At 40.7% G+C, this 144,179-nt stretch overlaps 2 protein-coding genes across 2 annotated transcripts; both read right to left on the minus strand.

The window, feature by feature from the left end:
• Positions 1-2,982: 2,982 nt before the first annotated feature.
• LOC115630081 lies at positions 2,983-6,129 on the minus strand. The gene is made up of 3 exons (XM_030526706.1): positions 5,365-6,129; positions 5,001-5,297; positions 2,983-3,102 (listed from the first exon to the last, which is right to left on the minus strand). Exons 1-3 carry the CDS (start codon positions 6,127-6,129, stop codon positions 2,983-2,985), a joined length of 1,182 nt encoding a protein of 393 aa, XP_030382566.1.
• An 11,165-nt stretch (positions 6,130-17,294) lies between these two features.
• Positions 17,295-116,218, minus strand: LOC115630080 (insulin-degrading enzyme). Its single transcript, XM_030526705.1, has 16 exons — positions 116,002-116,218; positions 115,816-115,914; positions 94,837-94,971; positions 94,505-94,775; positions 94,221-94,449; positions 93,958-94,160; positions 93,813-93,898; positions 93,510-93,762; positions 93,245-93,451; positions 92,840-93,190; positions 92,544-92,775; positions 92,280-92,486; positions 92,057-92,214; positions 91,847-91,981; positions 17,658-17,867; positions 17,295-17,597 (listed from the first exon to the last, which is right to left on the minus strand). The coding sequence occupies exons 1-16, from the start codon at positions 116,100-116,102 to the stop codon at positions 17,370-17,372; spliced, it is 3,105 nt and encodes a 1,034-aa protein (XP_030382565.1). The 5' UTR covers positions 116,103-116,218; the 3' UTR covers positions 17,295-17,369.
• Positions 116,219-144,179: the final 27,961 nt, after the last annotated feature.

Here is a 144,179-nt window from a genome sequence, read left to right on the forward strand (position 1 = left end):
GAGGATGCCAGCGTGACTAAAACGCTAGGCATCAGATGGAAGGCAACGACCGACGAGTTCCGCTTCGTCGCCAGCGACTTGGAGTCGAAATCTAGCTTCACAAAACGTGAAGTCCTGTCGCAGATTGCAAAACTGTTCGACCCGGCAGGCTGCTTAGCCCCCTTTATTATCCGTTCAAAGATGTTTATGCAGGAGATTTGGCTAAGCGGGATAGGATGGGACGACCCTCTCCCCTCCGAATTGCTTCAGAAGTGGCACGAATTCCTCCACAGTTATCCATCGCTAGACCAGATTCGAATCCCTAGGTGGGTACATTTCCACCACCAAGGCTCCTTCCAATACCATGGGTTTTGCGACGCATCGCAACGGGCATATGGAGCTGCCATCTACATCCGAGTGGAGTCACACCGGGAAATACAAGTGCATCTGCTGGCAGCCAAAACCAAAGTGGCTCCAGTGAAAACGGTGTCCTTACCGCGCCTCGAGCTGTGTGGCGCGGTACTCCTTGCTGATATGTGCGCAGCGATCCTTCCACACCTTCCACTTAGCAGCTTCGCAACACAGTACTGGACAGATTCATCCATCGTCCTTGCATGGTTGCACAAGCCAGCATGTAATTGGACCACCTTCGTGGCAAACCGGGTATCTCGGATCATTCAGGCCACGGATGGAAAGGATTGGTTCCATGTGCGTTCCGAGCACAACCCAGCCGACCTTGCAAGTCGAGGTGTTTTGCCGCAAGAATTGGCGGATAGCGATTTATGGTGGCATGGACCAGTTTGGCTCCGGACTCCACGTCAGTATTGGCCCATACAGGAGCAGATCTCTCATGAGACAGCTCTCGAGCAGCGCAGCATCCATAGTCACCTCGCAACTCTACCCAAGACTCCGGACTTTTTAGAGCGGTTCTCCGAGTTCGGTAAAGCTATCAGGGTACTGGCGTACGTCGAACGCTTCATCCATCGTTGCCGGAAAGTACCCTCTCCTCCGTCCACAGAACTCAGTCACCGAGGATTAACCAACGCCCAACGCGTTCTAGTTGTCTCTGCCCAGCGAAGGGAATACCCCCAGGAATACTGCGCTTTGTCTAATAAAACGAAGATAGCGTCCAGTAGCAGCATCCTGAATCTCAATCCATTCATGGATGACCAAGGGGTCATGCGATCATGTGGCCGACTTTCCGTCTCCAATTCGCTGACCTATGACGAACGCCATCCCATAATCCTTCCATACAGCTGCACCTTGTCGCGACTCCTGGTACTGTTTTCCCACAGGATTTCACTCGATGGAGGAAATCAGTCTACGGTCAGCCTCATCCGCTCTAAATACTGGATTCCCAGACTACGGAATCTCGTCAAAGCCGTAATCCGTTCATGCAAGGTTTGCGTTGTTTACAAAAAGCGGCTGCAAACCCAACTAATGGGGAGCCTTCCGGCTCCACGGAGTACATTTTCTCCCCCTTTTACCAATACAGGTATCGACTTCGCCGGTCCGTTCCAGATCAAAAACTATACAGGTCGAGCCTGCCTAATTACAAAAGGATATGTGTGTGTCTTCGTGTGTTTTAGTACGAAAGCCCTACACCTAGAAGTCACATCCGACCTGACCGCGGAAAAGTTTTTGGCAGCATTCGCACGCTTCGTGGCCAGACGGCGGTGCCCTCAACAGATTTACTCTGACAACGGCACGACATTCGTTGGAGCATCAAAGGCCTTAGAACGGGACTTCCTGGAAGCCACCAGGACTCGAATAGTCGAATCATATGGGCAGCAAATCGTGTCGTGGCATTTCATCCCTCCTGGCGCCCCTCACATGGGTGGTCTATGGGAAGCCGGCGTAAAAAGCTTTAAATCTTTGTTTTACAAAGCTACGTCAGGCTTCAAGTATACATTCGAAGAAATGTCCACCCTCCTATGCAAGATTGAGGCAGTCCTCAACTCGCGACCAATTTCTCCGATGTCCGAAGACGTGACAGACGTTCAAGCGTTAACTCCAGGCCATTTCCTAACCGGCGGTCCTCTCCTTTCTATTGCCGAACCGGAAATCGTGCAGGACGCCCCGTCCATTATAAACCGGTGGCAGCGCATCAAGGCGCTTAACCAACAATTGTGCCTCCGCTGGAAGGAGGAGTACTTAAAAGAGCTGCACAAACGCAACAAATGGCAGCAACCACAGGAAGACCTCCAGCCCGGCGCCATGGTCATTGTCAAGGAGGACAATATTCCGGCCAACGAGTGGCGCCTCGGCAGGGTCCAAGCGTCCCATCCGGGCAGCGACTGCAAAGTGCGAGTGGTCGACGTCCTCACCGCTCGCGGCGTCATCCGACGGCCCGTGGCAAAACTAGTCCTTTTGCCCACTCCATCCAACTAAACCTACTAACCGCTAGCCACTGCCCTTTCCATCCAACTAAATAGTAATCCATCGTTTTGCCTCCATTCAGTTTTCAGATTATGCCGTCTCACGCTTCAGCGCGCCACACCACAAGGGATCCGTTGCGAGGAGTCTCCAGTTTCCGCTGCCGACTTTGCAGAGGCGTGCACGCTCTTCAAAGACTTCGCGCCGTGAAGGCGAATCGGTACTGCAGCAACTGTCTGGCGCATCATCACTCAGGCGGCACTTGCGTGAGCAACGCCTGCTGTCGGCATTGTAGCGCTCGCCACCACAAACTCCTTCATCCAAGGCGCTCCCGAACATCCCGAACCAGGCGCGCTGAAGCTCGTCGCCGATCTTCGTCTCCTATAGTTTCTACAAGAGACGAAGCCAGCGCTCTGCAACGGCAATCCTTGCCATCCAGGGCATCATCGACAGCCGAGCGGCCATCAGGTATACGGCAATACCTTTTTAGAGGCATAAACATCCTGCCCACCGCCTTGGTGTACATCGAAAGCCGGACCAAGCGTTCTGAAACCAGAGTGCTGATCAACGCCTGCGCCCCAACAAGCACCATCGATGCGTCAATGGCCAGGGCACTAGGGCTTGAGCTCACGCACACCGGCAGCGAGCGATATTGCGTCGTTGACGTGGTATCGAAGACGTCAAATCATCGCTGGGCTGTGACTTTGGAGGTAGTTCCCTCTCTAGTAATGCGCTCGCCAGCTCATGCTGTGAACCACGAAGGCGATCACTTTAAGGACGTGGTTCTTGCCGACGACGGATGGCACCGCCCGTCCACTATTTCTATTGTATTCGGCGTGGGATTATACCAGGACGTCATTCTCCCTGGGGTCCTACCCGCTCGCGAGGGGTATCCAGCGGCACTCCAAACCAAGCTAGGCTGGATCATCGCCGGCACCCGCACTTGAGGGCATTATTCTGCATTCTGCAAGGGGGGGGGGGGAGAATGTTTATGCGGCTGCCTCTCTCCCCAATAGTCGAATTAGTTTGTAAGCGCTTTACTGGGAATTTGTAAATCAGTCTAGAAGAAAGAATTAAAGTGAACAGATAGAAAACGAAAAGTGCAAGTTTTTTCTTACGCCGCCATTTTAAACGCAAGGAATCAACCCAACCGACGCCCTACTCCAATACACAATGAATTCCTCGGATCCTCTTATATCAAGCTATTTTCTTTTCTTTCTCTTTTCTGTGACAAAGATAGTGATTCTCATGGTGAAACTGAAAGTCCCTCTTCATTAGAATTAGAAGTTGAGATTGATATTTAGAAACCTAATGGTAGTGCCTGATAGTGTTTAAGTAATACCTGTGCTAAAATGGGATTCCTCAAATTTGTTGAATTTGTTGTTGTTGTATAAGCATAAATAATTATTAATATATATTAATGTGTTATTAAGTATAATATTAATACACGAATAATTATACGTGAATACCTTTTAGTTGAAAAAACAAGTGACATCTGCATTTTATACATACTTGTATGGGCGGTAGGAGTGCGTGTGGTCGAATCGGTCCAAAATTAAATTATACATGTCATTACAAGTACCTGTAGTATGTGCGAAGAACTCTCTTAAGAAGAGTGGGAAAAGTGCGGAGTTATTTGACAAAGACCTCTTCTTATAAAGACTACAATAAAATTATCGTCTGCGTCATCATAACCTCCTTGGTTTTCACCAAGACTTTCAAACTTTGAAAATGTTAAATATAGATGCTTTAAAAAGTATAAGCTGTCGGGCCTATCTATTGACTATTGAATACTCTATAGCGAATTCGAATTTAGTTCTTTTTAATTCACGATGTAATTATTATAATTACCTTGCCCGATGCAAGATACAATTTGCACAGGACCCTAAACAATTCTATAAGTTCGTGAACTCTAGACGTAAAACTGCTTAGCTACCTTCATCATTTTTCCTTGGTGACAAAAATGCCAGCATGATTCTGAAGCTGCTGACTTGTTTGCCAACTTCTTCCAGTCAACTTATTCCTCTGTCTCTATTAGTAATACCTCTTATCCTTATAGCATTTCATCTTCCCACACTATTTCTCCCTTACTTACTGATAGCTGTCAACTTTCTGCTATAAATTCCTTAAAATCTTCATACTCGCACATTTCTAAGCCCGTGTTAGCATCAGGGTTCGTAAAATGTGCTCGCAACCCGCTGCAACCCTTAAGAAATGCTGCCGGGGGTTTTATCGGGTCGCTGCCGACAGAGGCCGCGGGTCCGATCGGGTCGTACATATGTACATATGTGTTAAATTTGTATGATGGTATGCTTGTGTGTATATATTTCAAGGCAAAATGTGCGCGATGCATTTCATCCCTTATAACCTCACTCAGCAGATTTGTCTGCATTTGCATAGTGGTACCTGTTACTAGATTTCTGAATGAATGTCTTCCGATTTTTTTGGCTATACGAAATAAAAAGATCATTTGCAAATAAATAAACTTGTTACTAAAATATTTTTTACTATTCGAAAGAAATTTCGTTTATTAATTCCGCATTTAGTTTCGCTATTAAAATATCGCTTAATACATTTGGACTTAGTCTATTTCTCAATTTAGTAAAAATAAGGGGTAACGCGCTAAAAGCCCTCTCCATTGACACCTGAGTTGCAGGCACAGCCAACGCAATTTCCACTATTTGTGCCAGCTCGGGTTCCCTACGTTGAAGAGACTTCCAGTGCAGCAATATATCATCTTCGAGGCATAGTCGTTCACCAAATTGAAGATTGTGAATTTTCAGTTCTGTGGAAGTACGACTAGGTCCTAAAATTAATGAAGATTCCTCAAAAATGATGTCATATTTGCTTTCCTTGGCTGTCGAAGTACTCGGCCCTATGTCTCCCAACGGCTCAGGGCATTGAGTATTTGTTTGAATATGATAGATTGTACGCAATTTTTCCTGAAATCAAACAAATATAAACACATTTAGTGAGATGCGCATCATAACAACAGGTGTAATTACTTACCGTGGCCTTTTGTATTTGCTCTTCAGTTATAAAAAGCGAGCCTTTGTCATTAAATCGCGGATCCATATAAATAGCAGCCAAAAATGCATCATTTTCCACCAATGTTTTCTTCCGTCTCGTCATTGCGGAATATAAATGTTGTGCTAAGGTATTGCGCGACATCAGTTTTAAACGCGCTTCACAATATAACCACTCCCGGTAAAAATCACCAAACACCATTTGCTTTGTTTGTAAAACAAGTGTGCAGTCGGCCAATGGTTCAAATGCCTCACAAAAGTCATCCACAAACTGCCAATTCAAATTATGCTGCTGAATATTTTCATGGTTGTTACATGATTGAAGGCTTTTCATCATATTGTAGGTGGAGCTCCAACGCGTTGCATTATCCAATACCGGAGGCGTTATATTTAAGTGTCGAAGCTCGGTCCGCAATTTTTTAACGGGTTTGCGGCAAGTTTCTAGCTCGTGCTCAATCGTCCTTATAACGTCCCACGAAGCAAGCTGCAGAGTGTGGGCAGCACAGTGAACCACACTAAGTACTAAACGCAATTGGTCATCAATTTGTTCGAAGTTGTCATATATGTCTTCGTCAAAAAACAGCGTTGCATCATACTCCTGGAGTAAATGGGAGGTCTTCACTACATTGGCGCCATTGTCCGTAGTCATCGAGTAGACACGCTCGATGGGAATTGAAAATTTTTGCAATAATCGCATGACTTCCGATTCCAGATATTGCGCCGTGCGTTTTCCTTCAAGTTGTACCATTGAACTTTAACATTCACATATTGTATTCAATAAAAAAAATTGCGAATGTACTGGATATTTATGCCCATTATGCTTCGATCATTGCGAGATGCGATGTCAATTTTTAAGCACAGTATGCGTCCCTTAATACGTTCACAAATTAGATTGCACAATTTGGCAGCTGTTTCCTCCACAAGTGTGACAACGTTTCTGGAATTGTGAGTAAGTCCAAATCCATCAATCCACGGCTGCAAAAGAGGCTGGAAGCACTCTTCGTCATCGAACCACCTGAAAAGCAGACCTTTGACTGATACTAATTTGGCGATTAGCTTCAAATATTCATCCTTTGTCAACTTTAAATTAACAATTCGCCCTTCTTCCGTGTTGTGGACCACTTTAAAGTGCCGTTTTATATTATAGGCACGACTTATCAAAGAAGTATTTAAATATTTGGTAAGTTTGCCCATTTCACTATTTTTAAGTTGTAATGCGTCTTCAACACTTTCAATCTTGTAAAAAACTGAATAACTGTCCCGGCCAACATCCTTTTAAATAGAAACAATGGTAACAAAAACAAATCTTTACGCCTTAATTTACATACGTATTTGCACCTCCATAAAAATAGACTAGCATATGTGAATCGCTGCAGGTGCCGTTATGTGAATGAAGTATACAAATTGACTGTAGGTTTTATTGGTATAGGAGTATATAGGTAAAAAAGTCCCTTTAAATTACGCCAAGCTGCAACGCCACGGATCCTTAAAAATAGTATCAGGTACCACTGTGCAAACGTAGGCAAAACAGCTGGGTCAAGCTGAAACGGAGTAGGCAGCAGGTACAGAGTGAAAGGGATCGCGCACATTTCGCCTTAAAAAAATATATACACACAAGCATACCATCATACAAATTTCACACATACATATGTACATATGCCTGCCTACCACGAACGAGCGCTCTGCTACTGCAGACCGGCTCGTACGACACTGCTGCTGTCGGCAGCGACCCGCGGCGAAGCACGGCGACCCTCGGCGAAGCACGGCGTAGCCGCACGACCCGTGACCTCTGCCAGACGACCCGGCCGACCCTATGCTTCAGTCGGCAGCGACCCGCGGCGAACCGCAGCAGAATTTCTCGCGGGGCCGAACGGGTCATGACCTTTGCAGCGTATATTGACTGTTGAAGACCTTGGGGTTCTTTTTGACTCCATATTGAACTTTAACATTCACATATCCAGTATTGTCAATAAGGCCAAGGGATTACTTGGATTCATTAAATGTTGGTCCAAGGAATTTAATGACCCTTATACCACTAAGCATCTTTACACTGCTCTAGTACGCACTGTGCTTGAATACTGCTCATGCGTTTGGTCTCCGCAGTATAGAAAGCATCAGGAAAGTATTGAGTCTGTTCAAAAGCAATTCCTTCTTTTTGCTCTACGTGGTTTAAGCTGGGATCCCAACCTCTGCTCGCCATCGTACGCTAGTACACTGATGCTTATAAGCCTTTAATAAATCGTACGACTGTTCTTGGAGTAGTTTTTCGCCACAAGTTGGTTATCGGTGAGGTTGACTCCTCTGCCCTCTTAGGTTGCCTTAATTATTTGCCGTTTGTATTGGCTAGATACACAACCGATTACGTTTTGCACAATTGTTTTCGGGTCATTTGTTCCAATTATAATGATCTTTCACATTTACTTACGACAGAACTCTCTCTCTCTCTGTTCTATAAAAATTATTCTTTATAATTATCTTCAGGGAAATCTCTGACCACTTACTGCTGTGAGTCGAGGCATAGCATTGCTTGCTGGACTGGCATATTAATTTTCCCCCACCGGGTTGGAGATTTCCCTCCTCTTTCCAACTTCCTGTTTCCCTGTTCTATAAATCTCTCTCTCTATAAATCTCTCTTTACCTCTTTCTTTTTGTCTTTTCTTCTTTCTCTTTCTACTCCTTACCTTTCCTAATTAGTTCTTAAATATAATTAATTTTCCTCCTCTACTTACTATTTGTGGGCCATCAGCCAATGTGTATCACAAGGGGATCAACGTGTAATCACCAAGTCAGGTGGTACGCGCCGTATTTGTGATACACCAGTGGAAGTGCGACTATACTCTCCTCGCGAGGGCGGCTGGAAACAGGCCCTTGGCACGGTCATGTCTCTTCCTCGTGGTGCTGACTAATGGTAGTAGGGCGAGAGCTGCAAACACATTTACTTACGACAGAACTCTCTCTCTCTCTGTTCTATAAAAATTATTCTTTATAATTATCTTCAGGGAAATCTCTGACCACTTACTGCTGTGAGTCGAGGCATAGCATTGCTTGCTGGACTGGCATATTAATTTTCCCCCACCGGGTTGGAGATTTCCCTCCTCTTTCCAACTTCCTGTTTCCCTGTTCTATAAATCTCTCTCTCTATAAATCTCTCTTTACCTCTTTCTTTTTGTCTTTTCTTCTTTCTCTTTCTACTCCTTACCTTTCCTAATTAGTTCTTAAATATAATTAATTTTCCTCCTCTACTTACTATTTGTGGGCCATCAGCCAATGTGTATCACAAGGGGATCAACGTGTAATCACCAAGTCAGGTGGTACGCGCCGTATTTGTGATACACCAGTGGAAGTGCGACTATACTCTCCTCGCGAGGGCGGCTGGAAACAGGCCCTTGGCACGGTCATGTCTCTTCCTCGTGGTGCTGACTAATGGTAGTAGGGCGAGAGCTGCAAACTCTATAAACTTTCCCCAATCCAATACAGAACAGCGTAGGCTGATGGATGCGTGGCTGGGGGGGAGCTCGGCCTCTACTATGCGAACTCTGGATACCTGCCGACCTCCAGTTTTTAGTCAGGTACCCGGGCTATGCCACGGCTGACCCACCCCTTCCCGTCTACTCGTGGGACCAAATATATTACCTTAAAAAAAAGCAAAACAAACAAAAACACTGAGACCGGAACTCGCCATAAGCCGGACGGGATTTCTAATCCCTAAAACCAAACGGTCCTGGTCATTAATAAAGAATCCGTGGACGAGCTAGCCAAAAGCGGCGGTCTAGCGAGATATGGCTACAAGTCGGTAGCCATACGAGTCTACAGAGGAGACACAGCGTGTGGTAAGCCAACATCGGAGAACGCAGAACTAGTTAACGCGGAGCCAGTCGTTCCAGACAATCCTGGAATGGAGGTCGCGTCGGACGAAGAGGATATCCTAGAGGTATATTCCTCTGAGACGTCAGAGCTCGTGAAAGGGCTCGCCACCTTAGGCCAGGATGATGAAGACTCCATCCTCGACGACGACGAGGCCGACAGAACAGTGGTGGAGATGGATGTAGATGCCCTTGAGGTTTCTACAAATTAATCTCCACCACTGCAAAGCAGCAGCAGCTGTCCTACTGCATCGTCTTAGCAAAGACGATGTCGACGTAGTTCTCATTCAGGAACCTTGGTTCTGCAGAGGCAAGGTTTCTGGATTGAGAACGAATGAGTACAAGCTGACCTGCATTTTATTCAAGAAAAATATAAATATTTTCTTGCTATCTAATTTTAGCGACGGCGACAACACAGCGGCATGCATAGAGGCTAAGCCAAAGCCTATAAGAATATGCTTAGTCTACAGGGCTTATGAAGAAGTATAACCGCATTTCCAAGTGGAGAGTTCTCTCAGAACACTCTTTCTCGGACCACAGATACATTCATTTCGAGGTATTTCTAAATAGTGATAGACCAATCGCGACTAGGAATCCCAGATGCACAAATTGGTCCTCATATTCGGAGCATATCAGTAGGCTACTACCAGACTACCCTACCCAGGGTCCAGATTAAGTCGAGTTCACTTCTACCCTAATTAATAAGTTCACGGCAGAATGTGAAACCGCGCTGCAAAAATCGTGCCCCATTGGGAAACCAAGGGGCAAACTTAAGCCTACCTGGTGGGCTCCACAAGTCAGCGAGTCAAGGAAAAAAGCCAGGAAACTGTTCAATGCAGCCAGATCCCAAGGGGGAGAAAACTGGTGTGCATACAAGAAAATACTCAAACAGGCGAAACGATCATGTTGGCAAAACTTTTGCTCCGACATCGAGAACACCTCTGACGCCGCAAGGTTAAGAAAAGTTCTCTCTAAAACTCCCCCCACGTTGGCATACGTTCAGAAGCCAGACAAGACCTGGACGACCTCAAGTGAGGAGTCTCTCGAGCTGCTTCTAGGTACCCACATTCCAAGCTCCACATCCATAAGACTGACCAACAGCACGCCAAGCGCGGGTCCAGCTCTCAAGCTGCCTGATCTATTATCCGAGAACAATATCAGGTGGGCAATAAAAAGCTTCAAGCCCTATAAATCGGCAGGGCCGGACATCATTCGGACACAGCTACTCCACACAGGGAATACTGCCATCAGATGGCTGGCAGATCTTTTTCAGAAAATCCTCCTTACGAGGAGAATCCCAGAAGCTTGGCAGAGATCAAGAGTGATCTTCATACCCAAAGCGGGTAAAGCCTCGCACACCACCCCCGAAGATTTTAGACCCATAAGTCTCTCATCTTTCCTAGTACAGACATTCGAGAGACTTCTGGGTCTACATTTAAGAAGCATGATTTCGCTCTCAGAGCTGTCAAGCAACATATCAACATGCCTACTGTAAAGGCAGCTCCACAGAGACGGCTCTCCACGCCGTTACTTCAAGTATTGAAAAGGCCCTCGGTACCAAACTTTACACACTAACCGCGTTCCTAGACATAGAAGGCGCTTTCCACAATGTGTCCCCAAACGCAATTACCACCTCACTTACAGACCTGGGTGTGGACGACTCCACTGTGAAACTGGTAAGACAGCTTCTCACCAGGCGGTCTATCAAATCCACACTGGGGCTGTCCACATCATCCAGATATGTAAGCAGCGGAACGCCTCAGGGCGGTGTCCTCTCACCCTTCCTATGGAACGTGGCAGTCAATACCTCCTACGATCCTTGGATAGGGGGATGCCGTGCGGTGGCTTATGCGGATGACGTGATCATCTCCTTCTCGGGAAAATTCCCTCAAACTTTGTGCGAGCGCATGACCGATGCACTGGGCATACTGTCTACTTGGGCAACGTCGAGTGGCCTAAGCATAAACCCCAGCAAAACAGAGCTGGTACTATTCACAAGGAAATATAAAATTCGTCCTCTTCACCCCCTATCAATGAATGGGGTACCTTTAACCTTCAGCAGTTCAGCCAAATATCTTGATACTAGATAGGAAGCTGGACTAGAACTTGAATATCGAAGACAGAGTGAGAAAAGCCACAATCGCACTCTACACCTGTAGGAAAGCCATTGGACTGAAATGGGGCATGGCCCCCTACGTGATCCATTGGCTGCATACTGCAATTATCAGACCCATACTCCTATATGGAGTCTCTATGTGGTGGCCATCGCTAAATAAAGTTCAACGGCAAGCTGAACTAACTATCTCTGGTGCACTCCGCACCACCCCCAGCGACGCACTAGATGCGATTCTGGGAATACTCCCAATACATCTCATGGGGAAAATGAACGCCACGCTAGCGGCCCTTCGCATGAGAGAAACCAACCAATGGTCAGAGGAATGTGTTGGCCACGCCAAAATCCTGAGAGGAAATAACATAATCCCCTCAGTCACTGACTATTGTACCCCAAAGGAGTATCTCCATACTCCCTTTCACACAAGTTCTGTAGGCTGAGCAGAAGCCACTGCTCAGCTGTAATCAGAGCCATCACGGGGCACTGGCTGGTGGGCTCCCATGCCGCCAGACTAGGACTTCAACACAACGACTTCTGTAGAAGTTGCAGAGATGAAGAAGAGGAGGAAACAGATTTCCACCTCTTCTGCGACTACCCAGCCTTGTGTAGGACCAGGCAACGCTTTCTAGGAGATGGCCTCCTCCCTAATCTGTCGGCGCTAGCAAAAAGAAAGCCGATAAACATTTATAAATTCATCCGAGCATCCGGATGGGTGTAACAATTTGCGCAGGAATGCAGCCAACCACGGGATATGGGAAGCGGACTTTGTCCACGCGGTACCACAACGGGCCAAATAATCACGGCCCAAGTGAGTCAGGGTATTTCATAAGCTCTGGCTGCCCCACCTACCTACCTACCTACTATTTGTTTAGTTTGTTAGGTCTATAATGTCTTTGACCACATATTGCTGTGAATCGGGGCATAGCTGGCCAACTGGCAAATCAAATTCCCGCAACGTGTCGGTGCAATAATAGACGTTATTGTACAGCTTTTTCTTAGGCTTTCTTATCTTTTAAGTTTAAATCATAATGTTATATTAAGTCATTCAATCTTCATTTCAATTTTTAAATTATAATATATACATAAAATGTCAATATATATTGCAATAATTATAATATAATGTATCGACAGTATATTATTGATTTACTAAATAAATAAATATCCCGCGGCGTTACCTTTATTTCAAACATCTGTATAGATGCTAAGAAGCCTGTATAATTAATATTATCCTTGGCTGAACCACGCAGTAGTCGATCCGCATAAATCCAACGTTGATTTTCTGTTACATCAAAGCGGTTCATAATACCTTCAAACCCATTTATCCAGCGGACTATGGGATATCCATTATCACCAGAGAAATATTCACGATCGATTCCCCATCTCTCAAGTCCACTTTACAAGTTGTATGCATATTGGTAGCCTCAGCTTGCTGAACTGCGTTTTTTAATTCAGATGCTTTTAGTCTGCTGCATACATCTTTCTGGCGCCGTAAATACATAATTTCTTGTGAATATTCATCCACCAGCACGTTGTTTTCTTTCTGCTTCCAAGAATATTATTGTTAACGATGCCGACATATTTTCGGTTGGCGCCACACCAGTTCCATCAATGGCGCACAACGCTTTACTTAGAATTTCACCGTTACATTTCGTCGTCATCATGCCGGTCTCGTCGTTGTGTTCGCCTATGGCAGTGAACAGTGAAAGTGAAAGTAAGCGTGTGGACGTATTTCTATTCAATCGTCAGTTTTTTCTCAATCATATTCGCAAATTTGCTGCAAGAAGTTTTTCTGCATTAGCACTTGGCGGTCACCCAGGAGTGAAAGGCACTTACTATTGTGGTGGCTATAAATTTACGTGGCAGTCAGTCCTGGTCCAGTTCATATCATCATTTGCCTCCAGCTCTCCGACCCCCTCCTGCAATGCAACTCACACAGACTCACTTAGTCAGCCCAAATCGGAGCTTCATGCGACGCCAGGATGGACGTTCTCCGTATAGGCGCCACCACGTACCAGTGTACTGGTGGAACTATCAAATAGCGGAACTGCGCCGCTTATGTATCAAATGCTTGCACAGGTACCAGATGGAGAGGAGGCACGTAAGAATACTGCCTGGTGGTCACCCTGGACGTCAGGAACGCGTTTAACTCGGTAGACTGGGGCTGCATCTTGAAGGCGCTGGTGGCTGAAGGCGTTTCTTTGTACTTGCAGCGCTTCATAAGGAGTTATTTCAGCAACGATGTACTCAGGAATCACACCACATCGGGCACAAAAAGTCAAAAAGCCGTTGCCGGCATTCCCTGAGGTTCAGTTCTAGGGCCCTTCCTGTGGAACGTTATGTACGACGGAATTCTTGCTTTCACCTTCCACCTGATGGGGTATGCAGATGATGTAGTGATCGTTTGTGTCGCAATCGCAATCGCAGCATCCAATCAGTAGTCGCAAGGCGGTAGAGTAGGCTCACATCTACATTGGAGGTCTGCGGAGGCAACTCGGGCGCTTGTATGTATAATACTTACCACTACGCTCTATGCGGCACCGATATGGGCCGCCGCTGCTGTCCACACTGTCCATACAGTCTTTTTTTTATTAGCTACATAAACCAAACTTCGCACAGGATTTCCACTTGGAGGAGCTGAAAGGAAGAGGTAAGATCAAAAGAGCACAAATGTTTTTTTGCTCTGTTTTATTCGATAAAATGGTGGGGTTTATATACAAAATTTGAATGTGCTTAGGTCTAAATATTTTAAAGTATATCTGAAAAGATATCGTCGCTGGGGTTGTCGTATGCAGCACGCTGTATCGGTACTTGCATATCTAGCGCTGGTTTATGTAGACGTGACAACCGGTTGGTGGTTGATCGATGGACATGAGCGGCTGCTGCTCTAATAATAACTATGAATAGCTGCCTGCATTAGGTTCGTGTGCAAATGTATGGCCCCTGTGTAGCTCACGATACGGTCAAGTGCAAGTGACATTGACAATACTTTACTTGTGTTGGACATAATGCACACCAACATACTGCTATGTGTGCAGTACAAAATTAAGTCAACGCTTAATGAACTTTACTTGTGTTGGACATAATGCACACCAACATACTGCTATGTGTGCAGTACAAAATTAAGTCAACGCTGCAACAAAAAAAACAGCGCAGAGTTTAGGCAGACATTACATTTATGGCTACAACTTTTTTCATAATTGGCCTATCATGATACTTAATATATCACAATAGTGGGAGAGTAGGGGTGCATCAGAAAAAATTAACATACTTGATCTGCCTAGGGCTTAGCGGAACCTGGATATCAAGTTTGCTTCTCGCTTCTCACGAAGTATAGTACATTGGATTTATACGGCTATCATCTGACCGATTCTGCTGTATGGGATCGTAGTATGGTGGCCTGAGCTAGACAAATCAACCGCTCTCACCCTACTCAGTAAGGTGCAGAGATCGGTGGAATTAACCATCATCTCCCATTAGCCATCGTAAGAAAAGAACTAGTCACTAATTCGGCCCTACGGCTAAGAGAAACCTCTGCTTGGAAAAGCTCCGCGGGAGATCATGCGAGTATACTCTGCTTACACCCCGGGGATCCGTCCAACACGGACTACTACATACCACAACTTAATTTTGAAAAAACCAACAAGGACAACTTTTTCAGGGATGGCTCCAAATTGGATCTTTTCTCCAGACCTTTCCTCTCCCGGACCACTGGAGCGTCTACCAGACAGAAGGAAACTCCGGCATGCATCCTTTTCGAAAGGGAAGGTAGGGCATGCTGTTCAATTCATTTCGGCTTTTGACGCGTAACCATGCACGGTCTATTGCACAACAACCCTGGGAGAACACAAACTCCTGTGTTCGAGCAAGGTTCACCAGGCCATTCCTTGACGCAAAAAGGACAGCGGTGCCCAACGCTGCAGGCGCAGGCTATTTACCTTAGGGAAACCTTTCCTAAACGATCTCTCTGAAGCAACTAACATAGAGTTCGTGAATTTAGTAAGATTTTTAAACAGGCACACCGGCACAATTAGCGATTACATGGAATCACAAGTCTAAGTGATTGGGAGAGCACCATCACCAGCACCCATCAACCTAACCTAACCTATGCTGCAACACTCACTCCTCGGACTATTGTTTGAAACGCCATATTTTTCTAATGAATACAACTTTTTGGATTTTTAATTATTTTTTTTCTTTTTATTCAGAAGACGAATAAGACTCAACTGTTTAACGATGGAGTAAATCGATTTAATATACATATCATATTTTTATTAAAATACATTTTCTTTTCTTTATTTTTTATTGTTAGATGCATTATGTGAATACGCAGAAAATGTGTATTTAGGATTTTCTCTCTCCCCTACAATCACTGATTTTCCATAACTTACGTAATTCTTGGAATTTTTGACTCAGGTACTGAATATGTGTCCGTATCCTAAGTTTCATTATTCATTCACACAGTTTTTTTGTACATTCTGGAGTATGGAAAGTTGCATCCTGAGATTTCAAGTCTAGACCAAAAAGCTTGATGACACTCATTTTGTGCAAGAAGCCGTCACAATTGTGCTATGTGGAGTATTGTGTGAATATATTTGACGAGTGGAATAAGCAGAAAAATGTGCATCAGCCAAGTGGCCCGTTACGGGCAAAATACCGCAAAATATCGCTTTACAAAAAGCTGTTGGGCTTACGGATGGCAGATGGTCAAAGCATGTCTAGCTATCTGAATAGTTTCGTCTCAAACTTGGATCAACTTGATTTTGGAATAGAGCTAAATAATGAGGTACATATAATAATTTTTCTTTCCAATCTACCTTAAAACCTTGATGCAAGCCGCAATATAAGAAATGTGGCCAAGCATTTGTCGAAGCGATGCCAAAGTGGAACGCAAGTCAGACGCAGGATATATTTTCTTCATTAGTCTTATTTCGTGGAAGTCGAAGAAGAAGCAATTGTACATGAAATGTACAAGAGTAAATTAGGTTTCCGCGAGCTGCAAAATGTAACAGGCAAAGGGAGGCGTATATATCCGACAAAGTATAAATATTCTGGATCAGGATGACAAGTCGAGTCGATATAGCCATTCCCGTCTGTCCGTCCGTCTGTCTCTATGAACGCACGGATTTCAGAAAGTATAAGTACTAGAATTACCAAACTTTGTATCCAGATTCTCCTAAGTCTGAGAAAGTACGAGTTTGAGTTTTTCGATGCACCCCCCATTCCCCCGCAAATCGTGTTTTTTCAATAACTCAAATTTGGTTATTTAATCCAGTTAGTGATTATGTGTCCATATGTTGTTGTTGCTCCTTCTGATCAACTTTGTGCTGCATATATTCACTCATATAAACACGCAGAGACACGATAATGTAAATTTATTCTATTGTTGTTTGTGCTTTCCGCTCGTGCACTTTTATTTGTGTTTTTTCTTTGTAATTAACCCTAGAAAACTTGTGTGGCCAAAATGTCGTGTTGTAAGAACAAGTCTTGAACATTTAAGGATGCTCCGAATTGTGACCAACTGCAGTTTATAAGCAAGCTGGTGGTTGTGTGACAATATGATGCATATTGCATGTGCTGGTCTTAATGGAAGGAATGGAATGGAAGGACCATGATAAGATAGTCGCCAAGCCCAAAAAAGGCTATGACGGTCTTGTCCTACGTGCATTGACATTCAATTTGATTTTTTGATTGATTTTTTTCTTTTTTCTTTTACATGGACAGCATTGTTTGTCGATGAAATAAATGAATAAATTTAACAAATTCTATGATTGCAGATATATTGACCAACATTTTTTACAGTTACAGAATAACGTTTGGCTAGTGAAATCTAAATTTGAAGTAATTTGTGAGTCCGGCTTTTTTCTCCGTAATAATATTTTATATATAATTTATACATTACATAAATCGTCTTTATAAGTAAATAATTCACACAATGAATCGACGTGTTACATACATAATCATTTTATATTTCAAGATTTAGAACATAAACTTTAAGTGTTTGGAACATTTCTACTAGAGTTTACTACGCGCACCTTTAGCTTTAATGTCAAGAAATGGTAGTGCAATTGGGTAGAGTTCTTTAGAGGACTTAAACGAAACGATGTCAGTGATCGATTCGTGACTTTCCATAATTTCGTCAATATTGTGGTCATCATCTCTGTTTTCAATTTCTTCCCTCTGGGTTGATATTATATAGACAGAGAGCATACGACGCTCTTTTCCATTTTTAGCTATGAAGTTCTATAAATGAATAAAAGATTCGTAACCAATAATATTCAATGCTTTTATAAAAAAAATTACCTTAAAATATTCGATAAGATCTTCTTTCGTTATTTTACGTAATATGGCCACCTCCGCCTCTTCGCGCTCAAAATGGTACGTTTGCATAGCTATTTCACCATAAAATTGACTAAATTGCTGAAATAACGTTTTTGGTTTCTCCAGTTTTTTAACAGCTAGTGATTCTTTGTGGCGTTGAAATTCTTCAAGTGACATGTCTTCAAGTATTTGCTAAATAAAAAAATATAACGATTCTTAGTGTGAAATTTAGGTGAACTAATTATATAAGAATTAGAATTTGCACAGATTTTAATGATATGCCTATATGAATCTAGCAGGTTCGACATCCTATTAAACGTATCTAAATATTCCGAACATATCCTATAAATGTGAATAATTATTATTATGTAGTTTATTAATATTATATAAGTTCAATACAAATTAAAGTTAAGCGTACAAAGATATATTTAAAATAACATTGACGGGATAACAACTCGGTAACGGCTTGCTTGACGACTGGCAATGAACGGCTGAACACGACTGCACGACTAACGACCGACTCCAGACTGCTGCTACTGACGACTGTTTCTGCTGACGACTTCTTTTATACTGCTGATTCTCTCGACTGCTCTACTTATTCTATGTCTGCTTCTCGAATGTTCGACTGCTGTTTCTCTGCGACCTCTGTACTGCCGCTATAGTGCCAATGCGTGCGCCTTTGCCAACCAAAGCACCGTTAGCAATGTTACATTCGGTCATCCTGATCATTCATCTGGCCAAGATGACCAGCCACATTAGTTGTCGACCACATATATCCATAATTTTGGGCAGTCACAGCTTGTTGACATGTTTGTTGGGACTTCGACACCTGTCGCCTTCCGGACGTCATATCTCCCATTTCGCTTGACTTTTGTAATCTCATATGGTCCTATATATTCGCTTGCAAGCTTCTTCCCAGCCACAAACTGGGTACGGCGTATGGCGACTAGATCCCGGACTCGGTACACTTGCTCAATTTTGCGCTTCGTGTCATATTGTTATTTATATGCGTCCTGAGCCCACTGAATATTCAATTTCGCATTTTGCCGCATTAACTGTAGCTCAGCATCGAAAGCATCGTACATCTCCAAATCAAGTAAGTTTGATACATGCTTACTTGGGATGTTATTCATTTTTACTCCGAACATCAGCTCAAATGGCGACCTCTTTGTCGAAGCGTGGACGTGAGAGTTAATGGCCTTCTGCACACTTGGTACAAACTTATACCACTTAGACGGCTCCTCAGATGATAGCTTTGAAACGACGGATAGGGTAGACCGGTTCACACGCTCAATTTGACCATATTCTCTTGGTACTCCTTGTAAGAATCTTATGAATATTTGAATTTAACCGTCTTATTATTTGCCATTATTAATTTGTTGAATTGGGTGACACTGAAGTAAAAATAGTTTGTTTGTTATTATTTTTGTAATTGCCGAAACGAACAGACGCGAAAGAAATACAAAATTGAAACGAATTTATAATTGGAAATAAGAAGTGTTTTTATTGCCGCCACCGAAACCTTACATCTTTCAATTTTGTATTAGTCGTGCTGTCAGCAAAACTTTCCAATTGTTTCGTTCTCAGTTTTAATTCGCGATCGGTTCGTCGTTTATAGTTGTGAAATAGTCGTATGCATATGTACAGTTGGTAGCCAACCGATGTATGTATGTGTGTATACAGGAACCGCCTAAACGTTTGTCTGAATATAATTGGTAGTCAACCAATATATTTAATAGTCGAGTGCACATATGCAGTTGGTAGCCAACCAGTGTATTTGTGTGTGCAAACCGCCGAAACTCTGAATAATAGAATATATTTGGTAGCCAACCAATATATTTCATTTCATTGCTGTCGCGCATTTCTTTGTATACATACGAGTTTTCGCCGCGATCCGTTATATTCGTGGCGTGAGAAAGAGAAGACGACGCTTCCATTTCGCCGCGTTGAAAGTTTAGCTTAGAAGAGCTTAGAACTAGCTCCCTAACAAAAGTTACACTGCAAAATCAACAGAGATGTCAAGCTTGAGGACACTGACAGAGTCTGTGCTACGGAGTCTGCAAGAAATTACCAATATCAAGGCAATGGTAAGACAAACTCAGCAAGATATAATTCGGTTGGACGAACGGGCTCTGACGTCAAAAGAAGCAGATCCAGCTCGCAAGGAGAATGTGTGTGTGCCGTCGTCATTAGACACACATTTTGGTGAGTTAGCTAAGAATGAAAATACGACGCAGGAAATTGACGGTGCGATGCCTCAATACAGACAAACGAAGAGTGGTCGTTATTTATTGCTAATTTGAACGATACCACGAATGAGTTTAAATATAACAGTCGTCAAAATTTAATTCGTTTGCATAAGTGTCTTATAGGCGAAGCCAAAATTACAGTTGCCGCTATGATGATATATCCGGAAGATGTGCCCATGGTGATTGAGGAGTTGGAGTTTCGATTTGATCGGCCAGAATTACTCGTCGGTACACAGTTGGCCAAAATAAGGGAATTCCCAAAAATTCCATATAACAAACAGGATCAAATAAAAAAAAAGCTTTCGCTTGTCTTTGCATTTGGTCGTGTTTTTACTTAGCTCCGCTTTTTATTAATTTTCACTTTAAGTTCCGAGCTTTTTTACCATTTAAATAACTCACGCAGATACGGACTCAACACCCGCTTCGAGTTGTTATTAAATATCGCCTTGTGAAAGACAGTGATTTTATATATTCCCCAATAATTAATATTGTTTGCGCCGCAGTTTTCTCTGTAATTGTTGTTGCATTCTTGATATATTTTTGCATACACTGTGCTTGAACGCGTAAACAACAACACAAATTCACTCGATTTAAAAGCTCTGCTAACCGCGCTAGCACCCGTGTTTGTTTTTGCTTTTTGTTATCTCTACCTATACTTCTACCGTGTGGACTATACACGTGCCCTCTGCTTGTCATCTCAGCCATCTGTTTAGCTATTGCACTGTCTAACACAAATCGTCGCTATGTTTACCTGCTGCATAAAAAATTGTGCGTTTAAAAACAAAATTGCAACCGACAGTTTTTATCATGCTGGCTTTGCAAGAACTTGTCGCATGTTAAATGCGCAGGACTTAATGGACGCGTATTGGATTTTATTTCGCTACGCATGGGACTCAATTGGACTTGTCTGGATTGCAGACATATTAAAATGGAGATGCGAACTTTCATGGCGCAGACCAGGAATGGACTTAAGGATATAAATGATGACTTAAGATCACTTGCCTCCAAATTTAATGCTCTCGATTACAACTGCTGTCTGAGTCTCCTAAAAGGAAAAGGAATAAACGTAACTCGCTGACTGATTCAGATAATAATTAATGTTTTGCAAATTTCAGTTCCTTGATCCCGGCAACCATCGTCCTCTTTTACCTGGTGCCTCTGTCACTACTACCACTACCACAGATTTAGTTGCTGAATCAGAAAAGGGAACTTCTACCAATGTTACCACAACTCTCGCACATCTCTCGTTCGTCTCATTTTGGAATATTGTTCATGTGTATGGTCACCCCAGTGACCCCCAAAAAATACCAGGAAATGATTGAGGCCGTCCAAAAGCAATTTTTATTGTTTGCCTTGCGAGGCCTTCAATGGACGTTTGCCACCTTATCGTGACAGATTACGTTTGATCGATCTCCCTACCTTGCACGATCGTAGAACCTGTCATGGTGTAGTTTTTTTTATTTACAAGCTACTGGCGGGAGAAATCTCTTCAGGCAACCTAATTCATCGTAAAAGCTTCGTAGTTCCCTCTAGACCTTCAAGAAATTTCCGGCCTCTACATCTTCAGCGCTCTACGTCAAATTTCGCCCTTTACTCTCCTTTTCGTGTTCTGTGTTCAAATTATAATGAACTCTACCATTTAATTTCTATTATACAATCCCCCAGTAACTTAAGCAGTAACATCCTTTTTTACTTTACTAATCATCATTAAATACACTTGCACTAATGCAATACTAATCACTCGCTGTGAGTCGGGGCACAGCGGCCTATTTCGGCGACTAAAATACCCCATTAAGATTAGTACTGTATTACTACATGGTATAAGTTTTCTTTTTCTTTTGTTATACAAAATGGCAGTATCATTTGCAATTAATTTCGTCAACATTTGAGTAACCCAATGCTAATAGATGAACTTGTAAACAAATTGCCAAATGACTATCAAATGGATTGGCTAAGGTATGCAGATAAATTTCCCACAAGTCCCTCCATTGCCGATATTTCAAAATGGCTATCCGATATAGCCAGAGTGGTCAGCCGTTTGCCAGCCATTACCGAGACATTTATAAAACAGCCGACTTTAACAACACCAAAGCCGATTCTTCATTCAAATATAATTACTAATATTTTATTATGTCCTTTATGTAATGATAAGCACGCTCTGAGCCAGTGTAAAGTATGGACGGCCCGTTGGTACATTGCAAAGGCCCACCGGCTTTGTTTTGCTTGTCTTACTAAAGGTCACAACATGCAGAACTGTGAACAGAAAATTAAATGCGGAATTGGAAGTTGTACTCGCGTGCATCTTCAAACGCTTCATCAAGTATCAGCCAATGGTCAGATTGCCAATTCCAATAACGAGAGACAAGAATCAGAAAGGCCAAGACCAGTTATGGCATTGATGCCAAATAATGTCTATAGTAATCAGTTGTTCAAGATATTGCCAGTTGTTTTGTGTGGTCCAAATGGAAAGTATGATGCGTTTGCTATGTTTGACGAAGGTAGTGCCATAACTCTGATCGAAAGTAATATTGCGTCTAAACTTGGTTTAAAGGGTCTTGAAAGACCTTTGTCCTTACAGTGGTACAATAATAGAATAGTCACCGAACGGTCCAAGCGTGTCTGCCTTGAAATTGCTGACAGTAATAATGGCTGTCGATTTGATCTAAAGGGTGTTCAGTCAATGAATTACATTTAGCAGTCCAATCATTTTCTAAAATTAATTTCCATCACCTTCGAAAGGAAAGTCGATCCAGTCGCCATTAAGACAAAGCTCGGGTGGTTGGCGTATGGACCAACAACATTGCATGGAAAAACTGACTCAATAGTGACGTATATCAAAGCCGTAGAAGAAGATGAATTGCAAAGATTAGTAAAGGAATATCCGATCATTTTGGTATTAACAATTTACAACCAATTGAGAGTGTAGACAATAATAGAGCCAGAAATATTTTATTACAAACAACGACCCGGAGTGGAAATGATTTTCAAACTGGCCTTCTTTGGAAGGAGCACGTGGTGCTGCCTGATAGCTTCGACATGGCTCAAAAACGACTGACGAATATTGAAAAGAGAATGAGCCACAAGTATAAATCAGAGATGGAAAAATAAATTCAGAAGGAATATGCACGAAAACTTACGCCAGAGGAACTAACCCATTCATCAGGAAGGGTATGGTATTTACCTCATTTTGCTGTACAGACTGTGCATATCATTAAACTCGTCACTTCTCAAGGGTCCAGATCAAGCCAAGCCACTACTATCCGTGTTACTACAATTTCGATTGAACAAAATTGGAGTTGCTGCTGACATAAGGGAGATGTTTTCCCAAATTAAAATCCGGCCAACCGATCAGTCCGCTCAACGTTTCATTTGGCGAAACAGTGATACAGATGAACCTATTCAACACTATGCATTGACATCTTTAATATTTGGAGCAGCGTGCTCACCATATTGTGCCGAGTATATAAAGAATTTGAATGCCGAAGAATTTCGTTACCAATTTCCCAAGGCTGTGGTAGCGTCCTTAATCATCATTACGTCGACGATTTGGTCATGAGTTTTGGCTCAGAAATGGAAGCCATTGATTGTACACATACAACAAAAGGGTGGATTCGAGTTGCGAAATTTCATATCGAATTCAGCAAAGGTTCAATCGACAATGAATAGTGCTCCATTCATCTAGGACAAAATAAATATGGAGAGTCAAAGCAGTAGCGATAAGGTTTTGGGTATGTACTGGAACACCAACAAGGATGTTTTTCAGTTTGAAACAAAGTTTCACCGAATTCCAAACGTGGTAATGAGAGGCCTCAGGGTCCCGTCAAAGAGAGAATTGCTTGGAATAGTGATGGCCGTTTTTGATCCATTTGGGCTGATTGCTAACTTTCACATATATGCCAAAATAATACAACAAAAAACATGGAACTACCGGTTGGAATGGGATGATATGCTACCTCCACAACTTCAAAAGGAATGGTATCACTGGTGGTCGGAACTACAGAATATGTCAAAGTTTCACATGATGCCTAACTTTTACATATATGCCAAAATAATACAACAAAAAACATGGAACTACCGGTTGGAATGGGATGATATGCTACCTCCACAACTTCAAAAGGAATGGTATCACTGGCGGTCGGAACTACAGAATATGTCAAAGTTTCACATCCCTCGTTGCTATTCAATAAATATGAGCGAAACCCCTCAATTACACGTCTTCGTTGATGCTAGCCAAACTGCATTTGCAGCGGTAGCGTATATTCGTATAACATCTGTAAAGTTAATAGAAGTAGCTTTCGTAATGGGAAACACTCGTCTTGCGCCAACCAAGCTTCTTTCTATTCCACGGCTGGAGCTGCAGGCTGCAATTCTGGGTGTACGTCTTTACACTCTTATTCAAAAATACCACAATTTGACGATCAGCAAAACAACGTTTTGGGGTGATAGCATTGGATTCACTCTAAACAACAGAAGTTCAAGCTATTCGTCGCTCATAGGATTGCAGAAATCATCGCCACAACAAGTCCGCCACAATGGAAGTGGGTACCCACCGCCGAAAATACTGCCGATATACAAGGTGCGTTCGAAAGTAAACAGGACTTTTTGAATCTAGCGCCCCCTGGTGAGCGCTATCTATATGTCGACTGGTGCCTTAGAATCTGCTATCTTTATCGATTGTCTAGTGAGAATTTCATGACATTTCATCGATTGGAAGTGAAGTTATTGCGTTTTAAGTGTCAGTATGTTTGTGTTATCGGTGCGAAAATGAGCTTCGAACAAAGAGCCAACATTAAATTTTGTTTTAAAATTGGTAAAACTTTAACCGAAACGTTTCAATTGATGGAACAAGTTTATGGCGATGATTGGCTATCCCGTAGCAGAGTGCACGAGTGGTTTCAACGTTTTCAAAGTGGTCGTGAGGACATAAATGACGATCAACATGTGGACCAATTAATATTCGTGATCACCGAAAATTCCATCGAAACTGTGCGTGAGTTCATCAAAATTCAGCCGAAATCATCATTGAAATTGATGGAAATGGAATTGAACATCTATTTATTGCATTTTGACCGAACATTTGGGCTTACGAAAGGTGTGTGCACGGTTTGTTCCGCACAAACTGACTGACGACCAAAAATTGCTCTTATCGATCGACGCTTGTGACCGATTATTTAACCGAAAATCACATTTTAACAATTAACCACTCGCCGTATTCACCTGATATGGCACCGTGCGACTTCTACCTTTTCGGAAAAATGCATTTGCCCATGAAAGGAAAGCGTTATGCAGACGTAGAGGCCATTCAAGAGGCTTGCATCGGCATACTGGCGGCCATACCGACCAACGAGCTAAAACACTCGTTCGACATGCTTTTGGATCGTGCAAAAAGCTGTATTGAAGCAGAAAGAGACTATTTTAAATAAATAAATTAAAATAAATTGATTTTGCCGAAAAAACCATTTGTTCTGTTGTTTTTAAAAAAGTCCTGTTTACTTTGGAAGACCCCTTGAAGCAACCCGCCAAGCTGCAAATCTGCTCTGAAGGACCATGGATATCTGAACCAGCAATTCTTAAGAAGCCAGAGGACTGCTGGCCACAACTTGATGTAAAGTCACCAATAGAACCAATCGATAAAGAAATTGTCGCATACTCCGTCTTAAAATGTCAGGTGAGCATGTCGTTCATCGATTTTGCTAATTTTTTTTACTAAATTGAAAAAGGTAACTGCATGGGTTTTGCGTGCCAAAACATTGTTTAACTTCAGAGTTCAAGATGTTTCTACAGCCAAGGGACCGTTGACTGCCGAAGAACTATTGAAAGCTGATAACACGATATGTAAACTAGTCCAAAGGGAGAACTTTGCTTTCACGGAACGAGCCTTTGACGAAGAACGACTCTGTTTTTAAGCTGTCACCATACTTGGAAACGGATGGTACGGCTTATGGCGACTAGATCCCCCACTCGGTACACTTGCTCAATTTTGCGCTTCGTGTCATATTGTTATTTATATGCGTCCTGAGCCCACTGAATATTCAATTTCGCATTTTGCCGCATTAACTGTACCTCAGCATCGAAAGCATCGTACATCTCCAAATCAAGTAAGTTTGATACATGCTTACTTGGGATGTTATTCATTTTTACTCCGAACATCAGCTCAAATGGCGACCTCTTTGTCGAAGAGAGAGTTAATAGCCTTCTGCACACTTGGTACAAACTTATACCACTTAGACGGCTCCTCAGATGACAGCTTTGAAACGACGGATAGTGTAGACCAGTTCACACGCTTAATTTGACCATATTCTCTTGGCACTCCTGCTACTGCTCAAAAATGTTCGACGAAACGCACTGCCACGATCAGTGATAATTCGACAGGGATTTCCAAACATGCTAGCCCAAAGTCCCAATCTTTTTAAAGTTTCTTCGGCATTGGTTGTCTTTGTGGGAAAAAGACCAACGAATTTGGAAAACGCATCCACAACGGCAAAAATGAAACGGAAATGACCGGCGTTGTGGGCTTCGGTAATGACATCCCTTTCCAATGCTTTTGGAACAACTAAAAGTTCGTTGCCGAGTACCACCTTCTGGTTGGCAAAAATTCCTCGTGCTGAACCCTCCAAGAGGGTGCCGACTGGTAATGGCGCTACAAATTGTCCCGTACGTTGTCGGTTGACGGTGTCCAGCTAAGATCAGAGACCAGAGTCACACAACCTAACTCCTCAATAGTCACATTGTCTGGCTATGATCCCTGATCATGGCTTCGAGGTGAGGGCTGGATCAAGGTGTCAAGCGACCCGTGCCGAAGATCAGCCTGGCTGGGGGCCCTTTTAAAGAGCCCAGTCGCTCACGGAGCATCCGGGGTACCTGGCGACCCCCCGGATTATTTAGCCTAGCCCGGGTACGCGGATCTCTGCCCGGGTGGTCAAGCCCCTTCTCCGCCACTCGTGGGAACCCAAGAAAAATAAAACAAAATGAATACTTCAACGCCAAAAACGATAAATAAAAATAAACTGGAGACCGTCTCTCCACAAAGGCCGGAAGGAAATGGAAGTTCCGCAACAAGAGGAGCCGTGACGCATACACGCCCCACTGTTAACATGACGAAGCGGAACCAAAATGGCAAGCCTAGTCTCAAAGCCCAAACCTCCACCGCCTACCCAAAGGCCGGCCAGAGCATATCATCCATCAGTGAGCCCTCGGCTGCTGGTGCGCTTGCAAGGGTCGCGCCCGAGGTTAAAGCGTTGGTCGTAAAGAGAGCGACAAACGTGCCAAGGACAGATCAAGAGAAAGCTGGATACAGCGAGAGACGCGCTGCGGCTCGCATCCTCCGACGTCATGCCGACACGCCAATCGCGCCGGAGCATGCAACGAAGGAGGACTTCGAAAGAATCCAAGCGGATATTCGATGGGCGAAACTGGTGTTACCCAACTTCGTGTACAAGTTAGAGGTCAGCAACTCCAAGAGACAGCGCTCAATGGACGAAGACCAACAGAAGGTGTCAAAAAGGCCGAAGTTGCAAGGCAAATCCTGGTCCAAGTCCTTTGCGGAAGTGGCCAAGGACCGCAAGGTCGTAGGGGTCATCGACCGCAACAGTGACGAGGGAAGGATCCCTAGACATCAATGGCGGTGGATTCAGGTTGCAATAGCCACGGTCGCAGTGGAGATGTTGAAAGACAACCCTGGCGAACCACCACAGTGTACTGACGCCGGGTGGTATCAAGGAGACGTTAAGCTCATAGCATGCGACGATGAAAGGTCGGCTGAGCTTTATAAGCAAGCCATCAGTACGGTGGGAGAGGTTTATCCGGGAGCACAGCTTGCTGTGGTCGACGCAAAGGACATACCATCTCGCCCGAGAGCCAGAGCCTGGATCCCGGCCAAGCCCGCAGAACCGGAAAAGATTCTGGAACTCATTCAGCTCTTCAATACCAAGATTAACACTCAAGGCTGGAAGGTATTGAAAACAGAGGCGACAAAAAGAGCATCTATGCAGGTCGTCCTCATGCTAAACAACGAATGCGTAGAGCAGCTGAATGCGGCAGAAGGCCGACTAAACTACGGCTTTGAGAAGATAAAGCTTAATATATACAAGGCGGATATGGGATCACTATGTAATCTCGCCGAAAACGCAAACACGATAGAGCCGCCCAGGGAGGACGAGATGGAAGTCGATGTAGATGAACCCTCCGGGGATCTACAGGACGAGATCTCGACCGACTCCGACTACGGAGATGTGTTGGGCCGGTTCTATACCGAGCGTGAGCTTCTAGAAGACAATAGTGGAGAAGCCGACGCGACACTCACGGAGGAGAGGGCGGACAAGTCTGATGATGCAGGTCCTCCAGATAAACCTGCATCACAGTAAAGTGGCAACAGCTGCTTTAATGGTTCGTCTGGCAGCAGGCGAGGCGGACCTAGTCCTGATCCAAGAGCCCTGGATAAACAACAACGCAATCCGGGGTCTTGGCTCACCAAATTTTACCCTGTTCTATGGAAGCGGTAAGGGTAAATTGAGAACATGTATTCTAGCTGAGAAACAATTAAATGCCATTCTACTCCCCCAATTCAGCGATGATGACCTAACCACCATCAGTCCACGACTGGGGGTCAGAAATGGAGAGGTAAATACCACCATTAGAATGGCTTCTTTCTACATGGCCCATGATCAAGATGGTGCCCCCCCTCGCAGCTGTTGAGAGCCCTTGTCGGCAATAGCGGCGATAACAAAATAGTCAGTATACGACTATATAATGAGTAGCAACCTTCTAGTCTGTAACATAAGGAGCGACCCCACATTTGTAACAAAAAACCGCAGCGAGGTGTTAGACGTCACACTGGCGTCTGATTTTCTCGCACGCAGAGTCCTTGCCTGGAGGGTCCTTAATGACCACTCATTCTCAGACCACAGGCTCATACACTTCAGGCTGGGGTACCACACCCCTGCCGCCATTAAGAACTTCAATCTGAAAAAAACCAACTGGGGGTATTATTTGAGATTGCTTATCAGAAAACTACCCCCCCTACAAAGCTCTGAACCCAATACGGGAGAGAAATTGGACAAGTTGGTGGATACCTTCACAAAAACCTGCTCGGGTGCGCTCAAGAAAGCCTGCCCAAGTACAGTTTATAAAGAAAAATGCAAACCGCCCTGGTGGTCTACTGAATTGGATGGTCTTCGGGTCGAATGTAGAAGACAATTCAACGAGGCACGAAGAAGTAGCACAGAGCCCAGTTGGGTACTGTATAAGCGCAAACTTGCCACCTTCAAGTCGGCCATCAGAAGAGCCAAGCGCACCTCTTGGGCCAACTTCTGCTCAAGCATTGAGTCAACGTCTGCAGCATCGAGGCTCAGAAAAGTGCTGGCCAAATCATCCTCTCCACCAACTCTTCTGCAAGGGGAAGACGGCAGGTGGATGGACTCCTGCAGAGACTCTCTAGATCTGCTCACTAATACACATTTCCCGGGCTGTACCGACAGTAGTAGTACACCCCTTATCCCCCACGTAACGGGGGTACCCAGCCATTTGATAGAAGATATCATTACCGAAGAACGCATCTGCTGGGCGTTTCAGCCCTACAAATCTCCTGGACCGGACGGCATCGTCCCGGCCCAACTCCAACATTCTCTGCGACACGTTATGCCCTGGATTCTGACAATTTTTAGAAGTTGTTTAAGAGTCAACCACATTCCGGCAAGCTGGAGAGAGGTAAGGGTCGTTTTTATCCCCAAGGCCGGGAAACCGTCTCACGTTACGCCGAAAGACTTCAGGCCTATCAGCCTATCCTCGTTTCTACTTAAAACCTTGGAAAGGCTAATAGAAACATCCCTCAGACAGTCTATCAACCCGGATCTGCTGTCGAACTCACAACATTTAAACAAGTTGGCAGCAAGCAGACGTGTTTTACTTTCGCTCCGAGAAAATTTAAAAATTGTAAAGTTAAATACAACTTTGTATATTCACGGTGAACTCTTATGAAAACGTGTGCAGTTGTTATCACAATTTAATTGCGCGCCCTAAAGAATTGTTTGTTTTTAAATCAATAAAGGCTTCTTAAAGAAGCAACAACAAAAAGTGCTTTTTAAGCACGCAAAGTTACACAAACAGACTTTACAACACCAATACGGAAACACTCACACTCAGCTAAAGTCACACAAAGCATAATTGCATTAGCGCTCAACCATTCACTCAAAAAACACAGCGTAAAAACAACTCAAATTACACCTAACAACATGGCACCGCAACCGAACAAACGCGCGCGTGAAAACACCACCACTGACCTCAAGGAAGGCCGCCAGTCAGAAGCTATATCAGCAAAGATACTGGCCATGATCAATCTTCGTTTTGAGGAGCAGGCCAGCCTAATCACCACCAAGATGGGAGATGCTGAGCAGCGCATCCTCAACGCGCTGCTGGAGCGATGTGACCATTTGGCCGGTGAAGTGAAGAAACTTCATGACAAGGGTGGACAGTCTAAATGAGAGGATGAACATTATGGAGCACGAGGTCGAAGATCTGCCTACGTTAAGGGAGCGGGTTAGGGTGTTGGAGGCGAAGCTCGCTGCGCAGCTTAACGCCAATGCCGCCTGTGATATACGTGTGCATGAAGTTCCACACGTACAATACCCTTTGCTTTGCTATCCCCATCACACCACCGCCGAGAATACGTGAAATCTTTCGTGCTCGGAAAACACAGGTATCTGAAGTCGATCCCGACATTATTATTAAATTTGAAAATTCGAGAGAAAAATCCACGTTGCTGAAGGCAGCTGCAGCATACCGTCGCGAACACAAAATGCCGCTGAACTTGCATATGTTAGGCTTCGACTCTCCGGTCCCCATATACATTAATGACCAGCTAACAAGGGACAATTACAAAATCTTAAAAGAAGCGATAAAGCTTAAGAAGCAGAAGCATGTAGTTGCTGTTTTCTCACGAAGAGGCACAGTACACGTGAAGCGTAGGGAGAACGAGAGCGCGAAGCCCATACTAAGCAGAGACGAGCTTTTAAAGTTCGCTCACTGTAATGAGCGTGAGTTTCGCTGTCCCTCTGACTCTAATTCTACTCTGGAAACCAATGCAAGCTTTTACTAATAATATAAGTTTTAAGTTTCACTTTAAATTGCTAAATTGCTCTTTCTATATACTCTTAATTGTAAATGTACTTGTATTTATAGTGTGCAGACTCATCAGTGCTTTTGTAAGTTGTAAAATGCGTGGGCGTCTGATTGCTTTTCCGAATCCATGCCAGGTGACCTAAGTCATATGTCCACAGCGAACAGTCGAACTATTATTCGAGTTCTATGCAAGCAAAAGAAGGGTCTACATATGTGCCACCTCAACGCACAAAGTCTTGTTAAAAAAATGGATGAGTTTAGATATTTATTTGTCAATTCCAACGTCGATGTAGTTTGTGTGTCTGAAACGTGGTTTGTTTCTAGTCTTAGTGATCAATCTATATGTTGTGATGGGTATAATGTTTATCGTTCTGATCGTGAGAAGCATGCGGGGGGTGTGGCCATATATGTAAAAAACAGTCTGAAATGTCAGATGATTAGCAAACAGCCGTTGGGAAGCAATATTGAATATCTGTTCTTGAAAATAACAACTCGCAGCAATACTGAAAGCATCCTTGTCGGATGTGCTTATAGACCAAACAAGTTAACGGATTATAGCGATTTCATGAGCACATTTCACTCGGTTTCTCTAAAGCACAACAATATTGTCCTAGCTGGAGATTTTAACAGCAATATGTTAACCGAACATCACCTGAGGGACGATATGATCTCTCTTCGCATGGGACTAGTAAACAATACTTTACCGACACACTTCTCCAACACTTGTGATACCCTCCTTGATGTATTTTTTGTTAATGACACCGAAAAAGCTATCCTATTTGACCAGCTTTCTGCACCAGCCTTCTCTAAACACGACATGATTTTCTTGACGTATGACATCTACAAAGATCAAAGTAACCACGCAATCTCTTTTAGGGACTTTAGGAATATTGACCATAGGCTATTGTATGAATACTGTGATAACTTAAACCTTGACGAAATATTTACTAAGCCCACTGTTGACGAGCAGCTTGAACTTTTCAATAAACACATTCAGCATCTTTTTAATACCTTTGTGCCACTGCGATACAAAGTTATCAAGCCAGTCGAAAACGAATGGTTCAGTAGAGATATCGGTTGTGCAATAACAAGCAGAGATCATGCATACAAAAAGTGGAAACGCTATAGGACTGCGGCTTACCTATTGCATTATAAAAAACTTAGACGAATAGTAGGGCTGAAGATCACAAGTGCCAAACGTGCCCATTACTCTGCCAAATTCAATTAAAGTTAGGGATTGGGAAATGTAAGCCTTCTTTAACATCTGACGTAAACGTAGATGCGCTTAATAGCAAATTTGTAGATTTAGATGTACCTGAAGTCCACGAAAACGCGTACCTGAACCACACTTCGCCGCTAAATTGTGATATTAGTTTTAGTTTTATGTGTGTACGTCAATGTGATGTTTTAGATTCCATCGTCAAAGTGAAGTCAAACGCCACTGGTCTAGATGAAATTCACCCAAAATTTTTAAAATTTTTACTCCCTAAAATGTTAAAGCATATTACATATATTTTTAACTCCATTCTTACAACCTCATGCTTTCCGTACAAATGGAAATTCGGAAAAATAATCCCTATACCTAAGGGAGACAATGAATTTCGGCCAATTTCCATTCTTCCATTTCTCTCAAAAGCATTTGAACAGCTAATGGCTAACCAAATTACTAACTTCTTGGTAGGAAAATCATTATTAACTGACAAACAATCGGGCTTTAGAAAGAATAGAAGCTGCATAACATCACTGTTAAAAATTACAGAGGACATTCGCAAGCAAGTCGACAACAGTATGGTAACTTTTCTTACACTTCTTGACTATTCTAAAGCTTTTGACACGGTAAACCATACCATACTTTGCACAAAACTAAAAAGACTCTTCAACTTCTCTGACTCGGCAATAAGTCTAGTGCAATCGTACCTATCCGGTCGCCATCAAGCAGTTGTCACCTCGTGTAGTTTTTCGTCTTTTATGTCAATAAAACGTGGTGTCCTACAGGGATCGGTGTTAGGGCCTCTGTTATTTTCTATTTATGTTAACGACCTTCCATGTTTCCATGTTTACGCAGATGATGTCCAGTTATATGTTAGTCGTCCGTTAAATAGAATAATAGAATGTGTTAGTGTCTGTAATGACGATCTGTTAAAAATCAGTGAATGGGCGAGAATTAATGGTCTACAGTTAAATCCGAAAAAATCTAAATGCCTGGTATTATATAAAAAGAAAATTAACTCACTCAATCTAGAGAAATTGAAACTCAGCAATGAGCATATCGATTATGTCAAGAAGGCAAATAACTTAGGAATCACCATCAATGAGACTCTATCCTGGCATAATCACGTTAACAATGCAGTAGGAAAAACTTATAGTGCACTAAGGCATCTCTCTTTAACGCAGAATTTCCTCCCAGGCAAACTCAAGCTTCTTATTGCAAAGTCATACCTGATACCCTCATTATTTTATGGGATTGAGTTATTTGGAAACTGCGATGCCGCAAGCCAGAATAAATTAAAAGTCGCCTTCAACAGCATTGCGCGATATGTCTATAACATTAAACGAAGAGAGTCTATATCGACATACGCTAACAAAATTTTTAACCTGACTCTTCACTCGTGGATAAAACTTAGGACTCTAATTTTCTTGCATAGAACCATTAATCGTAAAGAACCGAACTATCTGTATAACATAATCTCATTTAATTCATCAAGAAGAACCAATAATATAGTTTGCGAGAGATATAGATTATCCAGTTCAGAAAAGCACTTTTTCATCTTTGCTGTTGGTCTGTGGAACGAGCTACCACATAACTTAAAAATAATCAGCAACGAGACGCATTTTAGAACTAGAATTGAAGCACACTTCCAAGAGTATAACTAATTGAAAAAACAAAAAGCACTAAACCTATACTATACATTTACATTCATTAGGCAACTCTCTTGTACCAATTTAATGATAACGATAAGAGCAAAAGAAAAATCACCTTAAATTTACATATGTATTAATAATAATATAAAAACAGGAAAAAACCGAAAGAAAAACAAGCCTTAAATTTATGTATTAATAATATTAATCTTATAAAAATAGGTTAAGTAGGTTATAAACATCACTATTCATTTTATCTAAGAAAATTGCATACTTTGTGACTAGTACATTAATTTATAAGAAATCTTCTTGTCGTACTAGGAATTAATAAACAAACAAACAAACAAACACGCATACAGTAAGGGCAGGTCAACTGACACTGCCCTTCACTCCCTGGTCTCTAGAATAGAGAACTCCTTCCACGTTAAGGAGTACTCACTGGTAGCCTTCTTGGACATTGAGGGCGCCTTCAACAATATATTACCGTCGGCAATCACCCAGTCGTTGACGGACTTTGGGGTAGATGTCTCCCTGGTAGGCTTCATCAGTCAGTTGCTCACTAGCAGGGCTGTAAGTGCCGAACTAGGGGGACAAACCTGCCGCAAGTTCGTTAGCAGGGGCACCCCACAGGGTGGAATTCTGTCTCCGCTACTGTGGCTGCTGACGGTGAACCAGCTGCTACGACGCATGGAGGTGGAAGGCCATGCAGTCATAGCCTACGCAGACGACGTATCAATAATCTGCAGTGGTAAATACCCACAGACTCTCTGTCACCTCATGAGGACGGCGCTATTGACGCTCTCGCAATGGGCGTCCACATGGGGCCTAGGAGTAAATCCTACAAAAACTGAGCTAGTACTTTTCACAAGAAAGTACAAGATTCCGGAACTCCAGCCATATATACGGTCATCGTTAGACCGATTCTTCTGTACGGAATCGTAGTATGGTGGCCTGCGATGGACAAATCAACTGTTCTCACCCAACTCAGTAGGGTGCAGAGATCGGCGGAATTATGCATTAGCGGAAAAGCCTGCCTGGAAAAGCACGTCAAAAGGACATGCAGGCATACTCCTTCTTCAACCCGGGGTTCCGACCCATACGGATTACTGTGTACCAAAACTTATTTTTGATAAGAAATATACAGTCAGGATTCCCACTCGTGCAGAGTGGGATAGCCTACCACACAGAAGAAACGATGCCATAAACTTGTTCACGGATGGCTCCAAACTGGAACAGAGAGTCGGAGGTGACATATTTTCTCCGGACCTGGAGATACGACGGTCATTTCGTCACCCTGATCATTGCAGCGTCTACCAGGCGGAAGTGGCTGCGATACAAGAGGTCACAAGGCACCTATCCCCTGATATGGAAGGCGGTAGACCAATATATATATATTCAGATAGCCAAGCGGCACTAAAAGCGTTAGACTCCAATGTGGACAACTCCAAAGTTATCACTGACTGTCGCAGATCCCTCAACGAGATGGCCCAACTAGTCAGTATCAGCCTTATATGGGTGCCAGGACACCATAATATTGAAGGTAATTGCATAGCATACGAGCTGGCAAGGGAAGGAACCAACGCAGACATCCTTCCCGACAGGGAAGGTATGGGAATGCCGTTAGCATCCTTTCGGCTTTCGACGCGCAACCATGCACGTCAAATAGCACAGCAGCGCTGGGAGAGCACGAACTCGTGCTTTCGAGGTAAGCTTACCTGGCCACCCCTTAACATAAAAAGGACTTTAAAGCTTGTGAAGCTGAAAAGGAGTGAGATCTCCATGGTGGTGGGGACTCTCACGGGTCACTGTCCGGTTGGCAGACATGCATCGAGACTAAACATCCCGTTTAACGATTTCTGCAGAAGCTGCAGAGACGAAGAGGAAGAGGAAAGTGTGGAGCATCTCCTCTGCCACTGCCCGGCGCTGAGCAGGCGCAGACTACACACCCTAGGGAAGCCATTCTTGAGCGACCTCTCGGAAATGAAAAATGTAGAGCTCGCGGATCTAGTTAAATTCTTAAATACCACCGGGCGGCTGAAGACTGACCAGCACAATTAGGGATTACATGGTATCACAACGGGCCTTAAGGCCTAAGTGGGCGGGTGAACGTTATCACCCCAGCCATTTCAACCTAACCTAACCTAACCTAACCAACTTCTAAATCAATCCGCCTATCGCCTTGAAGTCCTCGTATGGCCGATTTTTGAGGATCTCTGCAACTGCTTTAATCATTGTTCGTTTTCCTGTGCTCTTTCGATTCGTGCTGTTATTTCCATAGTCACAATCATTACACGCTGCGGATAACGGCTTAAGCAATCGACGTGTTTAAGCCTCTCACCGGGTCGATGCTCCACCTCGAAATCAAAATCTTACAGGTAAATGACCCATTGGACTACATCGCGTGGGACATCTTTCTTCTGCAGCGTCTGTATAAATGCAGCACAGTCGGTTTTTCAGGCGAAATTTTATTCCCAACAAGTAGTGGCGAAATTTCTTTAACGCAATGTTCTAATATGTAGCTATGACGAGCAGCCTCCGCATCAGTTGACTTTTTGCTCCAGAAGTAGACTGGGTAAAGTTTGTCATCGAACCACTGAACTTCAGTTCTGGCATTTCGATCATACAGTTTGAAGTTCCTCAGCCCCCATCCGGAATACAGCATCTTTACGCAGCAGATTAGTTAAAGGCCTAGCAATTTCGGCATACCCTTTAATAAATTTTCTAAAAAATCCGGTAAGTCCCAAAAACGACTGTACTGCTTTTATAGTTTTCGGCACGGCGAATCTGCTGACTGCATTCGTCTTCTCTTCTCCTGGCCACACGTATCCATCCTTTATATAATGACCCAAGAAATTTACAGTACTTTGCGGAAAATGACATTTTTTCCACTTTATTCGAATGCCATAAGCAGAGGCTGTTGTAAAGACCATCTTCAAATTTTCCAAACATTCGTCGACTGCATGAACTATGATGTCATCCATATATAAGTCTTAGACATCACCGTTTAAATGGTTCTGAAATACGCATCTGACATAGCGCATAAATGCAGCCGGCGAGTTGCAGAATCCAAAAGGAGCACGGTTAAACTCGTAAAGCCATTCTTGGTCACAAAAGCTGTATATTTCTTGCTGGTTTCGGCGATGGAAAACCCCATTTTCCAAATCCATGACGGTGAACAACTTAGCATTATGCAGCCTTTCCAGCACGTCATCAATTATCGGCACAGGAAAACAATGCATCATCCTCAGTGATAGACTGACGACTGGGCGACTGGCGAAACGGAGCAATTTCTCCATCGGGTACAATGTGCAGCATAACTGAAATTTCTTCAACAGACTGACTCGGCTTATAATTGTTGATCTGTAGTATGCCCATATGTCGAGAGTGCACTGTATCCAGTGCCCGTCAAATATATACAACAGTACCACTTTGTTGCTGCATAAACATAATTTAAACAGCGACACTTTTAAGTGCAATGACTTGAAAGTAGCTGGTGCAATTAGCCGCGTCAGCATTCTCATGCATTGACCGCTCATGAGACATATATGCATACCACTCTCTTACGTTATATATAAGCATATATACATAAGGCTGCTCTGCCGCTGCCTTCTGCTGAAGCAGCAATGCAGCTTTAGGCTAAGAACATTTTATATATGCAATTCAATTGAATAAAAGTAACCAAATAAAGCAGAAGTGTGTTTTCAATACAAATCGAATACCGGATGTATTTCAGATTATCGAGCGCACGACATTTTCATACTGCAACAGTACATCTACATCAGAATCTGTATATGCCAAATTATATATACTTATCTGATTAATGTTGTCACCAGCTTTCTCCCACAGCAGAGAACAAAACTTGTATCCATCGGTCGATGACCCTAGTAAAGTCGTAGCCCAGCAAAGCATCGTATTCCACATCTGGATCAGCAACAACCACGAATTTGTGAGATATCTTCTCCGCAACTTCTGCTTCAAAACTGCCAACAGGAAGAGTAATATTGTTGCCCAAGCCACGCAGGCTTGAAAAGCAACTACGCAACTGAACATTGTGAATCCGGTTGTAAACACACTTCTTCATAATAGAGACATCTGCCTCTGTGCCGACTAGGCAGTTCACTTTGATGTTGTTCACCTGTACCACTTTAAAACGCTTTTCATCACGCACGACGTGTACGGCTGGCGCTACTGCTGCTGGACAATTTTTGGACATGTGTCCACTCTGGTTAAAGCGGAAACACTTTGTAGCGGCTTGGCAATTCTTTCGTAAATGATCGGTGGATCCACAGTTAAAGCAATGATTCTTCTTTTCGGTACTGTCTGGATATACCTTTCGGTTTGGCTGGAATGGTTTCTTGTCAACTTTGTCCTTTTCAAGTACACGCTCATACACTTCATACTGCTCCTGCAGCTCTCTAAACGATTTGCAACTGTACACAGTATGCTTAAAGTCGCTCTTCATTTGCAGCCCATCAACAACGTAGCGTATTACTGATTGTGTGTCAATGTTTCCGATTGCAGCAATCTTCTCTATCTGGAGCATGTATTCATGAAACAACTCCTGTTTGGTTTTCCGACGTTCACGCAGCTCGGTATGAACATCTGCACTGCACTTATAGTCGCGCTTAAGTTCTTCCTCCAAAAGCTTCTTAAGTTCAGCATATTCATACACGTGTGTTGACTCCAAACAGCTGGGCAGTGTTCGTCATTTTTGCACGTGCTTGGACATACTTGTGCTTCTCGTTAAGCCCATCTGCGTTCAACTCGAAGTTTCTGAACCAGAACCTCACCGACACATTTTTTCCATCAAATTCAGGAATAATTTTTGCAAAGCTCTCTGCCACAATTGTGCAACCATTTTCGTTCGTCAATTTGTATTTTCAACGACAGGAGCTGAACTAGTTCTTGAAGCGTTTTCTTGTTGTCTGCTACGGAACTTCCTTTTGTTTTGTGCTCCTGTTCGGTCAATTTTTCCTTTATCTCCGCTCCAGTTGCGCGTTCTGTTGTTGAGTCTCGTTCATTCTTACGTTTCGTGCTGACGCTGGTCTCGCTCGCATTTGTATTGGCGGCTTTTTCGGCTGTTGCTTCTTCACTTTACATCCACTCATGAAATGTACAGTTATTTATCGACAGCGCAAATTATTTCACAACGTTTGAAATATTTTCAGTACCAAATTTTACAATTTGCAAGACAACATTCATTATACCCTGTACCCAAAGGGTACAAGGGTATATTAGTTTTGTGCGAGTGAACATGGAACACACAGAAGGAGGCTTGGTAGACCCCACAAAGTATATATATTCTTGATCAGCATGACAAGCCGAATCGATATAGCCATGTCCGTCTGTCTGTATGAACGCAAGGATCTCCGAAAGTATAAGAGCTATAATAACCAAACTTGGTATACAAATTCTCCTGAGCCCGAGAAAGGACGAGTTTGTTCATTTTTTCTGATGCACCCCCCCCCCCCACACCCCCCTTATTAACGATTTTCTATAACTCCCGTAATTCTTAGAATTTTAAACTAAAATTTGATAGACACATCCAGTTAGTAATTATATATCCGTATACCAAGTTTCATTATGATAGGTTGATCAGAAAGAAAGTTATAGCCATATAACCAGGCCCAATGCACACATACATACATATGTGCAAGTACACAAACACGCATAAGGCACGATTCTGATGTAAATGTATGTATGCATGCATGGAATATTTAATTTAGTTAATTAATTTAATTAAATTGATTAATTAATTAATTAATTTAGTTAATTAATTTAATTAAATTAATTAATTAATTAAATTAATTTAATTTAATTTCTTTTTTGTGGGGTGGTACAGGGTATTTGAGAATTGAGCCTGCTCGACTTTACCATTCCTTTCATTTAAATAGTATATTAACGATCTTAGCAACTATTGTAAAACAATCATTCCTTGCTTAAGCACTTCTGACACTTCTTCTCGCAAAACACGGCTTTTACACTTTTACTTATTATTGGACACGGTTGAGCCCTTAAATGTGAATTATTATTATTATGTAGTTTATTAATATTATATAAACTCAATCCAAATTAAAGTTAAGCGTACAGAAATATATTTAAAATAACATCGACGGGATAACAACTCGGTAACGGCTTGCTTGACGACTGGCAATGAACGGCTGAACACGACTGCACGACCAACAACCGACTCCAGACTGCTGCTAGTGACGACTGTTTCTGATGACGACTTCTTTTATACTGCTGATTCTCTCGACTGCTCTACTTATTCTATGTCTTATTCTTATTCTGTCTGCCTCTCGAAAGTTCGACTGCTGTTTCTCTCTGACTTCTGTACCGCCGCTATAGTGAAAATGCGTGCGCATGTGCCAACCAAAGCACCGTTACCAATGTTACATAAATCACATAACATTTTCGTCGACCATAATAGTCCAAGTTATTTGTTTATCGGACCCCCCAAAAATGAAACAGACTTGTTTTTTCACGAGCTTTGGAGAATCTACATCCCAAGTTTCGTTATTTTAACTCTTATATTTTCCGAGATCCTTGCGTTCATACAGACTGACAGACATGGCTATATCGACTTATCTTGTCACCCTGATCAAGAATATATACACTTTGGGGGGTCTGCCACTCCTCCTCCTGTGTGTTACATATACACTCTCGCACAATACTAATATACCGCCACCTATTTATGTGCGTCGGGCAAATTGTACGGATTTGGTTAAAAATCTCAATAATAAAATTGGCGAAAAAAATTCTATGTCACGTCGACAAAAAAAGGTAACATCAATAAAACTAAAATACAAGTCAATGACGAAGATAACTATCGATCAATGGCCGAATACCTCGACGATGAAAATTGAGTTACTATACGTACCCACTTAAAAGTAGCAAGGGACTATAAGTGATTATCAAAGGAATAGAGCCAACCGTCAACGAGATAAAAGATGCACAATTCACCAAATTTATAAGCTATATGTCCACTGCACCGTAGAATCACTGTTGAGGTACCGAATAAGCGAAATGGACCTGTCCAATGCACAAACTGCCAGGAATATGAGCACACAAAAACCTACTGCACCCTACATGCAGTCTGCGTTGCCTGCGCCCCTCTGAGCCCTGCCACGTTAATAAGGAGGACCCATCTGCGAAAAATTTTAGCAATTGTGGGGAAAACCTTACTTCCAACTATAGAGGTTGCCCCGTCTACAAACAGTTAAAAAGTCACATAAGCCAACAAAAATCTACAGCTCGAAAACCAATCATCCGCAAAAAATTGTCGTACATAGCATCAACTAGCATCAACTACTATCCCAGGAGTATCTTTTGCTCAGGCGTTAAGTAACACTAACGAATCTTACCTCAGTCTAAACCGGAACTTCAACAAACCACTGCGGGAACAATGCACCATCAGGTACCGCAACAGAGGCCAGAAATGACTGCCCAGCCCCCCAATGCAAGTCCATCCCAATTGCCTAGTGGAATTGAATTAATTCTGGCAACGATGCAGGAAATTATGCGCAATCAAATCTTCTCTTCAAATTACTTACTTATCACACAGAAATCGAATTAAATGGTTTCTCTAAAAACATGTTTCTGGAGTGCGAATGGCATTTCACAACACAAATGGAGGCTCCTGCAGTTGCTCGGTGAACATGACCTTGACGCAATGCTCATATCAGAGACTCACCTAACGAACAAAAATCATTTTTGTCTCAATGTCTTCAACTTCTATGCGACAAATCACGCCGGTGGTAAGGTTCATGGAGGAACTGGCATTCTTATAAAGCATCGCATCAGACACTATCCTCTGTCATCATTTACTACAACTTATTTACAGGCCACAACAATTCAAATCGAAACTTAAAGCGGCTACTTAAGCCTAGCCGCAGTAGTGCCCACCGCGCTTCTGTTTTTGAAGCAGAATTTGTTTAATTCTTCGACCTATTAGGTGATCGGTTTATAGCAGCTGGTGACTACAAACTCCCCGAAAGAAAGACAACTATATAACACCATAATAGCACCACGAAACAAGATTGACTTTATTTCTCCCGGCTGGCCTACATATTGGCCCACAGATCCAAAGAAGCAACCTGACTTGATAGATTTTGCTGTTACAAGAAGAGTGCCACAGGCTCAAATTCGCGTGGAGCACTTATCAGGCCTATCATCGGATCACTCGCCGATCCTTCTTCACCTTTGTGACCATTCACAGTTATTGGAGCGCCCACACTTTCTAACTTCTAGAAAAACAAATTGGCTTTAGAAAGTCTTCTAACCACATTCAGCAACAAATAGCTTTCTGCCACTAACCAACAATCTCGAAGCTACCACGCCTATCGTATTCCATTTATTTATTTATTTTTTTAATTATAGTTAACAAAGAACTACTAACTTTGCAGGAAAAGATATCAGAATCAAGATGCAAGTATATTAATGATGAAATAGTCTTAATGGAGTGTTCGAAGGATATGTTGTGTGAAAAAAGATTGTAATTAGAACACAACACACGAAAGGGTTCATGTGAAGCGAAGTTAAATATACAAATAGGCAATCGAAGGGTACTGCCAAGTCTAAAAGGCTAAAAAGGAAATGGGAATATATATCACCAGAAAGAAGTTTGTAAAGGAAGGTTACTCCTGAACAAATTCTACGGTGATGTAAGGATTGTAGGTCTATTACTTTTAATCTGGATCTATAAGGAGGCAAGCGGCTTTCCGGGTCCCAGCTTAGACTCCGAAGAGCACACACTAAGATTCAATCAACATTTGTTGTTCATTGTATTGTGGGCTCCATACCCCAGAGCAATATTCCAAGATAGGACGAACTAAGGATATGTACAATGATTTCGTAGTGTACGGATCATCAAACTCTTTCGGCCAACGTTTTATAACTGCAAGAAGGCCTCTTGCTTTCGTGAAAATAATATGGCTGTTGAAACTTAATTTATTATCAAAAAGTACACCAAGATCATTAACTGTAGTTATTCGATTTAAAGTAGAATTCCCAAGAGTATAGGAAACAAAATGGGAAGCAGAGCGGTGGAAGGTCATAGAGTTGCATTTGGAAAGGTTAAGCGACAGAAGGTTATTAGAACACCACAAATGCAAGTCATTTAGGTCAGCTTGAAGATTCAGATGTGATGATAGGTCAGAGTACGGCAAACAAAATTTTACGTCGTCGGCATACATCAGGAAATTTGAATAGGATACTACCTGCGGCAGGTCATTTATAAAAAGGACAAACAATAAGGGACCAAGATGACTACATTGGGGAACGCCAGAGGTGCGGTTAACGACTTTGGACAGTGCATTTTGATATAATACGCGTTGCGTTCTGTTGCATAAATACGGAGATCCAATGTGCGGAACCGCGTCGGTTGTGCTGTTGTTGCGGTACTGGGCATTGTGTTGTGTTACTGCCACGTCAACTGGATTATTGGAGGATGAGTCAAGTCGACCAAAGGGAAGTTCCTGAGCCAAAGTCGACTTCACAGGTACTGTGCTAAAGTTTGAAAGTGAAATTTAACCAGCGAATTGCTTATTTCGGCCTTCAACTTCCAACCTTTGGCACATACGTGACCATAATATAATACGGTAGATAGTTGAGCATAATTAACACAAATATAAATCGCATGTCATACTAATATTAAATAAAAGTGAACCGCTATAGGCAATTATTTAAAGTGCCAAATTTTTTGTTGTTTGATTTTGTTATATACATACATAAATATACATAGCCACTTTTACATACGGCATTCCCCCAGAAACTTTCATTATGACCAAATCCTTATTAAAAGGCCATCTGGAAAAACTAAGAAGAAAAAGCATCGACAACTCAAGTTCGGCAAACGGTATTGCACCGTTTACTCCAAAAAAGCCAAGGTGTCGATTGCCAGCGGTCGCTCTTCCAACTTTTAGCGGCAAGCATTCTGAATTTAAAAATTTCATGAGTCTTTTCGAAACTTTTGTTCACAATGATGACACACTGCATAATATTGAAAAGTTCAATCATTAATATCATGTTTGGCTGGTGACGCTTTAGGCATAGTTCGCGCCTCCCAAATTACGGAAGACAATTACAGCAAGGCCATTCTAAAGCGGGTGGACGATAGTGACTGCCTAATATTTTTCGATAAAATATCGACACTATTGAATCTACAAAAGATTTCCCAGCCATTTGCGTCAGCTTTGAGAAGCCTGATCGACACAGTGTCGGCCACCTATGACTCACTTTTGTCAATTGGTGACGACAAGAAAATCGCTAATGCCATCTTAATTTATCTAGTTATGGGCAAAATAGATCGTACCACAAAAAAGAAGTGGGAAGAGCAGCTCGACTACACAAAGCTCCTACTCTGTCGAGATTGTGAGGCTGCTCTCAACAGACGCATACTACCACGCAAACCAGCATATTGTTGTTGAAGAAGCTAGTAAAGCTCAAGCGAAGGGCAGCCAGCCGAGCAATAACACTCAGACTCAAAAAGTCAAAAATGCTAGCTGGATAAATCATTCGTTCGTTGCTACCAAAAACGAATAGAATAACCTTTGTCAGTTTTGCAATTCAGCTGACCAATCGATTGGAAATTGCCAGACGTATATTGCCTTGTCAGTGCAGCAAAGGTTTGACTCCGCTAAAGCTGCGCCTTTGTGCATAAACTGTCTCCGACGAGGCCACACAGTAGCGAAGTGTAAGGCAAAAAAATGTAGCGTGTGCCAACGTTCTCATCACACACTGCTACATATTTATACTGCCAGCACAAATCTTGCGTAACCACCACCCCCTCACCACTCTTACCACCACAACTTAAAGATAGCTCTTCCACTTCGCATGCTATGCATGCGACTGCTTCGGATAGAGTGGTTCTTGCAACAGCAGTCGTGAGCGTTAAAACGAAAAGTGGCGATTTCGTTTTAGCAAGAGCATTGTTAGCTTCTGGGTCACAAGTCAACTTTGTGACTGAGGATCTAGCTCAAAAGCTATAGGTCAGACGAGAGGATACGTGTATGGTCTTGCGCGGCATTGGAGACACCAATGCGCGTGCCAAGAAAATAATTCATACAGTGGTGAAGTCGCATGTCAATTGTAGCGAGTTTTCCGACGATTTTTGGATCTTGGGATCGATTTCTGGTTATCATCCCGATCAAGCGGTGAACACCAGCGGGTGGAGGGTCCCCAAAAATATTCAATTGGCCGATCCTCAATTCCATACACCGCAAAAAATTGATATGCTAATTGGAGCAGTCATTCTTCGACTTATTATCGGTAGGCCAGATAAAGCAAGGCCCTGAGTCTCCCACATTACAAAAAACGCTTCTCGGCTGGATAGTGTCAGGCAGATGCTCTACTCAACCTACAACGAGTATAGAAGGAGCAGTGAATTTTAGTTGCCAAGAAGAACAATTACTTTCGATAGACTCAACGTTACAAAAGTTTTGGTCCATTGAGGACTTGCCTAATAATTCGAAAGTTCTCTCACCTGAGCAACAGCTTTGTGAACAACACTTTGTTGAGAATAAAAAAATCTTGTCGTCTGGTCGATTTCAGGTACGGTTACCTTTTAAATCTGACCCAAAAAGTCTTGACTCGTTGTATGAAATTGCGAAACGTCGTTTTTTGTCGCTTGAAAAGAGGTTGCAAAAAACCCTCAAATGAAAAGCATGTATCTGGAATTTATGGACGAGTATGTTTCGCTCGGTCACATGTCCTCAACGGACAACAAAGTTCCAGATACTCCACACTATTTTATTCCGCATCAGTGTGTCCTGCGGCCTCAAAGCACGTCGACCAAGTTGCGTGTTGTTTTCGATGCCTCTTGCCGCACGTCCACTCAGATTGCGTTGAATGATACCTTAATGGTCGGTCCAACAATTCAGGAGGAGCTTTATTCTAAGCTGCTTCGTTTTCGTTTGCGAAAGTTCGCCTTAGCGGCAGACATTCAAAAAATGTACCGTCAGGTGATGGTGCACAAAGCAGATAGAAACTATCAACTCATAGTGTGGCGAAGAGATCCGCCTGAGTCTTTGAAAATCTTCAGGTTAAAAACTGTAACATATGGCACGTCGCCAGCTCCGTTCTTGGCGGTGCGGTGTTCAACAAGGCTGAGGGAAATGGTCCGTTCCTCACATCCAACAGCAGCTGAAGTTATTCGGAGCGACTTTTATGTCGACGATATGTTAACTGGTGCTGAAAGCGTTGAACAGCTAAAAAAGCTTCGAGTAGAAGTGTCGCACGTTCTTCAAAGTGCAGGCTTCGAATTGGCAAAGTGGTTTTCGAACTGCTCGGAACTGTCCGCATTTGATAGCACAGTTATTCCATTAGCCACAGTCGACTCAGACCCAACCCAAACGAAGGAAGATGTATTTCAGTTCCAGTTGGAAAATTCCTTCCTAGATCTCCGCTTGACAAAACGGAACATATTATCGGTGACTGTCAGGCTTTTCGATCCTCTGGGCCTTCTTTGCCCGCTGATCACAAAAGCAAAAATGTTGCTTCAAGATTTGTGGCTACAGAAACTAGATTGGGACGAATCCATCCCTAAGCATCTTCATACAGTTTGGAACTAATTTAAGCAGAATTTGTTGAACCTCAGCGGTATTCAAGTCCCTAGATTCGTCCATACAGATACGCAGTCACCCATTCAAATACATGCGTTCGCCGATGCCTCAATGCGAGCTTATGGCGCCTGTATTTATGTTCGTGTTTCGACTGCGAATGGTTGGAAAGTGTCACTTTTGACCTCAAAATCCAAAGTAGCTCCACTCAAGACGAAAACTTTGCCTCGTCTTGAGCTGTGTGCAGCTCACCTTCTCGCCGATCTTTTTCATCAAGTCCGCCCGTTGCTTAATTTTCCAATAGACAAGATAGTTATGTGGACTGACTCGGAAATAACGCTCCACTGGATCAAGTCACATCCGTCGGCATGGTCAGTGTTCGCTTCGAACAGGGTGGCGACATGTCTAAAGGAAAAGTCAAAACGAAATCCAACCCAGCAGACATCGTGTCCAGAGGATATAATGTAGCTCCATTTGGTTTACAGGGCCAGCCTTCCTCATGGAATCGGAAGAAAATTGGCCTGTAAATGCTCACTTCCAGCCGCCTAAAAATTCAGCTGCTCTAGAAATTCGTAAGTCTGCTGTAGTTTTACTCGCAGATCGGCAAGCCAATTGCGTCCTCGAAGTTATCGAAAGCTAATCGTCACATTCCAAATTGCTGAGGGTGTTCGTTTGCGTTTTTCGATTTATACAAAGGTGCAGAAAAGTCTCGAAGCGCTTTGATCCTATAGCCAAGCCAAGCGAACTCAATTTTGTATTCAACAGAATTGTTCAAGTCATCCAGGACAATGAGTTTGGTTACGAAATCGACAAGTTTCGAAAAAAGAGAACACCTTACAGTGTCTTGTTTTCCTTGCTGAGAGTGGGGGGAAGATTATTGAATGCTCCTATCCCGTACGAAGCCAAGTTTCCGTTGTTGCATTCGAAAAAGTCGCAATTCATAAGGTCATACGTATCTTATTTGCATGTCTCAAATTGCCATGCTAGCCCAAGATCGCTGGTGAGCCTGCTTCGTGAGCGAGTTTGACTGGTTAACGCTCAGGAAGTGTGTCGCCGAAAAGTACGTTTGTGCATCATCTGCATCAAATGGTAGCGCCGGTTGGCCTCCCAAGTAATGGGAAATCTTCCGGCAGACAGGCTCCAGCCTTTCCACCCGTTCGAAGTATGTGGTGTTGATTTTTGTGGCCCTATAAGCACAACGCTCCGCATCCGTGGCAAGCCACCGTACAAGTCGTACGTGACTCTTTTCGTTTGTTTTGCCTCGAAAGCGGTTCACTTAGAGCTTGTATCAGACCTAACCACTGATGCTTTTCTCTTGGATTTTGGAAGGTTCGTCGGCAGGAGTGGCGTCCCACGGGAAGCATACTACAACGTGACGAACTTCGTAGGAGCCGACCAGAAGCTGCATTGGTTCCGAGCAAGGTGGGGAAAAGGAAGCGGAAGCGTACGCGAATTCGCATCAAAAAAGGATGCGAGTTTGCGTACAGGTGTGCAGGTGTCAAGTCTGCAAAGCACCTGTTCCAATGCGCTCCTGACCGCAGAAGAGCTCGGAACCCTCCTGGCGAGCGTCGAGGCGGTGCTGAACTCTCGGCCACTGAGACCACTCAGCGCGGACCCCAGTGACGGCTTAGGCTTAGTTTAGCATGTAAGCCGAATTTGAAGTTAGTTGTAAACTAGAGCTAAATAGAAGAACAATTGTCGCCGAATTATTTCGTAATTTGCCGTCAAAAAGCAAGCGTCCCATTTTCTTTGTTTTAACAATTTATATAAAATCATATAAATTTTCAACAATGATCCATAAAGCCGGAAATGACAAGTCTCAGCCATCATCATATAGACCTATCAGTCTCCTGCCAAATTATATGCCTACATGAATCTAGCAGGTTCGATAGCCTATTAAACGTATCTAAATATTCCGAACATATCCTATAAATCAAGACAAAACATGAATGTATGATGTTGATCCGGTATTTTCGTCGACCATAATAGTCCAAGTTATTTGTTTATCGGACCCCCCAAAAATGAAACGTGAGGGGCTTCTATTTAATGTACATTATTAATGTAGGCGGCCTTCGGCGACACTTGGCAAATAAATGTAGTGACCTAAACTGCGCAGCGCAACTGCCTGTCTCCGTGGCTACATACATCTCTCCTTTGCCTTACCACTCGACCCATACTGTAATACCCGCGGCAGCATTTCTTATGGGTAGCAGCGGGTAGTAAGCACATTTTACGAATCCTGCATATAATATCTTGTCCGCGTCTTAAGATATTCAAAGTCAAAGGTCAAGAAAATCGGTTGTTCTTGCATATCTATGACTTTGATGAGATTTGTACCTATTACAAAGTTGTAAAGTATACAATAAAGGTATACTAAAAAATTAACTGAACAAATGTAATTCTTCATAAGAGACCTATCATGATGAAATTTGGCATACGGACACACAATCACTAACTGGATGTGACTACCAAGTGGAGTTCGAAATTCAAAGAATTGGGTGAGTTAGAGAATAGAGGGGGAGTGGGGGTGTATCGGAAAAAATAAACAAACTTGTCTTTTCTCGAGCTTAGGAGAATCTACATCCCAAGTTTCGTTATTTTAACTCTTATACTTTCTGAGATCCTTGCGTTCATACAGACGGACAGACATGGCTATATCGACTCATCTTGTCACCCTGATCAAGAATATATACACTTTGGAAGGTCTGCCACTCCTCCTCCTGTGTGTTACATATACACTCTCGCACAATACTAATATACCGCCACCTATTTATGTGCGTCAGGCAAATTGTACGGATTTGGTTAAAAATCTCAATAATAAAATTGGCGAAAAAAAATTCTATGTCACGTCGATAAAAAGAGGTAACATCAATGAAACTAAAACACAAGTCAATGACGAAGAAAACTATCGATCAGTGGCCGAATACCTCGACGATGAAAATTGAGTTACTATACGTACCCACTTAAAAGTAGCAAGGGACTATAAGTGATTATCAAAGGAATAGAGCCAACCGTCAACGAGATAAAAGATGCACAATTCACCAAATTTATAAGCTATATGTCCACTGCACCGTAGAATCACTGTTGAGGTACCGAATAAGCGAAATGGACCTGTCCAATGCACAAACTGCCAGGAATATGAGCACACAAAAACCTACTGCACCCTACGTGCAGTCTGCGTTGCCTGCGCCCCTCTGAGCCCTGACACGTTAATAAGGAGGACCCATCTGCGAAAAAATTTAGCAATTGTGGGGAAAACCTTACTTCCAACTATAGTGGTTGCCCCGTCTACAAACAGTTAAAAAGTCACATAAGCCAACAAAAATCTACAGCTCGAAAACCAGTCATCCGACAAAACTTGTCGTACATAGCATCAACTACGATCCCAGGAGTATCTTTTGCTCAGGCGTTAAGTAACACTAACGAATCTTATGCCTCAGTCTAAACCGGAACTTCAACAAACCACTGCGGGAACAATGCACCATCAGGTACCGCAACAGAGGCCAGAAATGACTGCCCAGCCCCCCAATGCAAGTCCATCCCAATTGCCTAGTGGAATTGAATTAATTCTGGCAACGATGCAGGAAATTATGCGCAATCAAATCTTCTCTTCAAATTACTTACTTATCACACAGAAATCGAATTAAATGGTTTCTCTAAAAACATGTTTCTGGAGTGCGAATGGCATTTCACAACACAAATGGAGGCTCCTGCAGTTGCTCGGTGAACATGACCTTGACGCAATGCTCATATCAGAGACTCACCTAACGAACAAAAATCATTTTTGTCTCAATGTCTTCAACTTCTATGCGACAAATCACGCCGGTGGTAAGGTTCATGGAGGTACTGGCATTCTTATAAAGCATCGCATCAGACACTATCCTCTGTCATCATTTACTACAACTTATTTACAGGCCACAACAATTCAAATCGAAACTTAAAGCGGCTACTTAAGCCTAGCCGCAGTAGTGCCCACCGCGCTTCTGTTTTTGAAGCAGAATTTGTTTAATTCTTCGACCTATTAGGTGATCGGTTTATAGCAGCTGGTGACTACAAACTCCCCGAAAGAAAGACAACTATATAACACCATAATAGCACCACGAAACAAGATTGACTTTATTTCTCCCGGCTGGCCTACATATTGGCCCACAGATCCAAAGAAGCAACCTGACTTGATAGATTTTGCTGTTACAAGAAGAGTGCCACAGGCTCAAATTCGCGTGGAGCACTTATCAGGCCTATCATCGGATCACTCGCCGATCCTTCTTCACCTTTGTGACCATTCACAGTTATTGGAGCGCCCACACTTTCTAACTTCTAGAAAAACAAATTGGCTTTAGAAAGTCTTCTAACCACATTCAGCAACAAATAGCTTTCTGCCACTAACCAACAATCTCGAAGCTACCACGCCTATCGTATTCCATTTATTTATTTATTTTTTTAATTATAGTTAACAAAGAACTACTAACTTTGCAGGAAAAGATATCAGAATCAAGATGCAAGTATATTAATGATGAAATAGTCTTAATGGAGTGTTCGAAGGATATGTTGTGTGAAAAAAGATTGTAATTAGAACACAACACACGAAAGGGTTCATGTGAAGCGAAGTTAAATATACAAATAGGCAATCGAAGGGTACTGCCAAGTCTAAAAGGCTAAAAAGGAAATGGGAATATATATCACCAGAAAGAAGTTTGTAAAGGAAGGTTACTCCTGAACAAATTCTACGGTGATGTAAGGATTGTAGGTCTATTACTTTTAATCTGGATCTATAAGGAGGCAAGCGGCTTTCCGGGTCCCAGCTTAGACTCCGAAGAGCACACACTAAGATTCAATCAACATTTGTTGTTCATTGTATTGTGGGCTCCATACCCCAGAGCAATATTCCAAGATAGGACGAACTAAGGATATGTACAATGATTTCGTAGTGTACGGATCATCAAACTCTTTCGGCCAACGTTTTATAACTGCAAGAAGGCCTCTTGCTTTCGTGAAAATAATATGGCTGTTGAAACTTAATTTATTATCAAAAAGTACACCAAGATCATTAACTGTAGTTATTCGATTTAAAGTAGAATTCCCAAGAGTATAGGAAACAAAATGGGAAGCAGAGCGGTGGAAGGTCATAGAGTTGCATTTGGAAAGGTTAAGCGACAGAAGGTTATTAGAACACCACAAATGCAAGTCATTTAGGTCAGCTTGAAGATTCAGATGTGATGATAGGTCAGAGTACGGCATACAAAATTTTACGTCGTCGGCATACATCAGGAAATTTGAATAGGATACTACCTGCGGCAGGTCATTTATAAAAAGGACAAACAATAAGGGACCAAGATGACTACATTGGGGAACGCCAGAGGTGCGGTTAACGACTTTGGACAGTGCATTTTGATATAATACGCGTTGCGTTCTGTTGCATAAATACGGAGATCCAATGTGCGGAACCGCGTCGGTTGTGCTGTTTTTGCGGTACTGGGCATTGTGTTGTGTTACTGCCACGTCAACTGGATTATTGGAGGATGAGTCAAGTCGACCAAAGGGAAGTTCCTGAGCCAAAGTCGACTTCACAGGTACTGTGCTAAAGTTTGAAAGTGAAATTTAACCAGCGAATTGCTTATTTCGGCCTTCAACTTCCAACCTTTGGCACATACGTGACCATAATATAATACGGTAGATAGTTGAGCATAATTAACACAAATATAAATCGCATGTCATACTAATATTAAATAAAAGTGAACCGCTATAGGCAATTATTTAAAGTGCCAAATTTTTTGTTGTTTGATTTTGTTATATACATACATAAATATACATAGCCACTTTTACATACGGCATTCCCCCAGAAACTTTCATTATGACCAAATCCTTATTAAAAGGCCATCTGGAAAAACTAAGAAGAAAAAGCATCGACAACTCAAGTTCGGCAAACGGTATTGCACCGTTTACTCCAAAAAAGCCAAGGTGTCGATTGCCAGCGGTCGCTCTTCCAACTTTTAGCGGCAAGCATTCTGAATTTAAAAATTTCATGAGTCTTTTCGAAACTTTTGTTCACAATGATGACACACTGCATAATATTGAAAAGTTCAATCATTAATATCATGTTTGGCTGGTGACGCTTTAGGCATAGTTCGCGCCTCCCAAATTACGGAAGACAATTACAGCAAGGCCATTCTAAAGCGGGTGGACGATAGTGACTGCCTAATATTTTTCGATAAAATATCGACACTATTGAATCTACAAAAGATTTCCCAGCCATTTGCGTCAGCTTTGAGAAGCCTGATCGACACAGTGTCGGCCACCTATGACTCACTTTTGTCAATTGGTGACGACAAGAAAATCGCTAATGCCATCTTAATTTATCTAGTTATGGGCAAAATAGATCGTACCACAAAAAAGAAGTGGGAAGAGCAGCTCGACTACACAAAGCTCCTACTCTGTCGAGATTGTGAGGCTGCTCTCAACAGACGCATACTACCACGCAAACCAGCATATTGTTGTTGAAGAAGCTAGTAAAGCTCAAGCGAAGGGCAGCCAGCCGAGCAATAACACTCAGACTCAAAAAGTCAAAAATGCTAGCTGGATAAATCATTCGTTCGTTGCTACCAAAAACGAATAGAATAACCTTTGTCAGTTTTGCAATTCAGCTGACCAATCGATTGGAAATTGCCAGACGTATATTGCCTTGTCAGTGCAGCAAAGGTTTGACTCCGCTAAAGCTGCGCCTTTGTGCATAAACTGTCTCCGACGAGGCCACACAGTAGCGAAGTGTAAGGCAAAAAAATGTAGCGTGTGCCAACGTTCTCATCACACACTGCTACATATTTATACTGCCAGCACAAATCTTGCGTAACCACCACCCCCTCACCACTCTTACCACCACAACTTAAAGATAGCTCTTCCACTTCGCATGCTATGCATGCGACTGCTTCGGATAGAGTGGTTCTTGCAACAGCAGTCGTGAGCGTTAAAACGAAAAGTGGCGATTTCGTTTTAGCAAGAGCATTGTTAGCTTCTGGGTCACAAGTCAACTTTGTGACTGAGGATCTAGCTCAAAAGCTATAGGTCAGACGAGAGGATACGTGTATGGTCTTGCGCGGCATTGGAGACACCAATGCGCGTGCCAAGAAAATAATTCATACAGTGGTGAAGTCGCATGTCAATTGTAGCGAGTTTTCCGACGATTTTTGGATCTTGGGATCGATTTCTGGTTATCATCCCGATCAAGCGGTGAACACCAGCGGGTGGAGGGTCCCCAAAAATATTCAATTGGCCGATCCTCAATTCCATACACCGCAAAAAATTGATATGCTAATTGGAGCAGTCATTCTTCGACTTATTATCGGTAGGCCAGATAAAGCAAGGCCCTGAGTCTCCCACATTACAAAAAACGCTTCTCGGCTGGATAGTGTCAGGCAGATGCTCTACTCAACCTACAACGAGTATAGAAGGAGCAGTGAATTTTAGTTGCCAAGAAGAACAATTACTTTCGATAGACTCAACGTTACAAAAGTTTTGGTCCATTGAGGACTTGCCTAATAATTCGAAAGTTCTCTCACCTGAGCAACAGCTTTGTGAACAACACTTTGTTGAGAATAAAAAAATCTTGTCGTCTGGTCGATTTCAGGTACGGTTACCTTTTAAATCTGACCCAAAAAGTCTTGACTCGTTGTATGAAATTGCGAAACGTCGTTTTTTGTCGCTTGAAAAGAGGTTGCAAAAAACCCTCAAATGAAAAGCATGTATCTGGAATTTATGGACGAGTATGTTTCGCTCGGTCACATGTCCTCAACGGACAACAAAGTTCCAGATACTCCACACTATTTTATTCCGCATCAGTGTGTCCTGCGGCCTCAAAGCACGTCGACCAAGTTGCGTGTTGTTTTCGATGCCTCTTGCCGCACGTCCACTCAGATTGCGTTGAATGATACCTTAATGGTCGGTCCAACAATTCAGGAGGAGCTTTATTCTAAGCTGCTTCGTTTTCGTTTGCGAAAGTTCGCCTTAGCGGCAGACATTCAAAAAATGTACCGTCAGGTGATGGTGCACAAAGCAGATAGAAACTATCAACTCATAGTGTGGCGAAGAGATCCGCCTGAGTCTTTGAAAATCTTCAGGTTAAAAACTGTAACATATGGCACGTCGCCAGCTCCGTTCTTGGCGGTGCGGTGTTCAACAAGGCTGAGGGAAATGGTCCGTTCCTCACATCCAACAGCAGCTGAAGTTATTCGGAGCGACTTTTATGTCGACGATATGTTAACTGGTGCTGAAAGCGTTGAACAGCTAAAAAAGCTTCGAGTAGAAGTGTCGCACGTTCTTCAAAGTGCAGGCTTCGAATTGGCAAAGTGGTTTTCGAACTGCTCGGAACTGTCCGCATTTGATAGCACAGTTATTCCATTAGCCACAGTCGACTCAGACCCAACCCAAACGAAGGAAGATGTATTTCAGTTCCAGTTGGAAAATTCCTTCCTAGATCTCCGCTTGACAAAACGGAACATATTATCGGTGACTGTCAGGCTTTTCGATCCTCTGGGCCTTCTTTGCCCGCTGATCACAAAAGCAAAAATGTTGCTTCAAGATTTGTGGCTACAGAAACTAGATTGGGACGAATCCATCCCTAAGCATCTTCATACAGTTTGGAACTAATTTAAGCAGAATTTGTTGAACCTCAGCGGTATTCAAGTCCCTAGATTCGTCCATACAGATACGCAGTCACCCATTCAAATACATGCGTTCGCCGATGCCTCAATGCGAGCTTATGGCGCCTGTATTTATGTTCGTGTTTCGACTGCGAATGGTTGGAAAGTGTCACTTTTGACCTCAAAATCCAAAGTAGCTCCACTCAAGACGAAAACTTTGCCTCGTCTTGAGCTGTGTGCAGCTCACCTTCTCGCAGATCTTTTTCATCAAGTCCGCCCGTTGCTTAATTTTCCAATAGACAAGATAGTTATGTGGACTGACTCGGAAATAACGCTCCACTGGATCAAGTCACATCCGTCGGCATGGTCAGTGTTCGCTTCGAACAGGGTGGCGACATGTCTAAAGGAAAAGTCAAAACGAAATCCAACCCAGCAGACATCGTGTCCAGAGGATATAATGTAGCTCCATTTGGTTTACAGGGCCAGCCTTCCTCATGGAATCGGAAGAAAATTGGCCTGTAAATGCTCACTTCCAGCCGCCTAAAAATTCAGCTGCTCTAGAAATTCGTAAGTCTGCTGTAGTTTTACTCGCAGATCGGCAAGCCAATTGCGTCCTCGAAGTTATCGAAAGCTAATCGTCACATTCCAAATTGCTGAGGGTGTTCGTTTGCGTTTTTCGATTTATACAAAGGTGCAGAAAAGTCTCGAAGCGCTTTGATCCTATAGCCAAGCCAAGCGAACTCAATTTTGTATTCAACAGAATTGTTCAAGTCATCCAGGACAATGAGTTTGGTTACGAAATCGACAAGTTTCGAAAAAAGAGAACACCTTACAGTGTCTTGTTTTCCTTGCTGAGAGTGGGGGGAAGATTATTGAATGCTCCTATCCCGTACGAAGCCAAGTTTCCGTTGTTGCATTCGAAAAAGTCGCAATTCATAAGGTCATACGTATCTTATTTGCATGTCTCAAATTGCCATGCTAGCCCAAGATCGCTGGTGAGCCTGCTTCGTGAGCGAGTTTGACTGGTTAACGCTCAGGAAGTGTGTCGCCGAAAAGTACGTTTGTGCATCATCTGCATCAAATGGTAGCGCCGGTTGGCCTCCCAAGTAATGGGAAATCTTCCGGCAGACAGGCTCCAGCCTTTCCACCCGTTCGAAGTATGTGGTGTTGATTTTTGTGGCCCTATAAGCACAACGCTCCGCATCCGTGGCAAGCCACCGTACAAGTCGTACGTGACTCTTTTCGTTTGTTTTGCCTCGAAAGCGGTTCACTTAGAGCTTGTATCAGACCTAACCACTGATGCTTTTCTCTTGGATTTTGGAAGGTTCGTCGGCAGGAGTGGCGTCCCACGGGAAGCATACTACAACGTGACGAACTTCGTAGGAGCCGACCAGAAGCTGCATTGGTTCCGAGCAAGGTGGGGAAAAGGAAGCGGAAGCGTACGCGAATTCGCATCAAAAAAGGATGCGAGTTTGCGTACAGGTGTGCAGGTGTCAAGTCTGCAAAGCACCTGTTCCAATGCGCTCCTGACCGCAGAAGAGCTCGGAACCCTCCTGGCGAGCGTCGAGGCGGTGCTGAACTCTCGGCCACTGAGACCACTCAGCGCGGACCCCAGTGACGGCTTAGGCTTAGTTTAGCATGTAAGCCGAATTTGAAGTTAGTTGTAAACTAGAGCTAAATAGAAGAACAATTGTCGCCGAATTATTTCGTAATTTGCCGTCAAAAAGCAAGCGTCCCATTTTCTTTGTTTTAACAATTTATATAAAATCATATAAATTTTCAACAATGATCCATAAAGCCGGAAATGACAAGTCTCAGCCATCATCATATAGACCTATCAGTCTCCTGCCAAATTATATGCCTACATGAATCTAGCAGGTTCGATAGCCTATTAAACGTATCTAAATATTCCGAACATATCCTATAAATCAAGACAAAACATGAATGTATGATGTTGATCCGGTATTTTCGTCGACCATAATAGTCCAAGTTATTTGTTTATCGGACCCCCCAAAAATGAAACGTGAGGGGCTTCTATTTAATGTACATTATTAATGTAGGCGGCCTTCGGCGACACTTGGCAAATAAATGTAGTGACCTAAACTGCGCAGCGCAACTGCCTGTCTCCGTGGCTACATACATCTCTCCTTTGCCTTACCACTCGACCCATACTGTAATACCCGCGGCAGCATTTCTTATGGGTAGCAGCGGGTAGTAAGCACATTTTACGAATCCTGCATATAATATCTTGTCCGCGTCTTAAGATATTCAAAGTCAAAGGTCAAGAAAATCGGTTGTTCTTGCATATCTATGACTTTGATGAGATTTGTACCTATTACAAAGTTGTAAAGTATACAATAAAGGTATACTAAAAAATTAACTGAACAAATGTAATTCTTCATAAGAGACCTATCATGATGAAATTTGGCATACGGACACACAATCACTAACTGGATGTGACTACCAAGTGGAGTTCGAAATTCAAAGAATTGGGTGAGTTAGAGAATAGAGGGGGAGTGGGGGTGTATCGGAAAAAATAAACAAACTTGTCTTTTCTCGAGCTTAGGAGAATCTACATCCCAAGTTTCGTTATTTTAACTCTTATACTTTCTGAGATCCTTGCGTTCATACAGACGGACAGACATGGCTATATCGACTCATCTTGTCACCCTGATCAAGAATATATACACTTTGGAAGGTCTGCCACTCCTCCTCCTGTGTGTTACATATACACTCTCGCACAATACTAATATACCGCCACCTATTTATGTGCGTCAGGCAAATTGTACGGATTTGGTTAAAAATCTCAATAATAAAATTGGCGAAAAAAAATTCTATGTCACGTCGATAAAAAGAGGTAACATCAATGAAACTAAAACACAAGTCAATGACGAAGAAAACTATCGATCAGTGGCCGAATACCTCGACGATGAAAATTGAGTTACTATACGTACCCACTTAAAAGTAGCAAGGGACTATAAGTGATTATCAAAGGAATAGAGCCAACCGTCAACGAGATAAAAGATGCACAATTCACCAAATTTATAAGCTATATGTCCACTGCACCGTAGAATCACTGTTGAGGTACCGAATAAGCGAAATGGACCTGTCCAATGCACAAACTGCCAGGAATATGAGCACACAAAAACCTACTGCACCCTACGTGCAGTCTGCGTTGCCTGCGCCCCTCTGAGCCCTGACACGTTAATAAGGAGGACCCATCTGCGAAAAAATTTAGCAATTGTGGGGAAAACCTTACTTCCAACTATAGTGGTTGCCCCGTCTACAAACAGTTAAAAAGTCACATAAGCCAACAAAAATCTACAGCTCGAAAACCAGTCATCCGACAAAACTTGTCGTACATAGCATCAACTACGATCCCAGGAGTATCTTTTGCTCAGGCGTTAAGTAACACTAACGAATCTTATGCCTCAGTCTAAACCGGAACTTCAACAAACCACTGCGGGAACAATGCACCATCAGGTACCGCAACAGAGGCCAGAAATGACTGCCCAGCCCCCCAATGCAAGTCCATCCCAATTGCCTAGTGGAATTGAATTAATTCTGGCAACGATGCAGGAAATTATGCGCAATCAAATCTTCTCTTCAAATTACTTACTTATCACACAGAAATCGAATTAAATGGTTTCTCTAAAAACATGTTTCTGGAGTGCGAATGGCATTTCACAACACAAATGGAGGCTCCTGCAGTTGCTCGGTGAACATGACCTTGACGCAATGCTCATATCAGAGACTCACCTAACGAACAAAAATCATTTTTGTCTCAATGTCTTCAACTTCTATGCGACAAATCACGCCGGTGGTAAGGTTCATGGAGGTACTGGCATTCTTATAAAGCATCGCATCAGACACTATCCTCTGTCATCATTTACTACAACTTATTTACAGGCCACAACAATTCAAATCGAAACTTAAAGCGGCTACTTAAGCCTAGCCGCAGTAGTGCCCACCGCGCTTCTGTTTTTGAAGCAGAATTTGTTTAATTCTTCGACCTATTAGGTGATCGGTTTATAGCAGCTGGTGACTACAAACTCCCCGAAAGAAAGACAACTATATAACACCATAATAGCACCACGAAACAAGATTGACTTTATTTCTCCCGGCTGGCCTACATATTGGCCCACAGATCCAAAGAAGCAACCTGACTTGATAGATTTTGCTGTTACAAGAAGAGTGCCACAGGCTCAAATTCGCGTGGAGCACTTATCAGGCCTATCATCGGATCACTCGCCGATCCTTCTTCACCTTTGTGACCATTCACAGTTATTGGAGCGCCCACACTTTCTAACTTCTAGAAAAACAAATTGGCTTTAGAAAGTCTTCTAACCACATTCAGCAACAAATAGCTTTCTGCCACTAACCAACAATCTCGAAGCTACCACGCCTATCGTATTCCATTTATTTATTTATTTTTTTAATTATAGTTAACAAAGAACTACTAACTTTGCAGGAAAAGATATCAGAATCAAGATGCAAGTATATTAATGATGAAATAGTCTTAATGGAGTGTTCGAAGGATATGTTGTGTGAAAAAAGATTGTAATTAGAACACAACACACGAAAGGGTTCATGTGAAGCGAAGTTAAATATACAAATAGGCAATCGAAGGGTACTGCCAAGTCTAAAAGGCTAAAAAGGAAATGGGAATATATATCACCAGAAAGAAGTTTGTAAAGGAAGGTTACTCCTGAACAAATTCTACGGTGATGTAAGGATTGTAGGTCTATTACTTTTAATCTGGATCTATAAGGAGGCAAGCGGCTTTCCGGGTCCCAGCTTAGACTCCGAAGAGCACACACTAAGATTCAATCAACATTTGTTGTTCATTGTATTGTGGGCTCCATACCCCAGAGCAATATTCCAAGATAGGACGAACTAAGGATATGTACAATGATTTCGTAGTGTACGGATCATCAAACTCTTTCGGCCAACGTTTTATAACTGCAAGAAGGCCTCTTGCTTTCGTGAAAATAATATGGCTGTTGAAACTTAATTTATTATCAAAAAGTACACCAAGATCATTAACTGTAGTTATTCGATTTAAAGTAGAATTCCCAAGAGTATAGGAAACAAAATGGGAAGCAGAGCGGTGGAAGGTCATAGAGTTGCATTTGGAAAGGTTAAGCGACAGAAGGTTATTAGAACACCACAAATGCAAGTCATTTAGGTCAGCTTGAAGATTCAGATGTGATGATAGGTCAGAGTACGGCATACAAAATTTTACGTCGTCGGCATACATCAGGAAATTTGAATAGGATACTACCTGCGGCAGGTCATTTATAAAAAGGACAAACAATAAGGGACCAAGATGACTACATTGGGGAACGCCAGAGGTGCGGTTAACGACTTTGGACAGTGCATTTTGATATAATACGCGTTGCGTTCTGTTGCATAAATACGGAGATCCAATGTGCGGAACCGCGTCGGTTGTGCTGTTGTTGCGGTACTGGGCATTGTGTTGTGTTACTGCCACGTCAACTGGATTATTGGAGGATGAGTCAAGTCGACCAAAGGGAAGTTCCTGAGCCAAAGTCGACTTCACAGGTACTGTGCTAAAGTTTGAAAGTGAAATTTAACCAGCGAATTGCTTATTTCGGCCTTCAACTTCCAACCTTTGGCACATACGTGACCATAATATAATACGGTAGATAGTTGAGCATAATTAACACAAATATAAATCGCATGTCATACTAATATTAAATAAAAGTGAACCGCTATAGGCAATTATTTAAAGTGCCAAATTTTTTGTTGTTTGATTTTGTTATATACATACATAAATATACATAGCCACTTTTACATACGGCATTCCCCCAGAAACTTTCATTATGACCAAATCCTTATTAAAAGGCCATCTGGAAAAACTAAGAAGAAAAAGCATCGACAACTCAAGTTCGGCAAACGGTATTGCACCGTTTACTCCAAAAAAGCCAAGGTGTCGATTGCCAGCGGTCGCTCTTCCAACTTTTAGCGGCAAGCATTCTGAATTTAAAAATTTCATGAGTCTTTTCGAAACTTTTGTTCACAATGATGACACACTGCATAATATTGAAAAGTTCAATCATTAATATCATGTTTGGCTGGTGACGCTTTAGGCATAGTTCGCGCCTCCCAAATTACGGAAGACAATTACAGCAAGGCCATTCTAAAGCGGGTGGACGATAGTGACTGCCTAATATTTTTCGATAAAATATCGACACTATTGAATCTACAAAAGATTTCCCAGCCATTTGCGTCAGCTTTGAGAAGCCTGATCGACACAGTGTCGGCCACCTATGACTCACTTTTGTCAATTGGTGACGACAAGAAAATCGCTAATGCCATCTTAATTTATCTAGTTATGGGCAAAATAGATCGTACCACAAAAAAGAAGTGGGAAGAGCAGCTCGACTACACAAAGCTCCTACTCTGTCGAGATTGTGAGGCTGCTCTCAACAGACGCATACTACCACGCAAACCAGCATATTGTTGTTGAAGAAGCTAGTAAAGCTCAAGCGAAGGGCAGCCAGCCGAGCAATAACACTCAGACTCAAAAAGTCAAAAATGCTAGCTGGATAAATCATTCGTTCGTTGCTACCAAAAACGAATAGAATAACCTTTGTCAGTTTTGCAATTCAGCTGACCAATCGATTGGAAATTGCCAGACGTATATTGCCTTGTCAGTGCAGCAAAGGTTTGACTCCGCTAAAGCTGCGCCTTTGTGCATAAACTGTCTCCGACGAGGCCACACAGTAGCGAAGTGTAAGGCAAAAAAATGTAGCGTGTGCCAACGTTCTCATCACACACTGCTACATATTTATACTGCCAGCACAAATCTTGCGTAACCACCACCCCCTCACCACTCTTACCACCACAACTTAAAGATAGCTCTTCCACTTCGCATGCTATGCATGCGACTGCTTCGGATAGAGTGGTTCTTGCAACAGCAGTCGTGAGCGTTAAAACGAAAAGTGGCGATTTCGTTTTAGCAAGAGCATTGTTAGCTTCTGGGTCACAAGTCAACTTTGTGACTGAGGATCTAGCTCAAAAGCTATAGGTCAGACGAGAGGATACGTGTATGGTCTTGCGCGGCATTGGAGACACCAATGCGCGTGCCAAGAAAATAATTCATACAGTGGTGAAGTCGCATGTCAATTGTAGCGAGTTTTCCGACGATTTTTGGATCTTGGGATCGATTTCTGGTTATCATCCCGATCAAGCGGTGAACACCAGCGGGTGGAGGGTCCCCAAAAATATTCAATTGGCCGATCCTCAATTCCATACACCGCAAAAAATTGATATGCTAATTGGAGCAGTCATTCTTCGACTTATTATCGGTAGGCCAGATAAAGCAAGGCCCTGAGTCTCCAACATTACAAAAAACGCTTCTCGGCTGGATAGTGTCAGGCAGATGCTCTACTCAACCTACAACGAGTATAGAAGGAGCAGTGAATTTTAGTTGCCAAGAAGAACAATTACTTTCGATAGACTCAACGTTACAAAAGTTTTGGTCCATTGAGGACTTGCCTAATAATTCGAAAGTTCTCTCACCTGAGCAACAGCTTTGTGAACAACACTTTGTTGAGAATAAAAAAATCTTGTCGTCTGGTCGATTTCAGGTACGGTTACCTTTTAAATCTGACCCAAAAAGTCTTGACTCGTTGTATGAAATTGCGAAACGTCGTTTTTTGTCGCTTGAAAAGAGGTTGCAAAAGACCCTCAAATGAAAAGCATGTATCTGGAATTTATGGACGAGTATGTTTCGCTCGGTCACATGTCCTCAACGGACAACAAAGTTCCAGATACTCCACACTATTTTATTCCGCATCAGTGTGTCCTGCGGCCTCAAAGCACGTCGACCAAGTTGCGTGTTGTTTTCGATGCCTCTTGCCGCACGTCCACTCAGATTGCGTTGAATGATACCTTAATGGTCGGTCCAACAATTCAGGAGGAGCTTTATTCTAAGCTGCTTCGTTTTCGTTTGCGAAAGTTCGCCTTAGCGGCAGACATTCAAAAAATGTACCGTCAGGTGATGGTGCACAAAGCAGATAGAAACTATCAACTCATAGTGTGGCGAAGAGATCCGCCTGAGTCTTTGAAAATCTTCAGGTTAAAAACTGTAACATATGGCACGTCGCCAGCTCCGTTCTTGGCGGTGCGGTGTTCAACAAGGCTGAGGGAAATGGTCCGTTCCTCACATCCAACAGCAGCTGAAGTTATTCGGAGCGACTTTTATGTCGACGATATGTTAACTGGTGCTGAAAGCGTTGAACAGCTAAAAAAGCTTCGAGTAGAAGTGTCGCACGTTCTTCAAAGTGCAGGCTTCGAATTGGCAAAGTGGTTTTCGAACTGCTCGGAACTGTCCGCATTTGATAGCACAGTTATTCCATTAGCCACAGTCGACTCAGACCCAACCCAAACGAAGGAAGATGTATTTCAGTTCCAGTTGGAAAATTCCTTCCTAGATCTCCGCTTGACAAAACGGAACATATTATCGGTGACTGTCAGGCTTTTCGATCCTCTGGGCCTTCTTTGCCCGCTGATCACAAAAGCAAAAATGTTGCTTCAAGATTTGTGGCTACAGAAACTAGATTGGGACGAATCCATCCCTAAGCATCTTCATACAGTTTGGAACTAATTTAAGCAGAATTTGTTGAACCTCAGCGGTATTCAAGTCCCTAGATTCGTCCATACAGATACGCAGTCACCCATTCAAATACATGCGTTCGCCGATGCCTCAATGCGAGCTTATGGCGCCTGTATTTATGTTCGTGTTTCGACTGCGAATGGTTGGAAAGTGTCACTTTTGACCTCAAAATCCAAAGTAGCTCCACTCAAGACGAAAACTTTGCCTCGTCTTGAGCTGTGTGCAGCTCACCTTCTCGCCGATCTTTTTCATCAAGTCCGCCCGTTGCTTAATTTTCCAATAGACAAGATAGTTATGTGGACTGACTCGGAAATAACGCTCCACTGGATCAAGTCACATCCGTCGGCATGGTCAGTGTTCGCTTCGAACAGGGTGGCGACATGTCTAAAGGAAAAGTCAAAACGAAATCCAACCCAGCAGACATCGTGTCCAGAGGATATAATGTAGCTCCATTTGGTTTACAGGGCCAGCCTTCCTCATGGAATCGGAAGAAAATTGGCCTGTAAATGCTCACTTCCAGCCGCCTAAAAATTCAGCTGCTCTAGAAATTCGTAAGTCTGCTGTAGTTTTACTCGCAGATCGGCAAGCCAATTGCGTCCTCGAAGTTATCGAAAGCTAATCGTCACATTCCAAATTGCTGAGGGTGTTCGTTTGCGTTTTTCGATTTATACAAAGGTGCAGAAAAGTCTCGAAGCGCTTTGATCCTATAGCCAAGCCAAGCGAACTCAATTTTGTATTCAACAGAATTGTTCAAGTCATCCAGGACAATGAGTTTGGTTACGAAATCGACAAGTTTCGAAAAAAGAGAACACCTTACAGTGTCTTGTTTTCCTTGCTGAGAGTGGGGGGAAGATTATTGAATGCTCCTATCCCGTACGAAGCCAAGTTTCCGTTGTTGCATTCGAAAAAGTCGCAATTCATAAGGTCATACGTATCTTATTTGCATGTCTCAAATTGCCATGCTAGCCCAAGATCGCTGGTGAGCCTGCTTCGTGAGCGAGTTTGACTGGTTAACGCTCAGGAAGTGTGTCGCCGAAAAGTACGTTTGTGCATCATCTGCATCAAATGGTAGCGCCGGTTGGCCTCCCAAGTAATGGGAAATCTTCCGGCAGACAGGCTCCAGCCTTTCCACCCGTTCGAAGTATGTGGTGTTGATTTTTGTGGCCCTATAAGCACAACGCTCCGCATCCGTGGCAAGCCACCGTACAAGTCGTACGTGACTCTTTTCGTTTGTTTTGCCTCGAAAGCGGTTCACTTAGAGCTTGTATCAGACCTAACCACTGATGCTTTTCTCTTGGATTTTGGAAGGTTCGTCGGCAGGAGTGGCGTCCCACGGGAAGCATACTACAACGTGACGAACTTCGTAGGAGCCGACCAGAAGCTGCATTGGTTCCGAGCAAGGTGGGGAAAAGGAAGCGGAAGCGTACGCGAATTCGCATCAAAAAAGGATGCGAGTTTGCGTACAGGTGTGCAGGTGTCAAGTCTGCAAAGCACCTGTTCCAATGCGCTCCTGACCGCAGAAGAGCTCGGAACCCTCCTGGCGAGCGTCGAGGCGGTGCTGAACTCTCGGCCACTGAGACCACTCAGCGCGGACCCCAGTGACGGCTTAGGCTTAGTTTAGCATGTAAGCCGAATTTGAAGTTAGTTGTAAACTAGAGCTAAATAGAAGAACAATTGTCGCCGAATTATTTCGTAATTTGCCGTCAAAAAGCAAGCGTCCCATTTTCTTTGTTTTAACAATTTATATAAAATCATATAAATTTTCAACAATGATCCATAAAGCCGGAAATGACAAGTCTCAGCCATCATCATATAGACCTATCAGTCTCCTGCCAAATTATATGCCTACATGAATCTAGCAGGTTCGATAGCCTATTAAACGTATCTAAATATTCCGAACATATCCTATAAATCAAGACAAAACATGAATGTATGATGTTGATCCGGTATTTTCGTCGACCATAATAGTCCAAGTTATTTGTTTATCGGACCCCCCAAAAATGAAACGTGAGGGGCTTCTATTTAATGTACATTATTAATGTAGGCGGCCTTCGGCGACACTTGGCAAATAAATGTAGTGACCTAAACTGCGCAGCGCAACTGCCTGTCTCCGTGGCTACATACATCTCTCCTTTGCCTTACCACTCGACCCATACTGTAATACCCGCGGCAGCATTTCTTATGGGTAGCAGCGGGTAGTAAGCACATTTTACGAATCCTGCATATAATATCTTGTCCGCGTCTTAAGATATTCAAAGTCAAAGGTCAAGAAAATCGGTTGTTCTTGCATATCTATGACTTTGATGAGATTTGTACCTATTACAAAGTTGTAAAGTATACAATAAAGGTATACTAAAAAATTAACTGAACAAATGTAATTCTTCATAAGAGACCTATCATGATGAAATTTGGCATACGGACACACAATCACTAACTGGATGTGACTACCAAGTGGAGTTCGAAATTCAAAGAATTGGGTGAGTTAGAGAATAGAGGGGGAGTGGGGGTGTATCGGAAAAAATAAACAAACTTGTCTTTTCTCGAGCTTAGGAGAATCTACATCCCAAGTTTCGTTATTTTAACTCTTATACTTTCTGAGATCCTTGCGTTCATACAGACGGACAGACATGGCTATATCGACTCATCTTGTCACCCTGATCAAGAATATATACACTTTGGAAGGTCTGCCACTCCTCCTCCTGTGTGTTACATATACACTCTCGCACAATACTAATATACCGCCACCTATTTATGTGCGTCAGGCAAATTGTACGGATTTGGTTAAAAATCTCAATAATAAAATTGGCGAAAAAAAATTCTATGTCACGTCGATAAAAAGAGGTAACATCAATGAAACTAAAACACAAGTCAATGACGAAGAAAACTATCGATCAGTGGCCGAATACCTCGACGATGAAAATTGAGTTACTATACGTACCCACTTAAAAGTAGCAAGGGACTATAAGTGCAGTCTGCGTTGCCTGCGCCCCTCTGAGCCCTGACACGTTAATAAGGAGGACCCATCTGCGAAAAAATTTAGCAATTGTGGGGAAAACCTTACTTCCAACTATAGTGGTTGCCCCGTCTACAAACAGTTAAAAAGTCACATAAGCCAACAAAAATCTACAGCTCGAAAACCAGTCATCCGACAAAACTTGTCGTACATAGCATCAACTACGATCCCAGGAGTATCTTTTGCTCAGGCGTTAAGTAACACTAACGAATCTTATGCCTCAGTCTAAACCGGAACTTCAACAAACCACTGCGGGAACAATGCACCATCAGGTACCGCAACAGAGGCCAGAAATGACTGCCCAGCCCCCCAATGCAAGTCCATCCCAATTGCCTAGTGGAATTGAATTAATTCTGGCAACGATGCAGGAAATTATGCGCAATCAAATCTTCTCTTCAAATTACTTACTTATCACACAGAAATCGAATTAAATGGTTTCTCTAAAAACATGTTTCTGGAGTGCGAATGGCATTTCACAACACAAATGGAGGCTCCTGCAGTTGCTCGGTGAACATGACCTTGACGCAATGCTCATATCAGAGACTCACCTAACGAACAAAAATCATTTTTGTCTCAATGTCTTCAACTTCTATGCGACAAATCACGCCGGTGGTAAGGTTCATGGAGGTACTGGCATTCTTATAAAGCATCGCATCAGACACTATCCTCTGTCATCATTTACTACAACTTATTTACAGGCCACAACAATTCAAATCGAAACTTAAAGCGGCTACTTAAGCCTAGCCGCAGTAGTGCCCACCGCGCTTCTGTTTTTGAAGCAGAATTTGTTTAATTCTTCGACCTATTAGGTGATCGGTTTATAGCAGCTGGTGACTACAAACTCCCCGAAAGAAAGACAACTATATAACACCATAATAGCACCACGAAACAAGATTGACTTTATTTCTCCCGGCTGGCCTACATATTGGCCCACAGATCCAAAGAAGCAACCTGACTTGATAGATTTTGCTGTTACAAGAAGAGTGCCACAGGCTCAAATTCGCGTGGAGCACTTATCAGGCCTATCATCGGATCACTCGCCGATCCTTCTTCACCTTTGTGACCATTCACAGTTATTGGAGCGCCCACACTTTCTAACTTCTAGAAAAACAAATTGGCTTTAGAAAGTCTTCTAACCACATTCAGCAACAAATAGCTTTCTGCCACTAACCAACAATCTCGAAGCTACCACGCCTATCGTATTCCATTTATTTATTTATTTTTTTAATTATAGTTAACAAAGAACTACTAACTTTGCAGGAAAAGATATCAGAATCAAGATGCAAGTATATTAATGATGAAATAGTCTTAATGGAGTGTTCGAAGGATATGTTGTGTGAAAAAAGATTGTAATTAGAACACAACACACGAAAGGGTTCATGTGAAGCGAAGTTAAATATACAAATAGGCAATCGAAGGGTACTGCCAAGTCTAAAAGGCTAAAAAGGAAATGGGAATATATATCACCAGAAAGAAGTTTGTAAAGGAAGGTTACTCCTGAACAAATTCTACGGTGATGTAAGGATTGTAGGTCTATTACTTTTAATCTGGATCTATAAGGAGGCAAGCGGCTTTCCGGGTCCCAGCTTAGACTCCGAAGAGCACACACTAAGATTCAATCAACATTTGTTGTTCATTGTATTGTGGGCTCCATACCCCAGAGCAATATTCCAAGATAGGACGAACTAAGGATATGTACAATGATTTCGTAGTGTACGGATCATCAAACTCTTTCGGCCAACGTTTTATAACTGCAAGAAGGCCTCTTGCTTTCGTGAAAATAATATGGCTGTTGAAACTTAATTTATTATCAAAAAGTACACCAAGATCATTAACTGTAGTTATTCGATTTAAAGTAGAATTCCCAAGAGTATAGGAAACAAAATGGGAAGCAGAGCGGTGGAAGGTCATAGAGTTGCATTTGGAAAGGTTAAGCGACAGAAGGTTATTAGAACACCACAAATGCAAGTCATTTAGGTCAGCTTGAAGATTCAGATGTGATGATAGGTCAGAGTACGGCATACAAAATTTTACGTCGTCGGCATACATCAGGAAATTTGAATAGGATACTACCTGCGGCAGGTCATTTATAAAAAGGACAAACAATAAGGGACCAAGATGACTACATTGGGGAACGCCAGAGGTGCGGTTAACGACTTTGGACAGTGCATTTTGATATAATACGCGTTGCGTTCTGTTGCATAAATACGGAGATCCAATGTGCGGAACCGCGTCGGTTGTGCTGTTGTTGCGGTACTGGGCATTGTGTTGTATTACTGCCACGTCAACTGGATTATTGGAGGATGAGTCAAGTCGACCAAAGGGAAGTTCCTGAGCCAAAGTCGACTTCACAGGTACTGTGCTAAAGTTTGAAAGTGAAATTTAACCAGCGAATTGCTTATTTCGGCCTTCAACTTCCAACCTTTGGCACATACGTGACCATAATATAATACGGTAGATAGTTGAGCATAATTAACACAAATATAAATCGCATGTCATACTAATATTAAATAAAAGTGAACCGCTATAGGCAATTATTTAAAGTGCCAAATTTTTTGTTGTTTGATTTTGTTATATACATACATAAATATACATAGCCACTTTTACATACGGCATTCCCCCAGAAACTTTCATTATGACCAAATCCTTATTAAAAGGCCATCTGGAAAAACTAAGAAGAAAAAGCATCGACAACTCAAGTTCGGCAAACGGTATTGCACCGTTTACTCCAAAAAAGCCAAGGTGTCGATTGCCAGCGGTCGCTCTTCCAACTTTTAGCGGCAAGCATTCTGAATTTAAAAATTTCATGAGTCTTTTCGAAACTTTTGTTCACAATGATGACACACTGCATAATATTGAAAAGTTCAATCATTAATATCATGTTTGGCTGGTGACGCTTTAGGCATAGTTCGCGCCTCCCAAATTACGGAAGACAATTACAGCAAGGCCATTCTAAAGCGGGTGGACGATAGTGACTGCCTAATATTTTTCGATAAAATATCGACACTATTGAATCTATAAAAGATTTCCCAGCCATTTGCGTCAGCTTTGAGAAGCCTGATCGACACAGTGTCGGCCACCTATGACTCACTTTTGTCAATTGGTGACGACAAGAAAATCGCTAATGCCATCTTAATTTATCTAGTTATGGGCAAAATAGATCGTACCACAAAAAAGAAGTGGGAAGAGCAGCTCGACTACACAAAGCTCCTACTCTGTCGAGATTGTGAGGCTGCTCTCAACAGACGCATACTACCACGCAAACCAGCATATTGTTGTTGAAGAAGCTAGTAAAGCTCAAGCGAAGGGCAGCCAGCCGAGCAATAACACTCAGACTCAAAAAGTCAAAAATGCTAGCTGGATAAATCATTCGTTCGTTGCTACCAAAAACGAATAGAATAACCTTTGTCAGTTTTGCAATTCAGCTGACCAATCGATTGGAAATTGCCAGACGTATATTGCCTTGTCAGTGCAGCAAAGGTTTGACTCCGCTAAAGCTGCGCCTTTGTGCATAAACTGTCTCCGACGAGGCCACACAGTAGCGAAGTGTAAGGCAAAAAAATGTAGCGTGTGCCAACGTTCTCATCACACACTGCTACATATTTATACTGCCAGCACAAATCTTGCGTAACCACCACCCCCTCACCACTCTTACCACCACAACTTAAAGATAGCTCTTCCACTTCGCATGCTATGCATGCGACTGCTTCGGATAGAGTGGTTCTTGCAACAGCAGTCGTGAGCGTTAAAACGAAAAGTGGCGATTTCGTTTTAGCAAGAGCATTGTTAGCTTCTGGGTCACAAGTCAACTTTGTGACTGAGGATCTAGCTCAAAAGCTATAGGTCAGACGAGAGGATACGTGTATGGTCTTGCGCGGCATTGGAGACACCAATGCGCGTGCCAAGAAAATAATTCATACAGTGGTGAAGTCGCATGTCAATTGTAGCGAGTTTTCCGACGATTTTTGGATCTTGGGATCGATTTCTGGTTATCATCCCGATCAAGCGGTGAACACCAGCGGGTGGAGGGTCCCCAAAAATATTCAATTGGCCGATCCTCAATTCCATACACCGCAAAAAATTGATATGCTAATTGGAGCAGTCATTCTTCGACTTATTATCGGTAGGCCAGATAAAGCAAGGCCCTGAGTCTCCCACATTACAAAAAACGCTTCTCGGCTGGATAGTGTCAGGCAGATGCTCTACTCAACCTACAACGAGTATAGAAGGAGCAGTGAATTTTAGTTGCCAAGAAGAACAATTACTTTCGATAGACTCAACGTTACAAAAGTTTTGGTCCATTGAGGACTTGCCTAATAATTCGAAAGTTCTCTCACCTGAGCAACAGCTTTGTGAACAACACTTTGTTGAGAATAAAAAAATCTTGTCGTCTGGTCGATTTCAGGTACGGTTACCTTTTAAATCTGACCCAAAAAGTCTTGACTCGTTGTATGAAATTGCGAAACGTCGTTTTTTGTCGCTTGAAAAGAGGTTGCAAAAAACCCTCAAATGAAAAGCATGTATCTGGAATTTATGGACGAGTATGTTTCGCTCGGTCACATGTCCTCAACGGACAACAAAGTTCCAGATACTCCACACTATTTTATTCCGCATCAGTGTGTCCTGCGGCCTCAAAGCACGTCGACCAAGTTGCGTGTTGTTTTCGATGCCTCTTGCCGCACGTCCACTCAGATTGCGTTGAATGATACCTTAATGGTCGGTCCAACAATTCAGGAGGAGCTTTATTCTAAGCTGCTTCGTTTTCGTTTGCGAAAGTTCGCCTTAGCGGCAGACATTCAAAAAATGTACCGTCAGGTGATGGTGCACAAAGCAGATAGAAACTATCAACTCATAGTGTGGCGAAGAGATCCGCCTGAGTCTTTGAAAATCTTCAGGTTAAAAACTGTAACATATGGCACGTCGCCAGCTCCGTTCTTGGCGGTGCGGTGTTCAACAAGGCTGAGGGAAATGGTCCGTTCCTCACATCCAACAGCAGCTGAAGTTATTCGGAGCGACTTTTATGTCGACGATATGTTAACTGGTGCTGAAAGCGTTGAACAGCTAAAAAAGCTTCGAGTAGAAGTGTCGCACGTTCTTCAAAGTGCAGGCTTCGAATTGGCAAAGTGGTTTTCGAACTGCTCGGAACTGTCCGCATTTGATAGCACAGTTATTCCATTAGCCACAGTCGACTCAGACCCAACCCAAACGAAGGAAGATGTATTTCAGTTCCAGTTGGAAAATTCCTTCCTAGATCTCCGCTTGACAAAACGGAACATATTATCGGTGACTGTCAGGCTTTTCGATCCTCTGGGCCTTCTTTGCCCGCTGATCACAAAAGCAAAAATGTTGCTTCAAGATTTGTGGCTACAGAAACTAGATTGGGACGAATCCATCCCTAAGCATCTTCATACAGTTTGGAACTAATTTAAGCAGAATTTGTTGAACCTCAGCGGTATTCAAGTCCCTAGATTCGTCCATACAGATACGCAGTCACCCATTCAAATACATGCGTTCGCCGATGCCTCAATGCGAGCTTATGGCGCCTGTATTTATGTTCGTGTTTCGACTGCGAATGGTTGGAAAGTGTCACTTTTGACCTCAAAATCCAAAGTAGCTCCACTCAAGACGAAAACTTTGCCTCGTCTTGAGCTGTGTGCAGCTCACCTTCTCGCAGATCTTTTTCATCAAGTCCGCCCGTTGCTTAATTTTCCAATAGACAAGATAGTTATGTGGACTGACTCGGAAATAACGCTCCACTGGATCAAGTCACATCCGTCGGCATGGTCAGTGTTCGCTTCGAACAGGGTGGCGACATGTCTAAAGGAAAAGTCAAAACGAAATCCAACCCAGCAGACATCGTGTCCAGAGGATATAATGTAGCTCCATTTGGTTTACAGGGCCAGCCTTCCTCATGGAATCGGAAGAAAATTGGCCTGTAAATGCTCACTTCCAGCCGCCTAAAAATTCAGCTGCTCTAGAAATTCGTAAGTCTGCTGTAGTTTTACTCGCAGATCGGCAAGCCAATTGCGTCCTCGAAGTTATCGAAAGCTAATCGTCACATTCCAAATTGCTGAGGGTGTTCGTTTGCGTTTTTCGATTTATACAAAGGTGCAGAAAAGTCTCGAAGCGCTTTGATCCTATAGCCAAGCCAAGCGAACTCAATTTTGTATTCAACAGAATTGTTCAAGTCATCCAGGACAATGAGTTTGGTTACGAAATCGACAAGTTTCGAAAAAAGAGAACACCTTACAGTGTCTTGTTTTCCTTGCTGAGAGTGGGGGGAAGATTATTGAATGCTCCTATCCCGTACGAAGCCAAGTTTCCGTTGTTGCATTCGAAAAAGTCGCAATTCATAAGGTCATACGTATCTTATTTGCATGTCTCAAATTGCCATGCTAGCCCAAGATCGCTGGTGAGCCTGCTTCGTGAGCGAGTTTGACTGGTTAACGCTCAGGAAGTGTGTCGCCGAAAAGTACGTTTGTGCATCATCTGCATCAAATGGTAGCGCCGGTTGGCCTCCCAAGTAATGGGAAATCTTCCGGCAGACAGGCTCCAGCCTTTCCACCCGTTCGAAGTATGTGGTGTTGATTTTTGTGGCCCTATAAGCACAACGCTCCGCATCCGTGGCAAGCCACCGTACAAGTCGTACGTGACTCTTTTCGTTTGTTTTGCCTCGAAAGCGGTTCACTTAGAGCTTGTATCAGACCTAACCACTGATGCTTTTCTCTTGGATTTTGGAAGGTTCGTCGGCAGGAGTGGCGTCCCACGGGAAGCATACTACAACGTGACGAACTTCGTAGGAGCCGACCAGAAGCTGCATTGGTTCCGAGCAAGGTGGGGAAAAGGAAGCGGAAGCGTACGCGAATTCGCATCAAAAAAGGATGCGAGTTTGCGTACAGGTGTGCAGGTGTCAAGTCTGCAAAGCACCTGTTCCAATGCGCTCCTGACCGCAGAAGAGCTCGGAACCCTCCTGGCGAGCGTCGAGGCGGTGCTGAACTCTCGGCCACTGAGACCACTCAGCGCGGACCCCAGTGACGGCTTAGGCTTAGTTTAGCATGTAAGCCGAATTTGAAGTTAGTTGTAAACTAGAGCTAAATAGAAGAACAATTGTCGCCGAATTATTTCGTAATTTGCCGTCAAAAAGCAAGCGTCCCATTTTCTTTGTTTTAACAATTTATATAAAATCATATAAATTTTCAACAATGATCCATAAAGCCGGAAATGACAAGTCTCAGCCATCATCATATAGACCTATCAGTCTCCTGCCAAATTATATGCCTACATGAATCTAGCAGGTTCGATAGCCTATTAAACGTATCTAAATATTCCGAACATATCCTATAAATCAAGACAAAACATGAATGTATGATGTTGATCCGGTATTTTCGTCGACCATAATAGTCCAAGTTATTTGTTTATCGGACCCCCCAAAAATGAAACGTGAGGGGCTTCTATTTAATGTACATTATTAGTGTAGGCGGCCTTCGGCGACACTTGGCAAATAAATGTAGTGACCTAAACTGCGCAGCGCAACTGCCTGTCTCCGTGGCTACATACATCTCTCCTTTGCCTTACCACTCGACCCATACTGTAATACCCGCGGCAGCATTTCTTATGGGTAGCAGCGGGTAGTAAGCACATTTTACGAATCCTGCATATAATATCTTGTCCGCGTCTTAAGATATTCAAAGTCAAAGGTCAAGAAAATCGGTTGTTCTTGCATATCTATGACTTTGATGAGATTTGTACCTATTACAAAGTTGTAAAGTATACAATAAAGGTATACTAAAAAATTAACTGAACAAATGTAATTCTTCATAAGAGACCTATCATGATGAAATTTGGCATACGGACACACAATCACTAACTGGATGTGACTACCAAGTGGAGTTCGAAATTCAAAGAATTGGGTGAGTTAGAGAATAGAGGGGGAGTGGGGGTGTATCGGAAAAAATAAACAAACTTGTCTTTTCTCGAGCTTAGGAGAATCTACATCCCAAGTTTCGTTATTTTAACTCTTATACTTTCTGAGATCCTTGCGTTCATACAGACGGACAGACATGGCTATATCGACTCATCTTGTCACCCTGATCAAGAATATATACACTTTGGAAGGTCTGCCACTCCTCCTCCTGTGTGTTACATATACACTCTCGCACAATACTAATATACCGCCACCTATTTATGTGCGTCAGGCAAATTGTACGGATTTGGTTAAAAATCTCAATAATAAAATTGGCGAAAAAAAATTCTATGTCACGTCGATAAAAAGAGGTAACATCAATGAAACTAAAACACAAGTCAATGACGAAGAAAACTATCGATCAGTGGCCGAATACCTCGACGATGAAAATTGAGTTACTATACGTACCCACTTAAAAGTAGCAAGGGACTATAAGTGATTATCAAAGGAATAGAGCCAACCGTCAACGAGATAAAAGATGCACAATTCACCAAATTTATAAGCTATATGTCCACTGCACCGTAGAATCACTGTTGAGGTACCGAATAAGCGAAATGGACCTGTCCAATGCACAAACTGCCAGGAATATGAGCACACAAAAACCTACTGCACCCTACGTGCAGTATGCGTTGCCTGCGCCCCTCTGAGCCCTGCCACGTTAATAAGGAGGACCCATCTGCGAAAAAATTTAGCAATTGTGGGGGAAACCTTACTTCCAACTATAGAGGTTGCCCCGTCTACAAACAGTTAAAAAGTCACATAAGCCAACAAAAATCTACAGCTCGAAAACCAGTCATCCGACAAAACTTGTCGTACATAGCATCAACTACGATCCCAGGAGTATCTTTTGCTCAGGCGTTAAGTAACACTAACGAATCTTATGCCTCAGTCTAAACCGGAACTTCAACAAACCACTGCGGGAACAATGCACCATCAGGTACCGCAACAGAGGCCAGAAATGACTGCCCAGCCCCCCAATGCAAGTCCATCCCAATTGCCTAGTGGAATTGAATTAATTCTGGCAACGATGCGGGAAATTATGCGCAATCAAAATCTTCTCTTCGAATTACTAACTTATCACATAGAAATAGAATTAAATGGTTTCTAAAAATATGTTTCTGGAATGCGAATGGCATTTCACAGCACAAATGCGGGCTCCTGCAGTTGCTCGGTGAACAGACATTGACGCAATGCTCATATCACCTAACGAACAACAATCATTTTTGTCTCAATGGCTTCAACTTCTATGCGACAAATCACCCCGATGGTAAGGTTCATGTAGGTACTGGCATTCTTATAAAGCATCGCATCAGACACTTTTTGGTCATCCGGCCAAAAACAGCCAAAACCAGCAGCACATCATAGTTGATAAGTAACGTAAATAACTCAATGCAAAGTGCTCGTTTTCTTGTCACTTGCTTTGCATAGCAAGCCGAGCACTTAACGTTTCCTTTTGTTGCTTGCCATAAATTTGCATAAGCTGCTGCGCAGCCGCCACATATGTACTAGTTATTGTCGCTATCTCTGCAAGTTAAGTTCGTTTTTCGGTATCGCATCTGGTACGGAGAAGCTTAGCTTTCCGTCTACCAGCATAAACTTTGTAAATCTCGGCGATCGCTACCTATGCAAAATAAACATCTGTGCACCTCTTTTAAATTGAACAATTTCGTTTTCGCTTATTTTGCAATTGTTTCGCCAACATAATTTCGCATATTTGGAATCATAAAAAAGCTTATGATTATACATTTTGGTGACCCCGACGTGATTAATAATTCCACAAAACATTGCTTAATCGCGTTAAAAAACAAAAGCGTACATAATTGAGTTCATTGTACACAAAAAATATTCAAGTACATAAGTGCAAAAGTATAAGTTCATAGTGCCTACTGTACCGCCAATAAGCAGCCGTGTGAAGCGACGTTTTTGAGGGCAACGAACATCAGCAGATAAAACAGTTATTCGCGCGCGTCATTTATCTCTGCTATTTTCGGTTTTCGGTTCTCTCTCGCGTTCACAATGTCTGAGAGGGACGGTCAAATGCGCGCCTTCCAAGCTGTCGCATCAGCTGCTGCTGACGTAGCTGATGCAGCCACGCTTGCGCCAACAGCTTCGACGTCAACAGCTGTGGGCAATGCAGTGCAGGCTACGAGCAATAGTGTTGAGTTTTATAAGCGCAAGGCGCAATCATTATATGCGTGGGCGCTTTCTATTCAAAATAAAATAAATGATTGTGAAATTGACAATATTTCAGAAAGTGAGCTGCGAAAACGTGTGGAAATGCTGCAAAGTATTCAGGCCTCTTTTAATTTGGTGCATGACAAATTAGAGGAGCTGGACTTTGACGAGATTGGCAGCAGTTTGCGCTGCAACTTTGCTGAGCTGGTGGTCTGCTTGGAGGGCCGCCTGCTAAATGCAATACAAAGGATGCAATCTGGCGCGCCGCCGTGTTCGACGCTTCGGCAAGATGATCAGTCTACCATTGCGATAAATCGTTCTCGTTTGCCTGAGCTTAAGTTGCCTACATTCAGTGGTGGATATACTGAATATGCAGATTTCGCTTCGATGTTCACATCAGTGATCGCCAAGGATCCAGATCTCTCCGATGTGGAAAAGTTGCAGCATTTGAGGTCAAGCTTAAGAGGATCTGCGTTGGACACGATTCGTGCGCTTGAGATAAGTGGTGCAAATTATTCAGTGGCGTTAGACCTACTCGACAAGCGGTTTAACAATAAGCGTCTTATTTTCCAGGCACACATCTCCGAGATTTTGGGCATTAAAAAGGCTGAAACTACAAGCAAGCTGCGAGAGTTGTCCGACAAGGTCAACGCAAATATGCGTGCACTGTTGAGTTTGGGCAATATGCAAGATGTAGCTGGCAGCATCGTCGTTCAGACAATTTTGGGCAAGGTGGATGCTGCGACGCAGGCAAAGTGGGAGGAAGCCGCCCCATTAAACGTTATACCGTCATGGGAGCAATTTGCGACGTTCTTGGATAGCAGGTGCCAAAAATTGGAAAACATCGAGCATGCAATGGCATCATATTCGTCGAATTATCAGGTGGGAAAGAATAAAAACACTAACACCAAACGCTCGTTTGTCGCCACTAACCCATCCGCAAATGGTTGTCTGTTTTGTGACAATAATGCACACGAAATATACAGTTGCCCACTTTTTGGTAATTTGTCGCCTGTACTTCGTTTAAAGGAAGCGAAACGCCTCTCTCTGTGTATAAATTGTCTTAGAAAGGGACACAGAATGAGAACTTGCAATTCTGGATCGTGTAGAACCTGTGGTGCCAAACATCACAGTTTATTGCATTTTAATAATTCAGCTGCCGTAAATTTGATGCCTGAGCAATCGTCCGCTTCTGACTTACACTCGCGGCCGTCTTCATTGTTACTGCCACGTAGCGCTCTCACAGCTGTTTCGCCATCATCGCTTGCTTCATTGCCTGCCCAAAATCTCGGCTCAGATGTTGTGCTCTTGGCCACCGCTGTCATCAGCATTCAAAATCGCGCCGGGACTTGGGTACCCTGACGTGCACTGCTCGATTCCGGATCACAGTTGCACATTATAACTTCGCGATTCGCTCACCGGCTCCAACTTCGAAAGACCAAGTCGTCGGCCTCTGTGTCTGGTCTTGGTGACGTCAGCTTCAAGTCTGATGGTTGCACTGTGCACTTATGCTTGCAATCATTGGTCACTGACTATTCCGCAAATATTACTGCTTTGGTCGCTCCTTCCATTACTGAGAACCAAGCAAATTTCACGGTTGACATATCTCATTGGGATATACCAAGCAATGTCCGCTTAGCTGATCCGGCGTTCTTCAAGCCACAGCAAATTGATATGCTTATCGGTGCCAATTTATTCTACGAGTTGTTGTGCGTAGGTCAGATTAAACTGGCTGATGGCCTGCCACTTCTGCAAAAGACTCGTTTGGGCTGGATAGTTACTGGAGGGGGCTCGCAGCTGCTTTGGTTGCATCCAAGTCTCCGTCTACACAGGATTGCAATACACGAATCGAGCAGATGGTTCGCTCTTTTTGGGAACTCGAAAGTGGTGTCGATCCGGCTGTAAAACTTACAAAAGAAGAGTTCGACTGCGAGGAGCATTTCAAGGCTAATTACAGGCGCCTGCGTACTGGCGAGTATTCCGTCCGATTGCCTGTAAAGCTCAGCACAGATCTGCTTGGCGATTCCTATACGCAAGCCTATCGTCGGTTCATAAACTTGGAGCGAAAGTTAGAACGCAATCCACTTCTCAAAGCTCAGTACTCTGCATTCATTAAGGAGTATTTAGAGTTGGGTCATATGTCGCTTGTATCGCCAGTTTTGCTAAATTTGTATTCAGTCAAAGCTCGCAAACACGCTTGTTCGATTTCGCACGTTTCCTATCGCTTTAACAGGAGACATCTGCAAGATGTACCGCTGCGTGCGAGTATCAAATCCGGATAGCTATTTTCAATGCATTCTATGGCGTGACTCGCCTCAAAAGCATATTCAAGTTTTCCGTCTTGATACCGTCACTTACGGTACAAAGCCTGCCTCGTTTCTCTCCGTTCGCACTATGCATCAGCTGGCTGAAGATGAGCATGAGCTATTTCCTATTGGCTCCGATATCTTGCGCCGCGATTTTTATGTTGATGATTTAATCACTGGTGGTGCTTCTACAAACGAAGTCATAGAAATTATGAGACAAACCACAGGGCTACTTGCCAAGGCTAATTTCAAGCTAAGGAAGTGGTGCTCCAGCAATCCTGATGTGCTCAAACAAGTTCCGGAAGAAGACAAAGAAACTCTAGTTAAGGTTGATGATGGCAGCGACATAACAAAAACTCTAGGACTGTCGTGGGATCCTGCGACGGATTTATTCATTTTCACGTTTCTGCCAGCATTGACATCTGGTCGAATTTGCAAGCGCACTGTTTTGTCAACTATTGCCAGATTTTATGATCCGCTTGGCCTTATTGGACCAGTAATCGCAAAGGCTAAGATATTCCTGCAGGCGCTTTGGAGAGAAAGGCTTGATTGGGATGAAAGCCTTTCAGCATCATTGACAACATCTTGGCATAATCTTATTGCAGATTTTGAGCGCACAAAGCAGCTGAAATTTCCAAGGCTTGCACTTTCTGCTGGTGTTTCCATTGAAGTGCATGGTTTTAGTGATGCCAGCATAGATGCCTATGGAGCTTGCGTCTACATCATTTCGACCACGCAAGGCCAATCTCGTGCGGAGCTGCTGTGTTCCAGATCTCGTGTGGCGCCGCTCAAATCGTTGACCGTGCCCCGACTAGAGTTGTGCGGAGCCGTTTTGCTGGCACAACTCATAAACGAAATATCTCGTATGGAGTTATTCGACTGCAAGTTTTATTGTTGGTCTGATTCTGCAGTAGCGCTATCTTGGATTCGCAGCGAGCCATCCAGGTTTCAAATTTTCGTTTCCAATCGCATCGCAACTATTTAAGAGTTGACCTCTGGCATGGAATGGCGATATATTCCAACCGATTTGAATCCTGCGGACATACTTTCACGTGGAGCTTTGCCCAGCGAATTAGTCCAGTCCAACTTGTGGCTACATGGTCCCGCATTTCTGACGAAAAATAAATCTTCTTGGCCAGAGTCTTGCAATTCCGTCTCGTCGCTTCCTGAGCAGCGCTCTAAAGTGTTTGTAAGCACCACACTGTGCGAAGACATTGCACAGCAATGCAAATATGTTAACACATTTGGAAAGCTGCAGCGCGTGTTTGCATATGTATACAAGTTCCTGCACCGTGTACGAATTCCTGGGCTATCGGTGGACTGCATCCGTCATGGTACACTGCTGTTGATGCAGTGTGCAGCGTAGTCAGCAAATGCACCATTTGTTTTCGAACCTAGTCTCGTCTTGTGGAGCATGTTATGGCTGACCTGCCAAAGGATCGAGTTGATGCTTCACATACCTTTATGGTCACTGCTGTGGATTTTTGTGGGCCGTTTTTCTACAAAAGCGAGGTCCGCAATAAGGCACCAATAAAATGCTATATTTGCATTTTCATTTGCTTCGCCACCAAAGCTGTGCATTTGGAGTTGGTGAAGGATTTAACCACCGGAGCATTCTTAAATGCACTTAAACGCTTTATTTTGACGCGCTGTCGACCTACGAGGATCTGGTCTGACAACGCTACAAATTTCGTTGGCGCACGGAACGAGATGGCTGAGCTAAAGCGTCTTTTTGAATCCAGCGAGCACCTGCAGGCTGTGCAAGAATTTTGCCTTGCTGACTGTATTGATTGGCGTTTCATTCCGCCGCGCTCGCCTCACTTTGGTGGTCTATGGGAAGCGGCTGTAAAGACTGCCAAGCATCATTTCTACAGATCCGTTGGACTATCGCTGCTCGAATTTGATGAACTGCGCACGCTTGTATGCCATATCGGGGCAATTATTAATTCTCGCCCATTGTTATCCCTTTCAGAACATCCAGCAGATCTCGATGTCTTGACTCCAGCTCATTTTCTTGGTGCTGCTCCGCTGTCAACGTACGTTGAGCCTGATCTGACGAAGCTCAATTTCAATCGGCTGGATCGATGGCAGCGCGTGACGTACTACCAGCAGATATTTTGGGCTCGCTGGCGTGAAGAATACTTGACGCTTCTTCAACAGCGCTCAAAATGGCGAGTGTCGCAGCCTGGACTCTCCATTGATGATGTCGTTCTGGTCAAGGACGAGAATTTGCCGCCCCTCAAATGGCCATTAGCAAGGGTGGTCAGCCTCATCAGCGGCGCAGATGGCGTGTCGAGAGTTGCAGAATTGAGGACTTCCACTGGAACCATTCGGCGAGCCGTTCGCAAATTATGCCCGCTGCCGAAACAAGATGTTGTTGAAGACCCTGGTTCTTCAACAGGGGGAGTATGTTTGGTCATCCGGCCAAAAACAGCCAAAACCAGCAGCACATCATAGTTAATAAGTAACGTAAATAACTCAATGCAAAGTGCTCGTTTTCTTGTCACTTGCTTTGCATAGCAAGCCGAGCACCTAACGTTTCCTTTTGTTGCTTGCCATAAATTTGCATAAGCTGCTGCGCAGCCGCCACATATGTACTAGTTATTGTCGCTATCTCTGCAAGTTAAGTTCGTTTTTCGGTATCGCATCTGGTACGGAGAAGCTTAGCTTTCCGTCTACCAGCATAAACTTTGTAAATCTCGGCGATCGCTACCTATGCAAAATAAACATCTGTGCACCTCTTTTAAATTGAACAATTTCGTTTTCGCTTATTTTGCAATTGTTTCGCCAACATAATTTCGCATATTTGGAATCATAAAAAAGCTTATGATTATACAGACACCATGCGCTGTCATCATTTGCTACAACTTCCAAAGTAATGAATCTAGCGCCCCCTGGTGGCGCTAACTATATATCGATATAGCGTTAGAATCTGCTATCTTTATCGATTGTCCAGTGAGAATTTCATGACATTTCATAGATTGGATGTGAAGTTATTGCGTTTTAAGTGTCAGTATGTTTGTGTTATCGGTGCGAGAATGAGCTTTGAACAAAGAGCCAACATTAAATTTTGTTTTAAAATTGGTAAAACTTTTACCGAAACGTTTCAATTGATGGAACAAGTTTATGGCGATGATTGCCTATCCCGTAGCAAAGTGCACGAGTGGTTTCAACGTTTTCAAAGTGGTCGTGAGGACATAAATGACGATCAACATGTGGGCCAATCAAAATTCGTGATAACCGAAAATTCCATCGAAACTGTGCGTGAATTAATCAAAAATCAGCCGAAATCATCATTGAAATGGATGGAAATGTAATTGAACATCTCCATAACATCGATTTATAGCATTTTGACCGAACATTTGGGCTTACGAAAGGTGTGTGCACGGTTTGTTTTTGTTTTGTTTGTGACCGATTATTTGACTAAAAATCACATTTTAACCATTAACCACTCGCCGTATTCACCTGATATGGTACCGTGCGACTTCTACCTTTTCGGAAAAATGCATTTGCCCATGAAAGGAAAGCGTTATGCAGACGTAGAGGCCATTCAAAAGGCTTGCACCGGCATACTGGCGGCCATACCGACCAACGAGCTAAAACACTGTATTAAAGCAGAAGGTGACTATTTTGAAAAAAATAAATTGATTTTGCCGAAAAAACCATTTGTTCTGTTTTTTTTTTTAAAAGTCCTGTTTACTTTGGAACACACCTTGTATTTACAGGCCACAACAATTCAAATCGAAACTCAAAGCGGCTACTTAGGCCTAGCCGCAGTAGTGCCCACCACGCTTCTGTTTTTGTAGCAGAATTTGTATAATTATTCGAAAGACAACTATATAACTCCATAATAGCACGACACAAGATTGACTTTATTTCTCCCGGCTGGCCTACATATTGGCCCACAGATCCAAAGAAGCAACCTGACTTGATAGATTTTGCTGTTACAAGAAGAGTGCCACAGGCTCAAATTCGCGTGGAGCACTTATCAGACCTATCATCGGATCACTCGCCGATCCTTCTTCACCTTTGTGACCATCCACAATTATTGGAGCGCCCACACTTTCTAACTTCTAGAAAAACAAATTGGCTCTAGAAAAAGTCTCCTAACCACATCCAGCAACAGATAGCTTTCTGTTACTAACCAACAATCTCGAAGCTACCACGCCTATCGAATTCCATTTATTTATTTATTTAATTATAGTAAACAAAGAACTGCTAACTTTGCAAGAAAAATAACAATAGAAATATAAAAAATTAATAAAAAGAAGAAATTAAAAAAAAGGTTTAAATTTACAAAAGAATTCAATATATTAAATAGTAGAATTTAAAAATAAAATTCAAACAAGTGGAACAATTAGTAGAGTAAAATAGGATTAGAGATATCAGAATCAAGTTGCAAGTATATTAATGATGAAATAGTCTTAATGAAGTGTTCGATTGTGTGAAAAAAGATTGTAATTAGAACACAACGCACGAAAGGGTTCATGTGAAGCGAAGTTAAGTCTACAAATAGGCAATCGAAGGGTACGAAATGCACGAGTAAATCTTTAGGGAACTGCCAAGTCTAAAAGGCTAAGAAGAAAACGGGAATCTATATCACCAGAAAGAAGTTTATAAAGGAGGGTTACTCCTGAACAAATTCTACGGTGATGTAAGGATTGTAGGTCTATTACTTTTAATCTGGATCTATAAGGAGGCAAGCGGCTTTCCGGGTCCCAGCTTAGACTCCGAAGAGCACACAGTAAGATTCAATCAACATTTGTTGTTCATTGTATTGTGGGCTCCATACACCATAATAGAGCAATATTCCAAGATAGGACGAACTAAGGATATGTACAATGATTTCGTAGTGTACGGATCATCAAACTCTTTCGGCCAACGTTTTATAACTGCAAGAAGGCCTCTTGCTTTCGTGAAAATAATATGGCTGTTGAAAATTAATTTATTATCAAAAAGTACACCAAGATTTAAAGTAGAATTCCCAAGAGTATAGGAAACAAAATGGGAAGCAGAGCGGTGGAAGGTCATAGAGTTGCATTTGGAAAGGTTAAGCGACAGAAGGTTATTAGAACACCACAAATGCAAGTCATTTAGGTCAGCATGAAGATTCAGATATGATGATAGGATCTGAGTACGGCATAAACATTTTTACGTCGTCGACATACATCAGGATATTTGAATTGGATACTACCTGCGGCAGATCATTTATAACAAGAGAGAACGCTACAGTCGAGCAAGCCCGACAGTATAGTAGCCAGTACTCTCTTAGCCTGTAATCTATTATTAAAAAAAATTGAATTAATTAATTAAATTAAATTAGAAGACATGTTTATGTTCAGTTTTAAAAGCATACATTTACATCACATGCCTCTGCATGTTTATATGCATGTATGTATGCAGCACAAAGTTGAACCAAAGCAGCAACAACAACAACAGCTCCGGGCAGCTCTGTCGGCAGAGCTCCAGGCAGTGCATGAGCAGCGATTTTATTAATGGCTATAACTTTCTTTAGAATTGACCTATCATGATGCAACTTAGCATACGGACACATAATCACTAACTGGAAGTTATGAAAAAACACGAATTGCGGGGGAGTGGGGGTGTATAAAACAAAAAACACAAACTCGATCTGCCTAGTGCTTAGGGAAACCTGAATGTCAAGTTTGGTTATCCTAGCTATTGTAGTTGCTGAGATCATTGCGCTCAAACAGACAGACGGACATGGCTATATCCACTAGTCTTGTCATCCTGATCAATAATATATATACTGTGTGGCGTTATAACGTCAGTCTGATGTTTTTTCAGAAAACTACGGTGAATATGAGATGAAAACTACGGTGAATATGAGACGAAAACTTGATTATGTTTGTAGTCGTTGTCGTCACAATGATCCATAAAGCCGGAAAGGACAAGTCTCAGCCATCATCATATAGACCTATCAGTCTCCTGCCGTGCCCGCTCCGCTGTTTCTGGATGTCGCCCAAGCTTTCGACCGCGTTTGGCTGGATGGATTAATTCACAAAACCAAAATATTACTTCCACAGAATATTCACAAAATACTGGAGTCATACCTACAGCAAAGAAGTTTCGCCGTTAGATGCACAGATCTCCTGTCTGAATACCCCAGGGGAGCGTGATACGGCCAACGCTGTATATCAATATACAGCAGATATACCGACAAACAGTCATTTTCGCTATTTGCTGATGATACTGCTATCCTATGTCGCTCCAAATGCCCAACAAGAGCTACAGAACTCTTATCATTTCACCTCGTGGCCATAGAAGAATGGCTAACCGACTGGCGCATACATGTAAACGAGCAAAAGTGCAAACATCCCTAAACAGACAAACTTGTACAATGCAGTTCGCAAACCAATGTGGACATATGAACCCGAGTTATGGGGAAACGCTTGTACTAGTAACTTGAAAGTAATCCAAAGAGCTCAGTGAAGATACTGAGAACTATCACTGGGGCAACATGGTACAAACGGAGTGAAAATATAGAAAAATACTTAAATGTACGCAGCATTTAAGTTGGCATACTAGCCACACACGACTCCGGCGAACAGACCTCCAGTAATAAAATTTAGGGCCGCACTTTAAAAAATTAGTTGTAATTAAAATTAAAAAAAATATAATAGATTAAGATTTGCTTACTTCTCGTGTCTGTATACTAAGTTTCATTATGATATGCCGTTTTATCAGGAAGTTATAACCATATATATAATATTTGGCCAAGCGCTGCCAGCAGCTGTTGTTGTTGTTGCCGCTTTGGTACAACTTTGTGATGCATACATACACGCATATAAACACGCATGATATAAATGTATGCTGTTAAAACTGTACATAAACATGTCTTCTGTATATGTATGTATTAAATAAAAAAAAAGAGAAAAGAGAAAGATCACTGATTGCGGGAGAGAAGGATGGAATACATTTGGTGGCCCGAGGTTTTATAGTCTCCGCGATATAGGTGATTATCCAAAATAATGGCTCTAATCACCTTTCTCCCTCAGCACGCCGTGACTTTTTTTATTCCCTCTTCGAACTTTATTTTCTTCAAATTCGTTTTTGTAAACAATGGCACAGAATCTCAGATCGGCTCGTACGACTTTCTGCTTCTGCCGGCAGCGACCCACGGCGAAGCACGGTGACCCACGGCCGACTTGCAACTGCAATCTTTACACCTTTTTCATCATAAACAAGGCTAAGGGTGTTCTTGGATTCAATAAACGCTGGTCCAAAGAATTAAATGATCCCTATAATAGCAGTCGTGTCGGTTAAGACGAATAGTGGCAATTTCGTCATAGCAAGAGTGTTTTTAAATTCTGAGTCGCAAGTGAATTTTTTGACTGATGATCTAGCTCAAAAGTTACCGCTCAAACCAGAGGATACAAGCATATCCTTGCGTCATGACCAATGCGCGTGCCACGAAATGAGTACATACAGCGGTGAAGTCGCGCGTCAATTGTGGCGAGTTTTTTATACTCTGTACATAAATGTGTACGCTGTGCAATTTGTTTTATTTTTTTGATTTTCCCCCCACTTCCCCCTATGGGCGTTTTCCCGATTTTCCATTCGTATTATCGCCTATATCTCGGAGACTATAAGACCTAGTTTTTAGTCCCAGATGCCTTATATAAATACGCAGAAAATGTGTATTTTGGAATTTCCCGCTCTCGCCCCTCTCCACCGCAAATCGTAACTCCCGTAATTCTTGGAATTTTGAACTCAAACTTGGCAAATACCCCCATTTAGTAATTATAGGTCCAAATGCCAAGTTTCATCATGATAGGCTGATTTAACGGGAAGTTATAGCCATATATGTACATAAGACCAAGTAGTGCCCGCAGCTGTTGTTGTTGTTACTGCTTTGCTCAGGCACACGAGACATACACAGACACACACAAATACACACATACACGCATAATTATTCTACACATATGTACAGAGTATTTCAAAGTCGGGATACCCGACTTTAGCTTCTCTACTTGTTTTTTCCAGATTTTCGGATCTTGGGACCGATTTCTGGTTCTCGTTCCATCTATCGATGAACACCAGCGGGTGGAGGGTCCCCAAAAATATACGCTTGATTCCTAATCAATTCTATAAGACTCAAAAAATAGACATGCTAATTGGAGTAGAGCCATTCCTCGACTTGTTGTGGATATGCCAAATAAAGCAAGTCTCCCACTACACAAAAAACGCTTCTCGGCTGTATATTGTCAAGCAGATGCTCTACTCAACCAACAACGAATATAGAAGGAGTAGTAATCCTAGTGGTCAAGAAGAACAATTACTTTTGATCGCCATACCGTTGCAAAAGTTTTGGTCCGTAGAGGACTTTCCCAAAAGATCGAAAATGTTCTCACCTATGCAACAATTTTGTGAACAACACTATCTCAAAAATACAAAAATCTTGTCACCTTGTCGATTTCAGGTATATTTATCTTTCAAATCTGAAAAAAAGTCTTGGTTTGTCGTAGGAAGTTGCGAAACGTCGTTTTTGTCGCCTGAAAGGAAGTTGTCGAACGCCTCTCCCACGCCTCCAGGCAGAAGCCTGTTACATTTTTTGGCTAACTTAATATACTCTTGTATCTCTATATATAAAACAGTTTGTCCTGACTGACTGATTGATTGGCAATCAACGCACAGCCCAAACGGTAAGAGCTAGGGAGCTGAAATTTGGACACAAGATCCCTCTTATAGTGAAAGTGAGCACTAAGAAGGGGTTTCGGAAAATTCGAGCTCCAAAGGGGGGAAAACGAGCTCCAACGTTTGTATGAAAAATCTACAATTTTTATCCGATTAACTTCAAACTTAGTTTGTATATTCTCACAAAGAATACAAAAAAAACTGTATAGTTGGATTTTCAATATTTTTCCTGCGGCCTGAAAAATAATGATTTTCCGGTGGAAAATTCGGTAAACGAAAAGCTATGTGCAATCAACGCACAGCCCAAACGGTTAGAGCTAGGAGGCTGAAAATTGGACACATGTTGTCTTCAGTGGTGTAGGTGAGCACTTGTATCTCTATATATAAAACAGTTTGTCCTGACTGACTGATTGATTGGCAATCAACGCACAGCCCAAACGGTAAGAGCTAGGGAGCTGAAATTTTGACACAAGATCCCTCTTATAGTGAAAGTGAGCACTAAGAAGGTTTTGGAAAATTCGAACGCCAAGGGGGGGGAAACGGGCTCCAACGTTTGTATGAAAATTCTACAATTTTCATCCAATTAATTTGTGTTGGAGCTTGAATTATTGGGGTTTTAATATTTATTCATTTTTTCAAATGAAAAGTTTGTGTTATAAATTTTGTCCGATCGATTTCAAATTTGGGTAATATAATCTACGTAACTAAAATTACAACTTTGCATTTAACGATTTTTAAAATATGCATTTTACAAATGCAGGCAGAACAAACAATACAAAATATCAAACAGTTGGGGACAACTAAGTATACATACACACACACATACATACATACATACAAGCAGCTGTTCGTGTAGTTGCGTGCAAACGGTTGAAGTAGCCAAAGCAAAATGTGAGACACTAATGTGTGAATGTTCATTTGTACATACATACATACATATGTATAAAAGTACATTCGTCTTGCACTGACAGGGCAAGAAATGTTAATTAATTAAAAATTATTAACATTATAACATAAACATTTTTATGGTATTTTTTCTTTGTTTAGTACATTTGGCATAAGGGGTTTTTAGGACAACGGACTACAAGGGCGTACGCAGGTTGGGCAGGGGGGACATTGCTCCCCTTAGAAAGAATTTCGCATTATGAATTACACCAGCACCATATGTATTACATACGTACATACATATGTACATACGTCTGTATGTATAGTATGTACATACATATGTACATCAATAAGTATGTATGTACGTACATACATTCTTATATACATATATAGGTTTGTATGTATGCAGTGGGCCATCGAACACTGTTGTTTAATTGTAATAAATAGTGTTCTATGTTTTCAAATCAAAATTTTTAAAACAACAACAACAACAAGTTATTGGCTCGCAAATCTTCTTTCGTTTTGATCATTTACGGCTGTTAATTGCATACGCAAAATGCCAAAAGTTTACAGTTACCGTACACATACAAATAAATTTGTATATATTTATGTACATATGTGTACAGTGAATAATCGAATACAGTATTATAATCAATAACTCTCAAACGTTTTTTTTTCGTTGTATTTGTATTCGACATGTATTACGATATATCAACACAAGTATCGATATTTTCGATATATCGCATTTAATTTTATTATTGCATACATACATATGTACAAGCATATGTATGTATGCCTGTATATGTATGTAGCATGTACATACAAAACAACAACAACAACTTCAAGTTGTTGGCTCGCACATCTTTCGTTTTGACCATTTAATGTTAATTGCAAAGGCAAAACGCCAAAAGTTTACAGTTACCGTCGCTAAGCAACGACTGCGTAAGCGATAGTAAAGCAGAAACCGAATAACGGAGCTACGTATATTCTGCTTCGCATTGCGGGCAGATGTATGTATGTATGTATATGATTTGTTCTTATTGATGTCAATAAATAATTCGATTTTGTTATTTAAATATTCTGCTTATTGCATTCAAACTTCGATATTTTGATGGTATCGGTGGCTTCAACTATCGAAACTTTTACTCTAGCAAATTGAGATGAGAATTGTCAGTGCTTTTTGATCGTGGCTCATCGCTGCACGGCATTGACACGAGTGCCGTGTTTCATATTCCGAGTTTGTGCGTGACCGTATTGACTCAATATGGCACAAAAGACTCAAATGTGAATTTAAAATTAGGATAAACCCTTATAATTATTCTCCTTTTTTGCACATAGTCTATCTTAAAACGTTGCGTTATCTCTATATATAAAACAGTTTGTCCTGACTAATTGGTGATCAACGCACAGCCCAAACGGTAAAATATGAAATTTGGACTCAAGTATCCTTTCATAGTATCCATCATAGTGTAGGAGCACACTAAGAAAGGCTTTTGGAAAATTCTAGCTCCAAAGGGGGGAAAACGAGCTTTAAAAAATATTAGTTATAGTGGTCATGTTCGTTGAACGAAATAGTTTGGCAAGAACAAAAATGTAACGGACTACTGAACAATTTTTTGTCAAGAACAGAAAATGTTCATTTAAATACCTTAAATGCCTTCCTACTGGTAACTTAAAAGGTGAAAACATATGGGTAGGTTATGCACACACAAAATAAATACAATTGGAAACATTATATTGAGCCGGGTTAAGACGGGCAATACCTGCTAGTATTAGCATAAAAATTGACTGTCAGGTTCATGAAACAGATAGAAACTATCAGTTCATAATGTGGCGACGAGATCCTGATCTGAGTCACTGAAATCCTTCAGGTTTAACACTATTACACGCCGCCAGCTCTGTTATTGGCGGTGCGGTGACTGACAGCACAGTTATTCCATTAGCCACAGTCGACTCAGACTCAAACAAAACGCTCGGCGTTGGAAAGCTCCTTCCTAGATCTCCGCTTGACAAAAAGAAACATATTTTCGATGACTGACAGGCTTTTCAAACCTCGAACCTGGGCCTTCCTTGCGCGCTGATCACAGAGGCTAAAATGTTGCTGCAAGATCTGTGGCTACAGAAACTAGATTGGGACGAATCCATCCCTGAGCATCTTCATACAGTTTGGGACTAATTTAAGCAGAATTTGTTGAACCTCAGCGGTATTCAAGTCCCTAGATTCGTCCATACAGATACGCAGTCACCCATTCAAATAAATGCATTCGTCGCTGCCTCAATGCGAGCTTATGGCGTCTGTATTTATGTTCGAGTTGCAAATGTGGATGGTTGGAAAGTGTCACTTTTGACAAAGGAACTCCCCTCAAGACGAAAACTTTGCCTTTTGTTTCCTAATTTTTAAATCGACAAGATAGATAGTGGGCTGACTCGGAAAAAACGCTCCACTGGATCGAGTCGCAGCAGACATCGTGCCCAGAGGATGGTTTGCAGTGCCAGCCTTTCTCATGGAACCAGAAGAAAAGACGGTAAATGATCACTTCCAGCCGCCTAATAATTCAACTGCCCTAGAAGCTCGTAAGTCTGCTGTAGTTTTACTCGCATATTGGCAAGCCAGTTATGTTTTCGAAGTTATGTAAAGCTACTCGTCACATTTAAAATTGCTGAGGGTATTCCTTTTGGTTTCTCGATTCAAAGGTGCAGAAAAGTCTCGAAGCCCTTTGATTAGATATCCAAGTCGGGCGATTTTAATTTTGTATTCAACGCAATTTTTTGAGTCATCCAGGACAATGGGTTCAATGACGAAATCGACAAAGTTCAGAAAAAGATCACACTTAACGCTAATTTACAGCGTAAGAGTCAATTTTTGAATGAATTTGAAGAAGACGGTTTCTTGTTTTCACTACTGATGCTCAATTAACTTTCCTTCGATATAATATTGATTTAAGCAATTTCGTAAATTGCTTTCGGCGAAATGAATTTTAGCTCAACCGATTTTGTTTTGCTGTGTTCAAGTATAATTATGGCACTGGGTCTAATAATTACGAATAAAGTTTAAACAGTTGAAGCTTATTTAGTTAAATAACTAAATTATTTTAATGTTTGTTTTCCGCTTACCAAATATGATTGCAAAAAATGTTCAATGCGGTTTTCAACAAATGAAGGATGTTTAGTCGATTGCACTATGATGCGTATGCCATTGGCACCATTCACTTTCCTCACTCCACTAAACACTATGTATCCAAGTTGCTCCTGGTCCGGGTTAATATGAATTAGTACAAAAGCATATACAGACATCAATATATATGTATTCTAAAATGTATTTACCTTAGTTCGCAGACAGTCATAGCATGGTTCAGATAGTACTTGTGATACCAAATTTACCATAATATTGGTGTGATCGGTTTGGGCGCCGCATTGCAGATAAAGCTGCGTACAGGAGCTCTTATGGTATTCGTTCTCTTTTTGAAATAAATAACAGTCGCCTGTTCAAAAAGAAAGCTCCAAGTTACAGTGTTAAAGGTCAAAAAAGCATTTTATGATTAAATACCAGGCAGAAGTTTGTACTCTCGCTTCTTAAGCATTTGACGTGCAAGTATAGGCAATTTACATGCGTTCGTAGACTCCATACGTTTATTAACCCGTTCTGCTATAGCCAATGCTTGCTGTTTAGTTACATTTCCGAAAATAAAACATTCTGTGTGCAGACGCTGAAAAAAATCCTTTGCGAAGTTTACAATGCTCTCATAAGAAACCACTAAAATTAACAAAACGTGATAAATGTATATAATAATCTTAAATTGTGTCTATTTACGTTCCATTGCATCTAATAGTTCAACATTGGCCCAAGCATTTTCAGTAAGTAATAAAGCCAAATAATATATGGAATGCTGATATGGTTGTTCTGCTTTAAAGTTCTTTAGTGATCGTGTGTACTCTTCCTTCAATATGTCGAAACGCTTTTCGCTTATACGAAAATCAAATAAATGATCTAGTAACTTTTCCAGAAGTACCACTTGTTTATCATTAAATCCGCGTATAGTAAACTGTAAAAATAAAAAATATATACTACTGCTTCAATTTCTTTTTTTTTTATGATTTTAAACTCACATCGATGCCACATGGTTTGGTTATAACACTAAGTATAAGGCTTGCCAGTTCGGCGTCATATAAGTACTCATTGAGCTGATCTTTCAATAACATAACTATCATGTGATTTAAATTGCAATTCAAGGGATCTAAATTCGATATTGGATTAGACATGTCAAAAGTCATGCAGGCCTTAGGCTTTTTGAATTGATTATCTTGTTTGTGCCATACTCGTAAAATTGGCGTATCTACTATAATCATAGGGTGTTTAGGTGCTTCCGCTGACACATCAGCAATATCAAAATTTGTCGGAATAAAGTTATTCGGTAATGGGAGATCCAGATTCGCATTCGTTTTACAATTTTCCCAGTTCTGCAAAATTTAAACTAGAAATCCATTACAATATAGAGCATTATTTAAACATACATGTAATATCTCTAGGGGTATACCCTCCAAATAATATCTTGTTTTGTAATATGGTTCAACAAGGTCAGCTAATTTTTCAAACCTTTGGCTAACTATTGATATGCGGCATTTAGAAGGAATTAGTTCATCCAAAAGACTGCGTATTAAATCAGGCCGCCATTCATTACTTAGGTATGGTGCGATAAGCACTTCACCTAGAGGGAATATCTACAAGAAAGACGTATAAAGTGGAGAAAATTATACTCGTTCAAGGTTTTGTACTTGCCTGCATAGAAGTAGCCGCATGAATAACCAAATTTTCCGGTTGTTCCTTTTCTTTAAAGCGAAAACGCATTTCATTCAGGCTTACGCATTCATCAAATATCCATTTTTTTGGACTATCTTCACGCAGCATATTAAGGTACTGAAAAATAATGTTCACTACGTCGTCTACGTGTTCTAAACCTTCTTGAGTCAAATCTACAACAATCTCAAAGAAGCCAAACCCGTTTTGAGTATTCTGATGTCCAGCCATGAGACTATAAATTACAAGTTAGTATCTATGCCATTTTTGCACTATATTGCTTACTCATTGCACCAGCCCAGTCTTCGAAGCTCTGATAAAATGCTGCCTTTACCTTCGTGTCCGATAAGGTGAGTCACATAGTTGTCGGGCTAAATATATAACTACAAATTTAAAACGACAATATTATGTTACCATAAAGAAGACTTACGCCAGATTTGTAGAGCTTTGTTAGATCATCTGTTGTAAAGCTGATTGTTAAAGAGCGTATATCTTTAATAGGCACTATCATCACTTTTTGGCCATACTGATTATCAGCAAAGGGATGTCGAGGCCAATTGGGCACTTGCACATTCTTATTTTCAATTTCAGAGAACTTATCAACAACTATTTCCTCAAGTTTATTTAGGGATTCTATGTGAAAAAATAATAGGTTAAATTTAGACGATGCTTATAGGTTATGAAATACGAAACCTTTTCCAATTACAGCTAGACACATAATGTTAGCCGAATACCAATTCTTATGAAACTTAAGTAGCTCCTCGCGCAAATCGATGTTTTTTGATTTTGGTATTTCGTAAAGTGTTGATTTATTTCCACTTCCAAACTTGCTATACGCATGATCAGGCTTTGCCAAGTGTCTGTGTACTTGTTTAATGCGCCATAAGTCGCTGGACAAATTCTTTTCATGCTCCGAGTTCACCTGCAACAGTTTTATAAATAAACGTACAGCCAGTGGAATTATATTTATGAAATACCGCATTAATTTCTCGCTCTGTGGCGCTAGATGTAAATAATGGCGCAATAAAAAAACTTGCAAACCGATCCAAAGCCCCTTCTAGTGCCTCGGGTGCAATGTGAAAATGATATTTCGTACTTAAAGGGTACGTAGCAGCATTGCTACTTCCTCCATTCTGGGAGAGGTAGGTGGTATATCCATTTTCACTTGGATATTTTTGAGTTCCCAAGAAGAGCATATGCTCGCAAAAGTGTGCCAAGCCATTCAAGTCCTCTGGGTCCGACATGTGCCTTAAAATTAAATTCGATATTTTTTAATATTCTGGCGTTTATGAAATCTGTTGCCACTTACCCTACTTGCACAGAAAGCGCAGCTGCAGACACATCTGTATCTGGGTCGCTAATAAGTAATGCTTTCAGTCCGTTTTTTAATTGAAGGCCCCGATAGTCACGAGTGTCCTGTTCTGACTTTTGTATATTATTTAATCTACAAATTAGTAATAATGTTGAAGATGTGTTAAAAAGTAATACTTCTCTTTAGCTTATTCAATTTCATTATAATCGGTCAATTCTAAGAAAAGTTATTAGCGAAACAATTTCACTCCAGTACTACGCCGAGAAACTGCAGCATCAAGTTCACTCTTCTTCTTCTTTTTGCTCCTGTTATAGGCGCATATAACTTAGTGCCGGAAATTCAACTGGGTACAGGGTATACTGTCGGGTTCGCTCGACTGTAGCCCTCTCTCATGTTTAAATATAATATTCCTGTCATCAATACTTTTCTCTTAAGATGGGGTCGAAAGAATCCAGCTAACGTCATAAACACAGTAGAAGTAGTAGATCATATAGATTCAATAGAAAATGTCTACAACATTTTGTACTGTCTTTTATTAGTTTCAGTCGTTAATTTGCTGTGGCGATTATATAACGCTCACACAAAGCATATGAAAAGAAAATATTCCACGATAACCAAAGTTTGAAATGGCAACTTGGTTGGAATTAGAATCTGTCATAGAATCCTATAAGAGTGAGGTAGACAAAATAAACAAAACCAATGATTTCTTAGTACGGTATTCAGAAACATTAACAAATAACATGTGTGTAAGATTATTTAAGAGAATTATAATTGAAAGCAACGCATTAGTTAAGAGAAAATTGTCGTACACTGCAGGTGCCTGCGAGCAGCATAATTGCAATTGCCGCTCTTATGTTGTGCTTACGGCGGCGGCCTTTGTATTGTATGTAGCTTCGCTACAATTAAAGAAACACTTGTTATATTGAAGTCTAGCTGTGCGAACGTGCGATCATTTTTTTTTAAACCAATAAATCGTGCATAGAAAGGCACCACCTTTCTTTTTATATAAACTTCGTGAACCTTTCGCTTTGGCCATACCGGCAAGTTACCGGCTTAAAGCCGTACATTTTGGCGCCCCCGGGTGGACTAGAGATTATTGGCGATGTTCTCCTGGACAATTGGACGTTTGGCTTACACTCCCAACCGATGAATTGCCACAATTTTCAGGGAAGTTTACATCAGATAACGAGTGCGAAAAATAAATTGCGGACACATTTGTCGACTTATGTGTGTATAAACGCCATGTTGCGACACATACACGCCATCTTTTATGTCGGTATGTAAACATTGAATATCTTTGAAAATAAACAACCAATTTTCAAGTATGAGATATTTTTATTTAATTTGGTTCTGTACAATTCCTTCAGACTAATTTTTGAAAACAACATCAATCAAGTGGCCGCCTTTATTGGACACAGCGGAGGCGTCAAATCTGGAGATCTGGGTGGCCAATCAGTATCGCCTTTTTTTGATACCAGACGTCCAGGGAATTTTCGTTGTAAAAACTGAATTGTTTTATTTGCAGTATGGCATGGCGCACCCTCTTGTTGAAACCAGTAACCGTTCAGACCTTTTTCACGCATTTGCGGGCAGACATAATGAGCCAACATCCACCGATATCGATTCACATCAACTGTTTCGCCTTCTTTGAAGAAAAATGGCCCAATGATGGTTTTGGCGCAGACCCCGACCCAAACAGTCACTTTTTGATCATGCAATGGTGTTTCATGAATCTCGTGTTGATTTTACGTTTTGCTTGTTTTTGCCAGACAGTGTGAAATGGGCCTCGTCAGTAATCAAAATTTGCTTCCAAAAATCATGTTCAGTGTAAACCATTCGAGCAACTGTTTGGCCGTATTCCAAGCGTCGTGGACAGTCTGTCGGCAAAATTCTTTGAGTTAATTGCAGTTCATACGGAAACAAATGCAAATCGTCCTTTAAAATGCGCCGCAAAGTGGTTCCACTGACGTTAAAATGCTGAGCACGGTGGCGATACGACACATTTGGGTCCTGGGCAACACTCTCTCTTACCATTTCAATCAGTTCATTGGAACGTCTTGGTCGTTGATGAACAACGTGCTCAACAAAATTTGAAAACAAACGACGAATAGCGTTGTCAGATGGTGCCTGTTTGTCGCGATATTTTCGACGATTTGCACGTTGAGTTAACACAACTGAACGACTATTTTCAATGTAAAGCGTCACTATTTCAGAGCGTTCTTTCGGAGTGAAGCGATTCATGATTAAAATTGTGCTGAACTGAGGTTTTCAACACTGGTCTACTCAAGTCAATCGGTTCACTAATGACAAAGTTATTCAATATTTACATACCGACATAAAAGATGGCACACCCTGTATGTACATACATACAAGTGAATAAATATATGTACACATATAAACACACTTTCGTTTAGCAGAACAATAAAGGCTAGCAATGGAGTACCACTGTACTACAATTGAAATAATTTATTACAACCTTTTGTATAGCTTTTATTTGTAAATATACCTGGCAAAAGAAGCAAGCAAAACCGAAGCAGGGCATTAGACGACTCTGTCTCAAATAAATTTGACTGCTTGCTTCAGTCACATACCAATGTCGTTCGCGATATCGAACGAATAAAAAGTTCTATCCAGACAACTTCTGGCAGCATCGAGCCTTTTTAAGTTGAGTGCCGATTGGAAATTTTGTCTCGGTACATTGATAAAGCCTTTGACCTGCAGGAAGAATTAGACAGAATTGATCCGGCCTTAGTGTCAAGGGCAGACTTGGAGATTCTCTGCGTCTCAACCAAAGCGCTTTTGATGAGCAAAGGCGGACGGCCAAAGCCTCATAGGGACAGCGGAGTGAATTCCGCAATATTTGCATCCTCGCATAGCAAACAGTTGCCCTCAATGAAGTTGCCACGGTTTGGTCGTAGCTATTCATTGGGCTGTTTGAACATCTAGTGGACAATGACGCATCACTTTCAAATATTGACATGTTCAATCATTTGCTGTCATGCTTAGAGAAAGAAGCACTAGGAACGGTCAAGGCTACCGACGAAAATTATCCAAAGGCACTGGCAGCTTTGAAGCGCGTTTACGAAAACAGCTGTCTTATCGTATTTGATAGAATTGCCAAACTATTTGACCTTCCGAAAATACAAAGCTCGTGTGCTAGTTCTTTGCGTTCGTTGATTGATAACGTTCGCGCTAGCTACGAATCACTGCTATCCTTAGGCAATGACAAACAAATTTCTAACATCATGCTCATACACTTGGTCATAATTAAAGTTGATCCCAGTACTCGTTCAAAGTGGGAAGGGAGCCTCGACTATAGCAAACTTCCGTCTTAGGAAGACTGCGAGGCATCTCTCAACAGACGCTACCAGCACTTATCTGCTGAGGAATCATCTTCTGGTACTGGCAGTTGCACAAGCCAGTCCGCCACCGAGTCCGAAGTGTTTGTTCTACCAAGCGATTGAACGATTTAAGTTCGTGAAAATGTGCCAATTCAATTGTCAATTGCGTCTCGTAGTAGCAATTTTGATTTGATGACAGAATTTGGTGTACTGAGCACTATTTCTTCATACCAGCCTGAAAAGATAATTGTCAACGTTGTTCAAAAGATCTGGAACTAGCAGATCGTCAGTTTCATAGCCCGCAACGCATTGATCTGCTTCTTGGCGCAGATGTATTCTTTGACCTATTAAGATAAGGCCAAATTAAAGGAACCAGTGAGTCGCCGACTTTGCAAGCTACAGCACTCGGGTGGATTGTAGCTGGGCGTTGTCAATCTGCTGACTCATCTGCATTTTGTTCTGCTTTACTCATTAGTTTTAATCAGAGTTTTCCGCTTGATAATGAACAAAGTTCCAAGTTCTGGGAATTGGAAGAAGTTCCAAATTTGACTGACTCACATTTATATACTCCAGAACAAATGCTTTGCGAGAAGTCATTTATGAACTCGATCACTCGCTTGCCGTCTTAGTGTATCGTTGCCGTTTAAGTCCATTCCGCAGTCACTTGGCAGCTCCTATGAAACAGCTAAAAGGCACTTTCTAGCCTTAGAAAGGAGATTGTCCAAGCAGCCAGACGTACATGTCATGTACATAAGTTTCATGACTGATTACATATCTTTGGGACATATGAACGGAATCGACAACACGGTCCATCATCTCAATAAAGTTGCGAGGTGTATTCGACGCGTCGAGCAAGACGTCGTCCCAAGTGTCGTTAAATGACATACTCATGGTTGGACCGACTATCCAGCCATGCTTATATTCAACTTTGTTGCGGTTCCGACTTCGACCGTTAGCTTTGTCCGCTGACATTGCCAAATGTTTCGGCAAGTCGAAGTCATGGAATCACAACGCAACTTCCAATTGATTATTTGGAGAAAAGATACCACAGAACCACTTAAAATACCGTTTGAACACGGTAACATATGGTACCGCTTCCGCACCGTTTTTGGATATTCGATGCCTTAAATACTTAAGTGACCTGCACGCAGATTCACATCCATTGGCGTCTAAATCTCTGGCCAACGATTTTGATGTGGATGACCTGCTATCTGGTGCAGAAACTGTGGAGGAGTTGCAGTTGCTATATATTTAACTAAACTCAGTTTTAAAGCCATTTCGGTTGGTCATCAAATTACGAACAGTGTCAAATTCAGCCTTCTTATAGGCCATCAGGAGGATACCAAAACGATAGGACTAGTTTGGAGTCCTCGTGATGATGCGTTTAGGTACTGTGTCGAAAACCTTTCTGTTCAGATATTGCCTACTAAACGTGCGATACTGTCGTTTATTTCGAAACTATACGACCCACTTGGTCTGCTGTGCCCAATAATTACGCGAGCAAAAATTTTAAGGCAGGAGCTTTGGCTTCAAAAATTTTCTTGGGACGACCAAATTCCCAGTCATCTATTAAAAGACTTGAATTATATTACTAGCTCTTTTGATGCACTGGAGTCGATTCGCCTACCCCGATACGTCGGCGTATCCAAAAATAAAAAATGACAAATACATGGCTTTGCTGACGCCTCTACGATAGCGTATGGGTGCTGTCTCTACGTTCGAGTAGAACAGAAGCAGAACGTAGCTGTTTATTTGTTAACAGCTAAGTCCAAAGTCGCGTTGAAAACGAAGTCGGTTCCGCGATTGGAACTTTGTGCTGCACAGCTGCTAGCGACGCTGTGGGACAAAGTTAGGCAACTTATGCATATGCCAATAGAGCGAGTCGTTTTTTGGTCCGATTCGGAAGTAGTTTTGCACTGGCTGCAAACACACCCGGCTCATTTGAATACTTTCGTAGCAAATAGAGTTGCAAATATTCAAGAGCTTACTTCTGACGCATTTTGGCGTCATGTTCCGACAGCAGATAACCCAGCAGATCTGGTTTCACGTGGCTGCACCACGGCCGAATTGACTGATTCGCACTGGTTTAAGGGTCCACGATTCTTTTAACTAGATTGTTCCCTTTCGCCTCGTAATTCTCATATCGAGCTGACCAAAGAGCAGTCAACGCTGGAGAAGCGGAAGAACGCGACGGCTCTCATCATGGCCGATGAGTGCCCAAATCCCTTCATGGATCTTATTGAAAATTCGTCTTCGTATCTTAAGATTCTCCGCATTCTGCCTCATAATGCTAATTTTCCATTGCTTATGCCAAAGGGGTGCCGATTCGTTTTGTTATATTTGCAGTATTTACATCGCATTAAATAATACGCTGGTCCACGTGCACTCGTTAGCATTCTTCGCCAACAAGTTTGGCCTGTCAATGCGTGACAAGCTTGTAGCGCAGTGGTGCGACAGTGTGTGCATTGCTTTAGGTATAAACCAATCCTAGCAAGCCAAATAATGGGAAATCTGCCCGCTGACCGATTACATGGCTGTAGGCCATTTGAGGTGAGCGGAGTGGACTTTTGTGATCCAATACCTGCCTCGATGCGAATTCGTGGCAGAGCCCCGGTCAAGATGTATGTCGCGGTTTTTGTATGTTTGTATGCCTCCAAAGCTCTGCACATTGATGTTGTGACAGACCTGACTGCTAATTCGTTTATAATGTGTCTGTCTAGGTCGGCCACTGTGGACCTGTGAAGCGAATATATTCGGACAATGCCACCAATTTCGTAGGTGCTGCACGCATTTTGGAGGAGCTCCGCAACAGCTTCAGCACCAACAATGATGTTATTGCCACTTTTGCTGCCACAAAGGGAATAACGTTCCAATTCATCCCGCCCCGCGCGCCCCATTTCGGCGGCCTTTGGGAAGCGGCCGTAAAGTTCGCCAAGACGTTGCTGCTAAAGGCCATCGGAAGCGCAGCGCTGCGGCAGGACGAGCTGGTAACCATGCTGGTGGAAGTGGAGGCGATCCTCAACTCGCGACCGATCGTGGCGGACAGCGCCAGCCCAAACGACGGAGAGGCCGTCACTCTAGCGCATCTACTCGTTGGAGGAACGCTAGTAGCGCTGCCTACAGGGTTAACGCAGCCCGTTACAGACGTCAAACTGACGTACTTAAAACGCTGGCAGCTGATCTGAGGCATCAAGCAGCGGTTTTGGGACGATTGGAGACCGTCAGGACGAAGGTGGAGCTGTTTAATCGGGCGATAAACCGTCTTGCGCCTTTGCCTAAAAATATTTTTTGAAGCACTGCGTGACTTCAACGTGGCTGATGTATAGGCATTTCACTTAGTTTTAAGATTATTTAAGAGAATTATAATTGAAAGCAACGCATTAGTTAAGAGAAAATTGTCGTACACTGCAGCTGCCTGCGAGCAGCATAATTGCAATTGCCGCTCTTATGTTGTGCTTACGGCACAAGAAAGAAACCCTTTTTTTTTAAACCAATAAATCGTGCATAGACAGGCACCGTCTTTCTTTTTATATAAACTTCGTTAACCTTTTGCTTTTGCCATACCGGCAAGTTACCGGCTTAAAGCCGTACAATGTGGATGAAGCATTCACATATCTATATATATAAAATAGTTTGTCCTGACTGACTGACTGATTGGTGATCAACGCACAGCCCAAACGGTAAAGGCTAGGAAGCTGAAATTTGGAATCAACAGGCTCCAACGTTTGTACGAAAAATCTACAGTTTTCATCTGATTAACTTCAGTTAGTTAGTTTGTATACTCTCAGAACAATTCCAAGAAAAACTGTATACTTGGTTTTTTGATATTTTTTTTTAAGCCTAAAATATGGGAGTTTTCCTGTAAAAAAAAATGTTGGGGCACAAAAACAAACCGCGTCAACAGCCCACAGCCCACACGGTAAAAGCTAGAATGCTGAAATTTGGGCTCAAGTATCCTATCATGGTGTAGATGAGCACTAAGAAGGGATTTTGGAAAACTCGAGCTCCAAAGGGGGGAAAACAGGCTCCAACGTTTGTATGAAAAATCTACAGTTTTCATCTGATTAACTTTAAACTTAGTTTGTATACTCTTAGAACAATTCCAAGAAAAACTGTATACTTGGTTTTTTGATATTTTTTTGGGGCCTAAAATATGGGAGTTTTCCTGTAAAAAAATGTTGGGGCACAAAAGGAAACCACCTCAACAGCCCACAGCCCAAACGGTAAGAGCTAGAAAGCTGAAATTTGGAGTATCCTATCATAGTGTAGATGCGCACTAAGAAGGGATTTTGGAAAATTCGTGCTCCAATGCGAGGAAAACTAGCTCCAAAGTTTGTTTGAAAAATCCTCATCTTTCAACCGATCGACTTAAAACTAAAATCAATAAAAGAATACAAAGAAAGTTTCCTACTTGGTTTTTTGAATTTTTCCTTGGAGACTGAATTATTGAGGCTTTTTTGGGGCACAAGAAGAAACGGCGTCAACAGCCCACAGCCCAAGCGGTAAGCTCTAGAAAGCTGAAATTTCAAGTATCCTATCATAGTGTAGGTGCGCACTAAGAAGAGAGTTAGGAAAATTCGAGCTCCAAATGGGGGGAAAACGAGCTCCAAAGTTTGTTTGAAAAATCTTCAGTTTTCCACCAATCAACTTTAAATTTGATTTTTATAATCTATAAAAGAATACAAACAAAACTGCATACTCGGATTTTGTGGTGGAGCTTGAATTATTGAGGTTTTAATATTTATTCATTTTTTCAAATGAAAAGTTTGTGTTATAAATTTTGTCCGATCGATTTCAAATTTGGGTAATATAATCTACGTAACTAAAATTACAACTTTGCATTTAACGATTTTTAAAATATGCATTTTACAAATGCAGGCAGAACAAACAATACAAAATATCAAACAGTTGGGGACAACTAAGTATACATACACACACACATGCAAGCAGCTGTTCGTGTAGTTGCGTGCAAACGATTGAAATAGCCAAAGCAAAATGTGAGACACTAATGTGTGTATGCACTGACAGAGCAAGAAATGTTTATTAATTGAAAATTATATAACATTTTTAAAAGTAATTTTTTCTTTGTTTAGTGCATTTGGCATTAGTGTTTTCATTAATAACTTTATGCAGCAACAACAAATATCAAATAGTTGGGGACATCACATACACACACACACAACAAGCAACAGTTCGTGTCTATGTGTGCGGTTCTCTACGTACGGTTGAAAAAGTAAAGAGAAACATATGTACATATGTATGTATGCCTGTGTATGAATATAGCATGTATGTACATTCGTATTAATGTATACATTGGGCAATCGAACACAGTTGTTTGATTGTAAAAAAAATAATGATCTAAAAACAACAACAACTGCAAGTCATTGGCTCGCTCTTCTTCTTTCGTTTTGACCATTTAATGTTAATTGCAAAGGCAAAACGCCAAAAGTTTACAGTTACCGTCGCTAGGCAACGACTGCGTAAGCGATAGTAAAGCAGAAACCGAATAACGGAGCTACGCATATTCTGCTTCGCATTGCAGGCAGATGTAGGTAGGTAGGTAGATGCGGCAGCCAGGGTGAAGAACCCTGGCTCACTTAGGCCTTAGAAGTTGGCCCATTGTAGCACCGCGTGGACTGTTCCAATTCCCATTTCCCGTGGTAATCTGCAGGTCTTCGCATGTGCTAACTCCATTCAGATGCCTGGATGAATTTAAAAATGTCCCTCGGCTTCCTTATGGATAGTGCCGATAAGTTTGGGAGGAAACATGCCCTTAGAAAGCGATATCTTGTCCTTAATAGGGCTGGGCAATCGCAGAAGAGGTGGGTTACAGTTTCCTCCTCTTCTACGTCTTTGCAACTTCTGCAGAAGTCGTTATGGTAGAGCCCTAGTCTGGCGGCATGGGTGCCAACTAACCAGTGCCCAGTGATGGCTCTTATTACGGTTGAGCATTGATTTCTGCTAAGTTTGCAGAGTTCTAAAGAGCGCTTTTTGTTACGAGAGAGCCACGTCAAACGCGTAATTTTGTGGGAATCTGTTTCGTTGGTCCACATTTGATTTGCTATCAATTCAAAGTGGTTACTAACTGAGAGTTTGTAGCTGGCCATCGGTATACTGACACTTTCCTTGTCTGGAAGGAGAGAGGTAGTGGTACCGTGTCTTGCCAGCTCGTCTGGTATACAATTTCCCTCAATGTCCCTATGGCCTGGGACCCAGATGAGGTAAATAGAGAACTGTAATGCCATCTCGTGAAGAGATTTGCGACAGTTCTGCATTGACATCGAGTTCGAGAGCTTCTTGAATAGCTATGATTTCTGCCTGGAACACACTGCAGTGGTCCGGGAGCCTGAAGGCCTTTTTGATACCAAGTTCTTCGCAAAAGACGCCTCCGCCTACGCGGTTGTCTAGCTTAGAACCGTCTGTATATATTCTGATTGAGTTTGTGGGGCCTGGAGGGCCGGAATTCCATTCTCTCTTCCCTAGAGGGAATAATGGTATGAAAGGGAGTGTGGAGATACTCCTTGGGGGTGCAGTAGTCAGTGACTGAGGGGATGGTGTCGTTTCCTCTCAGGATTTTGGCATGACAAAAACATTCTTCTGACCACTGGTTGGTTTCTCTCATGCGAAGCGCCGCCAACGTAGCGTTCATTTTTCCCATGAAATGGATTGGGAGTATTCCCAGAATCGCGTCTAGCGTGTCGTTTGGACGAGTTTTTTGTTAGTGATGGCCACCATATAGAAACCCCATATAAGAGTATGGGTCTGACTATTGCAGTATATAGCCAGTGGACCACGTAGGGGACCATGCGAGTGCGATTATGGCTTTCCTCACCCTATCCTCAATGCTCAGGTTCCAGTCCAGCTTCCTATCCAGTATCAGACCTAGATATTTGGCTGAGCTGCTGAAGGATAACGGTACCCCATTAAGTAATGGGGAACGAAGAGGCGGAATTTTATATTTCCGCGTGAATAGCACCAGCTCTGTTTTGCTGGGGTTTACACTCAGGCCACTTGAAATGGCCCAAGTTGATAATGTGCTTAAGGCATCGGTCATGCGTTCGCACAGAGTTTGGGGGAATTTACCCGAAAAGGAGATAGTCACATCATCTGCGTAGGCCACAGCTCGGCATCCCCCTATTCCCTCCAAGGATCGTAGAAATGTGTTTACCGCTACGTTCCATAGGAAGGGTGAAAGAACGCCGCCCTAAGGTGTTCCGCAGTGTACGAATCTGGAAATCGTGGACGACCCCAGCGTTGCCTTGATGGACCGCTTGGTTAGAAGCTGTCTTATCAGTTCAACGATGGAGCTGTCCACTCCCAGGTGAGTTGGTAATAGCGTCAGGGGACACATTCTTGAAAGCGCCTTCTATGTCTAGGAAGGCGGTGAGGGTGTAGTGTTTGGTACCGAGAGATTTCTCAATACTCGAAGTAACAGCGTGAAGTACCGTTTCTGTCGATCTGCCATTGCAATAGGCAGATGTATGTATGTATATGATTTGTTCTTATTGATCTAAATAAATAATTAGATTTTGTTATTTAAATATTCTGCTTATTGCATTCAAACTTCGATATTTTGATGGTATCGAAAGTTTTACTCTAGCAAATTGAGATGAGAATTGTCAGTGCTTTTTGATCGTGGCTCATCGCTTCACGGCATTGACACGAGTGCCGTGTTTCATATTCCGAGTTTGTGCGTGACCGTATTGACTCAATATGGCACGAAAAGACTCAAATGTGAATTTAAAATTAGGATATACCCTTACAATTATTCCCCTTTTTTGCTCATAGTCTATCTTAAAACGTTGCGTAATCTCTATATATAAAACAGTTTGTCCTGACTAATTGGTGATCAACGCCCAAACGGTAAAAGATAAAATTTGGACTCAAGTATCCTTTCATAGTATCCATCATAGTGTAGGAGCACACTAAGAAAGGCTTTTGGAAAATTCTAGCTCCAAAGGGGGGAAAACGAGCTTTAAAAAATATTAGTTATAGTGGTCATGTTCGTTTAAAGAAATAGTTTGGCAAGAACAAAAATGTAACGGACTACTGAACCATTTTTGTTATCCAAAAAATTTAAACGCCAATTTGTTGATAACTTAATATATATTTTAAAAGGGATTGCATTGTTCTCTATTAATAATATTTCAATATGGAAATAAATTAGTTAACTCATTACTAATTACAATGGAAGAAGAAGAACTCCATTTCGCTTAACCATTCGACATTGGTCGCAAACGTAAGCCACTGCACGAAATAAGCTGTGACCTTTTTATACTCTGTACATGAAATGTACAGAAGTATATTAGGTTTGCGCGAGCTGAAAAATGTAACAGGCAGAAGGAGGCGTGGCAGACCCCACAAAGTATATATATTCCTGATCAGCATGACAAGACGAGTCGATTTAGCCCTGTCTGTCCGTCCATATGATCACCTAGATCTCAGAGACTATAAGAGATAGAGACACCAAATTTTGCACAAAGATGCCTTATGTGTGTATTCTATACGAGTTTGTTTTAAGTTTTTGATTTTCCCCCCCACTTCCCCACTTCCCCCCTATGGGGGTTTTCCCGATTTTCCATTCGTATAATCGCCTATATCTCGGAGACTATAAGACCTAGGAACACCAATTTTAGTCCATGATGCCTTGTGTGAATACGCAGAAAATGTATATTTTGGAATTTCCCTCCCCCCCCCCTTTTCTCCCCAAATCGCGATTTTCTCTAACTCCCGTAATTCTTGGAATTTCGAACTAAAATTTAAAAAAAACTAAAATACCCCCAGTTAGTTATTATGTGTCCGTATGCCAAATTTCATCATTATAGACCGATTTAACGAGAAGTTATAGCCATAAATATATTTGCTGCTGCAGCGCTGCACACATGTTTACACAGATACGAATAGATGCGCATAGGCATACATACACTCACACAGGCGCAATTGCTATGTAAATGTGCAATTATACACCCTTTACGTGAGTTCGAATACCGAAAATCGATCAAAAAAATTTTTTTTGTTAATTTTCTTAATTTTTTTATTTTCTATAATTATTGTAAACATGTGTACAGAGTATTTTAAAGTCGGGACACCCGACTTTAGCTTTTTTACTTATTTTGGTTGCAATATGATCCATTTCTGTTTTGTTGAAAAATAAAGCAATGCTAGAAATTCACTAAACTTGTTAAATCAATATATAGTAAGTAAATAGCTACAATTACAAAATCAAATATGTACATATGTATGTACATACCTACATACATATTTACGTACAAACATACATATGTTCATATGTATATACATACTATGTATGTATGTCGTTTTCTTACTAGAAATTAAGTACTAGCCCTAAATGTCACAATCTATATACACATTTATGTATGTATGTATGTATCAGAGAACTGCAATGAGTATGTTCGACCACCCTTGCTGACAATTCAATCAAATCAGATCATTGCTTGGCTGCAAACGAGGTCAAACGTGTTGAGTACTCTCAGCATTTTTCTTATGATCGAACTTGAATTAGCCATCGTTCTATTTTTACGAACAAGCACCGGACTTGATTGGTTTGCTTTCGAGCACACCAGGCTCCGTAACTTTGCTTATTGCGGTCGGCTCGAACAAGTACCGGCATTGATTGGTTTGCTTTCAAACAGTTCAGGCTCGGTCACTTCGTTTAAGATGACTAGGTTCTGATCAAAACAAACCAGACTTTGCAGAATGAGCGTTTGATCGAACGAGTATAGTACCGATATTGCTCGAGTATTGTTTGGGTATTGCGCGAGTTATACTCAGGTATTATTCGAGTATTGATCAGGTTTTACACGAGTATGTCTCGATTATTGCGCGGGTTTTACCCGAGTCTGACCGTATAAAAAATGCATGTATGTACAGGGTGCGCCATCTTTTATGCCGGTATGCAAACATTGAATATCCTTGAAAATAAACAACCGATTTTCAAGTATGAGATATTTTTATTTAATTTGGTTCTGTTCAATTTCTTGAACTGAGGTTTTCAACACTGGTCTACTCAAGTCAATCGGTTCATTAATGACAAAGTTATTCAATGTCTACATACCGACATAAAAGATGGCGCACCCTGTACATATTTATGTATTTGTGCGTGCATGTATTGTTTGCAATTATACGCAAACATGTGTATACGTATGTACGTATTTTAAATAATAAGGTACAGAATGAAAACAAAACATATGTATATATTTATTTTTATATTATGATATTCAGCATGATTTTATTTCTTAAAAAGGGTACTAAAAAATCTTAAAATAAAAAAATTAATATAAATTAAAATAGCATAACTATTTTAAATTTAAATAAAAAGAAATGTGTTTCTTTTCGCTAATAGTTTTGTTGGATTCTTTAATTTATATTCATATACATACATAACTGTATATGAAGTAGCTATTGAACCAATAGCCGAAAAAACAATAGAAAATGTAAGTGCACGTGCACGCGCCGATATCATTGCTCGGTTGCCATGACTCGAGAATTACCCAAACTGTAACGAATATTTCGGTCATGCGGGCATGATTGTAAATACGACGTTCGATCATTGCTTGCAGGCAGACAAAAAGTTTCGGTCACCACCGCTCATTCTGAGTCTTTGCAGTCGAACTGACTGGTTGGTGAGCGTTCGTTCAGAACCCCCGATTTGCGGGGGAGAGGGGGCAGGGAGGGAAATTCCAAAATACACAGTTTCTGCGTATTCACATAAGGCGTCTTGGACTAAAATTTGGGAAATCAAAAAAAGCTTAACTTTCACATATAGTTTTTTTTTCTCAAAGATTAAGTTAGTTTTCAACATAAACATACTTCAGCGTGAAAACAAATAATAAAAGGCTAACAATAAAAATTAACTAAGCGTTTAGTTAATTCATAAAATAGAAATGTTTTCGGATAGACAGAATAATAGGTGTGTCCAACAAAAATAGTAAGGAATATTGAAATTCTGTTATTTACTTATGGTCCCGTATTTTACTGAATTGATTAAAGCAAACTTAATACTCCGCTATTTTTCTTGATGATTTTTTCGATTCCTGCAGACATAAAGGATACCAACTTCTGACAAATCTTTACAGGAGTGTTTTAGTAAGCTTTTTGAATATTTTTCTCATAACACCTGCAAGTTCATTGCCAGATTAATGGGATGGTCTGAAAAATTCGTAACGAATGCTCTCAAACCAGACAATTCCATCGAAACTCATGGAGCACCACGATAAACTTCACACCGACAACCTCATCGTTAGAGATTTGGAGTGTTGTGTCATCACGAATCGTTAGACCACGAAAAGTAAGGTAGGATTGCTCGCAAAGTTCCTCTGGTTAAAACTGCAAATTTGAGGATGAGGGTAAAATTGTTTTGGAATGCTGAAACAAAGATTAATTTGCTTGGCAACGCAGCTGAATTGATCGTGCAGAGCGTACACTCAAAACGACTGAGTAAAAAAACTGCCGAGTGCGACAGCACCCATTACTCAATTAATCGCTAAAATTTGGTGGTGGTTTTTACTCTCACAATTTTGTTTGCATTCACCAACCGAATAAGTACAGACTTTAGGACTTAAGGACACCAAATTTTAGTCGAAGATGCATTATGCGAATACGCAGAAAATGTGAATTTTAGAATAGGCTAATCGCAAAAATAATCTATTTCTCAATTATTAAATTAAATTATAGGCCAAGAGCTTTATAAATAAAATATTTAGTGTTAGTCGTTTATATCAGCTATGTATTTAACGGATATAGAAACAAATAAAAAAAGCTAAAGTCAGGTGTCGCGTCTTTGAAATACTGTGTACATATGCTTAGAATAATTATATAAATTAAAACAAGAAAGGAATGCTAAAGTCGAGCGGGCTCTTAAATAACCTGTACCGCCCCACAAAAAAATAAAAATAAATAAAAAATGTGATTAATTTAATTAAATATAAAATATTTAACACATGCATTCAGACATAAGTGTTTATGTACCTTTTCAACAGCACAACAGCATAGATTTACAGCAACCCCTGCCGGCAGAGCTTGGACGGAGATTATGTTTATGGCTATAAGTTTCTTCTGAGATCTTTGCGTTCATACAGACGGACGGATGGACAGGCGCACATGGCTATATCGACGCGCCTTGTCATCCTGTTCAAGAATATATATACTTTGTGGGGTCTGCCACGCCTTCTTCTACCTGTTACATACATTAGCACAAAAGTAGTATAGCCTTTTACCCTTTGTGTACAGACTATAAAATTTTGATCGATTTTAACTGTCATGGTATTCGAACTCACGTAAAGGGTGTATAATTGCACATTTACATAGCAATTGCGTCTATGTGAGTGTATGTATGTTTATGCGCGTCTATTCGTGTCTGTGTAAGCATGTTTGCAGTCAACCAAAGCATCAGCATCAAAAACAGTTGCTGGCAGTGCATGGGCAGCAAATATATTTTTGGCTATAACTTCTTGTTAAATCGGTCTATCATAGTGAAACTTGGCATACGGACACATAATAACTAACTGGGGGTATTTGAAAAATTCCAAGAATTACGGGAGTTACCATTTGCGTAGGAGAGGGAGGAGGGAGGGAAATTCCAAAATACACAGTTTCTACATAAGGCATCTTTGAGATATAAGCGATTATATGAATGGAAGTGGGGGAAAATCAAAAAATAAAACAAACTTGCACAGCGTACACACATAAGGCATCTTTGCGCAAAGTTTGGTGTCTCTACCTCTTATAGTCTATGAGATCCAGCTGTTCATACGGACAGACAGTCCGTACATTTTTCACCTCCCAAAAACCTAATACACTCTTGTACCTTTCATGTACAGAGTATAAAAACACGACTTAACGATGTTCGAAAGGATATACGATTCATTTTCGCACGAGAGCACATGGCCTGGAGTTCTGATTAGAGCCATGTTGTCATTTCGGATGAAAAGAAAGAACCCGCTATATACAACTATTATTTCCTTGACCTTTGGAAGGATGTGCATCAGTTGGATCATCTACATACTTCAGTAAAATTGATATTTGTGCAAAATTAGTTTTTGATATTACCGATATTTTAATAGAGATATACGAGATATACGTATATGTTTTGTGTATACAAATTTTATCCCTTATGCTTTGTGATTTTTATACCCTGTACCCGTAGGGTAAAAAAGGTATATTAGGTTTGTGCAAAGTATGTAACATACAGAAGGAAGCATCTCCGACCCCATAAAGTATATATATTCTGAATCAGCATGACGAGAGAAATCGATCTAGACATGTCGTCAATAGCGTCCACATTTCAAATGCTACCTAAACCAAACTTTGCACACATAATTTACACATAATTATCTACTGTTGTTTTATTCAATTCGGTCAATTCTAAGAAAAGTTATTAGCGAAACAAATTCTCTCCAGTACAACCCCCCGAAACTGCAGCAACAAGTTCGCTCTTCTTCTTCCTCTTTTTGCTGCTGCTATGGGCGCATATAACTCAGTGACGGAAGTTTACCTGGGTACAGGGTATTACACTGTCGGGCTTGCTCGACTGTAGCGTTCTGCCTTGTTTGTTATACATTTGTTTTTTATCAGCTCTTAATCTCTAGTACCGTTACAGTTAAGAAGAATACCAAGTCACGAGTTTCATAGAAAATTGATTATTGTGCAAATTATCCTTTTACATTTAAAGCGTGAGACACAGAAAAAAAATTGAATTGTCAAGCAGATTTATTGGAGGCTTCCGTATTGTTTTGGCGAACTAAAAATTAATAATAACTCAAAATGCTCCGCGTAAACGAGTTAAACACAGAAAATTAAATAAAAATCAGAACTATGACTGATTGTAACATTAAAGTCGGTGTTATTGTTAAAGCACTAATCAAGAATCTACAACTTTTTAAAATTTCCGAAAAAATATGCTCAAAACCACCGGAAAGGGGGTGTTCGCATGGTTGGGGACCGTACTAAAAGGCATATTGGAGATTTGGTGATTGATGAGCTGCGCCCATGTCACGACAGAATTAAAGATGTCAATAACTGGGCTACAGTTGCAACAAATTTGCAGAAAGGAAATGGGTCTCCAATATGACGCCTAGGTGCATAAACCAAAGCTATTGCACCGACATAAAATGGTCCGTCTTGTATTTTACGAAAAATACAATTTTTAGGTCATGATATGGGCGGCTTTTAGCTCCTTTGTAAAGTTCCCAATATGCTTTATAGCAGGTCGGCTGAATGCGCAAATCTCCTGGGCAGCGAAATATACCATTTTCAAGGATTTCCATGGAGAGAATTAGAAAATTAAGCGGAATAACTCTCCAATACATGTTGCACGGTTAGCATGACGTTTGACAAGAAATATTCCCTTAATGCAATGTCCTGCAATAAGTCCGGATTTTAATCCAATTGAGGACCTTTAGGGCATCCTATCAGGCAAAGTTTATAGATGTGGAAAACAATTTCACTCTGCAAAATTTAAGATAGGCCATTGTCTAGGAATGGGCAAAAATGGACATAATCATCTTTCAAAAGTTGGTAAATCCATGTCCTGACGGTTGCAATTGGTCAAATAACAATAGGGAAACAATATCCTACTAAAATCATAAGAAAATTGTATTCAAAATGTAAATAATAATTAAAATTTGAATTTCTTTTCATTTACACAAATATTAACTTTTAATGAAAAATTTGCTTACCTTAATTTATTATTGATCAAATAATCAAAAATTAAATATATTTATGGTTTCTTAATTATTATTATCTATTACCTATATAAAAAATTAATAGTAAAAATCTAACATGCAAGAGTTTATAATAAACTTTTAAACACAAGTGGCACAAATATCAATTTTACTGAGGTAGTCGACTGAGCGGTGTAATGGTGTGGGGAGCTATCTCCTACTATGCTACGTGCGAATTGCAATTTTTGAACAGGAAATAAAATATGATTGCAAACAGTTTTGAAGTACAAAACATAGATTTGTTGAAGTGGCCGCCTTACTCACTTCTACCAAATAGGAATTTATTGCAGACATTAAAAGTGCCTAGTCAGCCATTTCTTTTCCATTTCTTAAATTGTTATGACGCGCAGTGTATATATGCCTGCCAGGCACGAACGAGCGCTCGGCGTCTGCTGGCCTGGGCAAAATATCTCGGCCTCCTGCTGCCGGCTAACAACGACTGTGCACATTTTGGGCGACTTCTCGTGACGATCAAGAGAAGTGGAGAGAAAAGCTACGGCGTGCAATTTACATGGACCAGGCAGCCGATTTTTTGGTATAAATTCGAAATATCAAGTTAGAGACTTGGAATTTGGTACAGCGTGACGTGAATAAGAACTGTCTCATATAAAACACAGATGTTGTCATTAGTTTTTCAACTAATGAGAATTCACGTGTGTTTGTGTATTAGTATTATACAAAATAACACTTATATTTATGATTTTTTGTGCTTTAACTTACAAATAATACAACAAATTGGATAAAAACCAACCACTGCAAAACTCATGCCAAACTTTAAATATTGCTATTTTGCATAAAATCTATTATGCTCGTCCCACAGATAGGTCACAATTGATATGATTTTGTATTTGTCTAAACGTATAAAACTTTTCCATCTATTAGTGTCAGATTGAGAAATTGTGTAAGGAGCACTACGACTTAACCACAAAACATTTCCAAAATCATCTAGAAGTTTTAGGGGTATAATAGTGATTACAAATAACGAGATCTGTGTATATGCCCAGTTGTTCCCTCGAATCCATAACTTAATGTAAATAGTTTTAGATGGACATCAGTGTGACCCAGAGGTTTTCCAAAGTGACTTGCGCGACAGTATCGGTGACAGTAATATATAAAGGTAGAGTAGTGTTTTTTTTCTTTCTCTTTTACTTTGTTGTCGCTCGGATACAAATCGCAAGATCAACTTTTGTTAAGCTCGAATGTTGTTGTAGAGGCTTTTAGTCAAAAAGTTTTCGGGAAAAAATACCGTTAGAGGAACTGACTCCGAATCAATTGTTTTATTTTTTTTACTCGATTTGGGTTAATCGAAGCAAGCAAAATATTTTTTAATATCACCGCAGTATGCAAAAGAGATACATGTTGCAGCATTGGTTATTTCCCACTAGGTTTGAATACGACGGTATGAAATTCGCTGAAGTAGTTGTGGCATTTATTATATCCACCGTGAAAACCATGTTATTCAATAGCGATTTAGAATTCTTCGCCTTAAATATTCGCATATTTCTAACAAATTTTGCTAAATTCCTTCTTATTATACCCTGTACCCGTAGGATAAATAGGGTTTATTAGGTTTGTGCAAAGTATATAACATGCAGAAGGAAGCATGACGAGAGAAATCGATCTAGACATATCCGTCTGTCTGGATGAACGCCTGGATAACGGAAGCGGCTGAGCGTACATAAACCAAACTTGGTATGCAGACGCTCCTAGGCAGTAGTCTATACGGGTTTATTTTATTTTTGATTTTCCCTCCCCTCTCCACGGTTTAGAATTTCGCCAATACTGTCCACATTGTCAAACCTACATAAACCAAACTTTGTACTCATAATTTATATATACATAAATCTCAAATTTTGTTTTAAATTTCATCCAAATCAGACATTTTTACTCTAGTACTACGCCCACAAACTGGAGCATCAAGTTCGTTCTTCTTCTTTTTGCTTCTGCTAGGGGGCGCATATAACTCGGTGACGGAAGTTTGTTTGGGTACGGGGTATTCCACTGCCGGGCTTGCTCGACTGTAGTGTTCTCTCTTGCTTTTATATTAATTTAATCTTTTAACAAGTAAATGCACACAAAAAACAAATGATCAAATACGAAGAAATTATTTTTATATTCTGTGCATAAAATGTACAAGAGTATATTAGATTTGAGCGAGCTGAATAATGTAACAAGCAGAAGGAGGCGTGGTATACCCCACAAAGTATATACATACATATGTATGTATATTCTTGATCAGCAGGATAAGACGAGTCGATCAAGCCCTGTCTGTCTGCCTGTCCGTCCGTATGAACACCTGGATCTCAAAGACTATAAGAGCTAGAGACATCAAATTAGGCACAAATCTGCCTTATGTGTGTACGCTGTGCAATTTTTTTTTTTTTTGATTTCCCATGATTATGTGTGTGTTTGTCAAGTCATTATGATAAGCGGATTTTTAGTGAAGTTATACCCATAAAATAAATCTCTGCCGCAGCTGTTATTGTTGCAGCTTTGGCCCAACTCTATACTGGATAGACATAGGTACAGAGTATTTCAAAGTCGGGGCACCCGACTTTAGCTTTTCCACTTCTTTTATCATATTGTAGTCTGATCTGGTCCAACGACATATTATCTGCGTATAAAAGAAAGAAGTATCAATGCAGCTTCATTTGTGATTGTTTTTTTGATTTGTGTCGTCATTTATGTACATATGTATGTATGTATATACATATGTACATATGCATATGTATAAATGGCACATGTGGTCTGCCGACTTCTTCACGTTATAAATATCAGATCAAACGAAGTAAAACCAATGCACTGATATAGTGAATCGACCAATTATGAAGCACCAGTTGGTTTAATTTTGTAAATTCATACAAATTAAAAGTTTCAGTTTGTGAATTCTTTACCGCAATACGGGTTCCATTTTATCAGACTTCAGACTGTTACTCTCAGCTATTGTCATCGTAAAATGGGATCTATGTGAATGTGGCAAGCTGGTTCCACTCCTAGGGAAATAAATAAAGATTTGGGTTTTCATATGTTATGGTCCAAATTACCGCAAATACTTATGTATAGCATAGTAGTTCGCATACCTATTAATGTATGAAATTTTTTTAATTTTTTTCTGATTAACAAAACCTGCTGTGTCACAAATCGATTTTCTTAAAGAAAGGCAAGCCCGCTTGGAACACATAAGAATTAGCTGATGTTAAAATCCGTATCAACATATATAAATACATATGATCACGCATACACAACATTCGTAACACAAGACAATTGTAGCAGATGACATCGGCCAGCAAACAAGAGAACGTTGGAGTGTATGTAAAAACATCGATTTTTTGACATAGTAGATGTTTTGTATTGAGTACTAAATTTTTTCGATATTTTTACGAACGCGATACATCGACGTAGACAAAAAAAAAATATCGAAAGCCTAACATCTCTAATTTTATAAAGAATTCAAAAGTAAACGGATATAAATAATTCCAAAATAAGTATAAGCTTTGTGGCGGCTCGGTTTCAGCGGACACTGCCCGGTCTGGCAGCACCGCATCGTCGAAAACAGACGCAGGTGCCCAGGGTTGTATTTTAGCGCTCATAGCGAGCTCAGTGTTGTTCCGGCTGCTGCACTCCAAATATACACGCTGTACATCAATCATTCAGCTCATTGTTCAATAAATGTAATTTAAAAAAATACCTAGTTACTACAGCTTTAATACTTCTAGAAATAGGCATAAATGGAATTAATGGAATTGCCACGCGGGTTATTTCGTAATGTTTGCATGTCTTTACAGTTTTACATTGATTTCTTTTATAAAGTTGACCAGTGAATTGTACTCAGCTGTGGCCGCTTGCTTGAAAAAAGTGTGCACATTGTTGTATTTTGCTAGTGATGTGTATCGTTGACGTGCTGTGTTATGCTTTGTGCATTCGAAAATAACATGAGTTGCAATTTGAACACCGTTCGGAGAACATATTTTAGCAATAATAATAGTTCACCCGTACTTCAAGCACTCGAGTAGAAGTTCTCCGAACGGTGCTCAAATTGCAACTGTATTCATGTTTATTTGTTTATTTCATAGACAAATAAAGCTTTCGATTTAAAAAGAAGAATAAATCATTATAAAAGCTATTAAACTAAATAAAATTAACGAAAAGAAATACAACAAGAGAGAACGCTACAGTCAAGCAAGCTCGACAGTACAATAGTCTCAAAAAAAAGGAAAATTAAAAAAAAAAAAACAATTTTTTTAAAATTAAATTATTAAAAAAAATTGAATTAAATAATTAAATTAATAAAGAACATTTATTTAATACATACAAAGAAGACATATTTATTTACAGTTTTAAAAGCATTTTTCAGAATAAAACAAGTAAAAAATCTGAAGTCGGGTGTCCCGACTTTGAAATACTCTGTACATAAGTTTACAATAATTATAGAAAATAAAAAAAATTAAGAAAATAAAAAAAATTTGATCGATTTTACCTCTCTCGGTAGGGTTTATAATTGCACATTTACATAGAAAATGCGTCTGTGTGAGTGTATGTATACCTATGCGCATCTATTCGTATCTGTGTAAACATGTGTGCAGTCAACCAAAGCACCAGCATCAACAACAGCCGCGGGCAGCGCTTGATCAGCGCTGCAGCAGCAAATATATTTATGGCTATAACTTCTCGTTAAATCGGTTCATCATAGTGAAACTTGGCATACGGACACATAATAACCAACTGGGGGTATTTCCAAAATTTTAGTTCGAAATTCCAAGAATTACGGAAGTTACGATTTGCGTGGGAGAGGGGGGAGGGAGGGAAATTCCAAAACATTTTTTGCGTATTCACATAAGGCATCTGGGACTAAAATTTGGTGTTCCTAGGTCTTATAGTCTCCGAGATATAGGCGATTATACGAATGGAAAATCGGGAAAACCCCCACAGGGGGGAAGTGGGGGGAAAACTAAAAAAATAAAACAAACTCGTATAGAATACACATATAAGGCATCTTTGTGCAAAATTTGGTGTCTCTATCTCGTATAGTCTCTGAGATCCAGGTGTTCATACGGACGGACAGACAGATAGGGCTAGATCGACTCGCCTCGTCATGCTGATCAAGAATATATATACTTTGCGGGGCCTGCCACACCTCCTTCTGCCTGTTACATTTTCAGCTCCCGCAAACCTAATATACTCTTGTAAATTGTATGTACAGAGTATAAAAACAGCAATACAAGATAAGGAAGAAGTATAATTAAATTAGATTATATTAAAATACTTAAATATTAAAAGATACAATACTTGTATAGTTAAAAGCTAAGGGTGGAGAATCACTGATTTGTTGGGGGAAGGTTTTTTAGCCAGTCCGGCAAGCTATACAGAGTTGATTAGTGATACTGGTAACTGACAAATGAAGATTTTAGTGTGGGGGGAGAGATCTTAGAGTAAAAGAGTATTCTAATTGGAGCATAAGAAGAGGCAAAAGGTTCCTTGTTGGTCCGGAAGGAACTGGGGAGGAACTGAATACCAAGAACTATCCTACTATAAGCTAATGAAGTCAGGTTAATCAGCTGTACGAGTACATGCGGCGGAATTTGACAAGCACATACATGCACATGTACATACATCCCAGGATCTTATTATTCTGAAAAGTGAAATAATATGCATACATATGTTATTTATATATAACAAGTATTTTAATGAAATGCTTGCGGAATTCAAACAAATAAAATAAACTCGTGTAGCCCAGGGACTAGGAGCGTCTACATACCAAGTTTGGTTAATGTGCGCCAAACTGTTTCCGAAATTCAAGCGTTCATCCAGACGAACGGACGGACGGACGGACATGTCTAGATCGATTTCTCTCGTCATGCTGATTTGGAATATATATACTTTATGGGGTCGGAGATGCTTCCTTCTGCATGTTACATACTTTGCACAAACCTAATATACCCTTTTTACCCTTCGGGTACAGGGTATAATAAATGGCAATGTATGACACGACGTGGTGGTGTGTAATCGGATCCAATTTGTAGTATCTCCTGCTCCAAAATTGGCAACAGTTGATTTCATACGTTTTCTAAGTCCTCATGTCTGCTTGAATTGTGGTTCCTCGTTGTCCAATCGTCATAGTATTTCAAATTGTCCATAACGAATATGGACCGACTGTATTGTGTTGGTAATCGTGTTATGACCAGTGACCGTAATACTTGGATTGCGGATTCTACACCCAGGATCGATTGTGAGTAGTCCTGTTTGGTTCAGTTGTAGATTAAAGAGCTCGTTGTTGCAAATAGCTGAGAACTGCATCGGTTCTCGAGTTGGTTTTTGTGCGTGCATTGGTAGCCGGAGATATTACTTATTTTTATAAGTCATTGCTCAGTCAGAAAAACTTCGATTGGTGAAGATCTGAAATTCGCTGTTGTAGTCACTAGAAAGCATTACAGTTGCGTAGATCAAAATGAGTGAGCTAGAAAAAACGATACTTATGATTAAAGCTCTAGTGTTTCAGGTGCTACGATTGGCACTGTCAATTTGAATATGATGGCATGATTATCCACAAGTGTTCTTTCAGCCGTTATCAATTTACATTCATTAATAAACTAAGACCGGCTTACTATTTTTCAGCGTACAATTCTACACGCAATCAGCTGCTCTATGCTCTCTTTGTTTTTGTGATGTTGCTTGTTTTCGTCATTTGTGTTTGTATTCAATTTTCCATATTAATTTTTATATTCTTTGGGCATGTTGCCTTTCATTTTGTTTTTGCATGCGCTTCTTATACTTGTGTATTTTCACGCATGCATATCTTTGATTTTTGGTGCACTGAAAGGGGCACAAATGCAGAAAAAGAGCAGAATGTAATCAATTTGGTAGGACTGGCTTAAGAAATTTATTGGTTACATTTGCAAGAAAATAATTTCTTATTGGGTTGAGTACAAACAGATAAAAAGTTCAGTTGTAGAATATCAATCCGAATGGTTAAACACTAAAGAAACAATTATACTGCAGCCAAGATTGATTTTGCTGAGTCCTCAAAAAGGACGAAACGTTGTCGGATAGCCCTGCTAGGAAACCATGATGAGTCTGTAGCTTCTTCTTTGCGCTCATCCAATTTTCAACCGAATTTGAAGTCATCTGAAGCAAATATTGACAAAGAGAGACAAATCGACATTTTTATCGTCTACGTATGGTTTATTAGAAAATATTTGTTGAACTCATTCATATTAAAATTTGATCACTTTTATTTCTTATTTTTAAAAAACATATATGATTGTAGTGCAGCCCATTTTTTATATTTTTAATCACTGGTGGAAAGGGGTGAGAAGGTTCTATTTTCACCAATATTTACAGTATTTCAGTACTTTAACTCTACTGGAAGTACTTTTGGCTGCTGGTAAATGGGAGCTATGTGATATATGGGTGCGATCTGATTGAAATTTGGTCAGGTGATGTAAAACCTCCTTAAATGGATACAAAACAAATTTTGTTCAGTTCGGATAAATGTATGAACTAAAAGTTTATTCTGAATCGGACAGTTATATGGGAGCTCTGTGATTTAGTCATCGGATCTTTACGATTTTGGGATGTTGTCATCTTACTCTATATAGGCCTCTATATATGGCAAAATTTTCAGTACGATAGCTCCACTATAAGTATTTTTGGCGCTGCTCCCATACAAGCCGGACCACTGTGCTCTGGAGCCGACATTTCAGTACTAAAAGAAAATACAGACAATTATTAAGACGTCGACATTAACGAAATAGCCTACATAAATGGAATAGGGAACGTAACAATAAACTCATTGGGACTTGCATTTGTTGAAATTAGGTCAGACAGATATATAATACCGCATAAGTTTCACTTGGTCGAACAGTTATTTCGTATACCATGCGATGGAATTCTCGGAATAAATTTTATGAAAAAATATAATTGTCTGCTAGATTTTCAAACTGATCAAAATTTGTTAATTTTAAGACCCAAAACTGGATAAATTGACGCATACCAGGTTACAAGACGGACTTATATTACAAGCACGATCTGAGGTGGTAAGACAAATTAAAGTTCAAACTATGTTTATTCCGGATCAAGAAATAGTAGAAAGAGTAGTAAAAGCAAGCACAATATTCGATTCGATTCGAAAAATACATATTAGAGTACTAAATACAACAAATAAAAAAATAATATTAAAATCTGAACATATTAAATTCGAACCGACATAGTAACCGAATCTATAGAACGATCATGAGAAGTAATAACTAAATTAAAACAGAACTTTCCAAAACAATTTGAAAAATGTTTAACAAAACTATGCACCCAATACAGTGACATCTTTGAACTAGAATCAGAGACAATAACGACAAACAATTTTTACTAATAAAAAATATTTGGGTACAGGCTATAAAAAAAGAAAAAAAGGTACAGAAATCGTTTTTCGATATATACAAAACTTAATGAGAACTTTTACTTCATTATAAAGAATACTGAATACTCAGAAAATGTCTAAAAATTTCCCTCCCTCTCCCCTCAATTAGTGATAATCCATGACTCCCGTAATTCTTTGAATTTCGAACTCAATATTGCAAATACCCCCAGTTAGTGATTATGTATCTGTATGCCACGATTCATTATGATGGACCAAGTTATAGCTATAAATATTTTTCCTGCCCAAGCGCTGCCCGTAGCTGTTGTTGTTGATGCTTTGGTTGACTGCAAACATGCTAACACAGACACGAATATACACGAATAGACACGCATAGACATGCATAAACTCACATAGACGCAATTGCTATGTAGATGTGCAATTGTTTTCTCCCCTTTGTAGCTCGAATCTTTAAAAATCCCTACTTAGTGCACACCTACGTTATAATAAGATACTTGAGCACAAATTTCAGCTTCGTAGCTTTTACCGTTTGGGCTGTGGGCTGTTGACGCGGTTTCCTTTTCAGCCCCAAGAAAGCCGCAATAATTCAGTCTCCAAGGAAAAATTAAAAAAACCGAGTGTGCAGTTTTATTTGTATTCTTTCGGTTGAGAAATTTTGATTTTTCAAACAAATTTTGGAGCTTGTTTTCCTCCTTTGTGGCTCGAATTTTTAAAAATCCCTTCTTAGTGCACACCTAAACTATAATAGGTGTTCATACGGACGGACAGACAGACAGATAAGGCTAGATCGACTCGCCTCGTCATGCTGATCAAGAATATATATACTTTGCGGGGCGTGCCACGCCTCCTTCTGCCTGTTACATTTTCAGCTCCCGCAAACCTAATATACTCTTGTACATTTTATGTACAGAGTATAAAAACAGCAATACAAGATAAGGAAGAAGTATAATTAAATTAGATTCTATTAAAATACTTAAATATTAAAAGATACAATACTTGTATAGTTAAAAGCTAAGGGTGGAGAATCACTGATCCGTTGGGGGAAGGTTTTTTAGCCAGTCCGGCAAGCTATACAGAGTTGATTAGTGATACTGGTAACTGACAAATGAAGATTTTAGTGTGGGGGGAGAGATATTAGAGTAAAAGAGTATTCTAATTGGAGCATAAGAAGAGGCAAAAGGTTCCTTGTTGGTCCGGAAGGTACAGACAAATTATACTACCAAAAGCATAGCGGAATCAACATCTCCAACAATCAATTTGGGGAGGAACTGAATACCAAGCAAGAATGACAAGCACATACATGCACATGTACATACATCCCAGGATCTTATTATTCTGAAAAGTGAAATAATATGCATACATATGTTATTTATATATAACAAGTATTTTAATGAAATGCTTGCGGAATTCAAACAAATAAAATAAACTCGTGTAGCCCAGGGACTAGGAGCGTCTACATACCAAGTTTGGTTAATGTGCGCCAAACTGTTTCCGAAATTCAAGCGTTCATCCAGACGAACGGACGGACGGACGGACATGTCTAGATCGATTTCTCTCGTCATGCTGATTTGGAATATATATACTTTATGGGGTCGGAGATGCTTCCTTCTGCATGTTACATACTTTGCACAAACCTAATATACCCTTTTTACCCTTCGGGTACAGGGTATAATAAATGGCAATGTATGACACGACGTGGTGGTGTGTAATCGGATCCAATTTGTAGTATCTCCTGCTCCAAAATTGGCAAAAGTTGATTTCATACGTTTTCTAAGTCCTCATGTCTGCTTGAATTGTGGTTCCTCGTTGTCCAATCGTCATAGTATTTCAAATTGTCCATAACGAATATGGACCGACTGTATTGTGTTGGTAATCGTGTTATGACCAGTGACCGTAATACTTGGATTGCGGATTCTACACCCAGGATCGATTGTGAGTAGTCCTGTTTGGTTCAGTTGTAGATTAAAGAGCTCGTTGTTGCAAATAGCTGAGAACTGCATCGGTTCTCGAGTTGGTTTTTGTGCGTGCATTGGTAGCCGGAGATATTACTTATTTTTATAAGTCATTGCTCAGTCAGAAAAACTTCGATTGGTGAAGATCTGAAATTCGCTGTTGTAGTCACTAGAAAGCATTACAGTTGCGTAGATCAAAATGAGTGAGCTAGAAAAAACGATACTTATGATTGCTTAATGCTAATATTGTTGTAAAGCTCTAGTGTTTCAGGTGCTACGATTGGCACTGTCAATTTGAATATGATGGCATGATTATCCACAAGTGTTCTTTCAGCCGTTATCAATTTACATTCATTAATAAACTAAGACCGGCTTACTATTTTTCAGCGTACAATTCTAAACGCAATCAGCTGCTCTATGCTCTCTTTGTTTTTGTGATGTTGCTTGTTTTCGTCATTTGTGTTTGTATTCAATTTTCCATATTAATTTTTATATTCTTTGGGCATGTTGCCTTTCATTTTGTTTTTGCATGCGCTTCTTATACTTGTGTATTTTCACGCATGCATATCTTTGATTTTTGGTGCACTGAAAGGGGCACAAATGCAGAAAAAGAGCAGAATGTAATCAATTTGGTAGGACTGGCTTAAGAAATTTATTGGTTACATTTGCAAGAAAATAATTTCTTATTGGGTTGAGTACAAACAGATAAAAAGTTCAGTTGTAGAATATCAATCCGAATGGTTAAACACTAAAGAAACAATTATACTGCAGCCAAGATTGATTTTGCTGAGTCCTCAAAAAGGACGAAACGTTGTCGGATGGCCCTGCTAGGAAACCATGATGAGTCTGTAGCTTCTTTTTTGCGCTCATCCAATTTTCAACCGAATTTGAAGTCACCTGAAGCAAATATTGACAAAGAGAGACAAATCGACATTTTTATCGTCTACGTATGGTTTATTAGAAAATATTTGTTGAACTCATTCATATTAAAATTTGATCACTTTTATTTCTTATTTTTAAAAAACATATATGATTGTAGTGCAGCCCATTTTTTATATTTTTAATCACTGGTGGAAAGGGGTGAGAAGGTTCTATTTTCACCAATATTTACAGTATTTCAGTACTTTAACTCTACTGGAAGTACTTTTGGCTGCTGGTAAATGGGAGCTATGTGATATATGGGTGCGATCTGATTGAAATTTGGTCAGGTGATGTAAAACCTCCTTAAATGGATACAAAACAAATTTTGTTCAGTTCGGATAAATGTATGAACTAAAAGTTTATTCTGAATCGGACAGTTATATGGGAGCTCTGTGATTTAGTCATCGGATCTTTACGATTTTGGGATGTTGTCATCTTACTCTATATAGGCCTCTATATATGGCAAAATGTTCAGTACGATAGCTCCACTATAAGTATTTTTGGCGCTGCTGCCATACAAGCCGGACCACTGTGCTCTGGAGCCGACATTTCAGTACTAAAAGAAAATACAGACAATTATTAAGACGTCGACATTAACGAAATAGCCTACATAAATGGAATAGGGAACGTAACAATAAACTCATTGGGACTTGCATTTGTTGAAATTAGGTCAGACAGATATATAATACCGCATAAGTTTCACTTGGTCGAACAGTTATTTCGTATACCATGCGATGGAATTCTCGGAATAAATTTTATGAAAAAATATAATTGTCTGCTAGATTTTCAAACTGATCAAAATTTGTTAATTTTAAGACCCAAAACTGGATAAATTGACGCATACCAGGTTACAAGACGGACTTATATTTCAAGCACGATCTGAGGTGGTAAGACAAATTAAAGTTCAAACTATGTTTATTCCGGATCAAGAAATAGTAGAAAGAGTAGTAAAAGCAAGCACAATATTCGATTCGATTCGAAAAATACATATTAGAGTACTAAATACAACAAATAAAAAAATAATATTAAAATCTGAACATATTAAATTCGAACCGACATAGTAACCGAATCTATAGAACGATCATGAGAAGTAATAACTAAATTAAAACAGAACTTTCCAAAACAATTTGAAAAATGTTTAACAAAACTATGCACCCAATACAGTGACATCTTTGAACTAGAATCAGAGACAATAACGACAAACAATTTTTACTAATAAAAAATATTTGGGTACAGGCTATAAAAAAAGAAAAAAAGGTACAGAAATCGTTTTTCGATATATACAAAACTTAATGAGAACTTTTACTTCATTATAAAGAATACTGAATACTCAGAAAATGTCTAAAAATTTCCCTCCCTCTCCCCTCAATTAGTGATAATCCATGACTCCCGTAATTCTTTGAATTTCGAACTCAATATTGCAAATACCCCCAGTTAGTGATTATGTATCTGTATGCCACGATTCATTATGATGGACCAAGTTATAGCTATAAATATTTTTCCTGCCCAAGCGCTGCCCGTAGCTGTTGTTGTTGATGCTTTGGTTGACTGCAAACATGCTAACACAGACACGAATATACACGAATAGACACGCATAGACATGCATAAACTCACATAGACGCAATTGCTATGTAGATGTGCAATTGTTTTCTCCCCTTTGTAGCTCGAATCTTTAAAAATCCCTACTTAGTGCACACCTACGTTATAATAAGATACTTGAGCACAAATTTCAACTTCGTAGCTTTTACCGTTTGGGCTGTGGGCTGTTGACGCGGTTTCCTTTTCAGCCCCAAGAAAGCCGCAATAATTCAGTCTCCAAGGAAAAATTAAAAAAACCGAGTGTGCAGTTTTATTTGTATTCTTTCGGTTGAGAAATTTTGATTTTTCAAACAAATTTTGGAGCTTGTTTTCCTCCTTTGTGGCTCGAATTTTTAAAAATCCCTTCTTAGTGCACACCTAAACTATAATAGGTGTTCATACGGACGGACAGACAGACAGATAAGGCTAGATCGACTCGCCTCGTCATGCTGATCAAGAATATATATACTTTGCGGGGCGTGCCACGCCTCCTTCTGCCTGTTACATTTTCAGCTCCCGCAAACCTAATATACTCTTGTACATTTTATGTACAGAGTATAAAAACAGCAATACAAGATAAGGAAGAAGTATAATTAAATTAGATTCTATTAAAATACTTAAATATTAAAAGATACAATACTTGTATAGTTAAAAGCTAAGGGTGGAGAATCACTGATCCGTTGGGGGAAGGTTTTTTAGCCAGTCCGGCAAGCTATACAGAGTTGATTAGTGATACTGGTAACTGACAAATGAAGATTTTAGTGTGGGGGGAGAGATATTAGAGTAAAAGAGTATTCTAATTGGAGCATAAGAAGAGGCAAAAGGTTCCTTGTTGGTCCGGAAGGTACAGACAAATTATACTACCAAAAGCATAGCGGAATCAACATCTCCAACAATCAATTTGGGGAGGAACTGAATACCAAGAACTATCCTACTATAAGCTAATGAAGTCAGGTTAATCAGCTGTATTATGCGGCGGAATTTGACAAGCACATACATGTAAGAAGGGATAGTATTGCGGTCATGTGGCAACCCTATGAACAGATGAGAAGTCAGTCAGTCAGGCAGTCAGTCGAGGAGTCGTTGAGAAGCTGTACACACAGTTGGTCGTGCAGTCGATACAGTTGAAACCGTCGTACTTAAAAGTTGTTAAGTTGTTAAGTAGTCAAGCTGAAAAGTTGTCGCGTCGAACATTAAGTTGCCATTTGTCTACATTTACTTTACCTTTTACATAACTCTATGTCTGTATCAATCAATAAATAAACATAAATAATAATAATAAAATGGATTAAACATTCATTTTTACACTTGGGGGCTCACCCTTATAAAAACCTACCGTCGAAAGTGAAGTGAAGTTGTGTGCGAAAACAGAAGAAGTAATATTTTGCGAGACAATTTTAAAAGTGCATTGAAAACAGTCGTCCAAGGTCACAGTGAAGTCATGCAACATTGATCACTTGTTATGAAGCAGAAAAATTGATTTTATATGATGCGCAATAAAGGAGATACAAAAGAGACACTCAAAAAATCGGTGTTGAGTAAAAGAAACAACTATATACAATCACTAAAGCTGACGAGACAGAGTATTCGCTTGAAATCAGTAACGAGTAGCAGAAAAATGGAAGAGGAGAACAAAGACAATAAAACAACCACAGAAATGCAGAACCAAATTGCTGAAAATAATAATAGTTTTCAGAATTTAATTCAGTTATTGACATTGAAAATACAAGCAGATGAGCTTCGGCAAAGTGAACCAAAGATTAATGTGGAAAACTTCGCTAAAATCATACCGGTGTTTGATGGCGAAAACATGGCGGTCGAACAATGGTTCGATAATTTTGAACAAATGCCAACGCATATGAACTGAACGACAAGCAAAAGTATGTGCAAGCGCGCGGTAAAATGACAAAAACAGCGCAGCTATTTCTCGAGTCGGTAGTTGTAAATACATATAATGACTTAAAAAGCGAATTGATTTCTGAATTTCGGCGTACACTTGAAAGTGAAGAAGTTGACAAACAGAAAGAAAAAAAACGAAGAAAGTTTCCATGAATACTTATTACAAATGAAAAAGATCGCTGCATTGGGAGATGTTGATATCAAATCGGTCATGCGTTATATTGTCGATGGATTAAGTGTAAAGAACGAATACAAATACAATATGTATACGTGCAAATCCTATCACGAGCTGCAAGATCAATACGAGATTTATGTACGTGTGTGTGCGAACGAGATGCCAAACAAACCAAAGCAGTACAGTGGTGGCACGAAAAATGTGCCGAATGCAAAACAAACCCATTGTTTTAATTGTGGATCAGTTGAACATCTTAGAAAGGACTGCAAAGCTCAAACTAAGTGTTTTAAGTGCGATGAATATGGACACATATCTAAATATTGTCAAAAAAATGTAGATAGTGTGCACGTCGTAAAAGATTCAAAGCGCCTCAAGCAAATAATTCTGAACAACATTGAAGTGGTTGGTTTGGTAGACACTGGTTCCGATGTGACAATTATTAAGAACGTCATTTTTAACAAGCTGAGAAAAATTGAACTACAGAAGAGTCACTCCGTGTTGCGTGGTCTGGGCAACACTACAACAACGCCGTTGGGTTTCTTTATGGGAACTGTTGTCGTTGATGGCCATGAAATACAGCAGAAGATCATCGTCGTGCCAAACAACAAGCTGGAACATGATGCGCTCCTTGGTTTTGACTTCACGTCTAAATTTTGCTGCAAACTTGATGAGAATGAGAATTTCACTTCTCCTCGCCGTCAGCGCAGCCTAGTAGCGCTGAACAAAACGAGTTAAGTATATATAATGTTGTTGAAGCCGAACCTGATATCCGTTGACCTCCGCAGTTCAAGCACCTTTTTGAATCATTGATCAAAAACTACCAACCAGAAGCGAGTACAGTTGAGGGTCCTGTGTTTTTGAAGATCGTACCAGATGGGCAGATTACACCGTTTCATCAGCAGCCCAGACGCTTACCTCCGATTGAAAGCGCCGCAGTGAAGACACAAGTTGAACAGTGGATTGACCAAGGCATAGTGCGTGAATCGACATCAAATTTTGCCAGCGGAGTTGTCGTCGTAAAAAAGAAGGACGGTACATTCAGAACCTGCGTCGATTTTAGACAGCTAAACAAAATGGTTTTAAAAGACTGCTTCCCTGTACCTGTGATCGACGATGTACTTGAAACCTTGCAAGCTGCTAAAATGTTTATAGTAATGGACTTGGAAAATAGTTTTTTTCATGTACCTATCGAAGAGCTAAGCCGAAAATACACAGCATTTATAACAAAAGAAGGCCTATACGAATTTAATCGAGCGCCATTCGGATTTTGCAACTCACCAGCTGCGTTCGTGCGTCTTGTTAACTACGTGTTCCAGAAGCTTATAGCTGAAGAAGTAATGCAATTGTACATAGACGACATCATTATCTATGGTCAAACTTCCGATGAATGCATAAAGAAATTTAAGTTGGTGCTAGAAAAGGCAGCGGAGTACAACTTGCGCATAAAGTGGAAAAAGTGCAGCTTTTTGGAAAAGAAAATAAATTTCTTGGGACACTCCATTGAAAACGGCAGTATCTGGCCCGGCTCTGAGAAAACACAAGCTGTCCAAAATTTTGCAAAACCGAAAAACATTAAAGGGATACAGTCATTCTTGGGTCTCACAGGCTTTTTCAGGAAGTTCGTCAAGGGATACGCTAACATTGCGCGACCTCTAACAAACCTTTTGAAGAAAGATGTCCCGTTTAAGTTGGAAGCTGCCGAATTAAAAGCTATAGCTGAGTTAAAGAACGCTTTGTCAAATGAACCTGTTTTGAAATTATATTGTCGCGGTGCATCCACGGAACTGCATACAGATGCGTCAATAGAAGGCTTCGGCGCTACGTTATTCCAGAAATTTGAAGGACGTATGCATCCAGTATTTTATTGGAGCAAAAAGGCATCAGCAAGTGATTCAATGCGTCATAGTTACCTTTTAGAGGTAAAAGCCGCTTATCTTGCTATGGAAAAATTTCGCCATTATCTGCTTGGGATCAAATTTAAGTTAGTAACAGACTGTTCAGCATTTACACAAACCGTAAAGAAGAAAAACGTCCCACGTGAAGTAGCACAATGGATATTAAGCCTAGAAGACTTTCACTACCAAATCGAGCATCGAGGTGGAGAAAAAATGCAACATGTCGATTTTTTGAGTCGTTACCCGTCGAATGTACTTATTATTACATCAGAAGTTTCTGCACGTATTAAAGTGGCTCAACAGAAAGACGAATACATAAGAGCTATACTAGAAGTACTTAAAAGCCGTCCATATGAATCATTTACGCTTAAAGGTGGAGTGTTGTACAAGCAAGTTGATGGCAACGATTTGTTGGTCATACCTAAGTTGATGGAACACGAAATTATAACTGCTGCGCACAACGATGGCCACTACTCAATTAAAAAAACAATGCATAATTTGCAGCAGCAATTTTGGATACCACATATGGAGAATAAGGTTATGCAAGTTGTTAATAGTTGCATACGCTGTATCATTCACAACAAGAAAACAGGCAAGCAAGAAGGACACCTTTATTGCATTGAGAAAGGTAGCAAGCCGTTGCATACAATCCATATTGATCACTTGGGACCAATGGATTGTACAACTAAACAATACAAGTTTATTTTTGCTATGGTCGACAGCTTTACAAAGTTTGTATGGCTATTTACTACTAAATCAACTGGTTCCGACGAGGTTCTAAAAAAGCTGAACGAATGGTCAACTGCATTTGGCAATCCAACCCGAATAATAAGCGACAGAGGAGCTGCTTTCACATCCAATGTCTTCGAGGAGTATATTAAGTCAAACGCAATAGAACACGTTCTGACGACGACTGGTGTGGCTAGAGGCAATGGACAAATAGAACGCGTAAACAGATCAATCCTGTCAATAATTTGCAAGCTATCAGCCGAAGATCCATCTAAGTGGTACAAGTTTGTTCCGTGCGTCCAGCGAGCAATAAACTCACATGTTCACTGTTCAACGAAGAAGTCACCTTTTGAATTACTATTTGGTACGAAGATGCAAAATAAGTTCAGCGATAAAATCATTAAATTGCTACAGCAGGAGATCATCGAGGATTTCGACAGGGGGAGGCAGAGAATTCGCGAAGACGCTAAGAATCAAATCAATGAAGCTCAACAAATTTACAAGAAAAACTATGACAGAAGGCGCAAATGTGAATTTGTATATAAAGAGGGCGATTTAGTTGCCATCAAGCGCACGCAGTTTGTTGCAGGTAAAAAGTTGGCAAGTGCATATCTTGGACCTTATGAAGTCGTTAAAGCGAAACGCAACGGGCGATATGATGTCCGAAAAGCTGCTGATGTTGAAGGCCCAGTTATCACATCCACAAGTTCCGATTTTATGAAGCTGTGGAAATACACAAATGTTAACCAAGAACTTCTGTCGTCTGAGACAGACTCCGATTCTCAGGATGGCCGAATGTAAGAAGGGATAGTATTGCGGTCATGTGGCAACCCTATGAACAGATGAGAAGTCAGTCAGTCAGGCAGTCAGTCGAGGAGTCGTTGAGAAGCTGTACACACAGTTGGTCGTTCAGTCGATACAGTTGAAACCGTCGTACTTAAAAGTTGTTAAGTTGTTAAGTAGTCAAGCTGAAAAGTTGTCGCGTCGAACATTAAGTTGTAATTTGTCTACATTTACTTTACCTTTTACATAACTCTATGTCTGTATCAATCAAATAATAAACATAAATAATAATAATAAAATGGATTAAACATTCATTTTTACATACATGCACATGTACATACATCCCAGGATCTTATTATTCTGAAAAGTGAAATAATATGCATACATATGTTATTTATATATAACAAGTATTTTAATGAAATGCTTGCGGAATTCAAACAAATAAAATAAACTCGTGTAGCCCAGGGACTAGGAGCGTCTACATACCAAGTTTGGTTAATGTGCGCCAAACTGTTTCCGAAATTCAAGCGTTCATCCAGACGAACGGACGGACGGACGGACATGTCTAGATCGATTTCTCTCGTCATGCTGATTTGGAATATATATACTTTATGGGGTCGGAGATGCTTCCTTCTGCATGTTACATACTTTGCACAAACCTAATATACCCTTTTTACCCTTCGGGTACAGGGTATAATAAATGGCAATGTATGACACGACGTGGTGGTGTGTAATCGGATCCAATTTGTAGTATCTCCTGCTCCAAAATTGGCAAAAGTTGATTTCATACGTTTTCTAAGTCCTCATGTCTGCTTGAATTGTGGTTCCTCGTTGTCCAATCGTCATAGTATTTCAAATTGTCCATAACGAATATGGACCGACTGTATTGTGTTGGTAATCGTGTTATGACCAGTGACCGTAATACTTGGATTGCGGATTCTACACCCAGGATCGATTGTGAGTAGTCCTGTTTGGTTCAGTTGTAGATTAAAGAGCTCGTTGTTGCAAATAGCTGAGAACTGCATCGGTTCTCGAGTTGGTTTTTGTGCGTGCATTGGTAGCCGGAGATATTACTTATTTTTATAAGTCATTGCTCAGTCAGAAAAACTTCGATTGGTGAAGATCTGAAATTCGCTGTTGTAGTCACTAGAAAGCATTACAGTTGCGTAGATCAAAATGAGTGAGCTAGAAAAAACGATACTTATGATTAAAGCTCTAGTGTTTCAGGTGCTACGATTGGCACTGTCAATTTGAATATGATGGCATGATTATCCACAAGTGTTCTTTCAGCCGTTATCAATTTACATTCATTAATAAACTAAGACCGGCTTACTATTTTTCAGCGTACAATTCTAAACGCAATCAGCTGCTCTATGCTCTCTTTGTTTTTGTGATGTTGCTTGTTTTCGTCATTTGTGTTTGTATTCAATTTTCCATATTAATTTTTATATTCTTTGAGCATGTTGCCTTTCATTTTGTTTTTGCATGCGCTTCTTATACTTGTGTATTTTCACGCATGCATATCTTTGATCTTTGGTGCACTGAAAGGGGCACAAATGCAGAAAAAGAGCAGAATGTAATCAATTTGGTAGGACTGGCTTAAGAAATTTATTGGTTACATTTGCAAGAAAATAATTTCTTATTGGGTTGAGTACAAACAGATAAAAAGTTCAGTTGTAGAATATCAATCCGAATGGTTAAATACTAAAGAAACAATTATACTGCAGCCAAGATTGATTTTGCTGAGTACTCAAAAAGGACGAAACGTTGTCGGATGGCCCTGCTAGGAAACCATGATGAGTCTGTAGCTTCTTTTTTGCGCTCATCCAATTTTCAACCGAATTTGAAGTCATCTGAAGCAAATATTGACAAAGAGAGACAAATCGACATTTTTATCGTCTACGTATGGTTTATTAGAAAATATTTGTTGAACTCATTCATATTAAAATTTAATCACTTTTATTTCTTATTTTTAAAAAACATATATGATTGTAGTGCAGCCCATTTTTTATATTTTTAATCACTGGTGGAAAGGGGTGAGAAGGTTCTATTTTCACCAATATTTACAGTATTTCAGTACTTTAACTCTACTGGAAGTACTTTTGGCTGCTGGTATATGGGAGCTATGTGATATATAGGTGCGATCTGATTGAAATTTGGTCAGGTGATGTAAAACCTCCTTAAATGGATACAAAACAAATTTTGTTCAATTCGGATAAATGTATGAACTAAAAGTTTATTCTGAATCGGACAGTTATATGGGAGCTCTGTGATTTAGTTATCGGATCTTTACGATTTTGGGATGTTGTCATCTTACTCTATATAGGCCTCTATATATGGCAAAATTTTCAGTACGATAGCTCCACTATAAGTATTTTTGGCGCTGCTCCCATACAAGCCGGACCACTGTGCTCTGGAGCCGACACTTCAGTACTAAAAGAAAATACAGACAAATATTAAGACGTCGACATTAACGAAATAGCCTACATAAATGGAATAGGGAACGTAACATTAAACTCATTGGGACTTGCATTTGTTGAAATTAGGTCAGACAGATATATAATACCGCATAAGTTTCACTTGGTCGAACAGTTATTTCGTATACCATGCGATGGAATTCTCGGAATAAATTTTATGAAAAAATATAATTGTCTGCTAGATTTTCAAACTGATCAAAATTTGTTAATTTTAAGACCCAAAACTGGATAAATTGACGCATACCAGGTAACAAGACGGACTTATATTACAAGCACGATCTGAGGTGGTAAGACAAATTAAAGTTCAAACTATGTTTATTCCGGATCAAGAAATAGTAGAAAGAGTAGTAAAAGCAAGCACAATATTCGATTCGATTCGAAAAATACATATTAGAGTACTAAATACAACAAATAAAAAAATAATATTAAAATCTGAACATATTAAATTCGAACCGACATAGTAACCGAATCTATAGAACGATCATGAGAAGTAATAACTAAATTAAAACAGAACTTTCCAAAACAATTTGAAAAATGTTTAACAAAACTATGCACCCAATACAGTGACATCTTTGAACTAGAATCAGAGACAATAACGACAAACAATTTTTACTAATAAAAAATATTTGGGTACAGGCTATAAAAAAAGAAAAAAAGGTACAGAAATCGTTTTTCGATATATACAAAACTTAATGTGAACTTTTACTTCATTATAAAGAATACTGAATACTCAGAAAATGTCTAAAAATTTCCCTCCCTCTCCCCTCAATTAATGATAATCCATGACTCCCGTAATTCTTTGAATTTCGAACTCAATATTGCAAATACCCCCAGTTAGTGATTATGTATCTGTATGCCACGATTCATTATGATGGACCAAGTAATAGCTATAAATATTTTTCCTGCCCAAGCGCTGCCCGTAGCTGTTGTTGTTGATGCTTTGGTTGACTGCAAACATGCTAACACAGACACGAATATACACGAATAGACACGCATAGACATGCATAAACTCACATAGACGCAATTGCTATGTAGATGTGCAATTGTTTTCTCCCCTTTGTAGCTCGAATCTTTAAAAATCCCTACTTAGTGCACACCTACGTTATAATAAGATACTTGAGCACAAATTTCAGCTTCGTAGCTTTTACCGTTTGGGCTGTGGGCTGTTGACGCGGTTTCCTTTTCAGCCCCAAGAAAGACGCAATAATTCAGTCTCCAAGGAAAAATTAAAAAAACCGAGTGTGCGGTTTTATTTGTATTCTTTCGGTTGAGAAATTTTGATTTTTCAAACAAATTTTGGAGCTTGTTTTCCTCCTTTGTGGCTCGAATTTTTAAAAATCCCTTCTTAGTGCACACCTAAACTATAATAGGTGTTCATACGGACGGACAGACAGACAGATAAGGCTAGATCGACTCGCCTCGTCATGCTGATCAAGAATATATATACTTTGCGGGGCGTGCCACGCCTCCTTCTGCCTGTTACATTTTCAGCTCCCGCAAACCTAATATACTCTTGTACATTTTATGTAGGAGAGTATAAAAACAGCAATACAAGATAAGGAAGAAGTATAATTAAATTAGATTCTATTAAAATACTTAAATATTAAAAGATACAATACTTGTATAGTTAAAAGCTAAGGGTGGAGAATCACTGATCCGTTGGGGGAAGGTTTTTTAGCCAGTCCGGCAAGCTATACAGAGTTGATTAGTGATACTGGTAACTGACAAATGAAGATTTTAGTGTGGGGGAGAGATCTTAGAGTAAAAGAGTATTCTAATTGGATCATAAGAAGAGGCAAAAGGTTCCTTGTTGGTCCGGAAGGTACAGACAAATTATACTACCAAAAGCATAGCGGAATCAACATATCCAACAATCAATTTGGGGAGGAACTGAATACCAAGAACTATCCTACTATAAGCTAATGAAGTCAGATTAATCAGCTGTATTATGCGGCGGAATTTGACAAGCACATACATGCACATGTACATACATCCCAGGATCTTATTATTCTGAAAAGTGAAATAATATGCATACATATGTTATTTATATATAACAAGTATTTTAATGAAATGCTTGCGGAATTCAAACAAATAATATAAACTTGTGTAGCCCAGGGACTAGGAGCGTCTACATACCAAGTTTGGTTAATGTGCGCCAAACTGTTTCCGAAATTCAAGCGTTCATCCAGACGAACGGACGGACGAACGGACATGTCTAGATCGATTTCTCTCGTCATGCTGATTTGGAATATATATACTTTATGGGGTCGGAGATGCTTCCTTCTGCATGTTACATACTTTGCACAAACCTAATATACCCTTTTTACCCTTCGGGTACAGGGTATAATAAATGGCAATGTATGACACGACGTGGTCGTGTGTAATCGGATCCAATTTGTAGTATCTCCTGCTCCAAAATTGGCAAAAGTTGATTTCATACGTTTTCTAAGTCCTCATGTCTGCTTGAATTGTGGTTCCTCGTTGTCCAATCGTCATAGTATTTCAATTTGTCCATAACGAATATGGACCGACTGTATTGTGTTGGTAATCGTGTTATGACCAGTGACCGTAATACTTGGATTGCGGATTCTACACCCAGGATCGATTGTGAGTAGTCCTGTTTGGTTCAGTTGTAGATTAAAGAGCTCGTTGTTGCAAATAGCTGAGAACTGCATCGGTTCTCGAGTTGGTTTTTGTGCGTGCATTGGTAGCCGGAGATATTACTTATTTTTATAAGTCATTGCTCAGTCAGAAAAACTTCGATTGGTGAAGATCTGAAATTCGCTGTTGTAGTCACTAGAAAGCATTACAGTTGCGTAGATCAAAATGAGTGAGCTAGAAAAAACGATACTTATGATTGCTTAATGCTAATATTGTTGTAAAGCTCTAGTGTTTCAGGTGCTACGATTGGCACTGTCAATTTGAATATGATGGCATGATTATCCACAAGTGTCCTTTCAGCCGTTATCAATTTACATTCATTAATAAACTAAGACCGGCTTACTATTTTTCAGCGTACAATTCTAAACGCAATCAGCTGCTCTATGCTCTCTTTGTTTTTGTGATGTTGCTTGTTTTCGTCATTTGTGTTTGTATTCAATTTTCCATATTAATTTTTATATTCTTTGAGCATGTTGCCTTTCATTTTGTTTTTGCATGCGCTTCTTATACTTGTGTATTTTCACGCATGCATATCTTTGATCTTTGGTGCACTGAAAGGGGCACAAATGCAGAAAAAGAGCAGAATGTAATCAATTTGGTAGGACTGGCTTAAGAAATTTATTGGTTACATTTGCAAGAAAATAATTTCTTATTGGGTTGAGTACAAACAGATAAAAAGTTCAGTTGTAGAATATCAATCCGAATGGTTAAACACTAAAGAAACAATTATACTGCAGCCAAGATTGATTTTGCTGAGTCCTCAAAAAGGACGAAACGTTGTCGGATAGCCCTGCTAGGAAACCATGATGAGTCTGTAGCTTCTTTTTTGCGCTCATCCAATTTTCAACCGAATTTGAAGTCATCTGAAGCAAATATTGACAAAGAGAGACAAATCGACATTTTTATCGTCTACGTATGGTTTATTAGAAAATATTTGTTGAACTCATTCATATTAAAATTTGATCACTTTTATTTCTTATTTTTAAAAAACATATATATTTGTAGTGCAGCCCATTTTTTATATTTTTAATCACTGGTGGAAAGGGGTGAGAAGGTTCTATTTTCACCAATATTTACAGTATTTCAGTACTTTAACTCTACTGGAAGTACTTTTGGCTGCTGGTATATGGGAGCTATGTGATATATGGGTGCGATCTGATTGAAATTTGGTCAGGTGATGTAAAACCTCCTTAAATGGATACAAAACAAATTTTGTTCAGTTCGGATAAATGTATGAACTAAAAGTTTATTCTGAATCGGACAGTTATATGGGAGCTCTGTGATTTAGTCATCGGATCTTTACGATTTTGGGATGTTGTCATCTTACTCTATATAGGCCTCTATATATGGCAAAATTTTCAGTACGATAGCTCCACTATAAGTATTTTTGGCGCTGCTCCCATACAAGGACCACTGTGCTCTGGAGCCGACACTTCAGTACTAAAAGAAAATACAGACAAATATTAAGACGTCGACATTAACGAAATAGCCTACATAAATGGAATAGGGAACGTAACAATAAACTCATTGGGACTTGCATTTGTTGAAATTAGGTCAGACAGATATATAATACCGCATAAGTTTCACTTGGTCGAACAGTTATTTCGTATACCATGCGATGGAATTCTCGGAATAAATTTTATGAAAAAATATAATTGTCTGCTAGATTTTCAAACTGATCAAAATTTGTTAATTTTAAGACCCAAAACTGGATAAATTGACGCATACCAGGTAACAAGACGGACTTATATTACAAGCACGATCTGAGGTGGTAAGACAAATTAAAGTTCAAACTATGTTTATTCCGGATCAAGAAATAGTAGAAAGAGTAGTAAAAGCAAGCACAATATTCGATTCGATTCGAAAAATACATATTAGAGTACTAAATACAACAAATAAAAAAATAATATTAAAATCTGAACATATTAAATTCGAACCGACATAGTAACCGAATCTATAGAACGATCATGAGAAGTAATAACTAAATTAAAACAGAACTTTCCAAAACAATTTGAACAAGATAGAACGCTACAGTCGAGCAAGCCCGACAGTAAAATAGCCTGTACTCTCCACAAAAAAAGAAAAATTAAAAAAAAAAAATTTTAAAAAAAAATTAAATTATTAAAAAAAATTAATGAATTAATTAATTAAATTAAATTAGAATATATGTTTATGTTTAGTTTTAACAGCATACATTTACATCACGTACCTATGCGTGTTTATATGCGTGTATGTATGCAGCACAAAGTTGAACCAAAGCAGCAACAACAACAACAGCTGCGGGCAGCGCTGCCGACAGAGGCAGCGCATGAGCAGCGATTTTACTTATGGCTATAACTTTCTTCAGAATTGACCTATCATGATGAAATTTGGCACACGGACACATTAGTACTAACTGGATGTACCTACCAAAATTGATTTCAAAATTCCGAGAATTACGGAAGTTATAAGAAAAAACACGAATTGCGGGGGAGTGGGGGGGTGCATCGAAAAAAAACTCAAACTCGTACTTTCTCGGTCTTAGGAGAATATGGAAACCAAGTTTGGTTATTCTAGCTCTTATACTTTCTGAGATCCTTGCGTTCATACGGACAGACGGACAGACGGACAGACGGACGGACGGACAAGGCTATATCGACTCGGCTTCTCATCCTGATCAAGAATATATATACTTTGTGGGGTCTGCCACGCCTCCTTCTGTGTGTTACATACATGCGCACAAAACTAGTATAGCCTTTCACCCTTTGGGTACAGGCTATAAAAATGTTTAACAAAACTATGCACCCAATACAGTGACATCTTTGAACTAGAATCAGAGACAATAACGACAAACAATTTTTACTAATAAAAAATATTTGGGTACAGGCTATAAAAAAAGAAAAAAAGGTACAGAAATCGTTTTTCGATATATACAAAACTTAATGTGAACTTTTACTTCATTATAAAGAATACTGAATACTCAGAAAATGTCTAAAAATTTCCCTCCCTCTCCCCTCAATTAGTGATAATCCATGACTCCCGTAATTCTTTGAATTTCGAACTCAATATTGCAAATACCCCCAGTTAGTGATTATGTATCTGTATGCCACGATTCATTATGATGGACCAAGTTATAGCTATAAATATTTTTCCTGCCCAAGCGCTGCCCGTAGCTGTTGTTGTTGATGCTTTGGTTGACTGCAAACATGCTAACACAGACACGAATATACACGAATAGACACGCATAGACATGCATAAACTCACATAGACGCAATTGCTATGTAGATGTGCAATTGTTTTCTCCCCTTTGTAGCTCGAATCTTTAAAAATCCCTACTTAGTGCACACCTACGTTATAATAAGATACTTGAGCACAAATTTCAACTTCGTAGCTTTTACCGTTTGGGCTGTGGGCTGTTGACGCGGTTTCCTTTTCAGCCCCAAGAAAGCCGCAATAATTCAGTCTCCAAGGAAAAATTAAAAAAACCGAGTGTGCAGTTTTATTTGTATTCTTTCGGTTGAGAAATTTTGATTTTTCAAACAAATTTTGGAGCTTGTTTTCCTCCTTTGTGGCTCGAATTTTTAAAAATCCCTTCTTAGTGCACACCTAAACTATAATAGGTGTTCATACGGACGGACAGACAGACAGATAAGGCTAGATCGACTCGCCTCGTCATGCTGATCAAGAATATATATACTTTGCGGGGCGTGCCACGCCTCCTTCTGTCCGGCAAGCTATACAGAGTTGATTAGTGATACTGGTAACTGACAAATGAAGATTTTAGTGTGGGGGGAGAGATCTTAGAGTAAAAGAGTATTCTAATTGGAGCATAAGAAGAGGCAAAAGGTTCCTTGTTGGTCCGGAAGGTACAGACAAATTATACTACCAAAAGCATAGCGGAATCAACATCTCCAACAATCAATTTGGGGAGGAACTGAATACCAAGAACTATCCTACTATAAGCTAATAAAGTCAGGTTAATCAGCTGTACGAGTACATGCGGCGGAATTTGACAAGCACATACATGCACATGTACATACATCCCAGGATCTTATTATTCTGAAAAGTGAAATAATATGCATACATATGTTATTTATATATAACAAGTATTTTAATGAAATGCTTGCGGAATTCAAACAAATAAAATAAACTCGTGTAGCCCAGGGACTAGGACCGGCTTACTATTTTTCAGCGTACAATTCTAAACGCAATCAGCTGCTCTATGCTCTCTTTGTTTTTGTGATGTTGCTTGTTTTCGTCATTTGTGTTTGTATTCAATTTTCCATATTAATTTTTATATTCTTTGGGCATGTTGCCTTTCATTTTGTTTTTGCATGCGCTTCTTATACTTGTGTATTTTCACGCATGCATATCTTTGATCTTTGGTGCACTGAAAGGGGCACAAATGCAGAAAAAGAGCAGAATGTAATCAATTTGGTAGGACTGGCTTAAGAAATTTATTGGTTACATTTGCAAGAAAATAATTTCTTATTGGGTTGAGTACAAACAGATAAAAAGTTCAGTTGTAGAATATCAATCCGAATGGTTAAACACTAAAGAAACAATTATACTGCAGCCAAGATTGATTTTGCTGAGTCCTCAAAAAGGACGAAACGTTGTCGGATAGCCCTGCTAGGAAACCATGATGAGTCTGTAGCTTCTTTTTTGCGCTCATCCAATTTTCAACCGAATTTGAAGTCATCTGAAGCAAATATTGACAAAGAGAGACAAATCGACATTTTTATCGTCTACGTATGGTTTATTAGAAAATATTTGTTGAACTCATTCATATTAAAATTTGATCACTTTTATTTCTTATTTTTAAAAAACATATATGATTGTAGTGCAGCCCATTTTTTATATTTTTAATCACTGGTGGAAAGGGGTGAGAAGGTTCTATTTTCACCAATATTTACAGTATTTCAGTACTTTAACTCTACTGGAAGTACTTTTGGCTGCTGGTATATGGGAGCTATGTGATATATGGGTGCGATCTGATTGAAATTTGGTCAGGTGATGTAAAACCTCCTTAAATGGATACAAAACAAATTTTGTTCAATTCGGATAAATGTATGAACTAAAAGTTTATTCTGAATCGGACAGTTATATGGGAGCTCTGTGATTTAGTTATCGGATCTTTACGATTTTGGGATGTTGTCATCTTACTCTATATAGGCCTCTATATATGGCAAAATTTTCAGTACGATAGCTCCACTATAAGTATTTTTGGCGCTGCTCCCATACAAGCCGGACCACTGTGCTCTGGAGCCGACACTTCAGTACTAAAAGAAAATACAGACAAATATTAAGACGTCGACATTAACGAAATAGCCTACATAAATGGAATAGGGAACGTAACAATAAACTCATTGGGACTTGCATTTGTTGAAATTAGGTCAGACAGATATATAATACCGCATAAGTTTCACTTGGTCGAACAGTTATTTCGTATACCATGCGATGGAATTCTCGGAATAAATTTTATGAAAAAATATAATTGTCTGCTAGATTTTCAAACTGATCAAAATTTGTTAATTTTAAGACCCAAAACTGGATAAATTGACGCATACCAGGTAACAAGACGGACTTATATTACAAGCACGATCTGAGGTGGTAAGACAAATTAAAGTTCAAACTATGTTTATTCCGGATCAAGAAATAGTAGAAAGAGTAGTAAAAGCAAGCACAATATTCGATTCGATTCGAAAAATACATATTAGAGTACTAAATACAACAAATAAAAAAATAATATTAAAATCTGAACATATTAAATTCGAACCGACATAGTAACCGAATCTATAGAACGATCATGAGAAGTAATAACTAAATTAAAACAGAACTTTCCAAAACAATTTGAAAAATGTTTAACAAAACTATGCACCCAATACAGTGACATCTTTGAACTAGAATCAGAGACAATAACGACAAACAATTTTTACTAATAAAAAATATTTGGGTACAGGCTATAAAAAAAGAAAAAAAGGTACAGAAATCGTTTTTCGATATATACAAAACTTAATGTGAACTTTTACTTCATTATAAAGAATACTGAATACTCAGAAAATGTCTAAAAATTTCCCTCCCTCTCCCCTCAATTAATGATAATCCATGACTCCCGTAATTCTTTGAATTTCGAACTCAATATTGCAAATACCCCCAGTTAGTGATTATGTATCTGTATGCCACGATTCATTATGATGGACCAAGTAATAGCTATAAATATTTTTCCTGCCCAAGCGCTGCCCGTAGCTGTTGTTGTTGATGCTTTGGTTGACTGCAAACATGCTAACACAGACACGAATAGACACGCATAGACATGCATAAACTCACATAGACGCAATTGCTATGTAGATGTGCAATTGTTTTCTCCCCTTTGTAGCTCGAATCTTTAAAAATCCCTACTTAGTGCACACCTACGTTATAATAAGATACTTGAGCACAAATTTCAGCTTCGTAGCTTTTACCGTTTGGGCTGTGGGCTGTTGACGCGGTTTCCTTTTCAGCCCCAAGAAAGCCGCAATAATTCAGTCTCCAAGGAAAAATTAAAAAAACCGAGTGTGCAGTTTTATTTGTATTCTTTCGGTTGAGAAATTTTGATTTTTCAAACAAATTTTGGAGCTTGTTTTCCTCCTTTGTGGCTCGATTTTTTAAAAATCCCTTCTTAGTGCACACCTAAACTATAATAGGTGTTCATACGGACGGACAGACAGACAGATAAGGCTAGATCGGCTCGCCTCGTCATGCTGATCAAGAATATATATACTTTGCGGGGCGTGCCACGCCTCCTTCTGCCTGTTACATTTTCAGCTCCCGCAAACCTAATATACTCTTGTACATTTTATGTACAGAGTATAAAAACAGCAATACAAGATAAGGAAGAAGTATAATTAAATTAGATTCTATTAAAATACTTAAATATTAAAAGATACAATACTTGTATAGTTAAAAGCTAAGGGTGGAGAATCACTGATCCGTTGGGGGAAGGTTTTTTAGCCAGTCCGGCAAGCTATACAGAGTTGATTAGTGATACTGGTAACTGACAAATGAAGATTTTAGTGTGGGGGGAGAGATCTTAGAGTAAAAGAGTATTCTAATTGGAGCATAAGAAGAGGCAAAAGGTTCCTTGTTGGTCCGGAAGGTACAGACAAATTATACTACCAAAAGCATAGCGGAATCAACATCTCCAACAATCAATTTGGGGAGGAACTGAATACCAAGAACTATCCTACTATAAGCTAATGAAGTCAGATTAATCAGCTGTATTATGCGGCGGAATTTGACAAGCACATACATGCACATGTACATACATCCCAGGATCTTATTATTCTGAAAAGTGAAATAATATGCATACATATGTTATTTATATATAACAAGTATTTTAATGAAATGCTTGCGGAATTCAAACAAATAATATAAACTCGTGTAGCCCAGGGACTAGGAGCGTCTACATACCAAGTTTGGTTAATGTGCGCCAAACTGTTTCTGAAATTCAAGCGTTCATCCAGACGAACGGACGGACGGACGGACGGACATGTCTAGATCGATTTCTCTCGTCATGCTGATTTGGAATATATATACTTTATGGGGTCGGAGATACTTCCTTCTGCATGTTACATACTTTGCACAAACCTAATATACCCTTTTTACCCTTCGGGTACAGGGTATAATAAATGGCAATGTATGACACGACGTGGTGGTGTGTAATCGGATCCAATTTGTAGTATCTCCTGCTCCAAAATTGGCAAAAGTTGATTTCATACGTTTTCTAAGTCCTCATGTCTGCTTGAATTGTGGTTCCTCGTTGTCCAATCGTCATAGTATTTCAATTTGTCCATAACGAA

This window comes from Scaptodrosophila lebanonensis, unplaced genomic scaffold (assembly GCF_003285725.1).
Source record: "Scaptodrosophila lebanonensis strain 11010-0011.00,11010-0021.00 unplaced genomic scaffold, SlebRS2 tig00000310-arrow-arrow-pilon, whole genome shotgun sequence".
Taxonomy (NCBI): Eukaryota; Metazoa; Arthropoda; class Insecta; order Diptera; family Drosophilidae; genus Scaptodrosophila; species Scaptodrosophila lebanonensis.

Bases quoted from the DNA above. Each gene is read 5' to 3' on its own strand.
- LOC115630081 (XM_030526706.1), bottom strand. From the start codon at position 6,129: ATGGTACAACTTGAAGGAAAACGCACGGCGCAATATCTGGAATCGGAA. The intron at 5,298-5,364 runs GTAAGTAATTAC...GTTTGATTTCAG, and splicing joins AGCAAATACAAAAGGCCACG to GAAAAATTGCGTACAATCTA. The intron at 3,103-5,000 runs GTGTCAATGGAG...CGTGGTTCACAG, and splicing joins TGGCTGTGCCTGCAACTCAG to CATGAGCTGGCGAGCGCATT.
- LOC115630080 (XM_030526705.1), bottom strand. From the start codon at position 116,102: ATGTGTTCCAAGCGGGCTTGCCTTTCTTTAAGAAAATCGATTTGTGAC. The intron at 92,776-92,839 runs GTGAGTTTAAAA...TTATTTTTACAG, and splicing joins CCAAACCATGTGGCATCGAT to TTTACTATACGCGGATTTAA. The intron at 17,868-91,846 runs GTAAGCGGAAAA...TTTTTTATTTAG, and splicing joins ATTTTTTGCAATCATATTTG to CAAATACTTGAAGACATGTC.